The sequence below is a fragment of the Pleurodeles waltl genome, chromosome 10 (genome assembly GCF_031143425.1).
Source record: "Pleurodeles waltl isolate 20211129_DDA chromosome 10, aPleWal1.hap1.20221129, whole genome shotgun sequence".
Lineage (NCBI taxonomy): Eukaryota > Metazoa > Chordata > Amphibia > Caudata > Salamandridae > Pleurodeles > Pleurodeles waltl.
Window position 1 is genome coordinate 33,235,879 of NC_090449.1, and position 144,179 is coordinate 33,380,057.

Consider the following 144,179-nt stretch of genomic DNA (forward strand, 5'->3'; position numbering starts at 1 on the left):
GCACTTACAATGTCTAAGGTTTTGTTTAGACACTGTAGGGGTACCATGCTCATGCACTGGTACCCTCACCTATGGTATAGTGCACCCTGCCTTAGGGCTGTAAGGCCTGCTAGAGGGGTGTCTTACCTATACTGCATAGGCAGTGAGAGGCTGGCATGGCACCCTGAGGGGAGTGCCATGTCGACTTACTCGTTTTGTCCTCACTAGCACACACAAGCTGGCAAGCAGGGTGTCTGTGCTGAGTGAGAGGTCTCCAGGGTGGCATAAGACATGCTGCAGCCCTTAGAGACCTTCCTTGGCATCAGGGCCCTTGGTACTAGAAGTACCAGTTACAAGGGACTTATCTGGATGCCAGGGTCTGCCAATTGTGGATACAAAAGTACAGGTTAGGGAAAGAACACTGGTGCTGGGGCCTGGTTAGCAGGCCTCAGCACACTTTCAATTGTAAACATAGCATCAGCAAAGGCAAAAAGTCAGGGGGCAACCATGCCAAGGAGGCATTTCCTTACAACAGCTCACTTAGTATGCTAGATTATGCACAGTCTACTTCACTGTGGGTTCATTTCAGCCAACTGTATAAGGGGTTAAGCTATGGTGTGAATGGTCAGCACGCATTAAAGATTAACCTCAAACAAAAGCACCTATTCACTCTCACACACACACACACAAAAACCTCCTCCCGGATGCCCTGTCTCCCAGACTGAACAACTTGTGAGACTGTATCGAGTGCACTTAAGGCTTTTGGAGGTGCCAATGATAGAAATGCACCTCACTTGTGGTGGATATAGGTGATGGTCTCTTAAGGAAAGTGTGGGCACCAACACTTATTTATTTACGAATTAAGCACTGGATATGTTTCAGGTTATTATTGAGTGGCATTGTTAGAAACTGGTTTATTGGTTGATATGGGTGTTAACATTAGCCAAACAGCAACCACAATCCAAGTCAGTGTAAGTTTCAGATAAACCATAAATTAACCTTTGCTCACCCACTGGTATATTGGCACAAGCAGTCAGGATTAATTTATAGGCAGTGTGTAAATTATATGTGCAACAGTCCAAAGAGTAAAACAGTGAAAACGCCACACAAAAAGGTACCATACCATGTTAGAAAAATAGATCTGACTTTAATAAATAATACCAGATGACAAAACAAACCATAATACAATAAGAGGAACTTGAGATATTTAATTTTAAAGGTTTAGAGGGAGAACATAGCGCTAAGGAGTGTAAAGCACTCCTTAGCGCTAAATATCTGGTCTCACTCCTTAGCGCTAAATATCTGGTCGCGCTGTACTGTGACAAAGTCAGAACTTCAGGCTGACCACGATGGAGCATGAGCCGGCTACCGGAACCCAGTAAGGCCCGTTGAACAAAAGTACCTTAATCCGAGGTTGCGGTAGTTGGATGGAAGATGCGTCGCACAGCAGGGGGAAAGCAACAGTTCTGAGATACAACAAGGCTGCGGTGCGAGATCCTGTTGCGTCGAGGATCCTATTGACGAGGCTTGGAATGAGAAGGCTGATGTCAAGGATGCATTGCACAGTGGAGGGCATGCGTTGGTTTCTATGAGTGGGGAAGCTATGTTGCAGAGTTTCGGCATTGTCGTCGAGGCTGCTGTCGATAGGGATGCAAGGACCTTGTTCCAGGAGAAAGCGTCACACAGTTCCGGAGGCGATGCATCTGATCCAGTCCACGCAGTTGCTGTGATGCATTGGTTCAGCTCAAAGATGCTCCGCTCAGCTGAGGCTATGCGTTAGTTTGGCTCGGAATGCGATGCTCATCAGAGGATGCATTGGTTGCATTGGTTCTGCAGGAGTAAGCAAACACCTTAGGCACACTTCCAAGGATCTTGTTCTGGGGTGGCACCACCTGGTAGGGCAGACTCACAGATGGCAGAGTCCAGGTGCAGAAGCAGGGTGGTTCAAGTTTTTTTATATCCCTGATACTGCAGGTCAGAAATCCAGCCAGCTAACCATTGTAGTCACTCTGGGTTCAGGTGATGCAGATCCAGTCCTTAAGCAGGCAGGGGAACAACAAGCAGCTGGGTAGTACAGCAAGGCAGGAGTCCAAGAAAGCAGCAGTCCAGCAGAGTAGAAGTGTTTCCTGGCCGAGTATTCACAGGTCCAAGAGTGTACTGAGTGGCAGTGTCAGAGGTCCAGTACATATACCTACTTGGGCTTTTGAAGTGGGGGAGGCGTCAAAGATATGCCTTTGAATTGAACAGCTGTCCTGCCCTCCCTGTCCTGGCTCCAGAATAACTACAGGTGGGTATGCAGCCCTTTGTGGGGACAGGACAAAGCCTATTCAGATGTAAATGAAGCAGGGTCCAGCTCCTTCCTCCCATCCTCTCAGCCGGACCCATCAAGTCACACCTAAGCTCCCATAGTGGGTGGCTGTCTAGGAGGAATACACAAACCCCAGCTGTCACCCACCCTAGACAAGTGATCAGAGACAGGCAGCTGGCACCAAATGCCTAAAGAAAGAAAATGGCAACTTTGTAAAAGTGGCATGATCAGAATTGCACTTTAAAATCCACCTTCACCATAAGCTGTGATTTTAAATTGCGATTGCAGAGACACCAACCTCCAAAAGTGTATTTCTTCCATATTGTGAATTACACTTATGAAGTGTAATAAAGTGTTCCCAATGTTATCCTTTGGAAGAGACAGGCCTTGCAGTAGTGAAAAAAAACCTTTGAGAGTTTTTCACTGCCAGGACATGCAAAACTTAAAAGTACATGTCCTGCATTTTAAATACATTGCACCCTGCCCTCTGGTTGTCCAGGGCCTACCTCAGGGGTGACTTAGATGTATAAAAAGGGAAGGTTCTGGCTTGGCAAAAGGGTTAGTTTTTCCAGGTCGACCTATACAGTGTAAAACTGCACACACAGGCTTCGTGGCAGGCCTGAGACACGTTTAAAGGGCTACTGAAGTGGATGGCACAATCAGTGCTGCAGGCCCATTAGTAGCATGTAATGTACTGGTCGTGGGTGAAGGTGGTACCACTTTACCAGGGGCTTAAATATGCCTGTTAGAGAAAACCAGTATTATCATGTTTAGGGGAGAGAGTACATGCACTTTAGCACTGATTAGCGGTGATGAAGTGTGCAGAGTCCTTGAACCAGCAAAAATGAGGTCAGAAAAGCAGGTGGGGTAGGCAAAAAATTTGGAGGAAGACTATCCAAAGGCAGGTCAGAATTCCAGCCAGCTAACCCTTGTAGTCACTCTGGGTTCAATTGATGCAGGTCCAGTCCTTCTTAAGCAGGCAGGGGAAAATCAAGCAGCAGGGTAGTACAGCAAGGCAGGAGTCCAAGAAAGCAGCAGTCCAGCAGAGTGGCAGTCCTTCTTTGCAGAGGATTCACAGGTCCAAGAGTGTACTGAGTGGCGGTGTCAGAGGTCCAGTACATATACCTACTTGGTCTTTTGGAGTGGGGGAGACTTCAAAGATATATCTTTGAATTGCACAGATGTCCTGCCCTGCCCTCCCTGTCCTGGCTCCAGACTAACTATAGGTGGGTATGCAGCCCTGTGTGGGGACAGGAAACAGCCGATTCAGATATATATGAAGCAGGCTCCAGCTCCTTCCAACACAAAAGGATGATGGACGGAGTGCTGAACAATGCAAACACTCACCCCCAGTCACAGGTCTGGGTTTAAGTCATTGTTCTTTGGCTCACCATGCCAACCCAGTTTGGACCCAGCCATATGCAAATCAGTCTTGACCCTGTTCCTCATGGGAACAGTCCAGCCCGAACTACCAAGCCAGGTCCTCACTAGCCCGGAAACAAGCATCCTGGGACCAGTTTCAGGGTTTCACCCTTCATCAGCCAGGCTAGCTTGAATCCAGTGGCCCAGTGAGCAAGGGACCCACGTCTGGGCATCCTTCCACCCATCCTCTCAGTATGACTCATCAAGTCACACCTAATCTCCCATTGTGAGTGGCTGTCTAGGAGGAATACACAAACCCAAGCTGTCACCCACCCTAGACAAGTGATCAGAGACAGGCAGCTGGCGCCAAATGTCTAAAGAAAGAAAATAGCAACTTTGTAAAAGTGGCATTATCAGATTTGCACTTTAAAATCCATCTTCACCATAAGCTGTGTTTTAAAATCGTGATTGCAGAGACACCAACCTCCAAAAGTGTTTTCTTCCATATTGTGAATTACACTTATGAAGTGTAGTAAAGTATTCCCAATGTTCTCCTTTGGAAGAGACAGTCCTTGCAGTGGTGAAAAACAGCTTTGAGAGTTTTTCACTGCCAGGACATGCAAGACTTAAAAGTACATGTCCTGCATTTTAAATACATTGCACCCTGCCCTCTGGGTTGTCCAGGGCCTACCTTAGGGGTGACTTAGATGTACAAAAAGGGAAGGTTCAGGCCTGGCAAAGGGTTCGTTTTTCCAGGTCGACATATGCACAATCAGTGCTGCAGGCCCATTAGTAGCATTTAATTTACAGGCCTGGGGTGCAGGTGGTACCACTATACTAGGGGCTTAAATATACCAATTAGGGAAAACCAGTATTATCATGTTTAGGGGAGAGAGCACATGCACTTTAGCACTGGTTAGCAGGGGTAAATTGTGCAGAGTCCTAAAACCAGAAAAGATGAGGCCAGAAAAGCAGATGGGGTAGGCAAGAAATTGGGAGGAAGACTATCCAAAGGCTGTCAGGTCTAACAGCCATCAGCTACATGAAATCGGGAATTCAGCACATTTTGAAATGCCTTTTCATTAATGATAGAAGGCGATTGTCCCATGGACGAGGGAAAGAAGACTGTATGGAATTAACAGATAGTCAGACCAATCCACTTTGATTCGGCCTTTGGTATATACATCGTGTGCATTGTGAATAAAAAGGATTTTCCCTTCGTAATGGGTGTGGATGTTGAAGATTTGAAGGAAGTACTCTTCATAGAGTTTCCTTTTTAGACCTTGAGCACTGATATCTAGCGGATGACTCCTTTTAATATTAACATTTTCTAAATGTATATATTATCCTTCTAGTACGTGTTTTTCCGTTAGAAAATGAATGAAGTCAGTAGTGAAGGCTTTTTACAGCCCTTGGTAGGTGTTGTATTAAATGAAAGCAGGATATATAAAATGAAAGCAGAATATATTAAATGAAAGCAGGGTATATTAGTAGAAATTTTCCAGGCAACCAAGAGGACTTAAAATGACTGAAATGTGTTAGCGGGAACGTTGATTGACTTCAGCCTGTGCCTGAGCATACCTGTCTTCTACCACCAATGCTCTGTACCCGGTCTGCTCTCAGTATGTCAATATGTTGGAACAAGGAGTGCAAGGAGATTTAGAATTTGGCTGAGAGCTGGTCCAGCTTTCAATTTTGAAGGGAATCTTAAAGTTTGATATTTCAGCGATAAAGGCGGGTGTGCTTTAGGAATCACTTTGGTCAGGTGACATTGTGAATCTTTGGGAGCATCATCGAAGCTGGCATGATTCCTGCCTTTATGAAGGGGTGCTGTGATAGCTCTGGTGTCAACACCGGTGCTAGGGATCAGGGAGTTAGCTAAACACGTAATGGCCATCACTGGTGGTACTTGTGGAACAGCCCCTGCAGCATGTGATACACCCGGTCGCTGCAGGGCTCATCACACTGGGGCTGCTGGTGCTCCATTTAAATCACAGCAGCATCTGGATTGGGGATGGGGTACCTGCACATTGTTTTCGTTTCTCAGTGTCTCCCCCCACAGGCCCAGCTGCCCTGCTTGAACTATTCTGGCAAAAAACATTTTTAGCATGTGGGTTTGTTTTTCCAAGGCCTGTTAAAGTTAGCCCAATTTGCAATTAGATGCTCATGCTTGAAGTTTAAAAGCGACCTCTGCCCTATGACCCACTGGGCATATATTAACCATTTATTGTCTGCAAGTAACAAGGCAGAATGTCAGGAAAAAATTGTATTTTGCACTTCCAAAGTCTGCCAAGTGGCACTGTAACATATCACATCATCAGCTTTTCCTCGCATTTTAGCCAACAGTATGTTATACTTGAGGATTTGTAGTTTTGCTTTTAATAGTCGTTATGAATTCAAAACCACAGCAGCAAAGTGCTGTTGGCGAGATTGCCAGAGTGGCAAAGTGCGTTATACACAACCTGGAGCCACTTTTCTATTGTATATTACAACTTCCGAGTACACTTCAAAAACTACATGTTTTACACGTAAAATCAAAAATAAACTCTGTTCAACTATTTTGTGAGAGTTCACTCTTTCATTCAACAGAGCTCAAATATTATCATTACGTGGTCAGGCGACTTTCGTAGGACTATAGGAATCTTACATCAAACAGTGTGAAAAGTCTATGGTTCATAACAGCTGTTAGCAAATGCATTCAGAATATATACCTAGTTGTTTCATGTGCTTGGGCAACAGCAGTTGAGAGATCTTTTCTCCATGGAGCAGGTACACTTTTGGCAGGAGGGGTGCAAGCTTCTCTCCTTCGGGAAAACAGACACAGCTAGAGCACTAGCAGCTCAAGACCTGAGGCAGCACTGAGGCTTTGCTTCCTTACAGAGCAGGTACATCGTGACAGTAGCAAAGAAACTTCCCTCTGTTGCAGAAGGGAGCAAGTGCAGTCTCCCATCCCCACAGAACAGATCCAGCATGGCAGGCTCGGGCACGCTTTTATCGCTCACAGAACATGTGCAGTTAAGGCATGAGTGACACGTAGGTCACACAGAGATCTCTGAAATGGGCTCTTGTCTCACGTAGAGGTGGATGAGTGAGTGAATATGTGAGTTCAGACACACTTCGCACTTAGATGATATTCCACATCAGGATTCTGAAAGTCATGCTGCTGTCAATCGAAGAAGTGCTGTTTGTTTAGGTTCTGTGGTTTTCAATGTATTGAAAAGTAGCATTTACCTAGTAGGCTGTTGTTATTTGGAGCAGCCCAGCCAGAGCCTAAGGAGCTCAGCTCTCGACAGGTTCTACTGTCTGAGGACAGGTTTTGAATACTTGTGTACCAGATGCTGCACAACCCCAGCCTTGTCCAGGGCCGCCATTGGTTATCATTGTTGTTATCGGCTCGCAGTCGAAAAGCGAGGGAGGCAGGCAGTGTCTGGCAAGTAAATACACTTCACTGGTGACAGTGGAATCAGGGGCGTGGTTTCGGAGGGTGTTAGGGGTGTTACACCCCCTTCATAAATTAATTTTCTGATAAATATTTGGGTACAAATGCTGTTAGTCGGATATGGTGAGATGTCTGTTGGATTTCACCAGGAATTTTTACACACAGACAAAAACACACACATGCGCTGTCCCTCTCTGTTTTGAAAGTCCACCAAAATATTGGTTATTTTTCCAACATATTGTGTTTTGTCTCTTAGTACTCCACCTCCTACTAATCCACACTCCTCCCCCCCATTTCCACTGCCCCTTATGCTCCCCCCCATGTACTCTGCTTCTTGTATAATGTATTTAAACATTATATGTCAGCCTGGTTATCGGGAAATCTGAAACTCACCCCCACGCCACAATCTCACTGACCAAGCTACACACCTGAGTGGAATCAGTCGCTCCCAGCTTTGAAAATTGACAAATACAAATTGAGTCTATGTGGAAGAAAGACTATGGAAAAAGAAAAAAACAGTGTTGTAGTTTTAACTTTAGCCACGAGGTGGCGCCTGCGTATAACACTTGGGCTCTCGAGTGAAAATGTTCTAAGAGGTTTGAAATAGCCCCCAGTGACTACTGATGATTTAACCATACGTGTTTCACATCCACAACCACCAAAGCAAAAGAAGACAAACACTTTAGAGTAAGCCGAATTTACTTACCTTGTGCTCAAACATTCAAGACTTCTGTTGGTACAATAGCTGTTAGTTAAGACAAGGCAGCTGTTATGAGAGTCAATAGCAAGCATACGCTGTGGACCTGATTCACAAAGCTTTATTCCATGTGTGGGTGTAATGTGCTGCTGTAAATCAGAGAGTGAGTTAGGCATAAGTCACACTCACTCACAGTGTGACTTTTGAGGGTTTTCTTCTTTTGTGCTTATTTAGAACTGAGCGGCAACAACATGCATGGTTTTATATTACTATGCAATTCTATGTCAGGACCGGAGGCTTCGATTATGCTTTCTCTTTTTTTTTACTGTTCCAGACAGCAGCCAATAAAATAACAGTAAACAAAAAACTTCAAAACCCATGAAGCATAGCAACAGTCACATGGTCCAATCAACACACGGGACCTCTCTCCATAAAAGCCATGACCTCGACAGTCACTTCCTCTTTCTTTGCTGCTCTGCGACAGATAAGTACTCTTTACATTTTCTCTCGCATTTATGTAATATTTTGCAGATTGCTTGAGCGTGTCAGCTTTTATTATACCGCTATCGGCGAGTTTTGAGATTCTTTGTGGACCGGGAGCAAACAACGCCTGTCCCGCGTAGTCCTTTTTCTATTTTTAACGTTATGTCGCGCGTGCGCTCGGCTCTTTCTCTGATTTCAGGGTGAAGAGCCGGCGTTTTTGCTGTGACACAACGCTGCTTTGCTCCCCTGCTTTGTGGCCCCTTACTGTGCTCTCTGACGCCCCACAGCTCTGCTTGGGGTTGTAAAAATCAAATAGGCTCTGCCTAGAGTGTTGTTTTTTTTGTGCCAGGCTGCTCCCTCCACACTTTATTACAGAATCTCTCTGTTTTGACCTGGCAGGGGTTTTTTACACTCCCTCTCTGGACCCCCTATGTATACTATATTGCTCTTCAGTCATATAGTTCAGTCATATATATTTTATACATAACACAGGAGTATGGCTCAATGGCATGAAGATGAATCGGGATTTTGTCCTGAAGATAATTATGACCAGCTGGAAATGAACTTGGTCAAAGCCCTTGACACTAGGGTGCAACAATCAGTTAATGATGCTCTGGTTAAAGCTTTGGTGCCCTTTTCGGGCCAGTTTCATTATTACGCTCGTAATCAAGGTTGGATGCCGGGTCTCCCAGCTCCTTCTGAACACCCCATCTCTAAGGACAAAGGGAAACAGGGCGAGTTTAATGCCTCTTCTGACCAGGCTGAAGCCTTTGAGAAATTACGCCGCAAAAGAGTGGGGGAGCACAATTACAGCAGTAAAAAGGATGCTGATACCTCCTCTTCATCTAGCGTCTACGCTTCTTCTGATTCTGATCCTGATGTCCCAGGCCCTAGCAAGAAGGCCAAGAGACAGCCGTCTCCCCCTAAAGTCCTAGACACGAATATTATTCACCCTAGGGCATCCAACTGGATTCCTCCTTATGAGGTGGCTAACTTTGTTCAGTCGCATTTGCGTAAAGCATTTGATAAGGAGGTTTGCACTCGTCTCCGGGCCGAATGTCCCAGACCCGACCTAGATAGGAAGGTGGCAGATACGCCTGAAGTGGATCCCATGATGGTAGTCTTTATGAAAATGTTTTCGAAAGATCCAAAAAAGGGTTTAGACAGAGCTTGGCGCTCTTGTCAAGATAAACTCCTGGACATGTCTGGTCCCCTGACAAAAATCTTGAAGTTGGCCTTTCATTCCAAAGAATTGGATATGGCAGTAGACACTGACATTCTTATTGTTTGGGCACAGAGGGCCATTTGCCAACTCAGCAACACTAACTGTGCTATTTCTACAGAGCGCAGACGGATTTTTTTGATGCGCATTGACCCCAAACTTAATGATCTGTCTTCCTCGGAAGCTGGCCCTGCTGCGAATGGCATGCTGTTTGGTGCACCATTCGTGAAGGAACTGTCTAAATTTTGCTCTACTTACACATCCCTCGACAAGGCTCAGATGTCCCTCAAGAAAGTTTTTAAGCGCAGCCTTTTTCTCAGTGCCGGACGTTACGGAGGGCGTATGCCCGGCCAAGGAGCCTATTCTAGCCCTCAAGCCTATTACCCCAGAGGTCGTGGTGGCTGGTATGGAAAACCAGCTGAGCCCACCTTCTATTCCACCCGTTCTCGTGGCGGACGAGCTAGATTCTGCAGAGGTGCCAGAAGAGGACAACAGGGTGCAATTCAAGACACAGGACATTCTGGTAAGTGTTATTCCAACTTCACATGTAATTTTGGGGGGCAGAGTTAGTTCCTTCCTCCACAATTGGAAACTGATTTCGGGGGACCCTTGGGTTTTTCAGACAGTGACAGGTTCCAGACTACAGTTTTTCAGCACCCCGAAACAAACTCTCTTTCCCACTCCAATGTATTTTTCCCTAGCAGATCTCACCATTATAGATCAAGAAGTGCAATCTCTTATAGACAAGGGAGCTGTGGAATTTTCCACTCCCCATCCGTGGGGTTTCATCAGCCCTATATTTCTGGTCGACAAGAAGGGCGGAGGTCATCGCCTTGTCTTGAATCTCAAAGAATTCAGTGGCTGGATTTTATACAGACACTTCAAGATAGAAGGAATTCACATGTTGAGGGACATTCTGTTAGAAGGCGACTGGTTGGTGCATCTAGATCTAAAAGACGCCTACCAGGCAATTCCTATTTTTGCACCTCACAGACGTTTCCTCAAGTTTCTGTGGAGGGATCATTGCTTGGAGTTCAAAGCACTCCCATTCGGCCTGTCGTCTGCCCCATGGTGCTTCACAAAATGAATGAGACCTGTGGTAGAGTCTCTTCGTGCCAAGGGAGTCAGGTTGATAATTTATCTGGACGATATTTTGCTGATGGCTCAGGACACCCAAACTCCCCTGAGGCATTTGCCGTTGACTATTCAGCTGTTACAGGATCTGGGATTCACTATCAATGTGCAGAAGTCACTATTGATTCCCACCCAGTTGATAGACCTTCTGGGTTTCCAGATAGACTCTGTGCGAGCCCAGCTCATTCTGCCATCTCCCAAGATTCGCAACATCAAGAGGGAACTGATGTCAGCTCTGTCCAACCAGACCGTATCTTTGAGAGCCAGTGGGACTCCTGTCCTCCTCTATTCAAGCAATTTTTCCAGCTCCCCTTCATTACCGGGCTCTCCAGAGGTTAAAGATTCAACATCTGCGCAAGTGCCTTTCCCACTCAGAACAGATTCCTTTAACCGAGGAGGTAATTGAACCATATGGAAGCCTGCAATGGCAGGGCCATATTTGGTTCTCTCCTGAATTTGGTAATAGAGTCAGAAGCAAGTCAGCAGGGCTGGGGAGACCGATGTGGCTCGACTGCGATGGGGGGTCGTTGGTCCCAGACAGAAATGAAGCTTCACATCAATTTTCTAGACCTCCTAGCGAGTTCTTTCGCCATCAAGAGCCTCTCTCCCATGAAGGGAGATTGTTGTATCTTGCTGAAGATGGACAACATCTCAGCAGTGAGATACATCAACAAACTGGGGGGTACTCAGTCCAAAATGTTAGCAGAGATAGCAAAGGAGTTTTGGCATTGTGGGGACGGAGAGCCCGACTTTGATCATATGATGTGGGGATGCACGACACTCCAGAGGGGTTGGAACGCGATGATGTCAACCCTCACGGAGCTGTTCGGGACGGAGCTCCGGCCAACCCCCGCCATGTGTCTATTGGGCCTTAGAGCCGGCGTCAAATGGAGCAGGGTTGGGGGTCGTTTTCTTGACCAGTCTCTAGCCCTCTATAAAAGACTGATTAGGAAGGGATGGAAGTCTCCCGCGCCCCCCTCTCTGACAGAGTGGAAAGGCGATGTCACAAGATGGTCCAGAGCTGAGCTGCAGGTCCTTAAGGCCGAGGAGGCCAGGGGAGTTCGCCAGACCCCCATCGCTTCGGAGTGGGAAAACCTAGTGACAAACTGGGATGACCTAACGAAGAGACCGATAGCACCTGAGGGGGTGGGATGAACTATCTGAAAAGGCCAACAGATATGCTGGTAGGGAAAGGTTCCTGAAACCATGATGGGAGGAACACCAGACGCCCCGCCAGCCTAGACGTGGGGAGGGAGAGTGCGGGGGGACAGGACACAATAACTTTAAAAAAAATAGAGGAGGGAGGGGAACGGAATATAGGCCACTCATATATAACATGAAACACCCTGACAGCCCTCCCTTTTGGAAATTAAGCAGATCCACCCACATAAGCCAATAAGTTTATTTACAGTTTGTAGAGGAGTTAAGTCTGTTATTAGGTCACAAATATAAAAAGTAACAAGGGGCACTGAAAGAACTGACACCATAAAAACGGATTGATTAAGAGCTGGAAACAATGATGTATAAATATTATATTATTACTGAAATGCACAGGTAATTGTGAAACACATTGCAAGCAAAGCAGAACAAAGATGCGGCTCAATTAGTAGAAATGTATAATAAGGACAAAATGTTACTGTAAATAGACCTACATATGTAAAACAGCAACCAGTTAATAAAAATATATTTGAAAAAAAAAACTGTATTGCACCAGTGCTGAAAAGTGGAGGTACGCTCCCTTTCAAATTAAAGAAGTGCGGGTAGAGTACCTGCCCATTTTAAGCACTGAACCTACCAGTATATGGTGAAATAACCTGGCTAGACACCTGCCCCTCTACACGGGAAACAGTGGTATGGGAACGCGGTGTTGTGAAGGGGGCAGGAAAAGAAAAGGAGGACTGCACTTGCAACAATTGTCCATTGTTCAATGAATAATAGCAACTCTGAGGCAAAGAACGTTACAGAACCAGGCAAAATGACAACTTGCCTTATAGGCACTCCCCCTCCGCTAGAGACCATTTTTAGGACGTTTGTTACAGTCAGTCTCCTTTTTGTAGCCTCATGTGATAATACCACAAGGCAGCTGCCTAGACTGGCCTTAAGGTACCACCAGCCCTGATAGTCGGGCAGACCAGAGAGCCCTGTGAGGCAGCTGACGTCTCCACTCTCCGCTCTCCACAACGTGACACTCAGGGCCCTCGTGTAGAGGGGTTTACCTGCAGGCCCTCTGCTAAGGAGGGACCCGAACTGGGCTGACCATATAAACCGGGACAGGCCCCAGACATAGAAGTAGGACTATTTGTTCTCACTCACGGGCACAGAGGGACTTTAGTGACAGCATTCACTGGCAGAAGGACTGCACAGATAGTAAGGACATTAATCTAATGCTGTGCGTTTTGTTCCACTTCACAGCATGTTGTCTAGCTCATGGAAGAGAGAAAGCATACTGCAAGTTGTTCTACGTCACGAGTGCGACATTGTCTGATTTGCTTTGCATCCTGGGACATTTAGTCTTTCGTTTTATATTGATTAACAGGAAAGCCACAAATGGCAGAAAGTAAATGATAAACCCCTTGTTGAATAGTTAAATATTTATGTTTCTGGGGGACATGAGTGGTGTTTAGATGCACTGAAATTATAATTAATGTAATGCCATACTCATATCATAAACGAAAACACTTCCAGTGGCCCTTTTTACATGTCAGAATAGCAATTAAGATTGTGCAAAGAGTGTTTAAGGCTATTATGCTAAAACAAAAAAAAAGTTTCAAAATTAAATAACACCTAACCCTCCCCTATCATCCAGGCTGTGATGCAGCGTAAATTAAGGCCCCTGAGCCTGGAGGTTAACTGAGATGTCATGTACGCCCTTTCACTCCTCTCAAATACCGCTGTGCTGCTGCATAACCAGGCGAAATTGTGCATCCATAGGGTTTGCTTCTGGCTACACCAGGGTTCTTCAAACTGGGGGACAGGCCCCTCTCAAGTGAGTCCAGGGAGAGCACCAGGCTCTGGCCAAAAGAAGCATTATGCAGATAACAGTGCTTAGTTTTAAGCAGAAATACATTTATTGCATTTATAAACAAGTTTTGTTATTGAATGGGTCTCACGTTTACTCGAGTTACAGCTATTAGCTCTGTACATTCCTAACTGGACTTTTCTTGCCACATAAATTGAAAATGAAAAGTAAAACAGTTGACATAAATGAGCCAATTCAAAGCACCATTGGCGCCATGAGCATGAGCGCGGAGGCGAGACACAAAAGGAAAAAGAAGTTTGCTGGCAGTCAAATGTGACGGCAAATGTGAAGTTTTCCATGTAACAGGGTCAGTGTGCAAGGCGGTAACAAAAAGACCCCAAGGAGGGACAAACGTAAAGCATTTACCAGTGATGATAAAGGATTTTTGAAAGACAAGCCCATGAACGAGTGATAGTGATGGGTGTGCGTTGGGCGTGGTTAAAAGTGCACAGATACATTACAACAGGCCAGAGCGGTTGCGCGCTCGACCTAAAATGTAACAGGACTTAAATGCTATGTTTAAATAAGTCTAGACATACTTAAACATTGCCAGCGTAATAGAAGAGTTGTGAAAAAGTCTGAGGGGGCCCCATGATTTTGTTTTTGTCCATTTGGGGGGGCGTGGCATTAAAAAGTTTGAAAACTACTGGGCTACACTGTGATTGTGCAAGGTAGCTTGGTGGAGATGTGAGCGCGCACATTAGTGGAAATCCGCTCGCTCACGTCTACATCGACAACCCCCTACTGAGGCACCAGAGTGAGAAGTGAACTCGGCTGATGCATTGAGACGACTCATAGTGCTGCAGAGTGGTATTTAGGAGTGAAGCGCCATGCTCTTAGTAAAAATACGAGGGGGACAAGTTTTTAATTTATTAAAATGTGTCGGGATACTGAGGCTGTCCTTGTCACCTCAAGCTGGACAGTCTAGCCAGGGGCATAGGAGACAATACATTTCTGGGGGGGACAGGGACAGCCTTGGGGACTTTCAATCAACCCTATACAAATCGCTCGTTGTTTACGAACTGCAGGCTCCGATAAATATACACAATCATATATATTGGAAGTGAAATAGGGAGAAAGGAAGGCATGTTTTCACAGTCTGAAAGTATCTTTGTTATTTACATTCACAAACTAATTAGTTCAAATGTGAAAATAACATGTTGATTAACCTTGCATCTTCATGCACCAAGCAAATAAAGGTAGGAGGGTAAAAAGGAAGAACATACCCTTTGCGCCCCACACCCACCATGCCCTTCGCCTCATGCCAATTGGAACCGCACTGGAGATATCAAAAGCGATTAGGTACAAGAGTTGTAAACTGTGCTCGGAAACCATAGTTCTAATAACACTTCTACTCCTGTGTGTGATCTTGGGCAGCTCAGTCATAACTAGAAGTATTTCAACTGAAGAAGCTCTTGCAGTTACAGGCTATATAAACATGGATTCTCTAATCTCTGTATATACTGCAGTCACTAATTTCTTTAGAAACAGCTGTTTGTGATGCATCAAGTCACTGCGTATAAAGAAAAGACCTTCACTGATTATAAAGAAAGGACATCGGAAAATGACTATGATAGGGTTATTACAGTCGAGTTCTGACATTACAGTGCCTTCTGCCAGAGCTAGCAGCCAAGGTAAAAGGCAGATCAGGTCACAGAGCATAACTAATGCAGCTGTTTAAAGCAAAAAATTGAATGTTGCTTTTCTTTCTTCTGCTCTACTTTAATAGCTTGGAATGACAGAAGCTATGCACTAAGGTTTTAAGTGGTTTGTGGGAAAATTGGTGGTGTGACCATGTATTATATGGGGTAAAATACCCCTTGCGTACATAAGGATATTGCAAGTCACCTTGAAGTTCATACCTTATAAACAAGCATTGGCAAAGCCAATAGGTCTCGCCTATGCAAGTTCTATTGCCTTTGCCAATGTGTTTTAGCCACGCTGTGCACTAGTGAGACTACTATTCAGCATGGCTCAAAGTTAATGGCACAAAGGAGAATGATGTGTCATCGACTGGTGCGGCGTAGTGTCATGGAGTAAGTAGAGTGTCCTAGAATGGAGCAGTAAACTAACTTTAAAGGAACAGGGGTCCCTTGAATAAAATGCAACACCACTCCAATAAACAATGATATTAAAGTAGCATGCAAATGGAATGTTTCATGCATTTATTCAATCAAAATATAAATCAAATGTAGTGGGAAAACATCAAGAGGGGAAATCGAGAAAGACTGGTATTCGGGCATTACACAAGTTATCTGGATGACACAATGTCACCAATTACAAGAAAAATGTAAAAAGTAACCTATATAGTACAGTGGTTTAGAGGAAGCTGGCCTGGTTTGTATTGGGTACCTATGGTACTTACACCTTATACCAGGTCCAATTATCCCTTATTAGTGAAATGTAGGCAGTGTCTAGAAGCTAGGCTCTCTAGGGGTAGCTGTAGCCAAGGCTTATCTAGAAGACATGCAAAGCTCATGCAATACCACTGTAGTCACACAGCACTCACACACATGAAAGAAAATACTCAGTGTTACAAAATAAAGGTACTTTATTTTAGTGACACAAATGCCAAAAATACCATAGAGACTATACTCCCTTAGGAGGTAAGTAATACACCAATTATATACGCTAGTATGCAGCAATAGCAATAAAAACAGTGCAATTAGTGAAAATCACAATGGTTAGAAATGGGCCTTGGGGAAACACAAACCATATACTAAGAAAGTAGAATGCGAATGTCGGTTTCCCACCTCGGCAAGTGTGGTGTGTAGAGGAGCGCTGAGAGTATCAGAAAACACCAAAGGTAAGTAATAGAACCCACCTCAGAGCCCAAGAAAGCAGGAGTAAATCACAGTAACTTTCCTAGAACACACAAGAACACGAGAAAGAAGATAATGCAAGAACCAGAAGATACTTCAAGACACAAAGGGTGGATTCCTGGACCTAAAGACCTGTGGAAGAATGGGACTAGGTCCAAGAAGCACAGAATAGTCCAGGGAGGACAGGAGCCCCTGCTAACCCGAATCAAGGAGCAAAAGAAGAACCTCTGGTAAAAAACAACAGCCAGTACTGCACCCAAGAAGATGGATGCGGGTTCCTAGTTGGTGCAGATGATATCCCACACCGGATGGATGATTGCAGTCTGGTTTGTGTTGCTGGATTCCGCCAACAAGCCTTAGCCCACGCAAAGCTCACGGTTAGCGGAAAATGGTACTGCCTGGGACCAGGAGGGACCTGGTGGACTCTACCCAGGAGGAGGAGTCAGAGGGGGCTCTCAGCAACTCAGAGAGCCCACAGAAGACCAGCCAGTGCACACAGGAGTCCTCCAGCAAGGGGACAAAGGAGTTGCTAAAGTAGGCCCATGCAGCACAAAAACAAAGGATCTCACACCACCAGAGAACCACTCAGGAAGCTGTGCATTGCAAGAAGGAGTGCTGGGGGCCGGAGTTACATTGTGCATAAAGAATTTCATAGAAGGATGCCAACAAGCCTTGGCAACTGAAAAACACGTGGTGAACAGGGTTACTGTCTTGCCTGGGAAGGCAAGCTCTTACCTCCACTAAAGTTGGACAGTAGGACGTCAGGACCATCGGGACCACTTCAGTCCACCACCCGTGATGTAGGATCCATGCAACTCGACAGGAGAGGGGACCCAAGCATATGGTCGTCGTTGCAGAGAGGTGCCTGCTGAAGCAGGGGAGTGACTCCTTCACTCCAAGGGAGATTCGTTCATTCTTCTGGTGCAGGCTGAAGACAGGCTGTCCTCTGAGGATGCACAACCGGGAAACAGTTGCATTGGCTGGCAAGAGCTGAAGATACAATGTTGCAAAAGTTATCTTTGCTTCGTTGTTGCAGTTTGTGGAGTTCCTGGAGGGTCCAGATGCAGTTCCTTCAGTGAGAAGGTGAAGTAAAGCATGCAGAGGATTCCTGCTGGAGTCTTGCAATCTGAATCTGAAGAACCTCCCAAAGGAGAGACCCTAAATAGCCCTGAAAGGGGGATTGGTCAGCTACACAGGTAAGCACCTATCAGGGGATGGCTCTGACACCACCTGCTGGCACTGGCCACTCGATGCTCCCAGAGTTCACTGCCAACTTGGAATCCAAGATGGCAAAACACAGGGACGCTCTGGAGGAGCTCTGAGCACCACACCTGGGGTGGTGATGGACAGGGGAGTGGTCACTCCCCTTTACTTTGTCCAATTTCGTGCCAGAGCAGGGACTGGGGGTACCTGAACTGGTGTATACTGGATTATGCAAGGAGGGCACCAAATGTGCCCTTCAAAGCATTTCCAGTGGCCTGGGGAAGGAAGCTACCCCTCCCAAGCCTGTAACTCCTATTTCCAAAGGGAGAGGGTGTAACACCCCTCTCCCAAAGGAAATCCTTTGTTCTGCCTTCCGGGGCTTGAGCTTCTCAAGCAACAGGAGGGCAGAAACCTGTATGAGAGGTGGCAGCAGATGAGCCTGCCTGGAAAACCTCAGAAGGCTGGAATGGCAATACTGGGGGTCCTCTAAGGAGCCCCCAGAGTGCATCAAATCATACAACCAATGCTTGCAAAAGCCTTGGGGTATGATTCCAATATGTTTGATACCAAACATACCTATGTTCGGAGTTACCATTATGTAGCTGGGAATAGGTAGTGACCTATTTCAAGTACACGTGTAAAATGGCATCCCCGCACTCAGGAAGTCTGGGGAAAATGGTCCAGGAGGTCATGGGGGCACCTCTGCTAGCGAAGGGGTGCCCTCACACACAGTTACTCTGCACCCTGCCCTACGGGCTGGAGGGCCTGCTATAGGGGTGACTTATAAGTGACTTGGTGCATTGTAACTGGCAGTGAAATGGTGCATGCACCTTTCACACAGGCTGCAATGGCAGTCCTGCAGAAGCCTTTGCATGGGCTCCCTATGGGTGGCAGAAGAAATGCTGCAGCCCATAGGGATCTCCTGGAACCCCAATGCCCTGGGTACCTAAGTACCATATACTAGGGACTTATAAGGGGGCACCAGTATGCCAATTTTGGGCGAAACTCTGGGTTACCAGTATGCAACAACCATAATTTAAGGGAGAGAGCATAACTACTGGGGTCCTGATTAGCAGGATCCCAGTAGACACACTCAAACACACTGGCAAACAGGCCAAATGTGGGGGTAACCAAGCTAGAAAGAGGCTACTTTCCTACAAGGTTAGCATCCACAATAATGATTTACAAGCTTTTATACACTGACTTTTACATGAATGACTCAAATAGTGAATCAAGAAGTCATTAGCTCATAGTACCTATGCTTATGCCAACTTATGTACAATATCACAAATTCAAGTCAAGGTACTTTGGCCGACAATATTTCGATCCCCTAGACAAGTATCAGGATCATCCTAAGCCTTCGTTAAGCTTGAGTTAAAAGGGTTACAGAGTGCTTGTAACCAAAACGGCAACGATAAATCTGACTCACGTCTCATATGAGTGAGAAGGCAATCAATGGTGATCTGAATCTCTAATCAAGCACCAATGCCAGTAGTAGAGTGGAGTAGCGTCACAGTGTAATAGAGTGTCATAGAGTGGAGTGGCAGAGTGTCGTAGAGTGGAAAGGCATAAGGAAGAGTGAACTGGAGTAGAGTGAAGGAAAGTAATGTGAAGTGGCATAGAGAAAGTTAGGTAGTGTGTTACAGTGAACATAGTACATTGTTGTATAGTGGAGTGGCATAGAGGGTTGTGCAGTGGCGTTGAGTAGAGTATCATAGATTGAAGTGGCATAGAGTGGTGTGGAGTGGCATAGAGTGGAGTAAAGTAGAATGGAGTGGAATATAGGGAGTTGTGTAGGGAGTTACAGAGTGTAGAAAGTGTTAGAGTTTAATGGAATAGAGTGTCAGAGTCTAGTATCATGGAGTGTAATGTCAGAGTGAAGTGGTCTAGAGTGAAGTGGCGTAGAGTACAGTGGTGCAAAGTAGATTGATGTAGAGTGTAGTGGTAAAGAGTGCTTTGGTTTTGAGTAAAGTGGTGTAGAGTGCATTGGCAAGCACTGCACTGGTTTAGCATACAGTGCAGTAGCGTAGAGTGGTGAAGAGCAGAGGGGAGCAGAGTGGAGTGGCACAGCATAGATTGCAGTGGTTCAGAGTGATGTGTCATAAAGTGATGCGTTGCATGGTAGAGTGGAGTGGTGCAAGGTAGACTAGACTGGTATAGAGTGCAGTGGTGGAGTGCAGTGATGCAGAGTAGAGTGGCATAGAGTGTAGTGGCATATACTACACTGGTGTAGAGTGCAGTAGAGTGGCATATAGTTGAGCAGTGCAGAGTAGAGTGCCGTGGTGCAGAGTAGAGAGGAGTATAGTTCAGTGGCAGAGTGCAGTGTTGCAGAGTAGAGTGTCATAAAGGGCAGTGGTGTAGAGTAGAGTGGCATAGAATGCATTGGTGTAGAGTGCAGTGATGTAGAGTGATGCAGAGTAGAGAAGAGTGGCTTAGAGTACAGTGGTGCAGAGTAGAATAGAGTTGCATAGAGTGCCGTGGCATAGAGTAGATTGCTGCAGAGTACAGTATAGTGGTGAAGAGTCAATTGTTGCAGAGTGGAGCATAGTGATGTAGAGTGCAGTAGCATAGAGTGGTGCAGAGCAGATTGGAATGGCACAGGGTACATTGGCATGGTGCAGGATAGATTAGACTGGCATAGCATAAAGCCGAGTTGCGTAGATTGCAGTGGCATAGAGGAGATGATTTCAAAGTAGAGTGGAGTGCCCTACAGTGGAGTGGTGTAGAGTAGATTAGAGTGCAGTGGTGCAGAAAAGAGTGCAGTGGGACAGAACACAGTGGCATTGAGTGCAGTGGTGCAGAGTAGAGTGGCGTGGAGTTTAGTGGCAGAAAGTGCAATGTTGCAGATTAGAGGGTCGCAGAGTACAGTGGTGTATTGTAGAGTGACATAGAGTGCAGTGGCATAGAGTGCTGTGGCGCAGAGTACAGTGGCATTGAAAGCAGTGGAATAGAGTGCTGTGGTGCAGACTAGATTGGCATAGAGTGCAGTGGCATAGAGTGCATTGGTTTTGAGTAAAGTGGTGAAGAGTGCACTGGCAGAGTGTAGGGGTGTAGTGTACAATGGTTAGAGTAGAATAGCATAGATTGCAGTGGCGTGGTGTAGAGTGGAGTGGTACAGCATAGATTGCAGTGGCATAGAGTAGCACAGAGTGGAGAAAAGTGGTGTAGGGTGCAGTGGCATAGGGTAAATTGTTTCAGAGTAGAGTAAAGAAACGATAGAGAAAAGATAATATACTTCAATATGCTGAAGTATGTAATGATAACAACATAAATAATAATACTTGGCATAACGGCCCAAAATGAAATATGGCTTCTTCCTGTTAGCCCCGCAGTAATCAAGCCCTTCATTACCTAGAAAACAAAACATTAAACATAAATGTTAGAAAAATATACCCTTCTAATAGCTAAATTGTTGTGTGAAAAGGTAAAATCTGGGCTCAATCTCGACTTCACTGTTTCACCAACTGGTGTGATCTTAGGCAAATACAAATATTGTGTTTAACAGAGTCTCCTTTCTAGCCTGGGGGCATCAGGGTGAGTGGGACTCTGTTTCCTCTTTAGATCTTCCTCATTGTCTTGCAGCTCCCCTTGAAGGCATCCTGCAGTGTCCTCTTCAAGGCAGCAGTTGATGCAGACAGTAATCATCCAAAACTCTTTTCTCCTCCTCGTGCCCTTTGTTCTTATGAGCACCCTTAATGCCCACAGCTGTGAACACGACAAACAAAAGAGCAGAGGGCGCAGGGGGCCTCCTGACTCACCTTCATTCTGTTACCATCAGATTGGAGGATGGTCCGTACAGGGCTATCATAAGTAGCGCTTTTGTGCGCTAATGGCCCTCTGAATAATAGATGTGAGAGGGGAAATTATTGTGTCCCCTTTTCCCCCGCAGCTTCGTCCCCCGTGTCCCCCACCCTCCAAAATCTGGGGGGATACATCCCCTGCGTCCCCCACACTTCCTACGCCCTTGAGTCTAGCACTTCATCATGTCTTCTCCCTTCCTCCTCCCTGGTCCCTCTTTTTTAGGTCAAGAGTAAGCGTTCGACCTCATGTTTACTTTTAGTATACTTCTTATGGCTTAAAGCGATTTCATTTGTTGGTTGCAGTGTCCTTTAAAAAATCTTGCTGCTAGTGGTCAGTTTTGTCTTTTTCTCCCTCAATTTTCTCTTTCAGAGCAGTGACCAACTACTGTATTATTCCAGTTTGGTTTCTTTATCTGTTTCTGTGACAGACTATTTTTGTTATTTCTTTGGTGCTCCCCTTTCACTGCAGGTGTTTTAGGCTGGTAGCTGCCTGCGTTTTATTGCAGAATTCCATTCCTCTCATCTCCTCCCATGTAGCTGACATTTGTTTTGTCTTTATTCCAGTGCTGTCCTCCATAGGATAAGCTTATTTTACAAAAGAAACGCCCAGTCCTTTAGCTCACTGCTCACAAAAGCCACAATATGCCCTTCCTGGTAGAATGTAGCTAAACTTAGAAGCAATGAGGTGAAACTGGCTTAGCCTCACATTTCATCTCGAGTCTGTCTCTCCAGGGCCCCTCCTGACAGCACTTATGACATTGCACACAGGGCATTGCTTATCTCCTTTATTGGGGCCATCAATATTCTCAGGCTGCTCTGCTCTTTAAAATGTGAGGGAAGGATGCTTGCAAGACTTTTCTTTCTGTTAAAATAAAAAGAAAATACTTCTCCATCCCTTCTTTCCAATTTCTGTTTAGACGTTTACACAACACAAGGTAGTGTAGTGATCTTCTTCTCTCTTCAAGGGCTTGTAATTTCTGATGTCATAGCCGCCAGTGACCACCAAAACACGACAGGAAAAGACAAAATTATGAGACAGGTCTCACTAATTTATGTGGCAAGAAAAGTCCAGTTCTGAATTTACAATGCCAATAGCTCTAACTCAAGAAAATGCGAGACCTATGGGATTGCAAATGCTTGTTAACTTTTGTAAATCCACCCTGCTCCAGCACTTTGAAGCAATCTAAGGGCAGCATGTAGCACTATTCCAATAGCAATTATAGCTTAACATGAGTGTAGAGGTGTGAATAATGATAGGGCTGGCTTTCTTCCTTTCAAGCTCCATAGAGGAGCACATTCATCCATGCAGCTCGATGGAAAGATGCCAGAATTGCATATTACAGCCCTCATATTACAGCCCTCTATCATTGGAACAGAGGGCTGTAACTGAATGAGGTTTCACTTCTAGTAAAATTCGCAGGGTTGTGTGTTTTTTCTCTGCGATATGTGGACATATTCCGAAATGAAGTAACAAAACAAAAATCCAAAATTTTCAGAGAAAAAAAATAATGAGAGAAAAGATCAGGATTTCAAAAGAAATATATGGAAAACTAACAGGTAATGGAATTATAAGGGGATTATATGTATGTACTAGAGAATTTAAAGGGGCAGAGGGGGCATTTCCCCTTGTAAATAAAATAATATAAGGGGTAAGAGGTTAAGCAAAGATAGGCATGGGATAATCTATCTATCTATCTATCTATCTATCTATCTATCTATCTATCTATCTATCTATCTATCTATCTATCTATCTATCTAGATATGGAAATATATTTATATAGCAAAAGAGAGAGAGGAGTAGATGGAACGGAGGAATCCCCTCTGCACCCCGCTCTCTGTAATTAAAGGAAACACTGCCACATAAAGATTGAAAAAAACAAAATAAATATGGCATTAAAAGTAAATTCTTAATGCAACATCAATGGCAAATGCAGAATTAAAGGGATACAGACATGAAATACTCCACAAGGAATCCCCCGAGAATGGCCGAGTAATTATTGGGACCAAAATATTAAAGTGAAGTGTTTCATATAGTGTCAGACTCGCAGCTCAATTGCTGCTGCCGTTCCTTTGCAGCTGATGGCTGGGAGTATTCTGTGCTTTCTTTGTGCGACTAAGAGCTGCCACACTCTTCCAGGATCAGTGGTCGAAGTGGGCAGGCTCGGATGGGCACGATGTGCTCATACTTTTTAAATTTATGAAAAACTGTTGCCCTACTTTTTATGAAATGACAGCCGTCACGGGATGGTAAATTTCAATAGTGCAAAGTCTTCAGCTTAAATTTAATTCTGCCAGTCTCCTGTGCTGTGAAAGCGAGGGTGAGGCAGGCAGGTTAACAATAAAAAAGCCTTCCTGCCAGGTGACCTGCTCACCTGAAAGACATGCAAATGGGCACAACTGGGTAATCTGCAAATGTAAAGTGGGCTTGGGAGCCAGAGCTGGTTTAACTGATTGAATCACATGAAGGTTTGTGGAGATAAAAGTTTATTATTTTCCACAAGAACTGCAAGAGCGTTACCAGCTGAGCTGTGAAGTGTGCGCCTTTCAGGGCAGTTATATGAAAATAAATGATTACATGCAGTCTGGGTTTTACTAAAATCTATATTTGGAACCAGCGTTTCATCTGAAGCTTTTTTGCACATTTGGTAGCAGTATATGTTAAACAGTGTGTAATGCAAGTTTAACATAACGACTTATATGTTCTCAGTGCTTTCTGTCACAGGATTGGCTTTCGAAGCACTAACAATACACAAGCCACTATTCTCCACTTCACCAACCAAGTCTTGGATCTGTGGCTTTCTGGATACACACAGACCTCTGCATTATAGAGGTTTCATAATGTACAACAGTGCGCAGGCCACTGATTAACTTAGCTTTTTACAATGTATTTTTCATTTAAACTGTGAGTTATTTGATATGTAGGTACTTGAAGGTGAAAGACCACAGAAACGTACAGAATATTTTTTTTACCTACACCATTGACCTCACCCTCACTGACCCCGCCCCCATTACATGCAGCATCACTGTTCCCATTCTTTTCTTAATGCACTTCGACCGCTGTACAGGGTATATTATGCACTTTATTTTAACTCATACAGTATAACATCTATAAGGTACTAGTGACAATGGAGGAAGTGTGCATTCTTCCCGTATCTTCACATCGCTTCATGTAGATTTGGGGCTTATTCTTCACTCTCTGGTTTCTGAAAAGTAGTAGAAATAGAATGCTGTGTTAATGAGATGCATCCTAAAAAAAAAAAAATCTTCAGATTGATTCCCAAGATTGCCGGAAGCACCGTCATTCAAGCCCTAATCACCAGCAAATTTGACTAGTGCAACACACTCTATGCCGGAATATCCAACCACCACTCCACTATCTTCAGACCACCCAGAACCCCTCAGCCAGACTTGTCCTGGACCTTCCCGTGCACCCACATCATACCTCACCTCAGAGATCTCCATTGGCTGCCAATGCAAACTCCTCACACTTGCATACAAGGCACTGCACAACATAGGACCAGTCTGTTTCGACTGCCACCTCAACTTCACCAGCACACCAGACACCTACACTCTGCCTTTCTCTGTCTCTTGCACACATACTCCGCACCCGCAGAACCAGAACAGGAGGGCTACTGCACAACATTGGACCATCCTGCCTCAATTCCCACCTCCACTTTACCAGCCCACCAGATACCTACAGTCTGCCTGTCTCTGTCACACACACACTCAGCACTAGCAGTAGCAGAACAGGAGGGCTGCCCTTTTCATACCTTTCATCAAAAACATGGAACAATCTCCCTCTACACCTAATTCTACTATTCCATAAAAAACTAAAGACCTGGCTTTTCAGCTAAGACCCTGCAGATGACCTGCACCTAGGTACCCCCGGATCATTAGTTGCCCTTTAAAATTCAGTGTAACAAAACACAGCACAACACAACATAACATAACTAGATACTCATTAGTAATACTCGCTGAGCTGAGGTACCCACCTGGACCTTCTGAATTGAGGTGTCTCTACTTTTGAAGAATGGCTTCCCCTTGCAAAAGTAAGTAGCAGGAAGCCAGAATCCACCAACATTTAACCTCCAAGAACATGCTGTTCAGTTTTGCAGCTAACGTGTTTTGATTGAGCCCTGAGTCGCAAGTTCAAAACCTACCTTAGTTTGCAGTTAAATATGGGAATTTTGCATAGTCCTCTTTTCTCTCATCTTCAGTTGTCGGAGTACAAGACAAGTGCATTTATGTAGGTGATGGTGTGGCATCGTGTTATAAGAATAGTGTACATGAGGTCTAGTGTTTTAGCTACACTGTGTGGTGCCAGAGGTGTGGTGTAGTAGCAGTCATGTGTTGTCTTATGTTGTATCGGGTGTAGCAGTCATTATAGTTTTTTACTGTCTGTTACCACCAGGTTTTTTCTGGCAGTGAGGTACAGAAAAAAAGCATCACACCATCTGATTTAAGTAGAGAAGGCGGTGTGATGACTTTACTCTGTCGGTCAGACTGTTAAAGTAAGCATTCGTTGACTGAACTAGCAGAGCCTCTGCCAACAGAAACCTTATGGTCAACCCATCTCTAAATGAGTGAAGCAGAGGGCAGTACACAAGTTTGGTGGACAGGGTATTCTGTCACAAAGGTAACCAAGTTGGTATCCCTTAGTTTCTGCAAGCTGATGTGAATTAGTCTTACCCTCAAATGTGTTTAAGGTGTTTGTTGTTTATCATTGATTAAAAATATAAGTGTTGAGAATGTTAAGAACGAGTGTCCAGAGTCAGACCATCCTTCCATTGGACTGTTCTATAACAGGAATTTCTAAATCAAGGAATCATTACATGAGAAATAAATGAAACTCAATGAAAAAACAATAACTGTAGAATAGCAATAATACTATTGTTAACCTTGCTTCCGATGTCGCGACTCTTAACACGCAGTTTATTGACTTGCGATTCAGCAATGTCAGCCCTCTCTTCTGCTTCCTCAAGCTCATGCTGCACTTTTCGGAATCTGGATAGGTGGCCATTTGCCTGTTCCTCCTGCAATAAATAGTAGTAAATGTTGGACCAATATGTTTAATCGCTGTTTGTCACCAACTGCCTTTAGCTCAAGGTCTTGTGATTGGCACAGTCCTGCCTTCATACATCCAGCCACCCAACCACTATCAATGCCCGGTTACATGATAAGGATCATGTGTAGATGCTTTTACTCCTTTTTAGTTTCTGGCCTATGATTTCTTCCAACCAGTGGGTAGTATTTGGTTAGACACTGCCTAGAAATTTTCTTTCTGCATGTTACATTCATGTTGCGTGGGCCTGTATCTTCAAGGCAACCTTGTTCCATGAATTTGGTCTCCTGTCCCCTAAGAACTTCCCACATGAGCTTCGCATGATGTTTGTGCCATGTAAGAGACATAAATGAACGGCTAAAATATATTTGAAAGCGGAAACACGCTACAGACTTTTTGACCAAAGATAGCTTAATTTAATGTACGAAAACAATTCAATTGTTTATCCTCAGAAACAAACAAGCCTTTTCCCAATTCAATGAGCACACAGATGAAGATAACCTGTGAGGCCTGGTTATCAGTGGTAAGGATAAGGCATGAGAGTGAATCTATAATTTACGGGCAAGACCTGAAGGTATGCTCTTATCTAGAAGCAGCAAAATGGGCTTTATGGTCCACAACCATTAGTACTGGTACTTACATATTCCTCTGACTGCCGCTTATAGGCTTTTACTTTCAACTGCAGTTTATCAACCAGATCTTGAAGTCTTGCAACAACCTTTTTATCCTCTTCACTCTGTACAAAACAGCATAACTAATCAAATGGATTGCTGAGGCTATTATAGTCAGAAGTTTCAGCTCATTATGGACCAAAGGTGTTTAATGTCATAAAAAAGCAGTTAGCTTGGTCAAATAGGTACCTGATAGGACAGTTCTTTAAACCTTCTCTCATACTTGCGAACACTCTTAACGGTCTCTGCTCCTCGTTTTTGTTCAGCATCAAGCTCATTTTCAAGCTCGTGAACCTATGAAATTGAATATTTTCAGTAATGGCACTGCCTCACCACTGAATGTATCCAAATTTAAATCCTCCGGTGGTAACTCACTCTGCTCTCCAGTTTCTGGAGTTGCCTCTTTCCTCCCTTCATTGCAAGTTGTTCGGCCTCATCCAGGCGATGCTGCAGGTCCTTCACAGTTTGCTCCAGGTTCTTCTTCATTCTCTCAAGATGGGCACTTGTGTCTTGTTCCTTCTTGAGCTCCTCAGCCATCATAGAAGCCTTAATAAAATGTTAATAACATGAATTATAGTTACCCTGCAACATCATCTATAGGAGGGAGTAGGTTTGTACTACTGTGAAAATATTATGACACTAAGAAAGACAAAGCTGTATATTTTCTAGAGCTACAACACAAGAGTCAACTGCCAAACATAGAAGTTAGAGCCATGCAAGATCTAAAAAAAATTGATGAGTGTTTTTTGCAAAACGTATGTTCAATGAACGTGTATATTACGTTCTACCATCACACTTATTGTAGCGAAGCTATAATACTTACGTCAGTGATGGCCTTCTTGGCTTTTTCCTCAGCATTCTTGGCTTCTTGGATGGCTTCCTCTGCTTCACCCTGGAGCTGAGAATTGTCAGTCTCAAGCTTCTTCTTCGTATTTATAAGGCTGGTATTCTACAAACAGAGACATCCAAAGCACAATTAAACATTTTTTTCATCAGCAGTTGTTTATTTCCCATTGTATATCAAAGAGGTCTACCTGAGAATGAAGAAGTTGGACGCGTTCACTGGCATCAAGCAGTTCCTGTTCAGCAATTTTGCGAGCTCTTTCTGTTTGTTCAAGGGAAACCCTCATTTCATCCAGTTCCACCTGCTGCAGGTTGTTTCTGCGTTCAATGACAGCCACCTGTTCCTTCAACTCTTCCTGACCTCTAACAGCATCATCAAGGTGAAGGATTGCATCCTTGTGAGTAAAGTAAACATTTTGTGCATAAGTTATCTTTAAATTGGAGAGTAGGATACAATGATAAGTAGAGTTTGAGCTGCTGTATATGTACCTTGAGCTGACCCTGTACATTCCTCAGCTGCTTCTGTGCTTCCGCAGCTTGGCGGTTGGCATAGCTGAGCTGAACCTCTAGTTCATTCAGATCTCCTTCCATTTTCTTCTTCAGCCTCAGAGCATCATTCCTGCTTCTGATCTCAGAGTCCAGTGTACTCTGCATGCTTTCTAAGGCCCTCTGGCTGTTCCTCTTCAGCTGTTCAATTTCCTCATCCTTTTCAGCAACTTTCCTGTCCACATCTGACCTCACTTGGTTCAGCTCAAGCTGAATGCGCAGGATCTTGGCTTCCTCGTGTTCCAGTGAACTCTTTTTTACAGAGAAAGGGGAAGATAAGAGTGCATTCCCAGACTGTTAATATCACTGCACTACTGTCAAACTAGAACTATTTAAGCCTGCTATTGAAAGTTCATTATTTACATACCTCAGCCTCCTCCAGGGCAGTCTGGAAGTCAGACCTTTCTTGCTCAACCTGCTTCTTGGCTTTCTCCAGTTCATGTAAGGATTTTCCAACCTCAGCAATCTGTTCAGTGAGATCTGAGATCTCCTCTGCGTGAATAAACAGTTCCAATATAAGATTAGTAATTCATTTCAAATGGAATAGGAATTGTAAAGAGTGTTACCTGGGCAAATGATTCTAATTCTGGAAGACCGTTAATCATATGAAAAATCTAGATACAATTATTTATAAAACCAATTATATCTACTTATAGGGTGTTATTCTAACTTTGGAGGAGGTGTTAATCCGTCCCAAAAGTGACGGAAAAGTGACGGATTTACCACCAGCCGTATTACGAGTCCATTATATCCTATGGAACTCGTAATACGGCTGGTGGTATATCCGTCACTTTACCGTCACTTTTGGGACGGATTAACACTCCTCCAAAGTTAGAATAACCCCCATAGTCTTTGATGTTTAAATAAGTGCATACACTATCATGGTGTTACCAAATATCAAGAGCCTCCTTTACTAGTTGCTGCCGCAGGACAGCGCAGTAAGTCACTTTGCGGGCTGCCCTGTGTCAAAAGTAAAGGGCAGGAATGTGCTGTATTAATGAAATACGGCACATTCCTGTTCCTTCTGCTCGTGCTGGTGCACAAAATGGTGCCTAGTGCCAACACAGACACCCTTGCACCATGGTGAAGGCAGCACTCAAAGAAAGAGGAAAAAACAAGAAGTAAAGTTATTCCTCCTCATTGCGACTTGCCTGGGGAGGCTCAGAGTTTTGACACGTTCCCAGGTTCACAGATCCTTGTTAATCTGGGAATGTGTCAAACCCCATGGCTGTTGCGTGGGACAACCCACTGCAACACCGATGGAATGCCTCCTAGGTGCATAGTAAGACAACATTGCGCTCTGCGCTGCCTTGCCTTACTCCATATCTGTGAAGCTATGCAAAGCTGCGCAGGGTGAATTTTCGTCACCTCATAGACATGACTGAGAGGCCTGTGCCGCCGGAGTGTCAAAAGTGATGCTCCGGTGGTACAGACCTTTTGTAGTTGAGGCCCCAAGTTATTGTTAAGAGTTCCCATCATGTCGTATTGAAGTGACATGGCAAAGCATTGTTTCTGTTATACACTGCAGGACTTTATCAGCCCAGAGGTACAGGATAACACAATTTTTAAACTTACGCTGAAGGTTTTTGTTTTCACGTTTTAGGGTTTCAAGGTGGTCCAGGGACTCCTCATAAGCGTTCTTCATCTTGAAAAGCTCAGTGCTCAAGGAACGGGCATCCTTCTGAGTTGCCTCCAGCTCAGCCTGCCCTTCCTCGTACTTCTGCTTCCAGTCTGCCACAACCTGTTCACAGAGAATGTTAGTGATGGCTGTTTCTATGGGCAGAGTTTGGTTCTGTGCACAGAGAGAAAACTTGACCAATGATATAATATTTTAATGAAAACCAATGGAGGAGGATAGATATTAATGATTTCTGCACATCATTCTGCAGACCCTGTCCAATTTTACTAGCTAGCTAACAATTTAAGGCAAATGTCCTCAAAAGTCAATCAATCAATCAAAGAGATTTATAGAGCGCGCTACTCACCCATGAGGGTCTCAAGGCGATGGGGGGTGGGAAAGGTCCAATAAGGAGTAGGAGGCTGGGGGATCACTGTTCGAAAAGCCATGTCTTGAGGCTCTTCCTGAAATGTAGTAGGTCCTGGGTCTTGTGGAGGTGGGTGGGGAGGGAGTTCCAGGCCTTGGGGGCTAGGTAGGAGAAGGATCTGCCTCCGGTGGTGGTGTGTTTGATGCGAGGGACAGAGGCGAGAGAGGGGTCGGCGGAGCGGAGGTGGCGTGTGGGCGTGTGGAAGGTCACTCTTTCGTTAAGGTAGGCAGGGCCGGTGTTGTGGAGCGATTTGTGTGCGATGATGAGAATCTTAAAGGTGATCCTTTTGTCTATGGGGAGCCAGTGGAGGGATCTGAGGTGTGGTGAGATGTGTTTGTGTCGGGGGAGGTCGAGGATGAGTCGTGCTGCTGAGTACTGGATTCGCTGTAGTTTGTGCTTGAGTTTTAGTGTGGTGCCGGCGTAGAGGGCGTTTCCGTAGTCAAGCCTGCTGCTGATGAGTGTGTGAGTGACTGTCTTTCTGGTCTCTGTGGGGATCCACTTGAATGTTTTTTTCAGTATGCGTAGTGTGTTGAAACATGAGGAGATGAGGGCGTTGATTTGTTGAGTCATCGAGAGGGAGGAGTCCAGGATGATGCCGAGGTTGCGTGCGTGGTTTGCAGGGTTGGGTGCGGGGCCTAGCGTGGTGGGCCACCATGAGGGGTCCCAAGTGTTTTTGTGTGGGCCAAAGAGGATTATTTCGGTTTTGTTGGAGTTGAGTTTAAGGTGATTGGCTGTCATCCATGCGGTGGTGTCGAGGAGTGCATTGTTTCGGTTGGATTTGGCGGTGTTGGGGTTGCGGGTGAGGGAGAGGATGAGTTGAGTGTCATCAGCGTATGAGAGGATGGGGCTTCTGTGGGGTTTGATGATGTTGGCTAGTGGGGTCATGTAGATGTTAAATAATGTGGGGCTGAGGGAGGAGCCTTGGGGGACTCCGCAGGTGATTTTGGTGGCAGGGGATTGGAAGGGGGGAAGACGGACTTTTTGGGTTCTGTCGGTGAGGAAGGAGGTGAGCCAGTCCAGGGCTTTGTGTCTTATCCCGGCATTGTGAAGGCGTGTGCTGAGAGTGTGGTGGCAGACAGTGTCAATGGCTGCGGAGAGATCCAGTAGTATGAGTGCTACGGTTTCGCCCATGTCGACTCTGGATCTGATTTCGTCGGTGCATGCTATGAGAGCGGTTTCTGTGCTGTGGTTCTTGCAGAACCCAGATTGGGAAGGGTTGAGTGCGTGGTTTGTTTCGAGGAAGTGGGATAGGCGGGAGTTGACTATTTTTTCCGTGACCTTGGCTGGGAATGGGAGGAGGGAGATGGGGCGGTAGTTGGAGAGGTCGTCTGGGTCGGCTTTGTTTTTTTTTTAGGAGCGCTGTGACTTCCGCGTGTTTCCAGAGGTCTGGGAAGGTGGCGATTTCGAATGAGCTGCTGATTGTGGCTCGGAGTATGGGGGCGATGGCGGGGCTGGCTCTGTTATATATACGGTGGGGGCATGGGCCGGAGGGGGAGCCAGAGTGAATGGAGTTCATAGTGGTTTCAGTTTCTTCGTCGGTGGTGGGGGCCCAGGTGGTGAGTAGGTTGGGGGGTGTGTGTGGTGGGTTTGTGTTTGGTGGGTGCGTGGTGTGTGTGGAGGATGTGTGAGGTGTGAAGCTGTTGTGTATGTCCAGGCTTTTTTGGTGGAAGTGATCTGAGAGGGAGTCGCAGAGGGTTTGTGTGTGCGTGGGGTCTTGGTTGCTGGCCTTGGGTTTGGAAAGCTCTTTGATGATGATAAAGAGTTCCTTGCTACTTTGGGAGTTGTTGTCAATGCGTTCCTTGTAGTGTGCTCTTTTGGTGGTGCGTATGAGTTGGTGGTGGATGCGTGTGGTGGTTTTGAGGGTGGCGAAGTTAGTAGTGGTGGGTTCTTGTCTCCAGGTTTTCTCTGCTTTGCGGCATTTGCGTATGGATTCGTGGCGTTCAGTGGTGAACCACGGGTCCTTCTTGATATTGCGAGTGGTGATGTTTTTTCTGAGGGGCGCGAGATTGTCGGCACAGGTGGTGATCCATTCGTTGAGGTTGTGTGCGGCGGTGTTGGGGTCGGTTATGTTGGGAGGGGTTTGTGTCAGTTGGGAGATCAGGCGCTCCGTGGGGATCTTGTCCCACATGCGGTAGGGGGTGGTGTGATGGTGGTGGTGTGTGGGAGGTGCGTTGTAGGAGAATTGGACGCATTGGTGATCCGTCCATTGGAGTTTGGTGGTGTGGGTGTAGGTGACGTGTTGGCCTGAGGTGAAAATTGCGTCGAGTGTGTGTCCGACTGAGTGGGTGGGGGCTGTGACCAGTTGTTTGAGTCCTAGTTTGGAGAGGTTGTCTAGGAGGGGAGAGGAGTTGTGGTCGTGAGGGTTTTCCAGGTGGAAGTTGAAGTCGCCGAGGAGTATGTAGTCTGTGGAGGTGAGAGTGTGCGGTCTGATGGTGTCAGCAATGGTGTCACAGAATGGGGGGCGTGGTCCCGGGGGTCTGTATATGAGTGTGCCTCTGAGGGTGGTGATGTTGTTGACGTGGATGAGGAAGTGCATGTGTTCTGCGTTGTTGAGGGTGTCAAGGGTGTTGATGGTGACCTTGATGGTGTCTCTGTGAAGGATGGCGATGCTGCCTCCTGGTTTGTTGAGGCGGTCTTTGCGTTGGAGTTTGTATCCTTCCGGGGTGGCTATGGCTATATCTGGCTCGGATGTGGGGTTTGTCCATGTTTCTGTGAGGAAGACGATGTCGGGTGAGTGTGATGTGATGAGGTCCCAGAGTTCTATGGCATGTTTGTGTAGGGACCGGGTGTTCAGTAGTAGACAGTTGAGGTGGTTGCGGGTGGTGTGGTTGTTGTGGTGTGTGATAGTGTTTGCGGGGATGTTTGTGGTGTTGTTGAAGGTAGAGGTGGCCTTGGTGAGGGGCTTGTGTAGGTTGTGGAGTATGTTGGTGGGTGCGGGTGTTGTTGTGTGGGGGCTGTTGTGTTTGATGTTGGTGTGGGGTGCGTGGGGGGTGAAGTAGGAGAATAGGCAGGTGCGGCAGGAGAAGGGGCCTTGTGTGTGTGTGGGGGTGGTTTGGAAGCAGTTGGGGCGGACTCCGGGGTTGAGGGAGAGGAGAGAGTGGGGGTGGTAGTGTAGTCTGGGGGGATTTTGGCTGGCAGGGTCAGGGGGACTGGCGCTGGGCGCAGTCCGGGCGCGGACGGGCGCAGACGGGCTTGCCTCTGGCATGTCAGCGGCACGGCCGCACAGCGACCTCCATTAAGAGGGGGAGGTGGGAGGGAGGGGCAGCTGGGAGGTGGGCGGGAACGGGAGAGCAAATGGGGTGGGAGGGGGCGGGGAGTAAACAGAGCAGTGACGCTGGACACCAGGGAAGAGGAGGGGGGCTTCGGACTCGCGATCGGTCGCGTGGGCGGGGATGGGGAGAGGCGTTGCAGCAAGGTGGAGCTGTCGGCGCAGGGGAGCGAGCTCCGGCCGAAAGGTCAAAGTGAGTGAGTGCCAAACATTGCATGTATATCTTTGGACTTTATCAGAAGATTCTAGATGCCTTGAAGACAAACGAGAGATGCACTGCACTCTTGCACTCTTGCGCTGAGAGTGGAATGGAAGAGGAACACATGTGTAATTTATGGAACCTACATAAACATCATGCTGAGCCTTGTAATTTGGCTTATTGCTGGGATACTGCAATAGATTCTGCTTCTCTTCCATATAGTTATTTGTGTTTCACTCTCATTTTTCTATGTCTTCATTCACAATATCTTCTTTCTTCAATATTACCACATGTTGCCATTGTTAATGGTAACGCTTTTCAATCACCTGCCCATATGATTAAAGATCAGTTTTTTTTACGTTAAGCTTTAGAAAGTCAGGTTTTACCTCAAATCTCGTATCCATAAGCACATAGTTAAAGCGTTTGCAACTATGGTATACATTTTATTGATCAATTTGGAGATGTCTATTCGGAGACTATTCAATTTAAGAGGATTGCTGAATGCAAATATATTGTTTTCTTTTTGATACCTTGCACAAACATAATACATTATTGGAGGTAGAATAATGTCACTTATAGTTCTTCATTTAGTTCCCTAGCAGGTGAATTTTACAATATGCCACACTCACGACGCAGAATTGACCTACATTTCAGTGAAAAGTGGTTTTGTTTTCTTTGCATATGAATTTCATTGTCATGTGATCACTAATTTGTATCTGTCTGTATTCAGAATTGTAAGTGTAGCATATCAATTACCTTATCAAAGTTCCTCTGTTTCTTGTCAAGAGCTGCCGCTGCACTGTTAGCTCTCTCAACATCGATCATGAGGTCCTCCACTTCACATTGTAGTCTCTGCTTGGTCTTTTCCAGAGATGCACACTTGGAGTTCACAGCCTCAACCTGTTCCTCAGCTTCTTGAAGTCTCTGAACAAGTTTTTTCCTGTACAATTTGAAGAAACATTGAGTCTGACTATTTTCATGTATCTAATAGGTGATATAGCAGCATTGGTCATTTACTGGACATGACATACTTGGCTTCTTCCAGTTCCTCTGTGCGCTGAATGGCATCAGTTTCGTACTTTGTCCTCCACTGGGCAACTTCCCCATTGGCTTTGGACAGAGCGCGCTGGAGCTCAGCCTTGGCTTCTTGTTCTTCCTCATATTGTTCACGGAGCAAATCACAGTCATGTCGAGCAGATTGCAAGGCATGTGCCAGGGCATTCTTGGCCTTCAAAAAATAACAAATATATATTTAGCAACCTTGCAGATTTCTTGATGGACATTTAGGGCCTCATTATGACCCTGGCGGTAGAGAACCGCCAGGGCCAACGGGGGCGGGAGCACCGCCGACAGGCCGGCGGTGCTCCCTTGGGCATTCTGACCGCGGCGCTTTGGCCGCGGTCAGAACGGGAAAACCGGCGGTCTCCCGCCGGTTTTCCACTGCCCCTAAGAGTCCTCCAAGGCGGCGCAGCTCGCTGTGCCGCCGAGGGGATTCTGACAATCCTTACCGCCATCCTGTTCCTGGCGGCTCGCCCGCCAGGAACAGGATGGCGGTAAGGATTGTCGTGGGGCCCCTGGGGGCCCCTCCACTGCCCATGCCAATGGCATGGGCACTGCAGGGGCCCCCGTAAGAGGGCCCCGCTAGTATTTCACTGTCTGCGTAGCAGACAGTGAAATACGCGACGGGTGCAGTAGCACCCGTCGCACCTTCCCACTCCGCCGGCTCGATTACGAGCCGGCATCCTCGTGGGAAGGGAGTTTTTCCCTGGGCTGGCGGGCGGTCTTTTGGAGACCGCCCGCCAGCCCAGGGAAAAACTCATAATACCCTCCGCGGTCTTCTGACCGCGGAGCGGTATTATGGAGGGCGGCATCCTGGCGGGCGGCCTCCGCCGCCCGCCAGGGTCATAATGAGGCCCTTAGTTTGGTTGATCATAGTTCCTTCCTCAGGGTAGCACGCCACACTTGCACAGGTATAATAATTTCCAAATATTCATGTTTTATTATAATTGCTGTGATGGTCTGACCACTTAAATATTAAATTTCACAGCAGCCAAAACTGTAATTTATGATAAAAGAAGTTCCTCCAGATGATAGTTAAATCATTTCAGAATTCACACTTTACCAGTTATTTACACATTTACAATCAGAAAACAATTGTAGAGAAAAAGATTTACCATATGTCATTTAGCCTTCTCGACCAATGACAATAAGGAGCATAATCTTGATTTTTAATTATTTTACCCGTCTCATGGATATACAGCTTTCAGTACATGTGCGTATGACGTGTAGTTCTACTGCATCACTGATGCTCTAAGACACATATTCCGATGAAAAACATCTCCCCTTCTCAATGGAAAATCTAGTGGTAATGGTATGGGTGATAATGTGCAGATGTATGCGGTTGCATGTTATTCTCCATTTTCAATACTGAATCCTAGGTATGTTATTCCTCATTTTCACCCACTGAACTTAAAGTGTAGAGTTAAAGATGAACACAGACTTAGGGGGTCATTCTGACCCTGGCGGCCGGTGACCGCCTGGGTCACCGACCACGGGAGCACCGCCAACAGGCTGGCGGTGCTCCCAAGGGCATTCTGACCGCGGCGGTTCAGCCGCGGTCAGAAAGGGTAAACCGGCGGTCTCCCGCCGGTTTACCGCTGCCCCATTGAATCCTCCATGGCGGCGGAGCGCGCTCCGCCACCATGGGGATTCAGACACCCCCTACCGCCATCCTGTTCATGGCGGGAAACCCGCCATGAACAGGATGGCGGTAGGGGGTGCCGCGGGGCCCCTGGGGGCCCCTGCAGTGCCCATGCCAATGGCATGGGCACTGCAGGGGCCCCCGTAAGAGGACCCCACAAAGTATTTCAGTGTCTGCTTTGCAGACACTGAAATACGCGACGGGTGCAACTGCACCCGTCGCACCCCTGCAACTACGCCGGCTCAATTCTGAGCCGGCGTCCTCGTTGCAGGGGCATTTCCGCTGGGCCGGCGGGCGCTCTTTTGGAGAGCGCCCGCCGGCCCAGCGGAAATGTTTGAATGGCCGCCGCGGTCTTTTGACCGCGGTGCGGTCATTTGTCGGCGGTACCTTGGCGGACGGCCTCCGCCGTCCGCCAAGGTCTGAATGACCCCCTTAATTTTCCAAATGGATTTTTAATTGCAGATTTACCATGAAGGTCTAAACATCCTCCTTGGCAGAAGAGAGGAAATAGTTTTAAAGCTGCATGCACTGACCGACTGTTGGTGTACGCCAGCTCTTTGACGGCCACCTCTTATATCTGTTTTTCTTGTTTGTCTGTTTAGCCGTTGACACAAGATAGAGTGGACATCTATGTTGGGAACAGGAGGCTGATGGCTATTGGCTAGACCGTTTCCTTTCCCTGAACACATATTTTCCAGGTAACCGGTAAGAATGCATAGAGATTAGTGATTGTAAATTATGGGGGTCATTCAGACCTTGGCGGACGGCGGAGGCCGTCCGCCAAGGTACCGCCGACAAATGACCGCACTGCGGTCAAAAGACCGCGGCGGCCATTCAAACATTTCCGCTGGGCCGGCGGGCGCTCTCCAAAAGAGCGCCCGCCGTCCCAGCGGAAATGCCCCTGCAACGAGGACGCCGGCTCAGAATTGAGCCGGCGTAGTTGCAGGGGTGCGACGGGTGCAGTTGCACCCGTCGCGTATTTCAGTGTCTGCAAAGCAGACACTGAAATACTTTGTGGGGCCCTCTTACGGGGGCCCCTGCAGTGCCCATGCCATTGGCATGGGCACTGCAGGGGCCCCCAGGGGCCCCGCGGCACCCCCTACCGCCATCCTGTTCATGGCGGGTTTCCCGCCATGAACAGGATGGCGGTAGGGGGTGTCTGAATCCCCATGGCGGCGGAGCGCGCTCCGCCGCCATGGAGGATTCAATGGGGCAGCGGTAAACCGGCGGGAGACCGCCGGTTTACCCTTTCTGACCGTGGCTGAACCGCCGCGGTCAGAATGCCCTTGGGAGCACCGCCAGCCTGTTGGCGGTGCTCCCGTGGTCGGTGACCCTGGCGGTCACCGGCCGCCAGGGTCAGAATGACCCCCTATGTGTCATAGGATCAGAGGATCCTACCCAGTTTTATAAGTTTTAAATTTCTGTCCTGTAGACAACGAAGACCACCTAATTCTACTTAAAATCGCTTTCCTTAGTTAGAGATTTTATAGTATATCGTCCTTACAGCATGGTGTAGATAGATGGAAGCATATCCCGGCATGTTAACACATAGCTAGGTGCCACCACATCCCTGCATGCTAAACATCACTGCATGGTTAACCCATCCCTACATATTAATCAGGCGTTACACGTGAAAGAGGGAGTTTTGTGAATGTGGGTCACCAGAATGCAGAACAGTAACTATGTTGTTCTAGTTGGGTTTCTTTTCAGTAGGTGGGGATGCATGGCCTCTGAGCCCCTGGTCCTACTGGCACAATTTGAACAATTTGGTACCCAGTTTGTTCTGTTTTTGCATCGTCTGCTCTTTTTCATGCAAAGCTCACTTTTTTCTCTTTTGTAACAGAGTTTTTGGCCCCAGTTGTGTTCCTCAGTTTATCATTGTATTGTGTTTTATATACATGTGTACAGTTGTATTCCTGGGTCTGTAGGAATCTGGCAGGGGTTGTTTGGTCCTAGCTGAAGTTGGTCTAGCTTTAGTTTCCCAAGCACCACCACTTGTGGTCTGGTTTTCATGAGACGTTGCTATGGACATCGATTCACCAAAATGAAAGGGGTGCTGGGAGTGGCCTAGCACACACTTTGACCCAAGTGCCAGCAAACAGGTGAAGTAATGGCTTGGAAATAAATAAAAAAGGCAAGAAATGGAAACAACAGAAAGTAAGCAGGTCACTGGAGCCATGTTTACATCCATCCTGTTCCTCTCATCACCTTCATGACCCCTGCGCTACCAAAGGACAAGTTACAGGTAGCACTTGCTATTCCTCGCATCCATTGATGTAGCATCTATAGAAGGGAGAATGGTAAGGATAACAAACGAGTAATTCATTTTATGGTCTAAGGCTCTGTCACCCAATAGATACGTATCTAATCTGTGGGACTATGTTGCCTTCTACTCTGAATGAGAGGGCACTGAAGGCATTAGTAGCATTATCTGGGAAAGGTAAGGCTCCTACCATGCCTCGTGGGACAAGTTTCCCTTCTCTAAAGCCAGTCGCTCTGTATAGTTGAAGTGTAGACTCTCCACCAGTGAATAATAGCCAGCAGCAGGCGTCCTTCCAAAACCTACTGCCAAGTGATGCGGGGTGGAGCAGCCAAGATAGCATGACTGGGAAACATCAGTTTTCAATTTTTAAGCTACTTTGTCAAATATATCTCAATTTGTCTGTAGACATCAATATCTTTATTTAGTTGCCTGCTGCACCAGAATCAGAGTTATTGTGGATGCACAGTTGACATAGGTCTCTTTGTGAAATTTCCTCAGAGAGAAATGGACTACTTACTCATTTGCCATTCTCATGTACTTGTACCTTATTGTGAAGCATAGTCTGTGGATGATCTTGTGATAGAGAGTGAAAAGTCACTTCCTTTTAACAGTTAAACCTGGCATGAGTATCCCCTATAGCATCTTTCTTGCTGCAGCTCCTTACAGGGCTTAGTGTATCAAATAAACAATCAAAACTGAGCTGAAGTAATTGGTGCATTCCCCCACGTGATTTCTGCCTCGTGTTTAGTATGTAGTAATTTGTTGCTGTGTATCTAGATAGTGTTGTAGGCACGGATGTGTTATAAAATCTAAACTAGAAACGGTTCAGAAACAGTTTTTCGGGTTCCTCCCCACCTACAAGAAGAAGTCTAGAATGCGTGGAATGGGGAGATTGCACATGCTGGGAAAACACTGCAATAGGTAAATAGATTTTGTTTTCATACATTATATCCCTATTCAGAAGACAATAAATCTAGAATCCGATCAAGGGAACATTCAAAATCCTTTTGTACATCTATCTGTAGCCAGCTCTTCTCGTCAGATGACCAAACAGTACATTCAGGTAGCAAAGGAGGAACACAGCTTACCTTTGTCTCTTCTTCAAGCTGCCTCTTCAGTTCTTCGGTTTGCTGAGTGAAAGCTTGTTTTCCTCTGGACAGCTGAGAAACCAATGACTCCTTCTCTTCAAGGTGACGGGTCAGCTCACCTGAAAGTAATGAGAAGCATAACTCATTTTTCTTCCAACAGAATCTAAATGTGTTCCAGGTTTTGTAAATAGTGTAAATGTAAAGTGGATTAAAAATAGTTTTGAATATTTAGGGTAAGTTCTTCCTTTGTTTTTCTGACACTTCCTCACTCTAACGTAATCAGCTTCTGGAATCCAGGTATCGGGTCAACTCATCGAGCTATATTGAATAACGAATGTATCAAGTTGCTTATCAAGGAGCTTCTTTTTCTTAACCCTGTAGTAAAGATAATCACAATCACATGGGACCTCTGCTATCTGCTGAAAGGACGCTGTCCATTTACTGTTAGTATGCACTCATGGGAGTAGCACAATGAATACACGTACAGTAAAAGTTTACCTTCGAGGTTTTCCCCCTAGTAAGTTAAACTCCACTGCAATATAACTCTAAATCCACTACCATGAGGTTATGATTGCATGGAGAGCTCCTAAATTGTAAGGAAATATGTTGCTAAATTTTTAAAAGTGAAGTGCAAGTCCAAAATCCTGAAAGACCAACAGTTGTACAATACAAATGCAAGGGATAGAAGAAAAGTGGCCAGTTGGCAATCCCAATTGGACTGGCCATACTGTATTCTTGTTCAACGCACATAAAAGGTGACTTTTTGTTTTCTTATGTTCATTACTGGTCTTGCACATGTGCAAGGATTGATGGCAGCGCCAGTGGTGGCTGCCACTGACCAGTGGTGGCGGTGAGGGGGAGGGATGTGGATGTAATAAAAAAAGAAAGAAAGAAAAAAAGCACTTACCTCTTTCCTACGGGCAGAGACGGGTTTGTCTCCTTTGTTTTCTTCCCAGAAGCACAAGCTTTCCAGACTCCCCTCCAATCATGGCGCTGTTGTCACCAGCATGACAGCAGTGCCATGATTGGTGTTAGCGCCCTGCTTTGGCGCTCACAGGAAGTGGCACCCGGTGCACTTTCTTCTCCCAGCTGTTCAATACAGCCGGGTGGAGAAATGAAAAGTGCGCATGTCTGTTTGGCCGGCTGAGTACAGCTGGCCAAACAAACATGCACACTTATGGTGCACCAACCACTCCTCCCTCCAGGCCCCTCCAGCTCCGCCCCACCCTAACCTGGCTCACCGAAAAATGAAATGATAATAACGCTTTTTTATTATCATTTTATTTTTCCTTCCCCTTCTGCTGAAAGCAGCGGGGGCAACTCTCTCCCCCCCCTTAGCGGAGGAGCCACCCTTGGGAAGCACCCTAGTGCATTTAGCACAGGGATCAAGGCTGACGTTTTGCAGGTGCATACTCAGTGAAATAAATAATTCAGTTACCAGGTAGTTGCTTCATACGCCTGATCATTGACCAACAGCAGGTGCAATCTCTATACCCAAAAGATCACAGAATTCTTTGGCCGGCATTTAATGCATTTTGTGTGTGAAACTACGGGGAGAATTGCAGTATTACAATGCCAGCATCAATAGTAAGGGGTTTTAATCCCAGACTAGAAGGAGAGAGTGGTCCCATACTGTGTTAGTCGCATCAAGGATTCCATGAAAAACAAGTTTTTTTGATTGTTTTTAATTTCCTTTATGGTTCACGAGGTCCCTCAGTGAATGGGAGAGGTTTTTACGAAAATTATGCAGACCTAGTTTGCAGAGTCTGTTCTCCATGTTTCTCACACCTCACCTTTGATTGTTGTACTAAGTCTCAACAACTTTGTATTAGAGTTGGTGAGGACTAGTGGTAGGCAGCTAGATTCTCGAAGCAGATGGGCAATTCTACCAAAAAAAGTTTACATGGTGCACAAGATCATGAAGCTATTTTTGACTGCTTTGATCTAACACTTTCAGAGATTCTCAGCCTCATTTAGATACTGGCAGAGGGAATACTCCATCATAAATGTGATCCCCATAGGCTAAAATGGGATTGTGATACAACGGATGGGATATCCGTCAATTCTGTGACAGAGTAACCACCTCCGCCAGGATCTAAATCAGGCCCACTGTGTCTGCTTCTTGGGAAGGCCTTTGGAGACATAGTTGGAATTGTCTAAGCGTTATTGCATCAAAGACCTGACAGAGGGAGTCATTCTGACTCCCGCCGGCCGCGGTAACCGCGGTGCCGGCGGGAGCTGGCAGAATACCGCTGCGCGGTCAGAAGACTGCCGCGGTTATTCTGTGTTTCCCGCTGGGCGGGCGGGCAACTGCCAGAAGGCCGCCCGCCCGCCCAGCGGGAAACCCCTTTCCACGATGATGCCGGCTCCGAATGGAGCCGGCGGAGTGGAAAGGGTGCGACGGGTGCAGTTGCACCCGTCGCGAGTTTCCGTGTCTGCTATGCAGACACTGAAATTCTCAGTGGGGCCCTGTTACGGGGGCCCCTGCAGTGCCCATGCCATTGGCATGGGCACTGCAGGGGCCCCCAGGGGCCCCACGACACCACATACCGCCATCCTGTTCCTGGCAGCCAAAGCCGCCAGGAACAGGATGGCGGTATGGGGGTCGGAATCCCCATGGCGGCGCAGCAAGCTGGGCCGCCATGGAGGATTCCCCAGGGCAGCGGAAAACCGGCGGTACACCGCCGGTTTTCCGTTTCTGACTGCGGCTGTACCGCCGCGGTCAGAATGCCCTTGGGAGCACCGCCAGCCTGTTGGCGGTGCTCCCGCGGTCCCCAGCCCTGGCGGTCCATGACCGCCAGGGTCGGAATGACCGCCAGAGTATTTCTAATGGTTTAAGTGCATAAAGTTATTCCCTAGTTGTTTTGTTTTTTGGGGTTGACCCCCTAGAATCTGTCCAGCTTTGGAGCTGAGTAATTGATATTTATTTCTTTGTTGTAAATCAGACCTGAAGTCTCTGTTTCTGACTACAACGGTATAGCTAGCTCTCCTTCAAGCAGTAATGGATGTGGTAAAGGCACCCGGAGGTTGGTTTGGTAACCAACCCTTCCCCCTTAGTCTTTCTGTTGTCTAGGTTAATTTGTAAGTGGAAAGGGTGAAGCTTAATAATCTGCCCAGAGATTCAGGTATAGTACACACCAGTGAGACATGTACTAACCTCTGTGATTTGTATGTATACGTTTTGGTGCTGGGTTTGGCCTTGCCAAACCAGTCATCTGAACTCTTCACTGAAAGTGTCCAGAAATCCCCGCACATGTTTGGCACATAGCGATTAGCGATGAGAAGGAAGCAAGCTGCGAGTAAAGATGATACAGGCAGGATATGTAATTTTGCATTTTTAGCCTACTACAACTCAAGAACTTTCTTCCAGTGCTGATGTGAAGAAAGCACAAGCTTTTCATTTGGATTAGCAGGTATGCTGGTTCCCAGAAGACTTTGACCAGCTCAGAAATTGGATTAGTACTTTCAGTGATTGCTCCCCAGGAGAAGGAGAATGTGAAGACAACGTCCAAAGTTCTCTTCAACAGCTATTTGTTTAGCTGCTCGACTGAGCTCTTGTTCTCAGATCTCTCTCTCTTCCTCTCTGTCTGATTTAGGTTGTGCCATGTTTCATTCAGATATTTTTCTCAGTTTTTTTTCTCAGTTTTACCCTCCCTATTTTTTACCCTCTGTTGTTTGCCCAGATGTAACAAAGGTTAGAACAAGAAGATGGGTTAGTCATTTGTATTGCTGCTCTGAAAATAAGAACCAACCAATTAAATACCTGCTCTTCTGAATCTTCATTTGAACATTACTTGTTTTTCTTGACATTTCAGACATATGGTAGAAAAAGGTGTTGTCAGCCTACCATTCTCAGTTTGTAAGCGAGCCCTCTGGGTTGTGAGATCATTGATTATTCGCTGATGTTCATCATTCTTCGCCTTAAGCTCACTGAATTGGTCCTCCAGAAGGCGGCTCATCTTTTCAAGATTGGCCTGTTGAACAGAAATCGAAGGGATTACTTCACTGTATTGCTAAGATAGATATGCAGAGGAGCAATACATTTGCTTACCAAAAACTTTTATTACCTTGGACTTTGAAACATTCTCCATGTTGCTGGCGATGTCATTGATTTCCATCCTCAATTCACTCTTTTCTTTCTCCAGCTTTTGTTTTACCCGTTGCAGATTATCGATTTGCTCTCCAAAGTCTGCCACGCTATCAGCATGCTTCTTCCGAAGGACAGCTGCAGTAGCTTCATGCTGCAGAGTGGACTCTTCCAGGTCTCTCTTCAGTTTCTGGAATTCTGCTTCACGCTTCTTGTTCATTTCAATCTGGGCTGAAGTGGCTCCACCAGCTTCTTCTAGTCGTTCACTGATTTCTTCAAGTTCCCGAGATAGATCGGCTCTCAATTTTTCAACCTTGGCCCGAGCTGCACGCTCAGCTTCAATTTCTTCCTCCAGTTCTTCAATACGAGCCTGAAATAAAGTAATGCATAAATGTTTTCATGTCCTAATAAGACCATCTTCAGCAATTTTGAAATGTCTTCATAAATTTCAAACTTTCCAGATTAGTACCTGAAATTCTTTGATTTTTTTCTGTAACTGAACTCCCAGAGTTTGTTCATCATCAATCTTGCTCTGTAGTTGACTGATCTCAAAATCTTTCCTAATTAAAAATGTAAAGAGTTAAGAATGAATTTATGATGTGGTCTACGTAGCAGGATTCATGGCGTTTGTAAGAAATACTCCTACATCTTGTATGACAATGGACAAGTGGAGGCAAGGCTGGCGGCCAGTCTGAGGAGATTCCTTTCATTGAGAACTGGTGCATGACTGCAGACCGCGACTTTTTCTTCCCAACCATTTCACCTTGTCACAGGTTTTCCACTTCTAAATTGAGCCCAGAATTATTATCTTTGGGTACGGTAATTTATCTGGTGAAAAAGGAGTGCAAGGTATTCAGAAAGCTACTGAGGCCTCAATGTATAAAAGCCGGTATAACCACATTAACTACTGAAAGGGGTGCAGAGGGCTGGTGTTCGACACTCCTGCTTTGCCTGTGGCTATGTATTTGCTGTTCTGAATGTACCCCAGACAAATGAAGCTGCCCGTCTCAAAGTCAGCCTTTTTCTGGTGTCCCATCATGTGGTGTTAGCTATAGGTTCTACAGGGTCATTTGGACTTACCCTCATGCAGGAGTAACCCTACCAAACATCAACATATCTGGGGAAAAGGAGGTACAACTTCTTTTTTCTTGGAAGTAAAAATGACTCTGGAACTCAGGGATGGAAACAGTTGTGGAATCATACTGTGACTGGCATAACACCCTGGAGAACAAGTGCATCCATCCAGTCAAAACAGTTGTTATTTTAATGTGACATTGGTTCTTTATTTGCTGGCCTAATAAAGTATTAATAGTTACCAAATTGTTATTTTTGGAAGTCAATTATACATTTTCTTTTGTTTTTCAAATTGATACTAACTTCTTTAGCTTTTCTTCGCTTTGCTGTTTATCATTTTCAAGATCCATCACAGTTTCCTGGGACAACTTCAGGTCACCTTCAAGCTTCCTCTTGGCCCTCTCAATGTCCATGCGAAGTTTCTTCTCTTGTTCCAAAGAGCCTTCAAGCTGGAGAATTTAAATCAAGTCAACTTGATGCATTTTCTCAAGCACCTTTCTGCTATCAAGCAAAGTATCCAACTATATCTCAAGAACTTACGTCATCCACTTGTTGTTCTAGTTTGGTTTTGGCTTTTGTAAGTGCATTGACCTTGTCTTCTTCTGCCTGGAGATCATCCATGGTCTGCTGGTGAGCTTCCTGGAGGGCCTTCTTCTCCTTTGTAATCTTCATAGTATTGTCTTCAAGTGACGCCATTTCCTCTGTAAGGTTTTTAACCTGAAAATGAAAGTTCCAGAAAGGTACATAGGTAGTATTCAAATAGGTTTAGCATATTGTCGATATTGCAAGTGTTAATTCGAGGATTTGACAGCTTGCTGTTACCACATACCTTATTCTCTGTGGCATGCTTTTCCTTCTCTACTTTGGCTAGAGTCAGCTCAAGATCATCGATATCTTTCTTCAGCTCAGAACATTCATCCTCCAATTTCCTCTTCTTGGCTGTCAGCTCGGCATTACTTTCCTCCTCGTCTTCAAGCCTTTCTGCCATTTCTTTCACTTTAGCTTCCAGCTGAATTTTGTTTTTGATGAGACCTTCACACCTCTCCTCTGCATCTGCTAGGTTTTCAGTTTCCTAATGAAATATGTAATCATAATAAATAAATGTATATACATGTGCAGTAGGTGCTTGTGCTTATTAGAAATTTTGCAGACTGTGTGCCTGCCTATTTTCTTACCGACTGGCATTGCAGGAGAAGATCATTCTTCTGCTGCAGTAGGGCAACCATTTTCTCCTCTAGTTCCTTCTTTTTTGCTTCAGATTTTTCAAGTGCTTCTTTTGTTTTACTAAATTCTTCTTTCATGTTCGCCATCTCCTTTTCTGTCTCAGCACTCTTCAGAAGAGGCTTAATTTTAAAGTAAAGCTTCATCCATGGCCAATGTTTGACATTCATGAATGCCCGAACATTATACTGGATGGTGAACAGAGCTTCTCTATTGTAGGGAAAAATACAACACTGATTAGCATTGCAGTTGGTGTATGTTATCGATGAATTTAAATTGTATTGCCTTTTGAATCCATGCAGCACCTTCTTTCCATCATCTTCTTGAATTCTACTCTCATAAGGAATCCTCTGCAAAGAGCTTGTGTACGGGTGATGAGCTCTGCCAACTTTTCATCTCTCATCTCTTCAAGAGTACCCAGGAGACCAGCTTTGAAGAACACCTTCAACGTAAGTGAAAAATGTATGTTTATTTTCCTCTGATATTATCACTTATATGGTATTATCTTAAGGTACATCATAACGTGATAAGGTGATTTTTTGTTAGGTTTGTTCTGATTCAGGTAGATGAGAAAACAATCAATGATCCCAAGGTAGAGAAGCATACTCATGAATATAAAATGAAACTCCCAGCAACACACCATTCCAGCACCATTTTAAGAGGGATAAGGTTTCCCTGTTGCCATTGTCTTTAGAAAGAAATACATTTAGTTGAACACAAAATGGAGAGCAGAGAGAAATAATGCCTGGTGAGTGGCTTGACAGTGTCAAGGAGGAAAAAGTAAGGACAGGATGAAATAAATATTTTTGGCAATACTGGTTAAAGACCGGTGATAACAGTGTACAGTGTACTGCCAACATCATGAAGAGGTCATGCTTACATGTTTTATGTACGGTTAAACTGCCTGAGGAATGACAGTCTTTTTGCCTTGTGTGGACCAAGACTTTCAACGGAAACAAGCGTTCAGAGCGAAACCATTTAAGCAGTTACAACCAATGAGCTAAACTTTGAAACACAAATCTATGAATAAGTGGAGTGTTAAAATGGGAGACTTCAATTTAGGATGTGTTTATTCTAGCAAAATTATTCAGAAAGTTGTCATTAAGGAGAAGCATATTCTATTAAACCCTATGTAAGGCAATGACCAACTTGGGTGTAAAAATATACATGTAAGGGGCCACAATAATTCTGATGAAATTCTGCAAGTCAAATAGTGTTAACCTTTAAAACAAAAAACTGCATTAAAAAGGGTTGGATGTCTTTTTAAAAAAAAATGTTTTATTTTCTGATTTCCTGATTGTTTGCAAATTAATGTCTTAACTTCATCTCCATATAGTTGAAATCAACAACTTTTCAGTCAATTATCCTTTAATTAATTGAGCAAATTATTCATATTTGTTCTATATACGTTATTTATCAAACCAGTTTGTTTGGAAACCATGTTAGTCTCTCATACACTCTTTAATTTTTTATCCACATTTGAAAATCTGGTGGTTCCCTGGCTTTCCAAAAAGTGGTTATTACTGCTCTTGCAATGAATATAGCGGTGTACCACCATAATCGATGTTCTTCCAATGTTCCCCCAAATGTTGGAAGCATTCTAGTTCTATTACTGATGCATTTTGATGTTTTTCTATTCTTAAGCAGCTATTTATAAATACTGTCTTCTGATACCAACATGATTGAAGTTTTGGGCGCTCTCAAATTATATGCACCCAACATTCTTCTACATCTGAGACAATTGTTAGATATATTATCATCCCCCTATGAAGACAAGCTGAAGAATAGTAGATTACCCATTGGGCATACACTTATATTTCTCTAAAACTAGCCCCCCATACAGCTTTCATGCTGCAAATAGGAGCCTTTTTCCAGTTTATTCGGTTTAGAGGTAGTCCTGTTTCTCCCCATTTACTCTGAATTAGTGCTTACTGCATATTGAAGTCCTCCATTTCTTCCTACAGATATGACATCCAATGGCTAGTCCTTTTATGGGGATTGATGATCTGAAATAGATACTTTGCTATATCACACACATTCTCAATTTCAATGGGAGTGCTTTTAATATACTATGGATTTATCTATTATCAAATTGATGTCCCTTCATTGTTGGTTTGAGCATGTCTTTCACATACTCCCCATATATTAATTTAATATTTACATACCAATCACCCATTTTACCTAGTTTTATCCCTTCCTATCACAACAGTTCTTGTTTGGGGAGTTGAGAACATATTACTTCTAATGGGGTGGCAGTGTGACACATTGGAATTGTTTTAAAGCCCTCCATGTTGCTCTTGCCTCTTAAAAATAAATTATTAGTTGGGCTGTATAGCACTAGTTTGAGATTCCTTATTTGTTGCAACAGAGGTGTTAAGTAAGGACTCTGTTTCTACTTCATTCTGTATACGAAGTAGTAATTAAAATGTTTTAGTTAACTCAGTATTAAAAATCAAGTATGCATTAACAGGATAAAGGCATATTAATATGCCCTGAAACCAAGCAGTGCCATCCCTCAATCATTTTTGTAAGATATAACTTTTTCAGTCTCAAGTGAGGTCGGGATTTACCCCATAGAAAGCTTGTAACTTTTTTAACAAAATAATGTTGAGTCAACATAGATAGGAGAGTACTAAAACAAGTTGTATCTGAGATAATACATGCATTTTAACAACTGCAACCTTTGGTAGAGTTTTCCATCTTTCAAGCATTTGATTGATATTGTGTAGCAAAGGAACATAATTTAACCTAATTAGATCATCATAATTTTCTGTAACGTTTGTTCCCAGATACCTTACCAGTTTATTAATGTGAATCCCTTGTAAAAAACAGCCAGAGGGTTTCTGTCTTACTATTAGAATGCAAAATCAATTTTTTTAGCATTTACATTTTAACCAGCACATTTTGTGAAGGCGGCTATGGTATCAAATACCCATTCCGCAACTGTAGAGTCAGACTGTAAAAAAAGTACTATGTTGTCTGATTAAAATGTAAGCATTTGACCCCCTGGTAGAGCTGGCAATACAGACTTAATTAATTCTTTACTTCTTAAGCAATAACTAAAGGTTCTATGAACACTGCAAATAGACATGGTGAAGGGGGCAGTCCTATCCTGGTGTCCCTTGTTATATTGAAAGTTTCAGTAGTCTTACCATTTGTCACCAATGAGGCATTTGCCCTTTCATACATGCCAGCAATTGAAGAACTTTAAATAATAAATACCAGCTTACCAGGTCAAATGCTTTTTCAGCATCCAGAAAAAGAAATATTGCTGTATAGATCTATTTTTAGTGATCAAAAATATTTTGTCTATTTTACCTCTTTCTAGAATCATCTGGCCAGAATTAGGAGCTCAAATATCTGTATTGTGTTTTGAACTTCACGTACTCTCATGTGCCAGTAATGTTCCTATAAATTCACCTTCCTCGTATATCTGTTGTCTCATGTGCATCAGTTAATGAGATTCTTCTAAGCTAATATTTGCACAATTTTCTTTAGCCTTTTTTCATTCATACCAATGTTGATTATCATTATGTTATCAAGTCTCATTTCTGTTAGTTAGATTTCTTTGAGGAAATAATTAATCAATAGCCTATTATTATTTTCCCTTTTATGGTTCCATGATAGGCTTTCTACGCTGTAGTCAAAGAGGCCGAATTCAGATTCTCTGCAAAAAATAAAAAATGAAATCTTGCGCCTAATGTTTTTCCAGGAAATTTTTATTTACAAACAAAGTTTTATCCAATTGCCATTTAAACATAGAATTGTTACTGGAGTATAATTTCATTTCTAATTCTATTCCTGTTTGATCTTAAAAGCAATTGTAGATATATGTAACCAGCGCATTTTGGATGTCTCTTGTTGCAGAAAATAATCAATACGGGAAGCTGATATATATCTCTTCAAAAAACATGTACGGTCTTTTCTATCTAATTCCTTCTCTCCAAGGATCAATTGGCTCTACATCTTTTTTAATGCTTGCATTGCTATGGCACCTTTTGGTTTCCTTTGGTTTTTAAGAGCCGCTGTAGGAAGAGGAAATCACCCTTTACTATAACATTGTTGATAATCTATCAAATGATTTATTAGGTTATATATTGCACTTGTATCATCCAAGAGAGAGATATACAATGAGACACTAATGAATATAGAAGGATTTTAACACAACACAAGAATGTAAGAGTAATAACTGATGGCAAGGATTTTTTAGATATTGACAAAGATAAGGATAAAGATAAAAGTTAAATACATAGATAAATAGACAGATATTACTGAGCTCCCAGATAAACGTGCAATGGACAGCAGAGAATTACACACAGCTGTTGCTGCCACTCTACAGACATATTTTGTATTCTCTAGCAAAACACAGACTACGGATAAGTCAACCTTAGACATAAAATCTCTGACAAGCCATGAACTTTCCCAGGGTGGACCCAGGGCTCACAGGAACACCTGGAAAATGCATTACTAGGCCTTCAAGAAACAGCCATTGAATCTTTATTAAAATAATTTTGAAGGAAATAAAAAAGATAAAAGCTAATTAGATGGCAAGTGCATCTACATTAAGTAAACACATGCAGGGCATACAGAAAAATATAGATTGCTTCTCTAGTCAGTTAGAAGAGATTCAACAAAGAATTTTGGAACGTGAAAACACCCAAAACTGTTTGTGAAGTCAGACAATGGCTAACTTAAAGGAACTTTGGGGGTCATTATGTAAACCTTCCTCTGAAGGTTAGGTTGCCACCAGTGCCTTCCCATGGACCCCATTAAAAGTCCCCCACGGTGTTTTAGCCCGCTGGCCCAGCGGGGAACGGCCTACAACATTGACACCGGCTCATAATAGAGTTGGCAGCAATGCTATAGTGCGTAGGGTGCATTAGCACCCGTCACGAAGTTCACTGTCTGCAAAGCAGATAGTGAACCTCGCGTCGGGGCTGGCCAGGTAAATGCTGGTGGAGAGGGGAGTCATAATCTTCAGGGCAGCACTGTTTGCAGCGCCGCCCTAGCGGATTAGGACCATCAGGACTGCCACTCCCTCCTGTGGAGGAGAACTGGCAGTGCTGGCAGTCCCACAGCGGCACGACCGCCATGGTCATAATGTGGCGGTCAGACTGCCACCAAAGCAGTCGGACCACCACTTTGGCGGCAGTCAGATCTCCATCACACCCTTAATCCATTAAAATCACAGATTGAGGACCAAGAAAATAGCATGCGGAAAGCTAATCTAAAGTTTCAGGAAATGTTAGCAAAAAAAGAGAAACTTTCATCAACTACTGAAATGAATGAAGAGCTCCTACAAACTCATATCCTGCCTGATAATGGAGAGAATCTTACTATCAAAAGGGCACACCGAATATTGTTTACAGAAAGCCCAAATATAAATTTTCCAAGAATAGATTTGGTAAACTTTGATGATTATTACATTAAGCAGACGATATTAACTGCATACTAAGCTAGGAGTTCTGGGTGTTAAATGACTTCAGCTTCCAGGTTAATTCATATATGACGTATGAAACATCCAGATGACAGATGGAATTTAAGCAATTTATTGAATGGTTTAACTTGGAAGAAGCTCATGCAATACTAATGTAAACTGCTAGACTAAAGGTGTTAATTGACAGATTATTCAAAGTTTTGCATTGTATCAACACCGCATATATGTTTTTGGCAGAATAACAACAAATAAAGTAATAGGGCAGGAATAAGAGAGTAGACAAGAGGACTGGGGGCTAGGTGTGGGACGGAGCCTATGAGCAACATTTTGGAAGTCAAGAAAAAGGATGTTGGTGCATGCAATAGGATGGTATTTAATGAGGGTGGCTCGCTCCGCCAACTCAAAATGAGTGCATGCTTTCACAGCCGAAAGGGGAAGGGAGAGAGTACCAGTGGGAAGAGGTGGGAATCCTTTGGGAAAGAAAAAGGGAAGGGTGCCAGTGTGGGGGCTGAAGGAACCAGTTGATGGAAGGAATGGGGAGCACATGCAAAAAAAAAGAAAAAAGATTTATTGATCAATTTAATGAGCTAAAGATCAGTGCAACAGTAAATGTATGCATCTATGATGAAAATTAAGATAATTTCCATAAATATAAATAGAATCAATATCTAAAAAATAGAAATACAAGTTCTAAGTGGCTGGAGATGCTTAGACCGACTGTAATACTGTTGCAGGAAACACACATCAAGGACAGAATTAAAGAACAGAGTTGGCTACCATTTACCTTCTTGACAGCTTCCTCGGCATCAGTGGCTCATAGAGAGATAGCAATTATGGGTCCAAGAATTTTCTGGGAAAGTTGCTCAAAATCAAGCAAGGCATTGCTGGGAGTTGGTTTATAATCGTGTTGGCTTTACAAAAGGGATGGATCATTTTTGGTTTTGTCATAGGTCAACAATGTTCCTCAGAAATGAACATTCTAAGTATCATAGTCAAGAAATACCACAAGATTTCCAATACTGACAAATTCCAGGGCTATTGGGTTTGTAAAATTGAAGTAAATCTCAAGGAAAGGGATAGAGTTTAGAATTAAAAATTAAGTGCCAGAGACAAGTTCCATACATTCTCTCAAAAGCTTCTAGATTTGCTACTCATGCTGTGAAAACTGGAGAATATACAAATGGTGAGGCTACTAAGAGGTCTGCCATCCACTGATAAATAAAGGTTTGCTCCTTGATCTAGCATACCAAGATCTTTGATCCAAACCAACTCTGAAGTGTCCAGCTGAGAGTCCAGCTGTTGGCACCCGGTAAGTGTTGTATCTACCCCAAGCCAAGATGAACTCATTTCTAAGACCATATTTTAAATTATCTATAGAGAGAAAACATTGATCTGCATGACTGACTAGGGCTCTCATAACTTGGTGGGTTGGCAGTACCTGAGATGGGCTTGTTAAACCAGTCAGTCACCCTATATAAGTCCTATATAAATTCATCCCACTGGGAGATGTCATTTTGAAACGAAGCATGTATTCTGCTTGTCTCGTGCTGATACCGCACACCTGGCTTTCTATATAAGCATTGTGAAACAGAGACTCTGCATGTTGGCTTGGTATCCTGCCTGTATATATAAAAACAGCTATCACAGGATTCATTAGGCCTGCCATATGAAATCCCTCAATTAAAGCCATTATAATTGCTATGAAACAGCATATTATTTTTTAAAGTATCTGCTTGGTTTGCAGCAAAAAAGAGTGACTCCACGCCACAGAACTGTAATGTATCCTTCACCTTGATAAATTGAAAACCGGTTGACTATATTTCTCTCATTTCTCACTGTCGTGAAATTTGTGTTATCCATATTCACTAAAAAGTGCATGTTTTTTATGGATATTTACAATTGTATAGAACACTGCTGCCAAACTGAAAGATGAAAACATCAATAAAAACAATTTCAATTTGGCAGCAGCAGTGTTCTATTCAATCATTGAATCCCTTGATTTCGATTTTCATGATCTTAGGTATGCTTATTAGTATTCTGTTACTTTTATAACAATATTCATAGTATAGATTTTAGGGGAAAATGTACGTGTCTAACTTATGCTGCAAATACAGTACATATGTGTTTTATAAAAATATATGTCCTAATGTTTGAAAAGTTAAAAAAGTTAAAATATATGTGATAAATTTGTTGTACTGAAACAATTGTTTTGAAAATGGGCTTATTCTTCGGGCTCTATTTTATGTTTACTGAATATTATGATACTGAATAAAAATACTTTGACGTAAAAGTCTGTGAAGTTTAAATGCCCGAAGATACAGCAAGGAGGTTTACAGTAAATATTTCCTATCAATCAGACATGAGCGTATTATCAATATTATAGGCACAGGAGGACTTGACCTCACATCATACTGAAAGCTGAACAATAAACAAATTCTTCTATTTGAAATTATGTATTTGTGGACATATATTGCTCTTTTACCTTCGTGTGGCCAAATTTATATTGTGTATGATCAACATCAATGGATCCCAACAGTTTCTCACTGGCCTTCTTGCTGTCTATAAATTGTCCTTCAGGAATAGCGCTGGCGTTCAAAACCTTGTACCTAAAAGATATAAAAATAGAGGTTTCTTTGTAAAAATGCAGACAAGGAGAGATGGTAAATGGATATTTTCTATGTGGTCAGTAGCTAGTTTTATCAATGATTTTGATTTCGTAAATTGTGCTTTAAATAATGAGCTTTGAGAACAGATTCAAAATCCATAAGACTAGTGACACACAACAAATTATTGTTGTTATTGTCTTTCCTTTCAAAATGTTTTAGTATCTTCGGTCCTCTTACAGTGTTAAATGTTGTGAATACATTAGGAAATGTTGTATATGCTGCTACAATCGTTTTGCAGCAAAAATATTTTTTTAGTAAGGTGTATCTAGCTTTCAGAGCCTTAAAATGTCATGGTGGTGGTGCTACATGAACAATCAGGGAACAAGGCTACCAGTGACAACATAGGGCTAAAATGTCCTGAGACACAGGCTTCTAGGACTTGTACAGCTTCTTCTGTGCTTGCTGGGAGGAAACTCGGCTAAATCGCCCGAGCATACAGTCTATGTAGATGTCATCTATGGATATTACCTTTGTTTGAAATCACCATAGAGGATCCTGCTCGGAAAGCCCTTTCTGCAAATTCTGATGCCTTCTAGGACACCATTACATCTCAGCTGGTGGATCAAAAGATGGTTGTCCATGACACCTGAACATGGAAATAAGCTCACAATGTAAATTTCCTCATATTATGTTGACTTTATGGTTTTTCAGCTTTATACTTTTTTCACGTACTGTACCTGGTGTTTTTGTCTCATTTGGAATCAGACATCGAACAAAGTGGGGGTGAGTGCTTCTCAGGTTAGTCATCAGCTTGTTCAGGTTTTCCTGTTGAAAGGAACATTAGAAATGATTTAAACTCTTAATACCCTGAATGTATAGGTGGATATGTAGCTCTTCAAAAACATTGCAAGTATGAATGAAATGTACTACTACCAATCTGGTGGCAAACATCATCAGATCTGACACAGAACAATGGTTGTAGATACAATACCTGCTGTGATTCAATTTTGGGTATTGCATTTGGCAGAACTTACTCTGAACAAAGCGGAGACTGTCTGGAAGGATGAGCCTTTCTTCTTTTTCCCACCCTTTGCAGCTCCAGCATCTGTGAATTGAAAGAATGGGGTGTCGGTGACACAGCGTCAAACAGCTTAATCTTTTAAAGTAAACTTGCAGCTTTATGAGTACCTGCATCTCCCGCCACAGTATAGGTGCTGTAGAGGAAGGCAAGCAGCTTCACTGATGACTTCTGATACAGCTGAATGACTGTTTCATTCAGTGGATCCTTGTTCTTGTCCAGCCAGCCACTGATGTTGTAATCCACAGTACCGGCGTAATGCAGCAAAGAGAAGTGGGCTTCAGCCTTTCCTTTGCCTGGCTTGGGTTTCTCAAAGTTCTTGCACTTGCCTAGATGTTGATCGTACAGCTTATTCTTGAAGGAAGTGTCTGTAGCTTTAGGAAACATGCACTCTTCTTCAAGGATGGAGAAGATTCCCATGGGCTGGAAAAGGAAGTGTGATGTAGATTATGTTGATTTAGAAGCTTATTTAGAACTCTGTAGTCACTAAAGAGCCAGGGAGGCAGAGGAAACACCTCCCCTAGCCCCGTCACAGCTGGCCCATGCCATTTAAAGTTTACCATTGGGTCAGCAGTGTTTTTTCACAAATGCAGGTCCTGCCTTCACAGCTACAGCTGACATTGGTGGCAGGTCCAACATGCCCTATTAGCGTAGCAGACCAGCCTGCAATATTTGAAAGTGGGGATGTCTTTGGAAAAAAATGTCTCTCACACTCTTGAAGTTTTCTCCCAGTACAAGGGGAACATGTCAGCATTTTTCATGGCCAGGAGCACTGTGCTATGTAGAGTAGTATGAGACAGGAAAAAATGGTGGACTAGGTATCGGAAAACCTATGCTTTTGACATCTTGCTCACCAGTGGATGTTCAATAGTGAGGCTTTTTCTAGCAGCGGAGCATGTGGCAGCTCCACCATCAGCAAATCTCTGTATGAGGCCAATGATTTAAAAGGGGGCGGACTGGACGCACAGTAAATCTTGGGGCTATCCATTACCACCCACCCCTAAATCACGCCCTTAGTTTTCAATCATCGTTGGCATATGCAGAAAGATTCAGCATTCACTCAGAAAGTGACCCACCTTCTCAATAAGCTCAATGCAGGCAGCCAGATCCATGCCAAAGTCAATGAATTCCCATTCAATGCCTTCCTTCTTGTATTCCTCTTGTTCCAAGACGAACATGTGGTGGTTGAAGAACTGTTGCAGTTTCTCATTGGTGAAGTTGATACAAAGCTGCTCCAAGCTATTGAACTAAACAACACAGGATTGCTTAGTGTGATTGTGTTACTAAACATTTCCACAATTCGATTATAGTGTCTGCCAGAAGAACTTACATCAAAAATTTCAAAGCCTGCAATATCCAGGACCCCGATGAAGTACTGCCTGGCTTGCTTGGTGTCCAGCTGCTGGTTGATTCGAAGCACCATCCACAAGAAGAGCTTCTCATAAACAGACTTGCAGAGCGCACCAATGGCATTATAAACCTATAAGAGATAACGTTAAATACTGGTTGGTTAATTCTCTTATTTGTAGACAAGGTTTACAAGATAGTATCAAATTCAACATAGTTAAAAAAAAAAAAAAATCAGTCTGTGGTACCTGCTGGACATTTTGCCCCTTAGTGACATATTCGTTGCCGACCTTCACTCTTGGGTAGCACAGCGCTTTCAGCAGATCCGCTGAGTTCAGACCCATCAGGTATGCAATTTTGTCAGCAACTGCACATTATAACAATAGTTCAGAATACTTCACCACAATATTCTTATAATCTGCACTGCATGCATTGGTATGATGAGAGACACTGTATGCAGACCTGATTCTATATAAAAGTGCATTTCATGTAAATGGATGGGAAATACCATTGGGTAATAGGAATGACTGCTGGTTAGTGGTAGTGGTATTGTTCACCCACAGCGCTACGAATAGCTTACCAGTGTCATATGCATGTGGGTTGTACAGGACATTTCTTAGCTCTGCCACAGGAGCTGCAGTTCCTTGGGGCATGCACCATGCACATGCAGCATCACCATCTTACCCCTGTGGCACTAAACACCAGTTTAGTACTATGTAGCCAGCAGTACAAGGACATGCACTGCTAAGAACAAGACCAGTATTTCTTTAGTTAACTCTGTGAGGAATGTGCAGGAGAACCCAGTATACCCATCCATGACCCACCAGTGTGGGGGTGTACTAAGGTGTCCTAGATCTTGATGCACATTCCCGTGAAAGGGTAGAGACCCTCCATCAGACCAAGAAATTCAGCACTAAATCTGTGTACCACCTCCCGAAACCATTGTCAGCCCACTATTGAATGCTCCTCACACTAGAAATCAGAAGACATCAAGCAACAGTGTATTAGAGTGACATGGAAATGAAGGGGCATATTTACAAGCCCCTTGCGGCCCTTAGCGCGGCTGTTGCGTAATTTTTTAATGCTACGGCGGCACTAAACAGGCCCTCACCCTGCACATATTTACAAAGTGGCACAATGCTAGCATTGCGCCACTTTGTATACCCTTGCACCACATTATACCTTGGCCAGGTATAATGTATGCAAGGGGGTTGTTCCCCCACAGGGAGGCCCAAAAAAATGGCGCAGTGAAATTTACAAGATTCCACTGCACCATTCTATTGTAATTTTTTAACTCCTGCCCAGGGCAGTCGTTAAAGTGACACCAGGCTATTTCCTATGGTCTCCCTGCGCTTTGCTGGACTAGTGTCAACATTTTTAGCGCTAGTCCAGCAAAACGCCACAATATCATTAAAAAAGTTGATGCTATGTGTTAACGTGCGCCATAGTGCGCTGTATTGTAAATACAACGCTACCGCTGTGTCATCAGGGGGCGTAGGGCAATTCAAGGAAACTGGCACATTGGAGCCGATGCACCAAATCCTTGGAAATATGCCCCAAAGAGTTTTAAAAAACATTTGCGAAAAGAGCCTACAAATTGCCTAGCAGGGCTGACTACTTGAGTATTATACTGTAACTTAAATTTAAGAGCTATTATTCCTGGAGGTAAGTGGCCCACAGGATAGTGCAATCTATAATTAATTTAATTAGTTCACTTATACTATTTAAGACATCTGAAGGCACTACCCCAAATCTTTCAGATTGTACAGTGCTCTGTATTTCAGTCAATGTCTGGTGCAACTAGTATGTATATTTGTAGCTTTCACAATCAGTGCTATTTTTTCAGTCTCTTCCTTCAATACCTTCTGTGCCATCGGGCTCGGCCTGCTCCTCACGCTGCTTCTGCTTGAATTTCATGTTCCCGTGGTGCATGACCGCTCCTGTCATCTTGTAGATGCCGATCTTCTCATCTTGGTTGAACCCTAGGATATCGATGGCACCCTGCGGGTGTGGCGTCAAGACACATTTGTTAAAGGGACATTAGGGACATTCTGGAATATTGTTTGTGATATGTACAAGTTTGTCTTCAACCACTCACATCGGTGGCCAGCAACTCCTCTCCATCATCGATACTCTTTACCACAACCTCACCCTGGCTGATGGATGGGAAGTCGTATGGGTTTGTGGTAATGAGAAGCATTTCTGGGATGGAGAGAAAAAAATCTGTTGTGTGAAGTTGAAAAGGGATAAGATTATCCATGCCAACTATAGCTTAGATGTTGAGGCATGCATACAATAGGTCCTCTTCAACTGAAAGATGAAGATAGATCCATTTATGTTTTCTATGTACAAAATGTTTTTATTACTGAAACAAAAGGCATCTAAAACTAACTCTCACCAGTTTATAGCTGATATAGTTAGATATGAAGCAGTTGTCTGCCACAGTGTATTTTTTGGCCCTTTCTCTGCCCTGTTTATACTTCTTCTTATATTATGTATTTTTTTGTATCCATTATCCCCCAATCTCTTTTTTTGTGTTGGTTACATCTGTGCTGGTACTTTCTGACTCAATAAAAAAAAAAAAAAAAAAAAATGAAACAAAGTTGTATTACCAATGAGCTCTGGCTTCTTGTTGGTCATGATCTGGTAGAAGATGTGGTAGCTCCTCTCGGCTGAGAGCTGGAATGTCACTCTGGACTTTTCCAGCAGGTCTGCAAAAAGCAGGCTTTGGTTATAATGTGTAAACAACAAATGTTTTAAATCCCTGCTTATGTCTTTGACTGTTTCTTCTGCCAGTCTTACATGTTTCAATATCTGCAGAAGCCAGTTTTCCAGTGGTTCCAAAGTGGATTCGGATAAATTTACCCTAGAAAGTAAATAAAAGCTTCAGATGAATTCAGACTATTATTGCGACAGAGAGAGTAACCGTATCTTCAAAAGCGAGAAATGTTAAAAAAATACACAAAGGGAGAAGCTTACAAAACGGGATGAGTTGTCATTCCTCACGGTCTTGGCATTACCAAAGGCTTCCAGCAGCGGATTGGCCTGGATGATTTGATCTTCCAGGGTTCCCTATTAGGAGCAAGATTTCAATGTGAAGAAACTCCTCTGAGAGATATCATATTATCTGCACCCCATGTGATGATACCGTAGATTTACAAACCTGCATCTTGTTGGCCATGGCGGGGGTGTCCTTTTTCTTCTCTCCAGACACTGCAATTGTTGCAAAGTACTGGATGACACGCTTGGTGTTCACAGTCTTTCCTGCACCAGATTCTCCTCTAGAAGGGAAGAGGACAGACTAATGAGTAGGATCTGTAACATCAATTGTGAAATCACTCACAGTGGCATGCATGAAGTTGGGTAACGATGTGATTCTGTTGTACTCACGTGATCAGGACAGACTGGTTTTCACGATCTGCCATAAAATAAATTACAGTTACTAATGGTTCTAAAAGAAGTTTGCATGTTATGAGAGCAACAAAATGTAAGAAGTCAAGGCAGTAGGAAGATCTTACCTGTCAACATGAACTGATAGGCGTTGTCAGAGATGGAGAAAATGTGGGGTGGGGCTTCTTGGCGCTTCTTGCCTCTGTAGCCAGCAACCACCTCAGGGTTGTACACTGGCAGCCACTTGTAGGGGTTCACAGTGGCACAGAAGAGTCCGGAGTAGGTCTGGAGTAAAAGCAGGCAATAAAGAAAAAATGAGTACCATCAATGCTATGTTAATGAAAAATTAGTCCCGAAGGTTGCCCAAAGACTAGTTCTCCCTAGCAGGTTCCTTCATTTTTTGCAAAATCCATCAGTGGGCTCCTAGATAGTTTTACAAATGATGATAGTAGTATGAACCAAATAATTCGCTTGCCAAAAACTTGACAAATACATTAACCCAAACTATGTTTGACCAGAAATGACTGGGGGTACTTGATATACACTGTGAAGGTCACTGAAAGCATGTTTATAAGTTTCTATTACAACAATAGATAGAAAACGTGGGCCTGGTAGAGCAGTTCTGTGTGTGTGTTGTTCCTTGAAAGGAATTCAATAACATTGAAATCCTTTTAGCGTAAAGTATCTCTGGGCTCCTTCACTGGATAGAGTCAGGGTGGTGAGTCCTGTCCTGTGGGATGCTTCTGCGCCTCTCTCAAGCAGTTGATAGACTGTGTGGTTCATTGTATACTTCCCATCCTAAGTCAGTTTCTACAGGTGTCCCATTTTCTGGAGCATGATCTTACTCCAGTATTGGAACTTTCATAGATTCACATGCTTGAATCATTCGCCGTCGTCGAGATAGGAGCCCCCTGTATCATTATGTAAGTAGTATTGAAATAGATTAACACAAGGGCCGTATGCCTCTTTAATTTAACAGTCTATCAGAGTCATTTTAAGAAAAAGTACCAAACTTGAGCATCCACCATTCAGATGACACCACTCTCTAGAACCCTCCTGCGAGAAGCTCCAGTACCTCAGATTTTCTACTCACATCGTGCTAGGGAGCCTCCTCAGAGCTCTGCTCTGTCTTCACACCTTTGGATTAGCTTTAAGCTATTTTTTCTCTGCTAAAACCTGTTTTGACTGATTGTGGGTAAGACCTACAACGTCTGTCAAGGAGAAGAAGGGTTTATTCAGAAATTGTAAAACCTGTGGTAAAAAAAGACTACATTCTGAAGACCCTCATCAGGATTGCATATACTGCCTTTATCCAGACCACTCAGCCAAGGGCTGCAAGGTTTGTCGTACCTTTTCCTCTAAGACTCTTAAGGATAGAGAAGGCAGATTGTTGATTTGGCTGCAGAAACTTAAGTACAGAGATAATCCAGTCTCGGATTCTGATAGTGATGGCTCTTCAATATCCAAAAAGTCATGAAAAAGGGCGAGATCAGACACAAGATCTCCTTCACAACAGTCCAGAAAAGCCCACAAAAAGACTGCCTCAGGGTCCTACAAGCGCCGCAGCCCCTCTACTTCACCTCATAAATCTTCCAAGAAAGGGGAGGGAGGTCATGCCAGCAGCTCTGAAAGGCATAAGAAGTGATCCTCTGTACCACCATCTGTGCCTTTCAAAGGGCCCTCATCTACTGGTGCTAGGACTGTACCGTCGTCGACGGATTCATCGTCGACAAGAGCGTCGGTGAGTGCTTTTTCACCGTCAACGACGACTTCCAACACTTCAGCGTCAATGGTAGTTGTGACGACGACATCGTGGACGACGAGTGTCCCACCGTCGACGAGAGCAGCGTCAACGACGTCATTGTCGATGAGGATCTACACCTCATCATCGTCGATGGCAGTAACAACTGTATCCACATTGCCATCGCTGACGGCCTTGTCGACGGTAGACTCTTCAGTAAGGCTGTCGACAATTAAGATCTCTATGCATTTGTCGTCGACGACTCCACCGTCGACAAAGGCTATATCTGCGCTGTCTATGACACCGTCGACAAGGGAAAAACAGCAGAAAAGACAAGAAAAGCTTACCCCAAAGCATACGTCACCTAGTAAGGTGACCCCTCTCATACCAGTGCACCTGTTGGAGAGGGATGGAGAGTCAGACGACGAGGGACTATTTGGAACAGCCCATAGCCCCTCACAATTAAACGTCAAATATCAAGAGGACGATGATGAATATGGTGAAACCTATGACCCTCAGTACTATGGAGGACATCAACAATATCAAGAGGGGGCATATATACAAACCTCTTTGCTCTCTGATCTCAGAGCAATGCTGGCTGACTACAGTAAGCGCTTTCCTCCTGAAGGAGAGCAACCTCCTCCGTCGCCCATTTCAGGGGTTACCACTACACGTCAGAGGCCAACTAGCGAATGTGGCCACGCCGGATATGGCTATACCACAGGACACTGATATGTCGGAAGGTGATCAGGAAGAAGAGGAGCTCCTTGACACTCAGTCGGAGTGGAATAAATACTTTATTCCTGCTCCTCCTTCTCCTTCTCAGCCAAAGGTGGATTCCCCTCCAGATGACATCGAGGGATTTCATAATCTTCTGGAGAGAGCGGCTAAATGATTCGCTCTGCCAATGGCGTCCAAGCAAACAGATTGCTTCTTATATGATTTTAAGGAGCCGTTTCAGAAATCTGTGCGCTCTATACCATTAGTCAACTACTTATGGGAAGAAGGGTTGAAGGTTATGCACAACCCTGCTACTGTCACAGCGGTGCTGCCCCGACTAGAAAAAAAATACAAAGCACCGGAGGATGCCTCAGCATGTCTAACTGGTCACCCTCATCCAGACTCAGTGGTTGCTCAGGCGGCACAGAGAAGGTCCAAAAAACCCTCAGCTCCAATTTCCGCACCTCCGGACAAAGAGGGTAGACGGTTGGACAATATTGGAAACAGATTCTCGTCAATGGCTAGCCTCGTTATAAGAGCTGCTAACTCCCTGGTGGTGTTGGCCAGATATGACAGACAGCTATGGGCAGTCATCACCCCCATAATGACTAGTTGCCGGGGGATGTAAAATCAGAGGCGAAGAAGATGTTGCATGAGGGAGAGCGTACGTCAGCGGAACTGATAGACTGTTCTATGGACATAGCCACAACTGCATTTCGCCAGCTCGCAGGTGCGGCTGTCCTTTTGAGGCAAGGCTGGTTAAGATCTACATCATTCCGGCCTGAGGTCCAGAATACAATTTTTGACCTACCTTTCGATGGCCAAGCGTTGTTTGGGAAACATATTGATGAGGCTCCACAATCTATTAAATCCTACACCGATACGGTGAAATCATTGAGAACTCTTTAATTTCGGAAGCCTCCCTTTCGAGCCAGAGAATGCGGACTGCCTTCTTATAGGGGAGGCTATGAGCAATACAGATACTCAACATATCCTTCCTCCGTCAATACTACCCACAAAGACAACCACCACAAGTGGCTTACGGCAGATCTGGATCTAGGGGACGCTCACCTCGCCCTACTAAGGACTCGGCTCGCAGAGCCTGATACACCCAAGGCTCCGGCTGCATCCGAATCTCCTCCTCTGGTTTTAGGCGGAAAGATACCCCTGTTTTTCAAACAATGGCAAATTATCACATCAGACAAGTGTTTCCTACAATTAGTGAAACAGGGCCACACTTTGGAGTTTGTCCAAATGCCTCCTCCCAATCCTCCTCGCAGAACTCCATCAAAATATCTGGAACAGCTCAAGAGCGAGATCAACAAGATGCTCCTCAAAGGAGCAATAGAGAAAGTATCTCTATCACAGCGAGGAAGAGGTTGAAGGTTATGCATTCCAGCTTCTTTCTCATTCGCAAAAAGTGGAAGGACTGAAGGCCGATCCTCGACCTCAGACAATTAAACGTCTATTTGAAAAAACAGTTGTTCTGCATGAAAAGCCTACAGGATGTTCTTCTGCGACTGAACCAGGGAGATTTTATGTCTACACTAGATCTAAAGGATGCGTATTTCCACATTCCCATTCATCCAACCCACAGACAGTACCTGAGATTCATGGTAGCCGGAAGCCATTTCAAATTTCGTGTCCTCCCTTTTGGCCTAAAGTCAGCTCCCAGGATATTTACCAAGTGCCTAGCGGCAATCGCAGCCTTCCTCAGGAGGAGAAAACATCAGATATTCGCATATCTAGACGATTGGCTGATAAAGGTGAGCACCTACGCAGGAGCGTGCAGATCAACAAGAAAGTGCGTTTCCTTACTCAACAGCGTAGGCCACACCATCAACTGTGAAAAGTCCAAACCCCTACCATCACGCAAAATCACCTTCTTGGGAGCAAATCTGGACACTCAATTCACCGTGGCCTGTCCCATTGTAGAGAGACAACAAAAGCTCCTAACTCTAGCAAAATCAATACAGAGAAGAAACTACATTTCAGTTCGCCTTTTCAAATCTTTGTTGGGCATGATGTCATCATGCATACCTCTGGTTCCTCTCTGCAGACTCAAGATGCGACCACTCCAGGAGCAGCTCAATCTTCAATGGCTCCAGATTTCGGGAAGCTTCGAAGATCGGATAAGCATAACCCCAGCAATAGTCGAAGCTCTGACATGGTCGTCTCAGAAGCATCATCTGTCTGTCGGCCTTTCGTTTCTCCATCGTCCAGCTCCATGGACTATCACCACAGATGCCTCTCTGGAAGGCTGGGAGGCCGTTTTACAAGACCTTCGAGTAAGTGGCAAGTGGCGTTGAGAGCAATGCACATCAATCTGCTAGAGCTCAGAGCAGTTTATCTCACTTTACAGGCTTTTATTCCAAAGATAGCTGGACCAGAGGTAGTAATAAGAACAGACAACACCACTACGATGCACTACCTCAACAAACAAGGAGGCACGAGATCTCTTACCCTCTCCAGGGAGGCTCAAAATATATGGAACTGGGCCTCGCAGTAAGGCATCAAGCTCACAGCGGTGCATCTGCCAGGGATAGAGAACAAGACAGCGGGCTCGCTCAGCAGACAGGATCGAGCTGCCACGAATGGGAGCTGGACCAGACTGCAGTGGATCACATCTTCTCCCAGTGGGGAACGCCAAAAATGTACCTTTTCGCCAGAAAGTGGCACGCCAAATGCCAATACTTCACAAGCTGGCATCACCAAAAGGGATCATGGGGGAATGCATTTTCCATAGCTTGGTCAGGCATCTTTGCTTACGCCTTTCCTCCGATACCATTGATCGCAGGATTCCTGACAAAGATGAAGAGGGAGCCGTGCACCCTGATATTAATAGCTCCGTACTGGTTTGCAGAGCTTCATCGTCTATCAGTGAAGCCTCACATCCTGCTGAAACCTTCTCTGCACTTACTGGTAATGAACAAAGGGCAGATATTGCATCCGGATCCTCAGTCGATGCAAATTGTCAGCATGGCTCCTGAGCACAGGGAATTTGCACATTTGAATATTCCATAGGAGTGCAGAGACATTTTGTCCAAGGCTAGAGCAGATAGCACTAATAAGGCTTACTCCTGCAAGTGGAAAAGGTTTCGTTTTTGGTGTCACCAACAGCAAATTGATCCGCTTTCTTCACCACCGGAGCAAATATTGCCTTATTTATTACAATTAGCGCAATCAGGTCTCGCACATTCCTCTATAAATGTGCATCTGGCAGCAATAACATCATGTAGGCGTTCAGACTCTTCACCTTCGCTATATTCCTCTAGATTAATCAAATGCTTTCAGAAAGGGCTTTTCAGAGTTTTTCCTCCATTCAGACCTCCTCCTCGCTCGTGGAACCTGAATATCGTTCTAGCGCAACTAATGAAGCACCCCGTTTGAACCGATTCATTGAGCTTCCCTGAAATTCCTCTCCTGGAAAGTTGCCTTACTGGTGGCCCTCACATCAGCCAGACAAGCCAGTGAGATACAGGCTCTTTCCATACAAGAGCCGCTCTTACAGATCAAACAAGACAGACTACTACTATGAACTAACCCACATTTCATCCCAAAGGTCCCTTCGGATTTTCATCTGAACAAGCCCTTAGTTTTTAAAACCTTTTTTGCACATCCATCAACTCCTGGAGAAAGGGCTTTACACTCTTTAGTAGACATTAAAAGATTTGTTACATTCTATCTGGACAGGACTAAGTCCTTTCACCGGTCCAACCAGCTGTTTGTAGCTTACAGTGCACCCAGACGAAGGTCAACCGCTCTCCAAACAGAGTATAGACAGATGGATCTCCTCAGCTATTCGATTCTGCCATCAGGCAGTGGGCAAACCACTGCATTCATCGGTCCGTGCTCACTCTACGCGGGCTGTTTCTTCCTCAGCAGCGCTGTTTGCGGGGGTTCCACTGCAAGACATTTGTAGAGCAGCGACGTGGAAAAGCTGCCATACATTTACAAGACTTTACTGCTTGGAAGCACTATCTCAAGGAGAAGTAGCAGTGGGTCAGGCAGTCATCAGGAACCTCTTCACGTGAAGGTGAGCCATCTCTTTCATCCCTTTATCCTAAGATCAGGTATGCACATTGTTTATGTCTGTTACTTTCGGATTCAGATCCAATGCTTATGATGTTTAAAACAAAAAAAAAAGAGGTAAAGATGGGGATAACATTTCATTTGAAATGTTGCCATATATTTATATATATCTGATTCAAGCATGTGAATCTATGAAAGGTCTAATACTGAAGTAAGAAAATTAGTTACTGACCTGTAAATGTAGTTCTCCAGTATTGGAATTTTTCATAGATTCACATGCGACCCACCCGCCTCCCCGGAGAAGCTCACTTTCACCTCTCTCTCTCTCTCACTCTCTCTCTCTCTCTCTCTCTCTTTTCTTATGTTACACACACTTGTGCTTGGAAACTCTGAGGTACTGGAGCTTCTCTCAGGAGGGTTCTATAGGGTGGTGTCATCTGATTGGTGGATGTTCAAGTTTGGTCCTTTTTCTTAAAATGACACTGATAGGCTGTTAAAATAAAGAGGCCTAGGGCCCTTATGTTAATCTATTTCAACACTACTTACATAATTATACCGGGGGTTCCCATCTCGACGACGGGGAATGATTCAAGCATGTGAATCTATGAAATATTCCATTACTGGAGAACTAAAGCTACAGGTAAGTAACTAATTTTCTTACCTGCTGTCACTCCTCCGCAGATCACACAGATAATCAGAACGTCCTGTCCTGTCAAAGAGTCGTTGTCCTATAGTTGGCAGATGCAGTGTGTTCGCAAGATGCTCTGTTTCTTCAAGCAACAGGCTTACAAGCAGCTATTTAAAATTCCACAACATGATATCTCCTGTGAATTATCAGAGGGGCTTACTTCATCATGTTCATTAGTTTACGTTGCGTTACAGCTTTTTGGGACAGGCTTTGGCTGTGGGGTTTAAGTAATAGATAATGCTCAAGGAGATCGTTTTGAATCTAATGGAACACTTACGTAGATCATCCAAGCTGCATATCGCTCAGCGAGGTTGTACAGCACGGAGGCTTCGTTCAGATGGGTCATCATGGCCATGTCTTCAATCTTGTCGAACTTGGGAGGATTCTGAGGAAAGACTTGATCTTCCTTCACAGTTACAGTCTGGAAATGAAGAGAAGAGATAACAATACCTAAGTGCAGGCTAAGGGGACTGTGGCTTGAGGTACAGTGCAGCAGGACTTACTACAACCAGTAATATCAGGTTCTAAGTATCTACATTTCTTATATGTCAAAGGATGCCACCTGTGCACCTCCACAGGGCTCTTTTAGTTTCATTGGGATAGTGCAGACAGTTGTCAGCAGGACTACCTTACTTTTGATGGGATAATACAGAAATGTTTAATTTGTGTTGGTTTCTAATGGGTTTCACAAACATGTCTAAAGATGGCTGCTTTACCCTGGAATAGGTTAGCACTGACATTACTCAGCAGAGTTGCTTTAACGTGGAATGGGTTAGCACCGTCATGACTCAGCAAGGCTGTTTTACCCTGTAAAGGGTTAGCACCGACATGACTCAGCAGAGCAACTTTTCCCTGGAATGGATTAGCAACGACATAACTCAGCAGGAATGCTTTACCCTGAATGGTTAGCACCAACACGACTCAGAAAGGCTGCTTTACCCTGCAATAGGTTAGCACCCAACACGACTCAGCAGGTCTGCTTTACCCTTAGGAGGTCAGTTTAACTCTGAATGTAATCGAACTGACACCTGCCCACAGAGCTGCCTAAATTCCACCAGGGTAACAGCACATCTGAGCAGGACTGCCTTATATTTATTAAGATAATAAGCAGGCATCTCTGGTACGGCTTATCCATCATTAGGATAATACTGACACATCTCGGCAGATCTGTTTTACATTTAATAGGATGCTGCTGACACCTTTCAACAGGGCAGGTTTACTTGTTTTTGGGATAATGCTGACACATCTCAACCGGACTGTTCAACTTTTATTGTGATAATACTGACACCTGTCCAAAGGCCTGCCTTACTTTGAACGCGATGGAATAGTATGGACCTGTCTCAGAAGAGTTGCTTTACTAAAAAGGAGAACACTGGCATGTCTCTGCAAGGCTGCCTTACTGTTAAAAGATAGTACTGACATATCTCCACAGGACTAATTTACTTTTCAAGTACTGACATATCTCTGCAGGGCTGCTTTAGTTTTCAAAAGATAGTATCATTGATTCTCCATGGCGATGCTTTACTTTTGAAAAGACAGACTGACATGTCCCTGCATTGGTGCTTTACCTTTGAAATGATAGTACTGATGTCTCTTCAGGGGTGCTTTACCTTTGAAATGTTAGTACTGATGTCTCTGCAGGTCTGCCTTATCTTTGAAATGATAGTGCTGATGTCTCCACAGGGATGCTTTACCTTTGAAAGGATTGCACAGGCATATCTTCACAGGGCTGCTTTACCTTTAAAAGGATTGTACTAACATGTCTCTGCAGGGCTGCTTTACCTTTGAAAGGATTGCACTGTCATGTCTACACAGAGCTGCTTTACCTTTGAAAGGATTGCACTTACATGTCTACACGGGGCTGCTTTACCTTTGAAAGGATTGCACTGGCATGTCTCAGCAGGGCTGCTTTACCTTTGAAAGGATTGCACTTACATGTCTACACGGGGCTGCTTTACCTTTGAAAGGATTGCACTGGCATGTCTACACGGGGCGGCTTTACCTTTGAAAGGATTGCACTGGCATGTCTCCGCAGGGCGCTTTACCTTTGAAAGGATTGCACTGGCATGTCTCCACAGGGCTGCTTTAACTTTGAAAGGATTGCACTGTCATGTCTACACAGGGCTGCTTTACCTTTGGAAGGATTGCACTGGCATGTCTCAGCAGGGCTGCTTTACCTTTGAAAGGATTGCACTGGCATGTCTACACAGGGCTGCTTTACCTTTGAAAGGATAGTACTGACATGTCTACACAGGGCTGCTTTACCTTTGAAAGGATTGCACTGGCATGTCTCCGCATGGCTGCTTTACCTTTGAAAGGATAGTACTGACATGTCTACACAGGGCTGCTTTACCTTTGAAAGGATTGCACTGGCATGTCTCCGCATGGCTGCTTTACCTTTGAAAGGATAGTACTGACATGTCAACACGTGGCTGCTTTACCTTTGAAAGGATTGTACTGACATGTCTACACATGGCTGCTTTACCTTTTAAAGGATTGCACTGTCGTGTCTCCACATGGCTGCTTTAACTTTGAAAGGATTGCACTGTCATGTCTACACATGGCTGCTTTACCTTTGAAAGGATTGTACTGACATGTCTCAGCAGGGCTGCTTTACCTTGAAAAGGATTGCACTGGCATGTCTACACGGGGCGGCTTTACCTTTGAAAGGATTGCACTGACATGTCTACACAGGGCTGCTTTAACTTTGAAAGGATTGCACTGACATGTCTACACAGGGCTGCTTTACCTTTGAAAGGATTGCACTGACATGTCTACACAGGGCTGCTTTACCTTTGAAAGGATTGCACTGACATGTCTACACAGGGCTGCTTTACCTTTGAAAGGATTGCACTGGCATGTCTACACAGGGCTGCTTTACCTTTGAAAGGATTGCACTGACATGTCTACACACAGTTGCTTTACATTTGAAAGGATTGTACTGACATGTCTCAGCAGGGCTGCTTTACCTTTGAAAGGATTGCACTGACATGTCTACACAGGGCTGCTTTACCTTTGAAAGCATTGTACTGACATGTCTACACAGGGCTGCTTTACCTTTGAAAGGATTGCACTGACATGTCTACACACAATTGCTTTACATTTGAAAGGATTGTACTGACATGTCTCAGCAGGGCTGCTTTACCTTGAAAAGGATTGCACTGGCATGTCTCAGCAGGGCTGCTTTACATTTGAAAGGATTGCACTGGCATGTCTACACATGGCTGCTTTACATTTGAAAGGATTGCACTGGCATGTCTACACAGAGCTGCTTTACCTTTGAAAGGATTGTACTGACATGTCTCAGCAGGGCTGCTTTACCTTTGAAAGGATTGTACTGACATGTCTACACAGGGCTGCTTTACCTTTGAAAGGATTGTACTGACATGTCTACACAGGGCCGCTTTACCTTTGAAAGGATTGCACTGGCATGTCTACACAGGGCTGCTTTACCTTTGACAGGATTGCACTGGCATGTCTACACAGGGCTGCTTTACCTTTGAAAGGATTGCACTGGCATGTCTACACAGGGCTGATTTACCTTTGAAAGGATTGCACTGGCATGTCTCTGCAGGGCTGCTTTACCTTTGAAAGGATTGTACTGACATGTCTACACACAGCTGCTTTACATTTGAAAGGATTGTACTGACATGTCTCAGCAGGGCTGCTTTACCTTTGAAGGATTGCACTGGCATGTCTACACAGGGCTGCTTTACCTTTGAAAGGTTTGCACTGGCATGTCTACATGGGGCTGTTTTACCTTTGAAAGGATTGTACTGACATGTCTACACAGGGCTGCTTTACTTTTGAAGGGATTGCACTGGCATGTCTACACTGGGCGGTTTTACCTTTGAAAGGATTGCACTGGCATGTCTCCGCATGGCTGCTTTACCTTTGAAAGGATAGTACTGACATGTCTACACATGGCTGCTTTACCTTTGAAAGGATTGTACTGACATGTCTACACATGGCTGCTTTACCTTTTAAAGGAATGCACTGTCGTGTCTCCACATGGCTGCTTTAACTTTGAAAGGATTGCACTGTCATGTCTACACATGGCTGCTTTACCTTTGAAAGGATTGTACTGACATGTCTCAGCAGGGCTGCTTTACCTTGAAAAGGATTGCACTGGCATGTCTACACGGGGCGGCTTTACCTTTGAAAGGATTGCACTGATATGTCTACACAGGGCTGCTTTACCTTTGAAAGGATTGCACTGACATGTCTACACAGGGCTGCTTTACCTTTGAAAGGATTGCACTGGCATGTCTACACAGGGCTGCTTTACCTTTGAAAGGATTGCACTGACATGTCTACACACAGTTGCTTTACATTTGAAAGGATTGTACTGACATGTCTCAGCAGGGCTGCTTTACCTTTGAAAGGATTGCACTGACATGTCTACACAGGGCTGCTTTACCTTTGAAAGGATTGTACTGACATGTCTACACAGGGCTGCTTTACCTTTGAAAGGATTGCACTGACATGTCTACACACAGTTGCTTTACATTTGAAAGGAGTGTACTGACATGTCTCAGCAGGGCTGCTTTACCTTGAAAAGGATTGCACTGGCATGTCTCAGCAGGGCTGCTTTACCTTTGAAAGGATTGCACTGGCATGTCTACACATGGCTGCTTTACATTTGAAAGGATTGCACTGGCATGTCTACACAGAGCTGCTTTACCTTTGAAAGGATTGTACTGACATGTCTCAGCAGGGCTGCTTTACCTTTGAAAGGATTGTACTGACATGTCTACACAGGGTTGCTTTACCTTTGAAAGGATTGTACTGACATGTCTACACAGGGCCGCTTTACCTTTGAAAGGATTGCACTGGCATGTCTACACAGGGCTGCTTTACCTTTGACAGGATTGCACTGGCATGTCTACACAGGGCTGCTTTACCTTTGAAAGGATTGCACTGGCATGTCTACACAGGGCTGCTTTACCTTTGAAAGGATTGCACTGGCATGTCTCTGCAGGGCTGCTTTACCTTTGAAAGGATTGTACTGACATGTCTACACACAGCTGCTTTACATTTGAAAGGATTGTACTGACATGTCTCAGCAGGGCTGCTTTACCTTTGAAGGATTGCACTGGCATGTCTACATGGGGCTGTTTTACCTTTGAAAGGATTGTACTGACATGTCTACACAGGGCTGCTTTACTTTTGAAGGGATTGCACTGGCATGTCTACACTGGGCGGCTTTACCTTTGAAAGGATTGTACTGACATGTCTCAGCAGGGCTGCTTTACCTTTGAAAGGATTGCACTGACATGTCTACACATGGCTGCTTTACCTTTGAAAGGATTGTACTAACATGTCTACACATGGCTGCTTTACCTTTGAAAGGATAGTACTGACATGTCTACACAGGGCTGCTTTACCTTTGAAAGGATTGTACTGACATGTCTCAGCAGGGCTCCTTTACCTTTGAAAGGATTGTACTGACATGTCGACACAGGGCTGCTTTACCTTTGAAAGGATTGCACTGGCATGTCTCCGCATGGCTGCTTTACCTTTGAAAGGATAGTACTGACATGTCTACACAGGGCTGCTTTACCTTTGAAAGGATTGCACTGGCATTTCTCCGCATGGCTGCTTATCCTCTGAAAGGATAGTACTGACATGTCTACACATGGCTGCTTTACCTTTGAAAGGATTGTACTGACATGTCTACACATGGCTGCTTTACCTTTTAAAGGATTGCACTGTTGTGTCTCCACATGGCTGCTTTAACTTTGAAAGGATTGCACTGTCATGTCTACACATGGCTGCTTTACCTTTTAAAGGATTGTACTGACATGTCTCAGCAGGGCTGCTTTACCTTGAAAAGGATTGCACTGGCATGTCTACACGGGGCGGCTTTACCTTTGAAAGGATTGCACTGACATGTCTACACAGGGCTGCTTTACCTTTGAAAGGATTGCACTGACATGTCTACACAGGGCTGCTTTACCTTTGAAAGGATTGCACTGACATGTCTACACAGGGCTGCTTTACCTTTGAAAGGATTGCACTGGCATGTCTACACAGGGCTGCTTTACCTTTGAAAGGATTGCACTGACATGTCTACACACAGTTGCTTTACATTTGAAAGGATTGTACTGGCATGTCTCAGCAGGGCTGCTTTCCCTTGAAAAGGATTGCACTGGCATGTCTCAGCAGGGCTGCTTTACCTTTGAAAGGATTGCACTGGCATGTCTACACATGGCTGCTTTACATTTGAAAGGATTGCACTGGCATGTCTACACAGAGCTGCTTTACCTTTGAAAGGATTGTACTGACATGTCTCAGCAGGGCTGCTTTACCTTTGAAAGGATTGTACTGACATGTCTACACAGGGCTGCTTTACCTTTGAAAGGATTGTACTGACATGTCTACACAGGGCTGCTTTACCTTCGAAAGGATTGTACTGACATGTCTACACAGGGCCGCTTTACCTTTGAAAGGATTGCACTGGCATGTCTACACAGGGCTGCTTTACCTTTGACAGGATTGCACTGGCATGTCTACACAGGGCTGCTTTACCTTTGAAAGGATTGCACTGGCATGTCTACACAGGGCTGCTTTACCTTTGAAAGGATTGCACTGGCATGTCTGTGCAGGTCTGCTTTACCTTTGAAAGGATTGTACTGACATGTCTACACACAGCTGCTTTACATTTGAAAGGATTGTACTGACATGTCTCAGCAGGGCTGCTTTACCTTTGAAGGATTGCACTGGCATGTCTACATGGGGCTGTTTTACCTTTGAAAGGATTGTACTGACATGTCTACACAGGGCTGCTTTACTTTTGAAGGGATTGCACTGGCATGTCCACACTGGGCGGCTTTACCTTTGAAAGGATTGTACTGACATGTCTCAGCAGGGCTGCTTTACCTTTGAAAGGATTGCACTGACATGTCTACACATGGCTGCTTTACCTTTGAAAGGATTGTACTAACATGTCTACACATGGCTGCTTTACCTTTGAAAGGATAGTACTGACATGTCTACACAGGGCTACTTAACCTTTCAAAGGATTGTACTGACATGTCTCAGCAGGGCTGCTTTACCTTTGAAAGGATTGTACTGACATGTCGACACAGGGCTGCTTTACCTTTGAAAGGATTGCACTGGCATGTCTCCGCATGGCTGCTTTACCTTTGAAAGGATAGTACTGACATGTCTACACAGGGCTGCTTTACCTTTGAAAGGATTGCACTGGCATTTCTCCGCATGGCTGCTTATCCTCTGAAAGGATAGTACTGACATGTCTACACATGGCTGCTTTACCTTTGAAAGGATTGTACTGACATGTCTACACATGGCTGCTTTACCTTTTAAAGGATTGGACTGTTGTGTCTCCACATGGCTGCTTTAACTTTGAAAGGATTGCACTGTCATGTCTACACATGGCTGCTTTACCTTTGAAAGGATTGTACTGACATGTCTCAGCAGGGCTGCTTTACCTTGAAAAGGATTGCACTGGCATGTCTACACGGGCGGCTTTACCTTTGAAAGGATTGCACTGACATGTCTACACAGGGCTGCTTTACCTTTGAAAGGATTGCACTGACATGTCTACACAGGGCTGCTTTACCTTTGAAAGGATTGCACTGGCATGTCTACACAGGGCTGCTTTACCTTTGAAAGGATTGCACTGACATGTCTACACACAGTTGCTTTACATTTGAAAGGATTGTACTGACATGTCTCAGCAGGGCTGCTTTCCCTTGAAAAGGATTGCACTGGCATGTCTCAGCAGGGCTGCTTTACCTTTGAAAGGATTGCACTGGCATGTCTACACATGGCTGCTTTACATTTGAAAGGATTGCACTGGCATGTCTACACAGAGCTGCTTTACCTTTGAAAGGATTGTACTGACATGTCTCAGCAGGGCTGCTTTACCTTTGAAAGGATTGTACTGACATGTCTACACAGGGCTGCTTTACCTTTGAAAGGATTGTACTGACATGTCTACACAGGGCCGCTTTACCTTTGAAAGGATTGCACTGGCATGTCTACACAGGGCTGCTTTACCTTTGACAGGATTGCACTGGCATGTCTACACAGGGCTGCTTTACCTTTGAAAGGATTGCACTGGCATGTCTACACAGGGCTGCTTTACCTTTGAAAGGATTGCACTGGCATGTCTCTGCAGGGCTGCTTTACCTTTGAAAGGATTGTACTGACATGTCTACACACAGCTGCTTTACATTTGAAAGGATTGTACTGACATGTCTCAGCAGGGCTGCTTTACCTTTGAAGGATTGCACTGGCATGTCTACACAGGGCTGCTTTACCTTTGAAAGGATTGCACTGGCATGTCTACATGGGGCTGTTTTACCTTTGAAAGGATTGTACTGACATGTCTACACAGGGCTGCTTTACTTTTGAAGGGATTACACTGGCATGTCTACACTGGGCGGCTTTACCTTTGAAAGGATTGTACTGACATGTCTCAGCAGGGCTGCTTTACCTTTGAAAGGATTGCACTGACATGTCTACACATGGCTGCTTTACCTTTGAAAGGATTGTACTAACATGTCTACACATGGCTGCTTTACCTTTGAAAGGATAGTACTGAGATGTCTACACAGGGCTACTTTACCTTTGAAAGGATTGTACTGACATGTCGACACAGGGCTGCTTTACTTTTGAAAGGATTGCACTGGCATGTCTCTGCAGGGCTGCTTTACCTTTGAAAGGATTGCACTGGCATGTCTACACAGGGCTGCTTTACCTTTGAAAGGATTGCACTGGCATGTCTACAGAGGGCTGCTTTATCTTTGAAAGGATTGCACTGGCATGTCTACACAGGGCTGCTTTACCTTTGAAAGGATTGTACTGACAAGTCTCAGCAGGGCTGCTTTACCTTTGAAAGGATTGCACTGGTAATGCCGCCGCAGAGCTGCTTTACCTTTAAAAGGATTGCACTGGCATGTCTCAGCAGGGCTGCTTTACCTTTGAAAGGATTGCACTTACATGTCTACACGGGGCTGCTTTACCTTTGAAAGGATTGCACTGGCATGTCTCAGCAGGGCTACTTTTCCTTTGAAAGGATTGCACTGGAAATGCCGCCGCAGAGCTGCTTTACCTTTAAAAGGAGTGTACTGAAATGTCTCAGCAGGGCTGCTTTACCTTTGAAAGGATTGTACTGACATGTCTCCACAGGGCTGCTTTACCTTTGAAAGGATTGCACTGGCATGTCTCCACAGGGCTGCTTTACCTTTGAAAGGATTGCACTGGCATGTCTCCACAGGGCTGCTTTACCTTTGAAAGGATTGCACTGGCATGTCTCTGCAGGGCTGCTTTACCTTTGAAAGGATTGTACTGACATGTCTACACACAGCTGCTTTACATTTGAAAGGATTGTACTGACATGTCTCAGCAGGGCTGCTTTACCTTTGAAGGATTGCACTGGCATGTCTACACAGGGCTGCTTTACCTTTGAAAGGATTGCACTGGCATGTCTACATGGGGCTGTTTTACCTTTGAAAGGATTGTACTGACATGTCTACACAGGGCTGCTTTACTTTTGAAGGGATTACACTGGCATGTCTACACTGGGCGGCTTTACCTTTGAAAGGATTGTACTGACATGTCTCAGCAGGGCTGCTTTACCTTTGAAGGATTGCACTGGCATGTCTACACAGGGCTGCTTTACCTTTGAAAGGATTGCACTGGCATGTCTACATGGGGCTGTTTTACCTTTGAAAGGATTGTACTGACATGTCTACACAGGGCTGCTTTACTTTTGAAGGGATTACACTGGCATGTCTACACTGGGCGGCTTTACCTTTGAAAGGATTGTACTGACATGTCTCAGCAGGGCTGCTTTACCTTTGAAAGGATTGCACTGACATGTCTACACATGGCTGCTTTACCTTTGAAAGGATTGTACTAACATGTCTACACATGGCTGCTTTACCTTTGAAAGGATAGTACTGAGATGTCTAAACAGGGCTACTTTACCTTTGAAAGGATTGTACTGACATGTCGACACAGGGCTGCTTTACTTTTGAAAGGATTGCACTGGCATGTCTCTGCAGGGCTGCTTTACCTTTGAAAGGATTGCACTGGCATGTCTACACAGGGCTGCTTTACCTTTGAAAGGATTGCACTGGCATGTCTACAGAGGGCTGCTTTATCTTTGAAAGGATTGCACTGGCATGTCTACACAGGGCTGCTTTACCTTTGAAAGGATTGTACTGACAAGTCTCAGCAGGGCTGCTTTACCTTTGAAAGGATTGCACTGGTAATGCCGCCGCAGAGCTGCTTTACCTTTAAAAGGATTGCACTGGCATGTCTCAGCAGGGCTGCTTTACCTTTGAAAGGATTGCACTTACATGTCTACACGGGGCTGCTTTACCTTTGAAAGGATTGCACTGGCATGTCTCAGCAGGGCTACTTTTCCTTTGAAAGGATTGCACTGGAAATGCCGCCGCAGAGCTGCTTTACCTTTAAAAGGAGTGTACTGAAATGTCTCAGCAGGGCTGCTTTACCTTTGAAAGGATTGTACTGACATGTCTCCACAGGGCTGCTTTACCTTTGAAAGGATTGCACTGGCATGTCTCCACAGGGCTGCTTTACCTTTGAAAGGATTGCACTGGCATGTCTCCACAGGGCTGCTTTACCTTTGAAAGGATTGCCCTGACATGTCTACACGGGGCGGCTTTACCTTTGAAAGGATTGCACTGGCATGTCTCCGCAGGGCGGCTTTACCTTTGAAAGGATTGCACTGGCATGTCTCAGCAGGGCGGCTTTACCTTTGAAAGGATTGCACTGGCATGTCAACACATGGCTGCTTTACCTTTGAAAGGATTGCACTGGCATGTCTAAACATGGCTGCTTTACCTTTGAAAGGAATGCACTGGCATGTCTCAGCAGGGCTGCTTTACCTTTGAAAGGATTGCACTGACATGTCTACACATGGCTGCTTTACCTTTGAAAGGATTGCACTGGCATGTCTACACATGGCTGCTTTACCTTTGAAAGGAATGCACTGGGATGTCTCAGCAGGGCTGCTTTACCTTTGAAAGGATTGTACTGACATGTCTCCACAGGGCTGCTTTACCTTTGGAAGGATTGCACTTACATGTCTCTGCAGGGCTGCTTTACCTTTGAAAGGATTGCACTGGCATGTCTACACAAGGCTGCTTTACCTTTGAAAGGATTGTACTGACATGTCTACACAGGGCTGCTTTACCTTTGAAAGGATTGCACTGACATGTCTACACAGGGCCGCTTTACCTTTGAAAGGATTGTACTGACAAGTCTCAGCAGGGCTGCTTTACCTTTGAATGGATTGCACTGGTAATGCCGCCACAGAGCTGCTTTACCTTTGAAAGGATTGCACTGGCATGTCTACACAGGGCTGCTTTACCTTTGAAAGGATTGCACTGGCATGTCTACAGAGGGCTGCTTTATCTTTGAAAGGATTGCACTGGCATGTCTACACAGGGCTGCTTTACCTTTGAAAGGATTGTACTGACAAGTCTCAGCAGGGCTGCTTTACCTTTGAAAGGATTGCACTGGTAATGCCGCCGCAGAGCTGCTTTACCTTTAAAAGGATTGTACTGACATGTCTCAGCAGGGCTGCTTTACCTTTGAAAGGATTGCACTGACATGTCTACACATGGCTGCTTTACCTTTGAAAGGATTGTACTAACATGTCTACACATGGCTGCTTTACCTTTGAAAGGATAGTACTGAGATGTCTACACAGGGCTACTTTACCTTTGAAATGATTGTACTGACATGTCTCAGCAGGGCTGCTTTACCTTTGAAAGGATTGTACTGACATGTCGACACAGGGCTGCTTTACTTTTGAAAGGATTGCACTGGCATGTCTCTGCAGGGCTGCTTTACCTTTGAAAGGATTGCACTGGCATGTCTACACAGGGCTGCTTTACCTTTGAAAGGATTGCACTGGCATGTCTACAGAGGGCTGCTTTATCTTTGAAAGGATTGCACTGGCATGTCTACACAGGGCTGCTTTACCTTTGAACGGATTGTACTGACAAGTCTCAGCAGGGCTGCTTTACCTTTGAAAGGATTGCACTGGTAATGCCGCCGCAGAGCTGCTTTACCTTTAAAAGGATTGCACTGGCATGTCTCAGCAGGGCTGCTTTACCTTTGAAAGGATTGCACTTACATGTCTACACGGGGCTGCTTTACCTTTGAAAGGATTGCACTGGCATGTCTCAGCAGGGCTACTTTACCTTTGAAAGGATTGCACTGGAAATGCCGCCGCAGAGCTGCTTTACCTTTAAAAGGAGTGTACTGACATGTCTCCACAGGGCTGCTTTACCTTTGAAAGGATTGCACTGGCATGTCTCCACAGGGCTGCTTTACCTTTGAAAGGATTGCACTGGCATGTCTCCACAGGGCTGCTTTACCTTTGAAAGGATTGCCCTGACATGTCTACACGGGGCGGCTTTACCTTTGAAAGGATTGCACTGGCATGTCTCCGCAGGGCGGCTTTACCTTTGAAAGGATTGCACTGGCATGTCTCAGCAGGGCGGCTTTACCTTTGAAAGGATTGCACTGGCATGTCTACACATGGCTGCTTTACCTTTGAAAGGATTGCACTGGCATGTCTAAACATGGCTGCTTTACCTTTGAAAGGAATGCACTGGCATGTCTCAGCAGGGCTGCTTTACCTTTGAAAAGATTGCACTGACATGTCTACACATGGCTGCTTTACCTTTGAAAGGATTGCACTGGCATGTCTACACATGGCTGCTTTACCTTTGAAAGGAATGCACTGGGATGTCTCAGCAGGGCTGCTTTACCTTTGAAAGGATTGTACTGACATGTCTCCACAGGGCTGCTTTACCTTTGGAAGGATTGCACTTACATGTCTCTACAGGGCTGCTTTACCTTTGAAAGGATTGCACTGGCATGTCTACACAAGGCTGCTTTACCTTTGAAAGGATTGTACTGACATGTCTACACAGGGCTGCTTTACCTTTGAAAGGATTGCACTGACATGTCTACACAGGGCCGCTTTACCTTTGAAAGGATTGTACTGACAAGTCTCAGCAGGGCTGCTTTACCTTTGAATGGATTGCACTGGTAATGCCGCCGCAGAGCTGCTTTACCTTTAAAAGGAGTGTACTGACAAGTCTCAGCAGGGCGGCTTTACCTTTGAAAGGATTGCACTGGCATGTCTCAGCAGGGCTTCTTTACCTTTGAAAGGATTGTACTGACATGTCTACACTGGGTTGCTTTAACTTTAAAAAGATTGCACTGGCATGTCTCCACAGGGCTGCTTTACCTTTGAAAGGATTGCACTGGCATGTCTCAGCAGGGCTGCTTTACCTTTGAAAGGATTGCCCTGACATGTCTACACGGGGCTGCTTTACCTTTGAAAGGATTGCCCTGACATGTCTACACGGGCGGCTTTACCTTTGAAAGGATTGCACTGGCATGTCTCCGCAGGACGGCTTTACCTTTGAAAGGATTGCACTGGCATGTCTCAGCAGGGCGGCGTTACCTTTGAAAGGATTGCACTGACATGTTTACACTGGGCTCCTTTACCTTTGAAAGGATTGCACTAGCATGTTGCCGCAGGGCGGCTTTACCTTTGAAAGGATTGTACTGACATGTCTCCACAGGGCTGCTTTACCTTTGAAAGGATTGCACTGGCATTTCTCCACAGGGCTGCTTTACCTTTGAAAGGATTGTACTGACATGTCTACACTGGGCTGCTTTACCTTTGAAAGGATTGTACTGACATGTCTACACAGGGCTGCTTTACCTTTGAAAGGATTGCACTGGCATGTTGCCGCAGGGCGGCTTTACCTTTGAAAGGATTGTACTGACATGTCTTCACAGGGCGGCTTTACCTTTGAAAGGATTGCACTGGCATGTCTCTGCAGGGCTTCTTTACTTTTCAAAAGATAGTACAGACATGTCTCTCCAGGGCTGCTTTACTTTTAAAGGGATAGTACTGACATGTCTCAGCAGGGCAACAATACTCTGAAAGGATCACACTGATATGTCTCTGCAGGCCTGCTTTTCTTTTAAAAATATAGTACAGACACGTCTCCCCAGGGCTGCTTTACTTTTAAATGGATAGTACTGACATGTCTCAGCAGTTCCACATTACTCTGAAAGGATCACACTGAAATGTCTCAGCAGGGCAGCTTTACTTATAAAAGGATAGACTGATAGGTCTCAGCAGGGCGACTTTACTCTGAAAGGATAGTACTGACATGTCTCCCTAGAGCTGCTTTACTTTTAAATGGATAGTAGTGACGTGTGTCTGCAACACTGCTCTACTTTTTAAAGGATAGCAGTGACAGGTCTCTACGCTTCACCCTGAGGCTGGTACCTACACTTCTGTCCAAGGCACTTCTGAGCAAGCTAATACTTGCAAATCTGCCTTACCTTCAGTGGCTCAGTACTGGCACTTCTGAGCAGGCCTGTACTGGTGTTTCTGTCTAAAGCACTTCTGAGCAAGTTAATGCTGGCACTTCTGTCTTGCTTTCAGTGTCACAGTACTAGCACTTCTGGGCAGGCTGTTACCTACAGTTCTGCCTAAGGCACTTCTGAGCAGGCCAGTACTGGTGTTTCTTTCTAAAGCACTTCTGAACAAGTTAGTGCTAGCACTTCTGTCTTACTTTCAGTGGCACAGTACTGGCACTTCTGAGCATGCTGGTACCTACACGTCTGTCTAAGGCACTTCTGAGTAAGCTAGTGGTTGCAAATCTGCCTTACCTTCAGTGGCACAATACTGGCACTACTGAGCTGGCCAGTAATTGCGCTTCTATCTTAAGCACTTCTGAGCAAGCTAATACTGGGACTTCTGTCTCACTTTCAGTGGCACAGTAATGGCACATCTGGGCAGGCTAGTACTAGCGCTTCTGTATAATGCACTTCTGAGCAAGCTAGTAACTACACTTCTCTGTAAAGAACTTCTAAGCAAGCCAGTCCTGGCACTTCTTTTACTTTCAGTGGATTGGTACTGGCACTTCTGAGCTGGCTGGTACCTACACTTCTGTCTAAGGCACTTCTGAGCAAGCTAGTGTTGGCACTTATTTTAATTTCAGTGGCACAGTACTGGCACTTTTGAGCAGGCCAGTACTGGCGCTGCTGTCTATGATACTTCTGAGCAAGCTATTGCTGGCATTTCTGTCTTACTTTCAGTGGCACAGCACTGGCACTTCTGTCTTACTTTCAGTGGGAAAGTACTGGCACTTCTGTCTTACCTTCAGTGTCACATTGGTGGCACTTCTGTCTTACATTCAGTGTCACAGTGGTGGCACTTCTGACTTACAACCAGTGGTAAAGTGCTGGCACTTCTGTCTTACTTTCAGTGGCACAGTACTGGCACTTCTGTCTTACATTCAGTGTCACGATGGTGGCACTTTTGTCTTACTTCCAGTGGTAAAGTGCTGGCACTTCTGTCTTGCTTTCAGTGGCAGGGTGCTGGCACTTCTGTTTTACTTTCAGTGGTGCAGTGTTTGCACTTATGTGCTGGCACTTCTGTTTTACTTTCAGTAACACAGTGGTGGCACTTCTGTCTTACTTCCAGTGGTAAAGTGCTGGCACTTCTGTCTTACTTCCAGTGGTAAAGTACTGGCACTTCTGTTTTACTTTCAGTGGCACAGTGTTTGCACTTATGTTTTACTTTCAGTGGCACAGTGTTGGCACTTCTGTCTTACTTCCAATGGCACAGTGTTTGCACTTATGTTTTACTTTCAGTGTCACAGTGCTGGCACTTTTGTTTTACTTTCAGTGACACAGTGCTGTCACTTCTGTCTTACTTTCAGTGACACAGTGGTGGCACTTGGGTTTTACTTTCAGTGGCACAGTGTTGGCATTTTTGTCTTACTTCCAATGGCACAGTGTTTGCACTTATGTTTTACTTTCAGTGTCACCGTGCTGTCACTTCTGTCTTACTTCCAGTGGCACAGTGGTGGCTCTTGGGTTTTACTTTCAGTGGCACAGTGATTTCACGTCTGTCTTACTTCCAGCGGCACAGTGGTGGCACTTGTGTTTTACTTTCAGTTGCACAGTGTTGGCATTTCTGTCTTACTTCTAGTGGCACAGTGGTGGCACTTGTGTTTTACTTTCAGTGGCACAGTGTTGGCATTTCTGACTTACTTCCAGTGGCACAGTGTTTGCACTTATGTTTTACTCTCAGTGACACAGTGCTGGCACTTCTGTCTTAATTCCAGTGGCACAATTCTGGCACTTCTGGGCATGTCGGTGACTTGTAAACTGGCACTGCACTCTGACTTTACCGCATAAGCGGCCCAGTACCTGCACTAGTCAAGAGGATGCCCCCTACACTCCAAGACGAGGCGGTCCTATGCCCCTGGCTGACAGGGACAGTGTGGACTGGGGAATGGGCTTTGCCAGAGTTAGCTGTTTACCTACCAAGGTTGGCAGGATTGGTAATGGTTACACTTTACCTCAGAATTACGCAGGGGACAATCCATACACGGCTCATAAATATACTTTAAAATGACATCTTATTTTCAAGAACGTTCCTGGCCCCATATGCTTTACACCACTTGCCACAAATGTACTTAAAATGACCCATTCGGGCATTAGCAGACTGGAGCTTCGGGAAAAGTTTAGAATCGTGATTTGTGAGCATGGGCCGCTTTCCTTTCGATCCCACCACCCGCTGCCCTGCCTTGTGCCTGGGCAGCGGTGCCACTTACCCGCCCATCGTCCGTCTTCACGGTGACCTTGCCCCCCTCTCGGGCTGTGATCATTCCCTTCACAAACAGCTCCTTGGGGTCTGTAACGTAGCACGAGTTCTTGGCGTCGAACGGCCTGTTCTGGGCTTCCAGGCGCTCCTTTTCAGACTTGCGCAAGTATAGCGCCGCCTCCCCAAACACAGCCATTTCCGCGTCCGACGACATCTTTGCCGGTTGCTGGAAGAGAAGGGGGACGGGTCAGTGAGTACCCCAGGTTCTGACGCCTGTGGTCACGGTGTAGCATTCTGGGGAGCTTAGGGGGGCTGGGGTGAGAGCGTCACCTGGCACACTTGAGGGACATTGGGATGACCCCCCTAGAATCCTAGGCTTGGACCCCTTCACCAGCAGCCGTGTGCTGACCTACCAAGGCAGTGACTTCTGTGCAGGAACATCTTTATGTGAACAGTTTTGTATCAGCAGTATTTTAATTTATTGGCACTAAAAGCCGCCCTTGGTATCAGAATTTAAAGCCGTAGGTTTGTGTGAGGTCGCCTTGCCTATTGCATCACATCATGGATTTTTCATTGCTGCCAGTGGTATTTCAGTAATTAACATTTCGCACAACACATGAAAATGCCAATCAGCTGTCAGCACTTACACACTAAGATAGTGCTGACCCAAATCTGGCCGTGATAAGACAATATAACCAATAACTGAGACTGCTGCTGACACAAACCTGCCTATACCGACAACAAATGTAAACACCGCTGTCACAAAACTGTTTACAAGATAGGGTTGATGCCAACCACAACCAGAAATACCATTGACACAAAGGGACGTGGCAGTCACTATGCAGATACATTCATGTACAAACATACATATAGTTGGTCCACATCTGTTTTGCTGTGTTTGTCTAGACAGCTCAGCCTGGAGTGGTTTGAGGATCCTGCCATAAATGGAAGATTTATAATTTCATGTGGCCTTAGTTCACCTGCTAATGTAAAAACAACAGATGATGGACGGAATGCAGACCAAATCAAGCACTTACCCCCAGTCACAGATCTTGGTTTAATCCATCGTTGTTTTGCTCACCAGCCACCCCAGTTTGGAGCCAGCCATATGCAAATCAGTCTTGACCCTGCTCCCCATGGGAACATTCCAGCCCAAACTGCCAGACCTGGTCCTCCCTGGACCAGAAACAAGCATCCTGGGGCTGATTTCAGGGTTTCACCCTTCATCAGCCAGGCTAGCTTGAATCTAGTGGCACAGTGAGCAAGGGACCCACGTCTGGACATATCCTTCCCACTTAGGGCAACTTTAGCAACACAAAAGGATGATGGACGGAGTGCTGAACAATGCAAACACTCACCCCCAGTAACAGATCTGGGTTTAATTCATCCGTTTTGTTGCTCACCATGCCATTGCAGTTTGGACCCAGCCATATACAAATCAGTCTTGACCCTGCTCCCCATGGGAACAGTCCAGCCCGAACCACCAGACCAGGTCCTCCCTGAACCAGAAACAAGCATCCTGGGGCTGGTTTCAGGGTATCACCCTTCATCAGCCAGGCTAGCTTGAATCTGGTGGCATAGCAAGCACGGGACCCACTTGCGGCGACAAATGAAAAAAACAACAGATGATGGACGGAATGCAGAACAAATCAAACATTCACCCACAGTTCACCTGCAGGCAGCTTAATATAAAGCCACCACCAACCTTAAGATATACACTCAAGGCCTTACACAGAAAACATTTAGGGCCATTTTTAGGAAAAATGGAAGGATAAGGAACTGAGATTTATACCTTCACCTCAGAGGACTTTTCGGTTATTTCCTGTTCTGAGGTTTCCAGGTGTACTTCTGAGAATCTCATGGGACTTTTCCAAAACTTTCCTATTCCCCATGAGCACAGTTCTTCATTGCTTAGAAGGCCCCACAGGGAGAATGGAGATCTCTATGCGAATGTAGACTTTCTTTTTCTCCACTGGGAATTTTTTTTCCCTCTGGAGAAGGCCCTTCCCCTCCCCAGAGCTTAAATGGAAATGCAACAGAGCTCAGAACTGCAGGTACTCTCCCTTTCAAATTAAAGAAGTGCAGGTATTCAGTACCAGACAGTACCTGCCCATTTAATGCACTACCTTCACCCCTATTTAGTGTGGGGGCAGTCCGCCCACTTCCCCCTCTGGAAGGACAGTTACTCCTGCTCTGCATTGGTGTAAATCTCTGACCATTTCCAGGTTGGAAGAGGATTCTGGGAATGCCCACAAACCTACATGTTTGTGAGCGTTCCCAAACCTCCAAGGCAAACCAAGCCTGGCGCGCCTAAATCCTACTCGGAGTGGGATTTAAACAAGCAGATGTCTCCGCACACATGATGGACAAATCTGCACTTGCAAAAAACCCACTGATGCCTGCCAGGAATTTCTTTGTGAATTCGTGGCCGGAGCAAAAAAGGTTAATTCGCTCATAAACGTATGTTTACGACCAGCTTTACCTTTATCATCGGCCCCTATATTTCAGCTGTCTCCAATACTTAAATACTGCATTTCCACTTTACTGGAGGAGGTGTGTCTGTGCATGTATGTGCTCTCCTCTTCGATTTCAAGCCTGACACTGCTTTCTTGCTATCAATAACCCCCCTGTGTCACTTCGCGATTTAGATTCACTGTAGGAGGCTGGCCTGGCTTGTAGTGGGTACCAGAGGTACTTACACCTTGTGCCAGGTCCAGTTATCCCTTATTAGTGTAGGAGAGGTGTTTCTAGCAGCTTAGGCTGATAGAAGGTAGCTACGGCAAAGCAGCTTAGGCTGAACTAGGAGACATGTAAAGCTCCTACTATACCACTGGTGTCATATGCACAATATCATAAGCACAGTAGATTGCAATGGGAGCACATAGGTATAGAGGCAACACAAACCATATACTCCAAAAGTGGAATGAGAACCACAAATGGACCCCAAACCTAGGGGAGCTTGTAGAGGGTCGCTGGGACTGTAAGAAAACAGTGAGAGTTAGAAAAATAGCCCACCCCAAGACCCTGAAAGGTAGGTGTATAGTGCACCTACTACCCCCAGAGAGCACAGAAGTCGTGATAGGGGGATTCTGCAGGAAGAACAAACACCAGCAATGCAACAACAGTGGATTTCCAGACCTGAGTACCTGTAAGACAAGGGGACCAAGTCCAATAGTTGCGACAGTGTTGAGAGTGGGCAGGAGCCCAGGAAATGCCAGCTGAGGGTGCAAGGAAGCTGCCACCTGTTGGAAGAAGCTTGGAGTTTTGTGAGAAAGAAGAGGACTAGGAACTTCCCCTTTGGAGGATGGATGACCCACGTCGCGATGAAGCTTGCAATGGTGTTCCCACGCAGAAAGACCACAAACAAGCCTTGCTAACTGCAAGGGTCGTGGTAGAGGTTTTTGGGTGCTGCTGTGGCCCAGGAGGGACCAGGATGTCGCCACTTGGAGGAGGAGACAGAGGGGGTGCCCAGCAAGTCAGGGAGCCTTCACAGAAGCAGGCAGCACCCGCAGAAGTACCTGAACAGGCACTTGGAAGAAAAGTGAACTGGAGTCCACCCGAAGTCACAAAAGGGAGTCCCATGACGCCGGAGGACAACTCAGAAGGTTGTGCACTGCAGGAAGGAGTGTCGGGGACCAAGGCTTGGCTGTGCACAAAGGAAATCCTGGAAGAGTGCACAGGAGCCGGAGCAGCTGCAAATTATGCGGTACCCAGCAATGCAGTCTAGCGTGGGGAGGCAAGGACTTACCTCCACCAAACTTGGACTGAAGAGTCACTGGACTGTGGGAGTCATTTGGACAGAGTTGCTGAGTTCCAGGGACCACGTTTGTCGTGCTGAGAGGGGACCCAGAGGACCAGTGTTGCAGTCTTTTGGTGCCTGTGGTTGCAGGGGGAAGATTCCGTCGACCCACAGGAGATTTCTTCAGAGCTCCTGGTGCAGAGAGGAGGCAGGCTACCCCCAGAGCATGCACCACCTGGAAACAGTCGAGAAAGCCGGCAGGATGAAGCAATACAAGGTTGCTAGTAGTCGTCTTGCTACTTTGTTGCAGTTTTGCAGGCGTCCTGAGCAGTCAGCGGTCAATCCTTTGGCAGAAGGTGAAGACGGAGATGCAGAGGAACCCTGGTGAGGTCTTGCATTCGTTATCTGGTGAGATTCCCCAAAGCAGAGACCCTAAATAGCCAGAAAAGGAGGTTTGGCTACCTAGGAAGGAGGATTGGCTACCAAGAGAGGTAAGAGCCTATCAGAAGGAGCCTCTGACGTCACCTGCTGGCACTGGCCACTCAGAGCAGTCCAGTGTGCCACACACACCTCTGTTTCCAAGATGGCAGAGGTCTGAGACACACTGGAGGAGCTCTGGTCACCTCCCCTGGGAGGTGCAGGTCAGGGGAGTGGTCACTCCCCTTTCCTTTGTCCAGTTTCGCGCCAGAGCAGGGCTGGGGGATCCCTAAACCGGTGTAGACTGGCTTATGCAGAGATGGGCACCATCTGTGCCCATCAAAGCATTTCCAGAGGCTGGGGGAGGCTACTCCTCCCCAGCCCCGACACCTATTTCCAAAGGGAGAGGGTGTTACACCCTCTCTCAGGGGAAGTCCTTTTTTCTGCCTTCCTGGGCCAGGGCTGCCTGGACCCCAGGAGGGCAGAAACCTGTCTGAGGGGTTGGCAGCAGCAGCAGCTGCAGTGGAGACCCCGGAAAGGCAGTTTGGCAGTACCCGGGTTCTGTGCTAGAGACCCGGGGGATCATGGAATTGTCCCCCCAATACCAGAACAATTCCATGATCTTAGACATGTTACATGGCCATGTTCGGTGTTACCATTGTAACGCTATACATAGGTAGTGACCTATGTATAGTGCACGCGTGTAATGGTGTCCCCGCACTCACAAAGTACGAGGAATTTGCCCTAGACGATGTGGGGGCACCTTGGCTAGTGCCAGGGTGCCCACACACTAAGTAACTTTGCACCCAACCTTCACCATAGGTGACTTATAAGTTACTTAAGTGCAGTGGTAAATGGCTGTGAAATAACGTGGATGTTATTTCACGCAGGCTGCAGTGGCAGGCCTGTGTAATAATTGTCAGAGCTCCCTATGGGTGGCAAAAGAAATGCTGCAGCCCATAGGGATCTCCTGGAACCCCAATACCCTGGGTATATTAGTACCATATACTAGGGAATTATATGGGTGTACCAGTATGCCAATGTGAATTGGTAAATGTAGTCACTAGCCTGTTAGTGACCAATTTGGAAAGCAGAGAGAGCATAACCACTGAGGTTCTGGTTAGCAGAGCCTCAGTGAGACAGTTAGGGAACACATACAGGGCACATACTTATGAGCACTGGGGCCATGCCTGGCAGGGTCACAGTGGCACATAGACTAAAACAACATATATACAGTGAAATATTGAGGTAACATGCCAGGCAAGATGGTACTTTCCTACACAACCCCCCCCCAAACGAAGGACAATAAGACTAGCCATGACCTGATGAGTCTTCATTGTCTAAGTGGAAATATCTGGAGAGTCCATCTGCATTGGAGTGGGTACTCCCAGGTCTATGTTCCACTGTATAGTCCATTCCCTGTAGAGATATGGACCACCTCAACAATTTAGGATTTTCACCTTTCATTTGTTTTAGCCAAAGTAGGGGTTTGTGGTCTGTCTGAACAATAAAGTGAGTGCCAAACAGGTATGGCCTCAACTTTTTCAGTGCCCAGACCACAGCAAAGGCCTCCCTCTCAATGGCAGACCAACGCTTTTCTCTAGGGGTCAACCTTCTGATGATAAAAGCAACTGGTTGATCCTGGCCCTCAGAATTCAGTTGTGATAAGACTGCCCCTACCCCTAATTCAGATGCATCAGTTTGAACAATTAATGGAGTAACATGGGCTTTTTAGGACAGGTGCAGAGCACATGGCCTGTTTGAGCTCCTCAAAAGCTTACTGACAGCTAGCTGTCCACAATACCTTTTTAGGCATCTTTTTACTTGTGGGATCATTAAGAGGGGCTGCTATGGAGCCATAGTATTTAATGAATCTCCTGTAATACCCAGTGAGGCCTAGGAAGGCTCTCACCTGGGTCTGAGTTGTAGGGGGAACCCAATCCATGATTGTCTGGATTTTCCCCTGCAGTGGTGCAATCTGCTCCCACCTACCAGGTGTCCCAGATAAACCACCTTTCCCTGCCCTATCTGGCACTTTGAGGCCTTTTGCAGGTCCTCCAAAACTTTCCAAAGGTGGACCAAGTGCTCATCCCAGGTGGCGCTAAAGACAGCTATATCATGTAGATATGCTGCACTAAAAGCCTCCAACCCTTGCAGGACTGTGTTCACCAACCTCTGAAAAGTGGCAGGTGCATTTTTCAAACCAAAGGGCATCACTGTAAATTGGTAGTGCCCTACTATAGTTGAAAATGCAGTTTTAGGTTTAGCATCCTCAGCCAATTTGATCTGCCAATACCCTGCAGTCAAATCAAAGGTGCTTAGATACTTGGCAGTTGCCATTGTATCTATGAGCTCATCTGCCCTGGGTATAGGGTGAGCATCAGTTTGTGTTACCTGATTGAGACCTCTGTAGTCTACACAAAACCTCATCTCCCTTTTCCCATCTTTTGAGTGAGGCTTTGGTACAAGCACCACAGGACTCGCCCATGGGCTTTCAGAAGGTTCAACCACTCCTGGATCAAGCATTTTCTGAACCTCTTCTTTTATGCAGTCCCTGACATGGTCAGGCTACCTATAGATTTGACTTTTGACAGGCATGCTGTCTCCAGTATCAATTGTGTGTTCACACCAAGATGTGGTGCCTGGCACAGTTGAAAAGAGTTCAGAAAATTGTCCAAGGAGATTTATGCAGTTGTCTTTCTGTTCTGCAGTCAGACAATCTGCCAAAACTACTCCCTCCACTAAAGCATCATTTTCAGTGGTGGAAAAGAGATCAGGGAGAGGGTCACTCTCTTCTTCCTGTCCCTCATCTGTTGCCATGAGCAGGGTGAGATCAGCCCTGTCATGGTAGGGTTTTAGGCGGTTGACATGAATCACCATAAGGGGACTCCTGGCAGTGCCCAGGTCTACCAAATAGGTGACCTCACCCTTTTTTTCAACAATTAGATGGGGTCCACTCCATTTGTCTTGAAGTACTCTTGGGGCCACAGGCTCCAATACCCACACCCTCTGTCCTGGTTGGTACTGGATCAGAACAGCCTTCTGGTCATGCCATTGCTTCTGGAGCTCTTGGCTGGCCTGAAGGTTTTTACTGGCCTTTTTCATGTACTCGGCCATTCTGGATCTTAGGCCAAGTACATAGTCCACTATGTCCTGTTTGGGAGCTTTTAACGGTTGTTCCCAACCCTCCTTCACAAGTGTTAGTGGACCTCTTACAGGGTGTCCAAAGAGGAGTTCAAAGGGGCTGAAGCCACTCCTTTCTGGGGTACCTCCGTGTAAGCAAAAAGGAGGCAAGGTAACAGGACATCCCATCTCCTCCTGAGTTTTTCAGGGAGTCCCATTATCATACCTTTGAGAGTTTTATTAAACCTCTCTACCAGTCCATTAGTCTGTGGATGATAAGGAGTGGTGAATTTGTAGGTTACACCACATTCCTTCCACATAGCTTTCAAGTATGCAGACATAAAGTTGCTACCCCTGTCTGATACAACCTATTTAGGGAAACCCACCCTGGAAAAGATTCCCAGGAGGGCCTTTGCCACTGCAGGAGCTGTAGTGGTCCTTAGAGGAATTGCTTCAGGATATCTTGTGGCATGGTCCACAATCACCAAGATAAACCTATTGCCTGAAGCAGTAGGAGGGTCAAGGGGGCCAACTATGTCAACCCCTACCCTTTCAAAGGGGACCACATCCACAGGTAGTGGAATAAGGGGAGCCTTTGGTGTGCCACCAGTCTTGCCACTGGCTTGGCAGGTCACACAAGACTTGCAAAAATCTTTAGTGTCCTCTGACATCCTAGGCCAGTGAAACAGGGGGAAAGCCTTTCCCATGTTTTGATCTGGGCCAAATGCCCAGCCAAAGGAATGTCATGTGCCAGAGTTAGGAGGAACTCTCTGTACTGAAGGGGAATGACCAGTCTCCTGGCTGCTCCAGGTTTTGGGTCCCTTGCCTCGGTGTACAAGAGGTTGTCCTCCCAGTAAACTCTATGTGAGTCACTGACATCCCCATTTTGCTGTTTGGCAGCTTGCTGTCTGAGACCCTCTAATGTGGGACAGGTTTGCTGTGCCACACTCAGCTTTTCCCTGGCAGCCCCCCCCTCCACCCAAAATCTCAGCAGTGTCTGCTGCTAGCTCATCTGGTGAAGGTTCTGCACAGGGAGGAAATTCTTCTTCCTCAGAAGGAGAATCATCTGTAGAGTGAGGGATAGTGGGTAGGGATTTACCCTTTCTACCCCAGCTTTAGGGAGCACTTGGTCCATTGCTCCAGGATCCAAGTTACCCTGTCCTTTTTGCTTTTTGGCCTGAGCCCTTGTCAAAGCAAGAATATGCCCAGGAATGCCCAGCATTGCTGCATGAGCCTCCAACTCCACTTCTGCCCAAGCTGATATCTCTAAATCGTTCCCTAGTAGACAGCTTACAGGTAAATCTGAGGCAACCAGAACTTTCTTTGGACCAGTAACCCCCCCAGTTGAGATTCACAACAGCCATGGGGTGACTAAGAGTGTTGTTATGAGCGTCTGTCACTTGGTACTGCTGACCAAGTAGGTGTTGTTCAGGGTGCACCAGTTTCATTATCACCATGGTAACACTGGCACCTGTGTCCCTGTAGGCCTGAACCTCAACACCATTTATTAGGGGAAGTTGCTTGTACTTATCCATATTAAGGGGACAAGCAACCAAGGTGGCCAAATCAATGGCACCTTCAGAGACTAACACAGCCTCTGTGGTCTCCCTAACAAGACCAACCCCAACTAAATTACCAAAAGTGAGCCCAGCTAATCCCTTGGATTGGCTATTAGTAGGTTTGCTCCCACCACCACTGCTATTACTAGGGGCACTAGAATTTGCAGTAGGGGTTGTGGTAGTGGGAGGTTTGGTGTTTTTCTTTGGACAACTGGCATCAGTTGTCCAATGGCCTTTGACTTTACACAAATAACACCAAGGCCTTTATAATGCTTTGGAATCCAAGATGGCGGCCGGATTTCCAGGCTGATCGCCACAACCGCTCTAGCCCATCTCCAGATCACACGCGGCTCCCACTCACCCGCGGATGCCGCGGATGCCGCGGACGCTGTGCACCTGCAGCACGGACCGCTGCGGGCGCTTCACGGCTTTCTGGCGGCCCCCGCTAGGATCGGGGCCGCGTCGGCAAGCACCGGAGGGCCCCGCAAGAAGATGCGAGCGCGGCGCTCGCCCTAGACCCGTGCTCCTGCTCATCTTGACCGAGCGCGACCCCCGCCGTCTCTTGGCAACATTGGCTGGCCTGTGGGGTGTGTGCGATGCCCTGATGGCGCCGAAGTTAAACAGGACCCCTCGCTCCTTACGGGCACGGCAGAACCAAGATCCAGGAGGAACCAGAAAGGACAAAAAGCTACCGGTCCCCGGATTGAAGGAGCACAGCAATCCTCAAGTGAAAGGGGGCCTGCATAAAACAACCGACATGGAAAAAGACACCAGGTACTCTGTTCCAACAATGTTTACTAGCGTGATGCGGCTTAAGCAAAGGTCCACGGAAAAGGCAGTATGTGATTCGCAATCTAATGTGCCAGGAGTCAATGATGAGCAGGTACCTGTTGCATCTACATTTCTTGAAGTACGCACTCCTATATGTGATGCAGGGGGGAGGGAGCCACCCAGTCGAGAGACTGATAGTACAAGTCCAGGAAAGAGCGGGGAGGTGGTGGCCCCCCCCCAATGGGGTGTGAGAAATTATCTGAGCAGGAACCCAAAGATTCAAATCAGGGGCCTCAGGAATCTAATCCAGAGAAATGTGAAATACAACCTTGTACGTTAAGCTGCAAGTTAAACTCGCAACAAGCTGAGGGTATGGCCAAGTCCCCAACGACATATGAGACTACCCCCCCAGCTCCAGTCCAGAGGGGGAAAGAGGCGAAACCAGGAAACATTGATCAGGGGCCATTAGATACAGCAGAAAACTTTTTCTCTCTCTCCGATCAGTCTAGAGACTCAGACTTAGACGAAGAAATCCCCTTAACAGACTCAGATATTGAGAGTAGCTCTGCAGCAAGTATCTGGGTATCCAACTACTCAACATGTAGAAGAAAATCAGTCGAGCAAACTGATGTTAGGAGTAGTTCAGGGGCCAAGCTTAGGAGAGACCCGCCTAAGCCTCAAGAGGAGGATGGCGAAATGCAGTGGGACTATGCAGCCACCCAACAGGTCTTTTCGAAAAGTGATTTGGCCTGCAGTACTCTAATGCCCCCTTCCTTGGGTGGCCCTGCAGAGCCTCCCTCGTTGGATCTTATCTACAGGACAATGGTTCAGAATCATGAACAGGCACAGAGGGAGAGCAGGAAAATGAAAGCAGCAAACAGACAGTTACAATTATCCATTAAAAAAGTGGGCAAATCTTGCCAAGACATTGGTGTACGCATCGCCACCATGGAGACTCGAACTGAGGAGCTGGAGATCGAAGTTAAAGCAGCAACAGCACAGACGACGACACAAGGACAGCAGATCTCGGATATTCAATGGAAACTGGAAGATGCGGAAAACCGCCAGCGGCGGAATAACTTGAGGATTTGGGGTATAGAAGAGGACCTTGAGGGGCAGGATACAAGGGCCTACATAGCTTTACTTTTTAAGAAAGCATTCCCAGACCTGATTGGGTGGGATTGGAAAAAGGAGATTCAGAGAGCACACCGTTTTCCGTTAATGAGGAAAAAACAAGCCTTGACCTCTGCCGGTAGAGACCAGAGCTATCCATGGGCTATTATAGTGTATTTTGGTAATTTTTTATTGAGACAGGCTGTGTATGAAAAAGCTTGCCCCAATTCAAAGGTGATGGTGGAAGGTGTATCATTCTTTAGTAGGCCAGACTTGGCACATGCCACTGTAGAGAGACGGTGGCGAGTCAGGCAGATGATTGCTCAATTCCAAGAGTTGGGGGCGGAAGCCTACTTGTTAAGCCCTGCACGTCTAAAAGTTGTCTATAAAACAACTATAAGATTTTTTCTCTCAGAAATTAAGGCAGGGGAATATGTACAGCAACTGAAAACTGGTCAAGTGCAGGGGGTACGGGAGAAGGGGGGGAGGGTTTGCCGTAAATAGCCGTTTATATGTAAATGTATGTGATACTGATTGGTGGTAGGTAAACTCCCCCCTCACTCCGCTCTCTACTCTCCCATATTTTATTTTTTATTTTTTCATGTATCTCTTTTTGGCCTTTTTTTTTTTATTATTATTTTTTTTTTTTATTGTTTATTGGTCAAGGGTTTCGATCGGGAGGGTGAAGAAGAGGTGCCGCGGGTAAGGATTGGTAATAGATGTGTGAAGGTTTTTCTTACGTATGGGTGGGCTAACGGGAGCGGGACTGGCAAATACCATCTTACAGGCTCAGGAGCCTGGCGATTCCATTTGTAGGGGTAAGGGTTGGGGGGTGGGTTAAAGGAGGGTGGGGGAGGCACAGGGACAAAAAGGATAATGGGACACACAGCAGGGGGAGTGGGGATGGCTCTCATCAGTGGAAAAAATGACAGGGTGTGAAAGCAGAAAATTTGAATGGGGCATACAGGGGAGCCAGAAGGACCAACATCCATGAAAATGGGACAGTTAAGTGAAATACGTATTGCCACAGTGAATGTTTGTGGGCTCAATAATACCAAAAAACGGCAGCTTGTAGGAGAGGTTTTCAAGTCATGGAATGTCGATATTATTTGTATGCAGGAAACACATATCCCAGTTACACAAAAGCAACTAATGGAGTTTTATGGCTGGAAGCTAGCGGTTTTTACACGACAACACACAACCACTAGAGGGGTTGCGATATTAACTCGGATCAGTACTTTGGTTATACATAAACAATACGCTGATAAACTCGGCAGGCTGGTTCTGTTGGAATGTTCGGCTAAGGGGCTAAGGTTCACTCTATGTTCTATTTATGGAACCAACACAGATGATCCAGAGATACTGGATTGGCTTAATTTAGAACTTGCGACCTGGGCAACACCTATCATAATGTGTGGAGATTTCAATATACATTTAGATAATAAAGAACCCATTCTGGAACAAACACTCTACCTGGGTAGAAAGAATAACGTTTTTAGGGCACTTCAATCATTGGCCATTAATCATGGTTTGATCGACGTCTGGCAGCTGTGTTGCCCGCAGGACTCAGGGTTCACCTTTTTCTCTGCCCCGCATAAGAAATTAGTCAGGTTAGACTATTTTTTTGTGACAGCCTTTCTACAAAACCAAATAAGGATCAACAGACTTCCTAGAATCATATCAGACCACAACCCATTGGTTTTGGCTTTAGAGATTGGGAGAAAGGGCCCGCAGCCTAGATCTTGGACATTTGATAGGGCACTATTAGCCGATCCAGGGTACATCCAAAAAATGAAGGAATGGATCCCGGAATTCTTCAAGATAAATCAGGACTCTGCTTCTTGCCAGACAGTTTGGGATACATTCAAAGCCGCTGTCAGAGGAGAAACCCTGAGCTATGGGTTAAGAAAGGAGAAAATACGCATGGATCAGTTAAAATTAGTTCAGACAAAGCTGGTTAAAGCAGAGCAGCGACTAGGGGAAGTGATCCGCAGCGGATTAGAGATCGCAGACATTTTGTGTGAGGTAAATATCATTAAGGCAGAAGCCACTAAGATTTTTATGGATAAGGCTGCTGCAAAATTTTTAGTATATCGCCAGAAATGCTATGAGTATAGCGGGAAAGTGGGCCAACAGCTGGCCTTAAGAATAAGACAAAAGCAGGTATTTGGGAGCATTAAAAGTTTAGTGAATGAAGAGGGGCGGATGGTACACAACGGTCCAGAGATTATGGAAGTTTTTAGACGATTCTATCAAAAATTATATACCCAGGAAGAACAGCCCCAAGAAGAGGAAGGGATTGATGCTACGGGCAATGAGATATCAGATCAGTTAAAAGAGGAAGATAAGGCAGCTTTAGAAGCACCTATGACATTGGAAGAATTGGAGATAGCAACTCGCGCCTTGGCAAGCGGGAAGGCGGCAGTGGGGGATTTAATTCCACTGGAATTCTACAAAGTTTTTTTTGTGCAGCTATGTAAACAGTTGCTTAATTTATTTATTGAAGTACAAGCAGGGGCTCCTCAACCGGCCTCCTGGGGGGAGGCTAAGATAGTAGTCTTTTTGAAAAAAGACAAGGAACCCACGCAGCCTGGTTCATATCGGCCAATTTCTCTAATTAACAGCGATGCTAAAAGTTATGCTAAAATACTTGCCAGTCGCCTGAGTTTGGTAATCTCAGGTTTAGTATCTCCATGGCAGCATGGCTTCATCCCGGGGAAGAGCACGGCAGATCATATAAGACGAGTCATCACGTTACTTGATGTTAGCGCAACAGCCAAGCTTCCCATGGCAGTAATCTTGCTAGATGCGGAAAAAGCTTTCGATCGGGTTCACTGGCCCTTTTTATGGTCTGTCTTGCGTAAAAATAACATCGGTCCCAGGTTTGTTAAAGCAATTCAACACCTTTACCACAAACCAACGGCTACGATACAAGTTGCCGGGCTAAAGTCAACCTCAATCAGTATCCAGAGAGGTACGCGATAAGGGTGCCCATGTTCACCACTGCTTTTTGCGCTATATATTGACCCCTTGATCAGGAGAATGATCAGGAATGATCGGATCATTCCAGTCCCATTGAAAGGAGGGTGCAGATGATATTGCGGTGGTGACCACGGACCCCAGGACTGCTATATTGGAAATAGAGCAGGAAGCCCTGCAGTTTGGGAAAAGATCTGGCTATTTGCTGAACAAAAGTAAATGCCAAATGTTGGTGAACGACTCAATAGATTTTAAGAATGAGTGGGCGCTGACACAGGTACAATATTTAGGTGTTAAACTCACAGTAAACCTTGACGAAATTGTGAAAATAAACATGGGCCCGATTTTAATAAAGACTAGGAAAGATCTCGCTCGCATTAACAATCTACATTTGTCACTTATGGGACGTTGCAACATGATAAAAATGGTCTTTCTACCCAAAATACTCTATCTCTTTAGAACAATTCCCCTAGAGATTGGGCAAGACTGGTTCAAACTAATAGAGGGATTGGTTAATAGTTTCATTTGGTCCTATACAAAGCCATGCCGGGCTTTTTACTATATGACTCTTCCTAGAGAGAAAGGGGGGTGGGCACTTCCCAACTTTAAACTTTATTATCTGACAGCAGTGCTTCAGTATGCACAGACACTTTATGTCACAGATAGATCCGGGCAAGATGCTCTCCCTTCGATATATACCCTGATTTTGGGCAAAGAAGCAGATGCAGTCTTTCTGCGGATTCTAGAACCCAGCTACTACAAAAAGGTTAAATTTAAGGTAATCTATGCTGCATTTAAGGCATGGACCCAGGTTAAGCGCAAGATAGGTATAGGACGAATCTGCTACTACACTCCATTGTGGATTACTCCCACGTTTCCGGCGATATTTAAAGACCACTATTGTTTGAGGTGGAGTAACCGGGGCATTCATAAAGTCGGGGACCTTTTTCATTCTGGCAGCCACTTCAAATCATTTGAGGAACTGAGTGTGGAATTTGCGTTGGAAAAAACAGACTTTTTAAAATTTTTACAGATTAGAGCTTTTCTACTAACTCGTATGAACCAAGGTTGGCACATAGACAAGATTAAACTAATGGAAGTTTCACGACACCCCACTAGCTGCGGCATTAAAAACCTGTATCCGTTGCTTCTAAATGCTATATTGGATGACCGGGTTTTACTTAAAAAATGGGAAGGACGGGTTGGAGCTAAAGAGATAGAGGTTTGTGAATCTATGGAAATGGCACGGACTGTTTTATTGTCTGCGAGCCCGCAAGCTCAACATTTTATGGTATTGTATAATTTATATTATACACCTGCTAAGATTGCGAGCTGGGGTAAAACGAGGGGAATCATGTGTCCACGATGTGGTTTCCCGAATGCAGATCTCTGTCATATGTTTTTTCAATGTGTAAAACTGGTAAGTCTGATTACCGGGATATCCGATATATTGAAGAAAATCTTTAAACAGACTATCTATCTGACACCTCAAATGGTTTTGCTGGGAGTTGATCATGCAGTCTGTAATAGTCGAGATAGATATTTCCTGTTCATAGCAATGTCGGTATTTCGCAGCTGCATAGCATCTCTGTGGCGTGATGTAGAACCCCCACGATTTAATCAATGGTTTTCACGACTTTTATCTATGTATCACTTGGAGAATAGCCTGTATGAACTAAAAGGAGCAGCGGCCGGTAAAAGACTCACTAGAGTTTGGGCACCCTTTTTTGCATGGCTCTCAGGGCCTCAAGAATATGTTAATTAAATAAGTAATCTTATATGATATCTTTAAAAGCAGAAACTATGACTATAGATTTAGAATAGAATGCATGTTTCCCCTGTATGACAACATTGATGTACTTACGACTTTTTTAAAAATTATTTTAGTTTCTCTTCTTTTATGTTGCAAACATGTAACCTGCTGTGTGTTCTAAATAAAAAAATATTAAAAAAAAAATAACACCAAGGCCTTTTAGGTTGATTTGAAGAGGATTTGGACCCACCACCCCCACCAGAGGATTTTTGTGGGCCTGATGAAGACTCATTTTTACTTTTGTCCCCACCATTGTCAGAAGACCTACCATCCCTCTTCTTGCCATCCTTGTTACCCCCTGTATGAATATTTCTGTTCACTCTTGTTCTGACCCATTTGTCTGCCTTCTTTCCCAATTCTTGGGGAGAAGTCAGATCTGAGTCTACCAAGTACTGATGCAACAAGTCAGACACACAGTTATTTAAAATATGCTCTCTCAGGATTGGATTATACAGGCTTTCATAGTCAGTCACCTTGCTGCCACGTAACCATCCCTCCAAGGCCTTCACTGAACAGTCTACAAAGTCTATCCAGTCTTATGAGGACTCTTTTCTGGTGTCTCTGAACTTAATCCTGTATTGTTCAGTGGTTAAGCCAAATCCATCCAAGAGTGCATCCTTCAAAACTGCAAAATTGTTAGCATCACTTTCTTTAACAGTAAGGAGCCTATCCCTACCTTTTCCATTGAAAGATAGCCACAATATAGCAGCCCACTGCCTTTGAGGGACTCCCTGTACCACACAGGCCCTCTCAAGTGCAGAAAACCACTTGCTGATGTCACCCCCCTCCTTGTAAGGGGGGACTAGCTTGTGCAGATTCCTGGAATCATGCTCTCTAACAGGATTACTATCAGGAATACTGCTGCTGCCACCATCGGGTCCTAATCCCAATCTCTGTCTCTCCTTCTCCAGGTCTAGGGATTCCCTATCTAAGGCCAGCTGTTCCTGTTAAAGCTTCAGTCTGGTCTCTTCAACCCTCAACATTTTGAGTTCCTTTTCTAACATGTTGTCTTCAGGGTGGGTGGGTTGGGAATGCTTGGACACAGAAGATAAATTGGAAACAACAGAGGGGGATCTGTCCCTAACTGACTGAACCCTAACAACTTGGCCTCCATGAATAAAAACTCCCCTACTATGATGGGAACCTCCATTACTACCAACATTACTAGGTGTCCTGCTAGGGGGCAGATCTGGTACAGAACCCTCCCCACCTCCCTCAAGGAGATCCCCTGAGTCAGAATGGGAACCTTCTATTAACCTCTCATTTGAAGTGCCTGCTTGGGACTCATCATTCACAATAAGCATGTTAAATAGAAACTCTTTTGTAGGGTTCTTTCCTATCACTAAACCTCTATCTAAGCAGAGACTCCTTAGGCTCTTGTAATTCAAATTGTCATAAGTAGTATTGACCATTTTAAGAGTAGAGTCTTCTACAGACATGATAGTAAAAGGTTTAGAAATAGTGAGAAGGAAGAAAAAGTTTCAGAACTTTTTAGAGAACAGAGAAAAAAACTTTTTCTAACTTTTTAGAAACTTTTAGAAGTTTTAGAATACTTTTCAGCACTTAGTAAAAAGTGTAAGAGGAGAAAAGCAAAACATTTTGGTTAGGTGTACATACACTGAACTTGTTTTGTATATTATTCTCTTATGAAAAGTACACAATGACAAAGTGGTAAGTAGTTACAAGTACTTATCCCACCGCTGCACAACCAATGTAGGAGGCTGGCCTGGCTTGTGGTGGGTACCAGAGGTACTTACACCTTGTGCCAGGTCCAGTTATCCCTTATTAGTGTAGAAGAGGTGTTTCTAGCAGCTTAGGCTGATAGAAGGTAGCTGTGGCAAAGCAGCTTAGGCTGAACTAGGAGACATGTAAAGCTCCTACTATACCACTGGTGTCATATGCACAATATCATAAGAAAACACAATACACAGAAGTACTAAAAATAAAGGTACTTTATTTTTATGACAATATGCCAAAAGTAACTCAGTTAGTACCCTCAGTATGAGGATAAGTTATATACACAAGATATATGTATACAAACCAAAATTAGGTAAGTAATAGCAAGAAAAGTAATGCAAGCAGTGTAAAGTTACAGTAGATTGCAATAGGAGCACATAGGTATAGGGGCAACACAAACCATATGCTCCAAAAGTGGAATGCGAACCATGAATGGACCCCAAACCTAGGTGAACTTGTAGAGGGTCGCTGGGACTGTAAGAAAACAGTGAGGGTTAGAAAAATAGCCCCCTTCAAGACCCTGAAAGGTAGGTGTAAAGTGCAGCTACTACCCCCAGAGATCACAGAAGTCGTGATAGGGGGATTCTGCAGAAAGAACAAACACCAGCAATGCAACAACAGTGGATTTCTGGACCTGAGTACCTGTAAGACAAGGGGACCAAGTCCAATAGTCACAACAGTGTCGAGAGTGGGCAGGAGCCCAGGAAATGCCAGCTGAGGGTGCAAGGAAGCTGCCACCTGTTGGAAGAAGCTTGGAGTTCTGCAAGAAAGAAGAGGACTAGGAACTTCCCCTTTGGAGGATGGATGTCCCACGTCGCGATGAAGCTTGCAGAGGTGTTCCCATGCAGAAAGACCACAAACAAGCCTTGCTAGCTGCAAGGGTCGTGGTAGAGATTTTTGGGTGCTGCTGTGGCCCAGGAGGGACCAGGATGTTGCCACTTGGAGGAGGAGACAGAGGGGGCGCCCAGCAAGTCAGGGAGACCTCACAGAAACAGACAGCACCCGCAGAAGTACCTGAACAGGCACTTGGAAGAAAAGTGAACTGGAGTCCACCCGAAGTCACAAAAGGGAGTCCCACGACGCCGGAGGACAACTCAGAAGGTTGTGCACTGCAGGAAGGAGTGTCGGGGACCCAGGCTTGGCTCTGCACGAAGGAAATCCTGGAAGAGTGCACAGGAGCCGGAGCAGCTGCAAATCATGCGGTACCCAGCAATGCAGTCTAGCGTGAGGAGGCAAGGACTTGCCTCCACCAAACTTGGACTGAAGAGTCAATGGACTGTGGGAGTCACTTGGACAGAGTTGCTGAGTTCCAGGGACCACGCTCGTCGTGCTGAGAGGGGACCCAGAGGACCAGTGATGCAGTCTTTTGGTGCCTGCGGTTGCAGGGGGAAGATTCGGTCGACCCACTGGAGATTTCTTCAGAGCTCCTGGTGCAGAGAGGAGGCAGGCTACCCCCAGAGCATGCACCACCTGGAAACAGTCGAGAAAGCCGTCAGGATGAAGCGATACAAGGTTGCTAGTAGCCGTCTTGCTAGTTTGTTGCGGTTTTGCAGGCGTCCTGAGCAGTCAGCGGTCGATCCTTTGGCAGAAGGTGAAGAGGGAGATGCAGAGGAACTCTGGTGAGCTCTTGCATTCGTTATCTGGTGAGATCCCCAAAGCAGAGACCCTAAATAGCCAGAAAAGGAGGTTTGGCTACCTAGGAAGGAGGATTGGCTACCAAGCGAGGTAAGAGCCTATCAGAAGGAGCCTCTGACGTCACCTGCTGGCACTGGCCACTCAGAGCATTCCAGTGTGCCACAAACACCTCTGTTTCCAAGATGGCAGAGGTCTGGGACACACTGGAGGAGCTCTGGGCACCTCCCCTTTCCTTTGTCCAGTTTCGCGCCAGAGCAGGGCTGGGGGATCCCTAAACCGGTGTACACTGGCTTATGCAGAGATGGGCACCATCTGTGCCCATCAAAGCATTTCCAGAGGCTGGGGGAGGCTACTCCTCCCCAGCCCTCACACCTATTTCCAAAGGGAGAGGGTGTTAAACCCTCTCTCAGAGGAAGTCCTTTGTTCTGCCTTCCTGCTCAGGAGGGCAGAAACCTGTCTGAGGGGTTGGCAGCAGCAGCAGCTGCAGTGGAGACCCCGGAAAGGCAGTTTGGCAGTACCCGGGTACTATGCTAGAGACCCAGGGGATCATGGAATTGTCCCCCCAATGGCAGAATGGCATTGGGGTGACAATTCTTCTATGATCTTAGACATGTTACATGGCCATGTTCGGAGTTACCATTGTGACGCTGTACATTGGTAGTGACCTATGTACAGTGCACGCATGTAATGGTGTCCCCGCACTCACAAAGTCCGGGGAATTTGCCCTGAACGATGTGGGGGCACCTTGGCTAGTGCCAGGGTGCCCACACACTAAGTAAGTTTGCACCCAACCTTCACCAGGTGAAAGTTAGACATATAGGTGACTTATAAGTTACTTAAGTGCAGTGGTAAATGGCTGTGAAATAACGTGGACGTTATTTCACGCAGGCTGCAGTGGCAGGCCTGTGTAAGAATTGTCAGAGCTCCCTATGGGTGGCAAAAGAAATGCTGCAGCCCATAGGGATTTCCTGGAACCCCAATACCCTGGGTACCTTAGTAGCATATACTAGGGAATTATATGGGTGTACCAGTATGCCAATGTGAATTGGTAAATTTAGTCACTAGCCTGTTAGTGACCAATTTGGAAAGCAGAGAGAGCATAACCACTGAGGTTCTGGTTAGCAGAGCCTCAGTGAGACAGTTAGGCATCACACAGGGAACACATACAGGGCACATACTTATGAGCACTGGGGCCCTGCCTGGCAGGGTCCCAGTGACACATAGACTAAAACAACATATATACAGTGAAATATGGGGGTAACATGCCAGGCAAGATGGTACTTTCCTACATTCACCCCTTGGAATATCCACCTGCATTGATTTGCGACCACCAGGAATGTTTTTACCAAGACCCTGTAAATGCACCTACTATCTGCTTCAAACAATGTTGCAACCCAATATTACTGCATCACCAATGGTACCTCTACCGCCAGTGGTACACTCACTGTACACCCCTGCTGCTCTACCACTGGTGGTGTCTCTGGTGTACTTCACCTCTGCTAATCACCACCAATGGCATCCCTGGAGTACTACACCCCCCTCGCTCCCTGGTACTTACCCACAAGTGGCATCTAGCACGCTGCATCGTCGCTACTCAGCCACCAGTGACAGCTCTAACACACTGCATCTCCCTGCTGATCCCTGACCAAAACACCTCTGGCATACTTCACACCCTTCCTATTCAACAACCAAGGAAGCCCCTAACACACTGCATCTCCCTGCTGATCCCTGACCAAAACATCTCTGGCGTACTCCACACACTTCCTATTCAACAACCAAGGAAGCCCCTAACACAGCGCATCTCCCTGCTAATCCCTGACCAAAACACCTCTGGCGTATTCCACACCCTCCCTATCCAACACCCAATGACCCCTGTAACACACAGCATCTCCCTGCTGATCCCTGACCAAAACATCTCTGGCGTATTCCACACCCTTCCTATTCAACAACCAGGGAAGCCTCTAACACACTGCATCTCCCTGCTGATCTCTGACCAAAACATCTCTGGCGTATTCCACACCCTCCCTACTCAACACCCAATAACCCCCCCTAACACACTGCATCTCCCTGCTGATCCCTGACCAAAACACCTCTGGCGTATTCCACACCCTCCCTACTCAACACCCAATGACCCCTCTAACACGCTGCATCTCTCTGCTGATCCCTGACCAAAATACCTCTGGCGTACTCCACACCCTTCCTATTCAACAACCAAGGAAGCCTCTAACACACTGCATCTCCCTGCTGATCTCTGACCAAAACACCTCTGGCGTATTCCACACCCTCCCTACCCAGCACCCAATAACCCCTCTAACACGCTGCATCTCCCTGCTGATCCCTGACCAAAACACCTCTGGCGTATTCCACACCCTCCCTACCCAGCAGCCAATAACCCCTCTAACACGCTGCATCTCCCTGCTGATCCCTGACCAAAACACCTCTGGCGTATTCCACACCCTCCCTACCCAGCAGCCAATAACCCCTCTAACTCGCTGCATCTCCCTGCTGATCCCTGACCAAAACACCTCTGGCGTATTCCACACCCTCCCTACTCAACACCCAATAACCCCTCTAACACACTGCATATTCCTGACCAAAACACCTCTGGCGTATTCCACACCCTCCCTACTCAACACCCAATGACCCCTCTAACACTCTAACACACTGCATCTAACTGCTGATCCCTGACCAAAACACCTCTGGCGTACCCCACACCCTTCCTATTCAACAACCAAGGAAGCCTCTAACACACTGCATCTCCCTGCTGATCCCTGACCAAAACACCTCTGGCATACTCCACACACTTCCTATTCAACAACCAAGGAAGCCCCTAACACAGCGCATCTCCCTGCTGATCCCTGACCAAAACACCTCTGGCATACTCCACACACTTCCTATTCAACAACCAAGGAAGCCCCTAACACAGCGCATCTCCCTGCTGATCCCTGACCAAAACACCTCTGGCGTATTCCACACTCTCCCTACTCATCACCCAATGACCCCTCTAACACTCTAACACGCTGCATCTCCCTGCTGATCCCTGACCAAAACACCTCTGGCTTATTCCACACCCTTCCTATTCAACAACCAGGGAAGCCTCTAACACACTGCATCTCCCTGCTGATCTCTGACCAAAACACCTCTGGCGTATTCCACACCCTCCCTACTCAACACCCAATAACCCCCCTAACACACTGCATCTACCTGCTAATCCCTGACCAAAACACCTCTGGCGTATTCCACACCATCCCTACTCAACACCCAATGACCCCTCTAACACTCTTAACACGCTGCATCTCCCTGCTGATCCCTGACCAAAACACCTCTGGCGTACTCCACACCCTTCCTATTCAACAACCAAGGAAGCCTCTAACACACTGCATCTCCCTGCTGATCTCTGACCAAAACACCTCTGGCGTATTCCACACCCTCCCTACCCAGCACCCAATAACCCCTCTAACACGCTGCATCTCCCTGCTGATCCCTGACCAAAACACCTCTGGCGTATTCCACACCCTCCCTACCCAGCAGCCAATAACCCCTCTAACTCGCTGCATCTCCCTGCTGATCCGTGACCAAAACACCTCTGGCGTATTCTACACCCTCCCTACTCAACACCCAATAACCCCTCTAACACACTGCATATTCCTGACCAAAACACCTCTGGCGTATTCCACACCCTCCCTACTCAACACCCAATGACCCCTCTAACACTCTAACACGCTGCATCTCCCTGCTGATCCCTGACCAAAACACCTCTGGCGTATTCCACACCCTTCCTATTCAACAACCAGGGAAGCCTCTAACACACTGCATCTCCCTGCTGATCTCTGACCAAAACATCTCTGGCGTATTCCACACCCTCCCTACTCAACACCCAATAACCCCCCCTAACACACTGCATCTCCCTGCTGATCCCTGACCAAAACACCTCTGGCGTATTCCACACCCTCCCTACTCAACACCCAATGACCCCTCTAACACGCTGCATCTCTCTGCTGATCCCTGACCAAAATACCTCTGGCGTACTCCACACCCTTCCTATTCAACAACCAAGGAAGCCTCTAACACACTGCATCTCCCTGCTGATCTCTGACCAAAACACCTCTGGCGTATTCCACACCCTCCCTACCCAGCACCCAATAACCCCTCTAACACGCTGCATCTCCCTGCTGATCCCTGACCAAAACACCTCTGGCGTATTCCACACCCTCCCTACCCAGCAGCCAATAACCCCTCTAACACGCTGCATCTCCCTGCTGATCCCTGACCAAAACACCTCTGGCGTATTCCACACCCTCCCTACCCAGCAGCCAATAACCCCTCTAACTCGCTGCATCTCCCTGCTGATCCCTGACCAAAACACCTCTGGCGTATTCCACACCCTCCCTACTCAACACCCAATAACCCCTCTAACACACTGCATATTCCTGACCAAAACACCTCTGGCGTATTCCACACCCTCCCTACTCAACACCCAATGACCCCTCTAACACTCTAACACACTGCATCTAACTGCTGATCCCTGACCAAAACACCTCTGGCGTACCCCACACCCTTCCTATTCAACAACCAAGGAAGCCTCTAACACACTGCATCTCCCTGCTGATCCCTGACCAAAACACCTCTGGCATACTCCACACACTTCCTATTCAACAACCAAGGAAGCCCCTAACACAGCGCATCTCCCTGCTGATCCCTGACCAAAACACCTCTGGCATACTCCACACACTTCCTATTCAACAACCAAGGAAGCCCCTAACACAGCGCATCTCCCTGCTGATCCCTGACCAAAACACCTCTGGCGTATTCCACACTCTCCCTACTCATCACCCAATGACCCCTCTAACACTCTAACACGCTGCATCTCCCTGCTGATCCCTGACCAAAACACCTCTGGCTTATTCCACACCCTTCCTATTCAACAACCAGGGAAGCCTCTAACACACTGCATCTCCCTGCTGATCTCTGACCAAAACACCTCTGGCGTATTCCACACCCTCCCTACTCAACACCCAATAACCCCCCTAACACACTGCATCTACCTGCTAATCCCTGACCAAAACACCTCTGGCGTATTCCACACCATCCCTACTCAACACCCAATGACCCCTCTAACACTCTTAACACGCTGCATCTCCCTGCTGATCCCTGACCAAAACACCTCTGGCGTACTCCACACCCTTCCTATTCAACAACCAAGGAAGCCTCTAACACACTGCATCTCCCTGCTGATCTCTGACCAAAACACCTCTGGCGTATTCCACACCCTCCCTACCCAGCACCCAATAACCCCTCTAACACGCTGCATCTCCCTGCTGATCCCTGACCAAAACACCTCTGGCGTATTCCACACCCTCCCTACCCAGCAGCCAATAACCCCTCTAACTCGCTGCATCTCCCTGCTGATCCGTGACCAAAACACCTCTGGCGTATTCTACACCCTCCCTACTCAACACCCAATAACCCCTCTAACACACTGCATATTCCTGACCAAAACACCTCTGGCGTATTCCACACCCTCCCTACTCAACACCCAATGACCCCTCTAACACTCTAACACGCTGCATCTCCCTGCTGATCCCTGACCAAAACACCTCTGGCGTACTCCACACCCTTCCTATTTAACAACCAAGGAAGCCTCTAACACACTGCATCTCCCTGCTGATCCCTGACCAAAACACCTCTGGCATACTCCACACACTTCCTATTCAACAACCAAGGAAGCCCCTAACACAGCGCATCTCCCTGCTGATCCCTGACCAAAACACCTCTGGCGTATTCCACACCCTCCCTACTCAACACCCAATGACCCCTCTAACACGCTGCATCTCCCTGCTGATCCCTGACCAAAACACCTCTGGCGTACTCCACACCCTTCCTATTCAACAACCAAGGAAGCCTCTAACACACTGCATCTCCCTGCTGATCTCTGACCAAAACACCTCTGGCGTATTCCACACCCTCCCTACCCAGCACCCAATAACCCCTCTAACACGCTGCATCTCCCTGCTGATCCCTGACCAAAACACCTCTGGCGTATTTCACACCCTCCCTACTCAACACCCAATAACCCCTCTAACACACTGCATATTACTGACCAAAACACCTCTGGCGTATTCCACACCCTCCCTACTCAACACCCAATGACCCCTCTAACACTCTAACACGCTGCATCTCCCTGCTGATCCCTGACCAAAACACCTCTGGCGTACTCCACACCCTTCCTATTCAACAACCAAGGAAGCCTCTAATACACTGCATCTCCCTGCTGATCCCTGACCAAAACACCTCTGCCATACTCCACACACTTCCTATTCAACAACCAAGGAAGCCCCTAACACAGCGCATCTCCCTGCTGATCCCTGACCAAAACACCTCTGGCGTATTCCACACCCTCCCTACTCAACACCCAATGACCCCTGTAACACACTGCATCTCCCTGCTGATTCATGACCAAAGACACTTCTAGTGCTCTCAACACACACTCTACTGAACAACCAAGGAAACCTCCAACACACTAAGGCCCTCATTCTGACCCTGGCGGTCCTAAACCGCCAGGGCCGCGGGCAACGGAAGCACCGCCAACAGGCTGGCGGTGCTTCATTGCCCATTCTGACCGCGGCGGTAAATTCGCGGTCAGAAAAGGGGATCCAGCGGTTTCCCGCCGGAATACCCCTGGCAGGGCTGAACCTCCATGGCGGCGCTGCAAGCAGTGCCGCCATGGGGATTCCGACCCCCTTTCCGCCAGCCTGTTTCTGGCGGTTTTGACCGCCAGGAACAGGATGGCGGGAACGGGTGTCGTGGGGCCCCTGGGGGCCCCTGCACTGCCCATGCCCTAACAGGGCCCCAGCATGATTTTCAGTGCACCCGTCGCACCCCTGCAACACCGCCGGCTCCATTCGGAGCCGGCCTATGTGTTGCAGGACCTTTCCCGCTTGGCCGGCGGGCGGCCCAGCGGGAAAGCCAGAATGGCCTCTGCAGTCTTTTGACCGCGGAGCGGCCAAATGGCGGTGACCGCATGGTGGGCGGCTACGGCCGCCCGCCGCAGTCAGAATGACCGCCTAAGTCTCCCTGCTAATCCATGACTAAAGACATCTTTGGCGTACTCAACACCTTCACTACTCAACAACCAAGGATGCCTCTAACACATGACATGGCCCTGCTGATCCATGACCAAAATCACCTTTGTGTACTCCACACCCACCCTACTCAACAACCAATGGCTCCTCTAACACACTGCATCTCCCTGCTGATCCATGACCAAAATCACCTCTGTGTTCACCACACCCACCCCACTCACCAACTAAGGACGCCTCCAACACACTGCATCTCATTGCTGATCCTTCAACAAAGATACCTCTGGCGTACTCAACACCCATGGTGCTTCTGCCATGGTGCACACCCGCGCTACTCAACAATCAGTGGCACCTTTGGCATACTGAGCACCCCTACTACTCAGCTACTTATGATGCCTGTGGCGTACTGCACTCCTTCCTGCTCAACAACCAATGGAATCTCTGCCGAACTGCACTCCCTCCTACTCAACAACCAATGGAATCTCTGCCATGACTAATGGTGCTTCTGCCATGGTGCACACCCGCGCTACTCAACAATCAGTGGCACCTTTGGCATACTGAGCACCCCTGCTACTCAGCTACTTATGATGCCTGTGGCGTAGTGCACTCCCTCCTGCTCAACAACCAATGGAATCTCTGCCGAACTGCACTCCCTCCTACTCAACAACCAATGGAATCTCTGCCATACTGCACGCCCTCCTACTCAACAACCAATATCACCTCTGGCGTACTCCACACCCTTGCTGCTCTGTAACCAATGGCACCCCGGCGTACTGCATCCCCTCCTAATCAACGACAAATGATGACTAATGGCGCTTCTGGCATGCTGCACTCCTTTCTACTCAAGAACCAATGACACCTCTGGGGTAAAGCACAACCTTGCTACTCAACAGTCAGTGGCATCTCTGTCGTACTGCAAACCCTCGTATTCAAGAACCAATGGTGCTTCTGGCATACTGCACCTTCCCTGCTACTCAAGAGCCAGTGGTGCTTCTAGTGTACTGGGCATTTCTGCTACTCAACTACCAATGATGCCTGCCGCGTACTGCACGCCCTTCTAACCGACAACCACTGGCACCTCTGGCCTACTGCACTCCCTCCTACTCAACAACCACTGGCACCTCTGGCCTACTGCACTCCCTCCTACTCAACAACCACTGGCACCTCTGGCCTACTGCACTCCCTCCTACTCAACAACCACTGGCACCTCTGGCGTACTGCACTCCCTCCTACTCAACAACCACTGGCACCTCTGGCGTACTTCACTCCCTTGCTGCTCTGTAACCGTTGGCGCCTCTGGTGTACTGTATTCCTTCCTAATCAACGATTAATGGTGACGGTGATTCTGGCACGCTGCACCCCCTGCTAGTTTACCACCAGAGGCACATGTGACAAACTGCACCCCCTGCTACTCAATGCCCAAGTACACCACTGGCATACAGTCCTCCTGCTACTCACTTGTCAACACATCTGGCACAGTACAGCCACTGCTGCTCACTCACCAGTGGTGTCTCTGGCTGTTTACACCCACTGCTCACCTACTAATGACACATTTGGAATACCAGCACCCCTGCTACCCAACTATCAGTGACATCCCTTGCACAGTACACTGCGTCCCACTGCTCACCCACCACCTGTACCTCTGGCACTGAGACACCCCCACAACATATAGGCCAGTGGTGACGCTAATACACATATCCCTCTCTGAGTCTGAATTGACCACAATGTCATCACACTTGCCACTGTGGTTGGAGATGGACCGCTAATGCTCAATGAATACCCAACACACCAACCACCCTACTGGTGGCGTGTTCCAACTTGTGCCACAAGGCGCTCAATGCAGCCACCAGGCCAATCCATGATTCAGACAAGTGCCTATGGAGGCACTAAGCCACCACCAGGCCAGCATTTTCAAAAATATGTTATATGCCTGTGATAGTGACGATAATCGTGAATAGGGCTCCCAGCTTTCCATTTTTACAAATTTTTACAGATAAATAAAGACAGGAAACTATTTGTTTTCCTGTCTGTATTTATTTTTAAATACAGAAATATATCCGCAAAATAGGTCTTCTTTGGATGATTTTTTTCTGCTACCAATCATGAATGCCAGGTCAGTAGAGATACAGATTGAGAGTAGGGGTGGTGAAAAAAAGGTAATAGACTTCCTAATTAAGCCTAATTAAGTGCAGATCTACAGTTATTTATATTTTTCTATAATGCGCATGTTTTCAGATAATGCTATTGCCCTGGATACCGCTGAAACCTTTTAGACCTTCAAGTGCAAGTATACATTCAGCAGTTAAATAAATGTGGAAAAATACACATTGCAGCTTCATTTATACAGTGAATACAAAATAAAATTGCTAAATACAGAAAAAATAGCAAAACAAATATATATGGAAAAATACAGACAGAAATGTCAATAAAATTAATGTATGATAAAAGCGGGAGCCCTGGCCAATAATTATGAAAGCACAGAAGAGTGTTACTTACGTCTGCAACTACCCAGGAGGAAAGGCCAAGATCTTCCAATCCCTAAGAAGAGAAAGCAAGTGTGAGCAGTGGCATGGGACATCCACTCCCCCCGTGGGACACATTTCTAATCCATGAATGAGTCCACGGGGGGAGACAGAGGAAAAGAATTGACGAATTGGTTCAGAGTACATCATCCTAGATCAGTGCCTTCCATCCTGTGGTCCGGGGACCCCTGGGGGTCCGCGAAGCCTCCTCATGGGGTCCGCGACTGCTTAGAAAATTAAATAATATTAATAAATCCTGGCATTGGCTCTACTTCCTGTGATTCTGAACAAATTACTTACCCTGCCTAAAATGGGTAACGTCTGGCTCTCATCTAAAATGCCTCGTTCTCATGGAAAGAACTCTATTGCCTTTGGGCTAAGTTTAGGCTATATAAAACTGCAAAAATAAATAAATAGATTTTGTTACTATGAAACTGTTAATATGTATGCTTTTATATTTCTGATTAGCAAGGACTGGGACAAGAAAGAGAATCATTCGGTAATGGGGTAATGCTGAGTTTGCTAACTCGGAGTTCAATTTATTCCTAGCCAGCGTCATGGAAGAGTACACCATAGTGCGACTAGCAGTAATGGGGATTATAGAGAAGGAACGGAGACATATAGTTGTATATTCTTCATCCACATTTTAAAATAATCGTATTCATTTTAAACATATGTGGGATTGTATTCTCTTTCGATTGTTTCATTTTTCTCTGACCTGCAGTCAATGGCTGTATGCTGTCGCTTCCGCTGAAGCCTTAGTTAATTATTTCCAGTTTCTGTAGAGCTAGGTATCTCTTTCTGGCTACTTCAGAGTGCTAGGTGAAGGGTAGAAGGAGGGAGCTAGCGTGCAATTAGTGAAGGGAGCTTCACAGTCCTATTTCTTTAAGGAACTTAGTTGAATGCACAATGCAACAGTTCAGTTTCCATTACTCCAGTCAATCTAACTAACAAACTCTCATATCCGCGGCTCAAATGAACTCATAATAATACTAAAACTGTACTCATTATTTCCCGATACTAATCCATCACTAATTCTTGTTGGGTTCCAGAGTAGCGTGCTACTCACCGAAAAGCGCTTTGACGCCTCGTCAGGGGTTGTAAGCGCTATATAAATACTATTACAATCTATTACAAATTACAAAATTAGGAGCCCAGCTTTCAGTAATGACTCATTAGGGGGTCCCCAGATTTCAATAATGATTGGGTGTGACTTCCCAGATTCCAGTAATGATAAAGTGGGAGTCCACAGAAGTCAAAAGGTTGGGAACCACTGTCCGAGAACCTCAATATCCGCTCTCACTGTGGGACCATGAAAGTTACACAAGGCGGGATCCCTAGAGTTTTTGAGAAGGACTATGTCTATTGTAGTGTCTTGGGGGGCGGGGCTAAGAATAGAGTATTAAACATGTGTAAGGGGAAGCATGTGACTTAGTTTTTCACTGCTTAGACCTACTCTCAAGCCTTTTTAAGCCACATAAGAGCCTTTGATATGTCAGACAGTGGCATGTGTTGGAGGAGGGGCTTGATAGGTCTGCCTTGACAAAGCTTCTGCATCAAACCTATTGTTATCCATTCTTTATCATAGACATGGAGTGCACTTTAGCTCAGTCCCGCGGTACATTCCGCACACCCTGCACACCCCACAGCCCTGCACGGGTTCCTCACAGGTTATACACACAAACTGCACGCTTGACACGCGGTCTGCACGTGTAAGCACTGCCCAAAAGATAATGCGTAACATACCACGCACGGCAGCACAGCAGCACACACTACATGCACGATTGCATGTTCTGCACTCCATCAGGACAGAGATCACGAGAGTCGCGACATGCTTCCGTAGACAGGAAACGGATGTGGGGCGCACCTATCAAAGGGTCCCGCCTGCGCCAGAAGCGTGGGAGGTGTGGGTCCATACTCCGTGGCACACATCAGTTGCCCCTGGGCACACGAGTGGCCACCTCAGAATGATAGCCATCTGTGCAAGGGTGTAACACAGGCCCCTGCGGGAGGGGCAACTCTTCAGGCCCCTCTTGCCCATGGTCAGTGAATATCTGTGAGGTATGTGAAACTCGGGGCTCCTCTTCAGATTCTGCAAGGGGGCATAATTTTGCATCACGCCACAGCCTCTATGAGCTATAACCATGCAGCAGAGGGATGGACGCCCGATGCCCACCTTACGCTCTTACAAGGAAGGTGTGTAAAACATCTGTGGAGGTCTTTACACAGGCAGGAACCCATGCCCGCACAGGCCAACGAAGGAGTAAATGGGGGTGTCTTTACTGTCTCCTCATCCACACTCCTGGGGTCCTTCGTTAAAGCCAGGCTGTCTGTGCTCCCCTCGGGGAGATGCGGGGAGCAGAGAGAGCGGGAGCACGGCACCATGGCCGAGAACAAGTGGAAACTCACCCTCTCTCTTCACCTCTGTCTCTCTCCTCCCCTCTGCCCATCCCTCTCTCTCTTCACCACTGCCTCTGCTTCTCTAGCATCACTCCAGGTGTACCCTCCAGATCTCATCAGTGCTCTCTCCCACCACTCTCTCTCTCTCTCTCTCTCTCTTCACCTCGGTCTCTCTCCTACTCTCTTCCCCTCTGCCCTCCCCTCTCTCCCTCTCTTTCTTCGCACTGCCTCTACGTCTCTAGCATCACTCCAGGTGTACCCCTCCAGATTTCATCAGTGCTCTCTTTCACCACACACACACTCTCTCTCTCTCTCTCTCTCTCCCACTCTCTTCCCCTCTGCCCACCCCTCTCTCCCTCTCTCTCTTCACCACTGCCTCTGCGTCTCTAGCATCACTCCAGGTGTACCCTCCAGATCTCATCAGTGCTCTCTCCCACCACTCTCTCTTTCGTCACCTCTGTCCCTCTCTCCTCTCTCTCTCTCTCTCTCTCTGTTCAACTCTCTCTCTCTCTCTCTGTTCACCTTTCTCTCCCCCCCCTCTCTCTCTCTCTCTTTTCACCTCGGTCTCTCTTCTCCCCTCTCTCTTTCCATCTGTTCACCTCTCTCTCCCTCTCTCTCTCCACTCTTTCGCTATCTCTCTTCCTCTCCCTCTCTTCCCTCCTCCCTCCCTCTTTCTCTCCTTCTCTTTCTCTCTCTCCTTCTCTGTCTCTCCACCTCTCTTTCCTTCCCTCTCTTCTCTACCCCTCCCTCTCACCATCTCTCTTTCTCTCCTTCTATCACTCTTCCTGTCTACCTTTTCATCGCCATCCCTCTCTCTTTCTCCCCCTCTCGCTCTTCCTCTCTCTTTCCCTCTCTCACAAGCTCTCTCTCTTCCTCTTTTCTCTCCCCCTTCCCTCCCTTTTGCCATCTCTATTTTTCCCCCTCTCTCTTTCTCAGCCCCTCTCTTCTCCATCTCGTTCTCCATCTACATAAGTCTCTCTCCCTCACAACTCCTCTCTTTCCATCTCTCTTCATGCGTGTCTCGCTACCTCTCTGTCCCACCCTCTCTCCCCCAACTCTCTTCGGTTCTTTCAGTCTCTCCCTCCCCTCTCTCTAGCTCTCTCCCTCTGACTCTCTTTCCCATTCTTTCCCACTCTCTTACTATCTCCGTCCCTCCAATTTCTCTCTCCTTCTCTTCCCTCCCTATTTTTTCTTTCTCCCCCTCCTTTCACTTTCTCTCTCTCTTTCTCCACTTTCTTTTCTCCAATCTGTCTCTCTCTCTCTCTCTCCACTATCTCTCTCTGTCTTCACCTCTCTCTCTCCCTTTTCTCTACCTCTCCGCTTTTCTCTTACTCTCTCTCTCTCCGTCTTATCTCCCTCCACGGTCTCTCTCTCTCGCTTTTCACCTTTCTCTCTCCACCTTTTTCTCTTTCTCTCTCACGCTCTCTTCACCTCTGCCTCTCTCTGTCTTCACCTCTCTCTCTCTTTCCACCTCTGTCTCCTTCTCCCTTTACCCCTCTCTCTCTCTTCACCTGTCTCTCTCTTTCTTCGCCCCTCTCTCTCTTTACCTCTTCCTCTCTCCCTCTCTAGCATCATTCCAGGTCTACCCCGCCAGATCTCCATAGTGCTCTCTCTCTCTTCACCTCTGTCTCTAACTCTTCCTCTCTCTCTCTTTTCGCCTCTCTACTCTCTGTCCTTCCCTCTCCCCCTTCCCCCTCTGTCCCCCTCTCTCCCTCTCTAGCATCGCTCCAGGTGTCCCCCCGCCAGATCTAATCAATGCTCTCTCTCTCCTCTCTGGTTCTCTCTCTTTCTCTTCACCTCTGTCTCTCTCTCTCTCTGTCTTCACCCCTCTCTTTCTTTACCTCTGCCTCTCTCCCTCTCTAGCATCACTCCTGGTGTACCCCGCCAGATCTCCATAGTGGTCTCTCTCTCTCTCTCTCTTCAAGTCTGTCTGTAACTCTTCTTCTTTCCCTCTCTCTCTCTCTCACGCTCTCTCTTTTCCTCTCTCCCTCTCTGTCCTTCCCTCTTCCCTTCTCTCCCTCTGTAGCATCACTCCGGGTGTAGCCCTGCCTGACCTCCGCAGTGGTCTCTCTCTCTCTCTCTCTCTCTCTCTCTCTCTCTCTCTCTCTCTCTCTCTCTTCAAGTCTGTCTCTATCTCTCTCTCTGTCTTCACCCCTCTCTCTCTTTACTTCTGCCTCTCTCCCTCTCTAGCATCACTCCAGGTGTACCCCTCCAGATCCCATCAGTGCTCTCTCCCACCACTCTCTCTTTCTTCACCTCTGTCCTCTCTCTTTCTCTCTCTCTCTCTGTTCACCTCTCCCCCCCTCTCTCTTTCTCTTCACCTCGGTCTCTCTCCCACTCTCTTACCCTCTGCCCACCTCTCTCTCCCTCTCTCTCTTCACCACTGCCTCTGCTTCTCTAGCATCACTCCAGGTGTAACCCTCCAGATCTCATCAGCTCTCTCTCTCTCTCTCTCTCTCTCTCTCTCTCTCTCTCTCTCTCTCTCTCTCTCTCTCCACCTCTCTCTCTCTCTCTCGCTCTCTCTCTCTTCACCTCGGTCTCTCTCCTACTCTCTTCCCCTCTGCCCACCCTTCTCTCCCTCTCTTTCTTCGCACTGCCTCTGCGTCTCTAGCATCACTCCAGGTGTACCCCTCCAGATCTCATCAGTGCTCTCTCCCACCACTCTCTCTCTCTCTCTCTCTCTCTCTCTCTCTTCACCTCGGTCTCTCTCCTACTCTCTTCCCCTCTGCCCACCCCTCTCTCCCTCTCTTTCTTCGCTCTGCCTCTGCATCTCTATCATCACTCCAGGTGTACCCTCCAGATCTCATCAGTGCTCTCTCCCACCACTCTCTCTTTCGTCACCTCTCTCTCTCTCTCTTCACCTCGGTCTCTCTCCCACTCTCTTCCCCTCTGCCCACCTCTCTCTCCCTCTCTCTCTTCACCACTGCCTCTGCTTCTCTAGCATCACTCCAGGTGTAACCCTCCAGATCTCATCAGTGCTCTCTCCCACCACTCTCTCTCTCTCTCTCTCTCTCTTTCTCTTCACCTCGGTCTCTCTTCCCCTCTGCCCACCTCTCTCTCCCTCTCTCTCTTCACCACTGCCTCTACGTCTCTAGCATCACTCCAGGTGTACCCCTCCAGATTTCATCAGTGCTCTCTTTCACCACACACACACTCTCTCTCTCTCTCTCTCTCTCTCCCACTCTCTTCCCCTCTGCCCACCCCTCTCTCCCTCTCTCTCTTCACCACTGCCTCTGCGTCTCTAGCATCACTCCAGGTGTACCCTCCAGATCTCATCAGTGCTCTCTCCCACCACTCTCTCTTTCGTCACCTCTGTCCCTCTCTCCTCTCTCTCTCTCTCTTTTTCACCTTTCTCTACCCCCCTCTCTCTCTCTCTCTCTTTTCACCCCGGTCTCTCTTCTCCCTCTTTCCATCTGTTCACCTCTCTCTACCTCTCTCTCTCCACTCTTTCGCTATCTCGCTTCCTCTCTTCCCTCCTCCCTCTTTCTCTCCTTCTCTTTCACTCTATCTCCTTCTCTCTCTCTCCACCTCTCTTTCCTTCCCTCTCTTCTCTACCCCTCCCTCTCACCATCTCTCTTTCTCTCCCTCTATCACTCTTCCTGTCTACCTTTTCCTCGCCATCCCTCTCTCTTTCTCCCCCTCTCGCTCTTCCTCTCTCTTTCCCTCTCTCACAAGCTCTCTCTCTCTTCCTCTCTTCTCTCCCCTTCCCTCCCTTTTGCCTTCTCTCTTTCTCTCCCTCTCTCCATCCCTCTCTCTGTCTTTTTCTCATACTTTCTCCCTCATTCTTCTTCCTCTTTCTCAGCCCCTCTCTCCTCCAACTCGTTCTCTATCTATATAAGTCTCTCTCCCTCACAACTTCTCTCTTTGCATCTCTCGTCATGCGTGTCTCGCTACCTCTCTGTCCCACCCTCTCTGTCCCCACTCTCTTCAGTTCTTTCAGTCTCTCCCTCCCCTCTCTCTAGCTCTCTCCCTCTGACTCTCTTTTTTCGTTCTTTCCCACTCTCTATCTCCCTCCCTCCAATTTCTCTCTATTTCTCTTCCCCTCCCTATTTTCTCTCTTTCTCCCCCTCCTTTCCCTTTCTCTTTTTCCACTTTCTTTTCTCCAATCTGTCTCTCTCTCTCTCTCCACTATCTCTCTTTGTCTTCACCTCTCTCTCTCTCCCTTCTCTCGACCTCTCCGCTTTTTTCTTGCTCTCTCCGTCTTATCTCACTCCACGGTCTCTCTCTCTCGATTTTCACCTCTTTCTCTCTCCACCTTTTTCTCTTTCTATCTCACGCTCTCTTCACCTCTGTCTCTTTCTGTCTTCACCTCTCTCTCTCTTTCCACCTCTGTCTCTTTCTCTCTTTACCCCTCTCTTCACCTCTGTCTCTCTCTGTCTTCACCCCTCTCTTTTTACCTCTGCCTCTCTCCCTCTCTTCCATCACTCCAGGTGTACCCCGCCAGATCTCCATAGTTCTCTCTCTCTTCACCTCTGTCTCTAACTCTTCCTCTCTCTCTCTTTTCGCCTCTCTACTCTCTGTCCTTCCCTCTCCCCCCTCCCGTCTCTGTCCCCCTCTCTCCCTCTCTAGAATCGCTCCTGGTGTGCCCCCGCCAGATCTAATCAATGCTCTTTCCTCTCTAGCTCTCTCTCTCTTCACCTCTGTCTCTCTGTCTTCACCCCTCTCGCTCTTTACCTCTGCCTCTCTCCGTCTCTAGTATCACTCCAGGTGTACCCCGCCAGATCTCCATAGTGGTCTCTCTCTCTCTCTTCAAGTCTGTCTGTAACTCTTCTTCTCTCTCTCTCTCTCTCTCTCGCTCTCTCTCTCTCTCGCTCTCTCTTCACCTCTCTCCCTTTCTGTCCTTCCCTCTTCCCATCTCTCCCTCTCTAGCATCACTTCGGGTATACCTCTGCCTGATCTCCACAGCGGTCTCTCTCTCTCTCTCTCCCTCCCTCTTCAAGTCTCTCTCTCACTCTCTCTCTCTCTCTCTCTCTCTCTCTCTCTCTCTCTCTCTCTCTCTCTCTCTCTCTCTCTCTCTCTCTCTCTCTCTCTCTCTCTCTCTCTCTCTCCCTCTCTCTCTCTCTGTCCTTCCCTCTCCCCCTCTCTTCCTCTCTAGCATCATTCCTGGTGTACCGCGCCAGATCGCCACAGTGGTCTCTCTCTCTCTTTCTTCAAGTCTGTCTCTTACTCTTTCTCTCCCTCTCTGTCTTCGCCCCTCTCTCTCTTTACCTCTACCTCTCTCCCTCTCTCGCATCACTCTTGGTGTACCCTGCCAGATCTCCATAGTAGTCTCTCTCTCTCTTCAAGTCTGTCTGTAACTCTTCTTCTCTCTCTCTCTCTCTCTCTCGCTCGCTCTCTCTCTCTCTCTCTCTTCGCCTCTCTCCCTCTCTGTCCTTCCCTCTCCCCCTCTCCAGCATCGCTCCAGGTGTACCCCTTCCTGATCTCCACAGTGGTCTCTCTCTCTCTCTCGCTTCTCCAATGGACCAATAATCACATTACAGCTGCTCCCTCTAAGGAGTCACCTTGCGACCCTCATTAGAACTCGGCTCTCAGGTTTGCCCTAGTTAGTCCCATGCTCTGACGTGGTTAGTTGTTTAGTTTTTACCACAACAATTAATCTGTGGTGTTAGCAAAGAAAGAACGGAAAAGACAAAGCCACTTACCCACCAGAGTGCGGTGCACCATGTAAGGCAGCTCTCCTCTTATATAGCGCCCTGGATGCGGCGGGACAACAGCTGGGCACTATGTATGGAAAGCACAGGCCCGTTATCCATCCACGGGACCAGATTCCAGTTTGTAATTAACGTTATTAATAACTATAAATCCTGTCACTCACTTTATACCTCCAGTCAAAATTCGCCGACGGGGCACTTTTTGCTTTCTCGGGTGCACGGCGCAGCCCCAGGGGCAGAATTTTCCGTGGATGCCGAAGGGGCTGTTCAAGGGAGGCCGGGCATGCTTGCCGCGTCTTCGGAGCACATGCTAGGATGAAAGGATACAATTTCTAATTTGTAAAGACTTAGGCATTCAAGCAGAGCCCGAGGGATTAGCTCCAGAGCTGATGTCTAAGTGGCACACCGTTGAATTCAGCTGATACTAGTTATCTGAGGATGACCACAGTAGGGACATTTAGCAGGGGCGCACCTTTAAGTGACAGCCAGTGCTGTCACCCATCACACGAGCTGCTTTCAAGGTGAATGCTGAACTGGTGACAAAAACAGCAGAGCCTTCCTCCCACCTCCTCAGCCAATATTCCAGGGCAAACGTGCGCCAGTCTTGTAAAGTTAGGCTGCACGTGGGACTAATCTTGGTCATTGAGATTTGGAATTGACAGCCATGGGAGGGGGGCGAGGGGGTGTTCCACCGTCCACTCCCACCCCCCCCCCAAAACATGTATTCTGTACTAAATAGTTGGGCACAAGCGCTTTCAGTCTTGTAATGTCCTGCTTTTGATATAATGCGTTTTAACAATATATCCCCGTATGATTGTTGGGAAATCTTAAGATCACCCCCCAGTCATACGGACCAAACACGACCCTGTTGACAGAGGGAAAGTCTAAGAATGTCCTACAATTCAGGCAGTGAAACTAACAAAAACAAGCATTTGCAATACAATGGGTCTCGAGTTTGCTCAAGTAAGAGCTATTAGCGTTGTAACTTCCTAAATGGACTTTTCTTGCCACATAAATTGAAAATGAAATGTAAAACAGTTGACATAGGCAAACCGATTCAAAGCGCCGTGGCCGCCATGAGCGCAAAGGAGAGACACAAAAGGTTAAAGAAGTTCGGTTGCAGTCAAATGTATCGGCAATCGTGCAATTATACACGTCATAGGGTCGATAGCCAAGGCGGTAATAAAACTGCTCCAAGGAGGGACAAATGTAAAGTATTTACCAGTGATGACAAATGATTTTTGAAAGGCAAGCCCAAGAACGAGTGTTATAAATGGGGTCTGTAGTTCACATTCGGTTTGCACCCTGTGCAAGTAGGGACCCTCACTCTAGTCAGGATAAGGGAGATACCCAGCTCAGATAACCCCTGCTGCGCCAATTGGAGTTTGTCACGAGCAGTCATGCTTATCTCAGAAACAATGTGTGAAGCATTTGCACATAACACACAGTAATACAGAGAAAACACTACGAAAAAAAGGACACCACACCAGTTTTAGAAAACTAGCCAATATTTATCTATGTAAAACAAGACCAAAATAAGAAGAATCCAACAATAATTAAGAGATTAATTTTGCAAGAGTTAACCTAAAAATACAGTTACTTGAAGTTGATAGCTCAGTCTGGGGCTATCATGGCATCGTGAACAACAAATCCAACAGTTCATGCCAGCCGCGGCGTCGCGGGCCAGCTACGGTGTCAGGAAGACCCTCAAAGGGTACCTTGGAAATGTAGGGCATCGTGATCCTTGGGGTGAGATCCAGAGTGCGGAGTTGCTGGTGTTGGTTCCGGAGGTTGGTGTGGGGGTCATCGGGCCCTTGAAGTCAAAAGTGTTGCAGATTGAACTTGGGGCTAATGACGAAGTCAGTGGCGCTGGTGTGGATGACGGCGGGGCTGCGGTGTGAAGCAGGACAGCGCGGCGTGCAGCACCCACAGGTCACGGTGCAGGCAGCGGCTCGGTGATGGCATCCTGTGGCTTCGGTGAGACCAGGGCTGCAGTCTGAAGCGGGACGGTGTGACGTGCTGTGTCTCCAGGTCACGGTGCAGGCAGCGGTGTCACTGTTGCTGAAGCACTGTCGTCGGGTGGGCCCAAGGCGGCGGTGCGGCGCGGGCTCTGTGCGATGCCTGCGGGTCGTGGAGCTGACAGGGGCATCTGTTGATGACAGTGGAGTCGATGGCGCTGGTGTCGGTGGACCGGGGCTGCGGTGTGGGACGGTGCTTTGTGCACCTCACAAGCTGTGTCCACAGGCCACGGTGCAGGCAGTGGCGTCGGTGTCAGCATGGAGTTTCGTCGCTGGGGATGCCAAGGCTGCGTTTTTTTGCGAAGCGGAGTGTGGGGCCCACAGGTCACAGTTCAAGCAGTGGCTCGAGACGGTGTTATGAGACCAGGGTTGCGGTGCGACATGGAACAGGGCTCCTTGTGGCGACGTCAGGTCACGGTGAAGGCAGCAGCATCATTGACAGCATCACAGTGGTTTTCCTTCTGTTGCAGCACAAAACACACAGTTCCCAGTGCTGTAGGCAGATGAAGCTGGAGTCTTTGATATCCCTGAGACTTCCAACAGGAGGCATACGCTACTCCAAAGCCCTTGGAGAAACTTCACAGGCAGAATACACAGCAAACTCCAGTCTTTTCGCTCTTTAGGGCAGAAGCAGCAACTGGAGGCCAACCCAGCAAAGCACACACAGCAAAGGGGCATTACTCCTCCTCCAGCTCTTCAGCTCTTCTCCTTGGCAGACGTTCCTCTTGATCCAGAAGTGTTCTAAAAGCCTGGGGTTTTGGGTCCACTACTTACCCCTTTGTGACTTTGAAGTAGGCAAATTTCAAAGAAAAGTCTCTGTTGTTGACAAGATCCTGCCCCAGGCACACACCAGGGGGTCGGAGACTGCATTATGTGAGGGCAGGCACAGTCCTTTCAGGTGTAAGTGACCACTCCTCCCTCCACTCTAGCCCGGGAAACTCATCAGGATATGCAGGCTCCACCCTAGATCCCTTTGTGTCACTGTCTAGAAGGAATTCACAACAGCCCAACTGTCAGTCTGACCCAGACGTGGAATACACAAGCAGAAAGAGGCACAGAATGGTTTAAGCAAGAAAATGCCCACTCTCTAAAAGTGGCATTTTCAAACTGAAATCTAAAAACCAACTGTACCAAAAAGTGTATTTTTAACTTGTGAGTTCAGAGACCCCAAACTCCATATTTCTATCTGCTCCCAATGGGAAACTCCACTTAAAGATATTTAAAGGCAGTCCCCATGTTAACCTATGAGATGGATAGGCCTTGCAACAGTGAAAACTGAATTTGTCAGTATTTCACGGTCAGGACATGTAAAACACATTAGTACATACCCTACCTTTAACATACACTGCACCTTGCCCATGAGGCTACATAGCACCTACCTTAGGGGTACCTTACACGGACAAAAAGGGAAGGATTGGGCCTGGCAAGTGGGTACAATTGCCAGGACGAATTGGCAATGCAAGACTGAACACACAGACACTGCAGTAGCAGGTCTGAGACATGTTTACTGGGCTACTTATGTGGGTGGCATAATCAGTGCTGCAGGCCCACTAGTAGCATTTGATGTACAGGCCCTGTGCACACATAGTGCACTTTACTAGGGACTTATTAGTAAATCAAATATGCCAATCATGGATAAACTAATCATCAATACAATTTACATAGGGAGCACATGCACTTCAGCACTGATCTACAGTGGTAAAGTGCACAGAGACAATAAACCAGCAAAAACAGATCAGAAAAAATAGGAGGACGTAGGCAAAAAGTTTGGGGATAACCCTGCAAAAAGGGCCATTTCCAACAACAAGTGATAGTGATGGGCATGCGGTGGGCATGGTTACAAGCCCACAGAAAGACTACAACAGGCCAGAGTGCTTGCACGCTCTACCTCACGAGTATTTGCAACAGATTAGAGGTTGGTGAGCCACTGAAGGATCAAGCAATTTGTTTAGACCTGGCTCTGTTCACAAGGAGCTGAGCCTCCATGTGCCTTATTCCGCCCATCCTATTACCTCAGTCCCCAAAGTGTTATCACCTCTCCCCCTTCAATCAGAGGCTTTGCTCAGCACTGCGCCCTGTGCATTTTGCAGATGGACTGAAAACTTTGCAGAGTGCTTCCTGTGAAAGTGATCTGAGGCTGATGCTGTGCTAATGATTGTTCTCTCAACACTTTCACAGCACACTACAGGATCCTAATGGTGAGACCATAGGAAGTACTGCTCCCTCTCCAGGAAGGATAAAAAAGTTCAAAAAGCAGACACAGTGTGGACTCGTTGTGAAAGTTTGCCTGCAGGTGAACCCTACACTTTACTTGTGTCATGTGAACTCTATGGGCTCTCCCAGACCTTGGTTTCGGTAATGCTCTGAAGGTGATGGGCTCCTCCTGAAATCCCTTGGCATTGGTCTCTTTCTCAAGTCAGGGGAAGTAGGAGATGTCAAGATTAAAACAGAGTTCCATGCCTTCCCCTAACTTAACTTTTATTTAAGAAATACCTCTTGTTTCAACCAAGGCTGGACTGGGAAGCCAAAACAGCCCTGGCAAATCTTGTCAGACCGGCCCCAATAGCGTACATAGCGAGCAAGCCTGACTACTACAATGGGATTTGGGGGGTTCTCCCCTCAAGTGAATGTGGGAAAAAATGCCAAAAAAGGTGCATTCTACAACACATTTTTCATTATATATTCAATTGTATTCGTTTTTAAAACATAGTAAATGATGACCTTGCAGTGCACCAGGATACAACAACCTTTATTGGGATTCTTCAATGACTCCCTCACAATCACCCTCTTTACATCACACACATACAGAGACATTTAATCATACGTGTGTAAATCTGTGTATAGAAAGTGTTATGTAAGACAAGGTGTAGGATCCACATGTCATCCATTCTGGTAGGTATTTTGTAAGAGTGCTTGGCCTGGGGAAGAATAAACTCAAGATTCAGGATGTAACACAGTGATTAGGTTTGACTTTACTAATGAGAATCTTTTTCTATCTGAAAAAACCTTTTTAGCAAAATTAGGATAATCAAAGCCTGGGGAAATAAACATACATTTCTAACCTGTACAATGCAGTTTGCATGCAGCTTTTTGATTACAGTTTATAGCTCACTATGCTAGATTATGATTGTAATTTATGGACTACACATTAACGAAATGACCTCTATGACAAAAGCAGTATCCCACTGAACTATGTACATAAATACTGATCTGCAATCTGCATAGTACACATTCTTTGCAGCAGGCATATTTACACTCTGCGCTACCTTAGATCAGTCAAAACTGCTGCCACACAAAAGTCCTATCTCTTTCCAGCAGGTCAATTAATCACCAGAGTTATGTTGGCACTTTAATTGCTGCCTTTAAACTGCTAGATATTCAAGAAACTCTGCAGTGCTTCTAAAACCGCTGCACTCTAAACAAGCATTTGAAATGCAATAGGTCTCACATTTTCTTGAGTTAGAGCTATTGGCTTTGTAAATTCAGAACTGGACTTTTCTTGCTGCATAAACTGGTCAACCCTGTCTCATAATTTTGTCTTTTCCTGCCATGTTTTGGTGGTCACTGGCGGCTACTGTAATCAGAAATCATAAGCCCAGGAGGATGGACGAGATGACTGCATAGGATGGAAAAGTATTTTCTTTTTATTTAAACAGAACGAAAATTCTTGCACGCATTCCTGCCTTGCATTTCAAGGAGCAGAGCAGCCTGAGAAGATGTATGACCCTAATAGAGGAGATAAGCAATGCCCTGTGTGCAATGTTGTGAGTTCTGGCAGCGAGGGCCCCTGGAGAGAGAGACTCAAGATGCGATTCGAGGCTAACAAGTTTCACATCATTGATTCTAGCTTTAGCTGCATTCTAGCAGAAAAGGGCATATTGTGGCTTTCGTGAGCAGTGAGCTAAACAACCGGTGTTTCTTTTGTAAAATAAGCTTATCTTAGGAGCCAGAGGCAAACGAGGACAGCACTGGAATAAAGCCAAAACAAATGTCAGCGACATGGGAGGAAATGGGAGGAACGAAAGGCTGCAATAAAACGCAGACAACTATCAGCCTAAAACATCTACACAGTGAAAGGGGAGCACCAAAGAAATAACAAAAATAGTCCGTCACTGCAACAGATAAGGAAACCAAACTGAAATAATACAGTAGTTGGCCACCGCTCTGAAACAGAAAAAGGAGGGAGAAAAAGGCATAACTCTCCATTAGCAAGCAGGAATTTTGAAAGGACACTGAAACCAATAAATGAAATTGCTTTAACCCATAAGAAATATACAAAAAGTATACACAAGTTCAAATGCTTACGCTCGCCCTAAAAACTAGCCCCCAGTAACAAAAGCGCTTGCACCTCTCTACCAGCCTTTCAGCCTCCCAGGGAAATGCCCAATGGTCAGTACAGCCAGTCCTGCCTTGGTTTCAACTTGATTTAACAAGTAATATTTGTATTTATTTAACACAGTGTACTGATTTAACTACTCAAAAATTTGTCACAGAGTCTAAGAGAGTCCAAGTGGGGAAAAGGGGATTAGGAAGGGAACAGCTGGGAAGGAGACCTGTAGGAAGCAAAAGGTTAAAACACACATCATCAAAATTACATTTCAAGAAAATCTGTACTAGGCTATGACTCTAAGCATCGTCATTCTGAAAACATGAACAACCTAAGAATAGACTTAAAATGACTAGGCTTCAAGATGACTGAATACCTGTGAAGGAATCAAGAGAGGTTAAATTAACCTTTCAAATTCAAGTACTTTCTTTAGCATGAGTATCAGGAAACAATCTAAATAAATTCTGAACCATCATATGAATCTTGTTTTAAGAATACATATCAGGAACACACAACATTTCAACTAGAACTCTGGCCTTTTTTGTTCTCGCAAAACGTTAGAACATGAATTGCGCACATTGCAGATTTTCACATAGGTGTAAAAACCTCATAGAAGGATTGTGCACCATGAATAACACAACGTAGATTCAAGGAATAAATCACGCGACTTGTCAACTCGAATACTTCCAAGTAAATGACTTAAAATGGTAGCGCTCAATGAATAACATGAATTAAAACACAAAGAAAGAATTGCGCATCTTGCCGATTCAAATGCCACCATGAAACTGCCATGGAATGGTAGCGCGCAATGAATATCACGAATTAAACACAAGGAAAGAATCACGCGTCTGCCGATTCGAATGCCACCATGAAAACTGCCAAGGAATGGTAGCGCACAATGAATATCACGAATTAAACACAAGGAAAGAATTGCGCGTCTTGCCGATTCGAATACCACCATGAAAACTGCCAAGGAATGGTAGCGCACAATGAATATCACGAATTAAACACAAGGAAAGAATTGCGCGTCTTGCCAATTCAAATGCCACGATGAAACTGCCAAGGAATGGTAGCGTACAATGAATATCAAGGGTTAAATCACCATGAAGCGAATCGCACGTCTTGCTGATTCGAAGAAGCGCATGCAAATGCCAAGAAAAGTTCAAACGCACATTCACATGCGCTAGAGTCCCGTTACTTATCATGCAAAGATTAGGCCCAAAAACTCGAGCGTCATCGATAACGGAGTCGGGGGCCCAACCCGACCTCCGTCTTACCGCCCTGATCAAGAATCACCCAGCCGAGTGAAAGGGTGAGGCCTGGAAAATCAAAATAGGTCACCAGAACAGGAGCTCAGGAAGTTGCTGCTGCTCTGCACCGGGACCTCTGAATAGTGAGCACGTGGAGCTGGGCTGGCTCCCTTTTATAGAGTCTTGGCCCAGCCCACAACCACACCCAGGCATGCTGCAGGGAAAGCTTCTAGAAGGTCCTGGAAAGGGACCACACCCTGACACTCTCTGAAAGCCTGCAGCAATACATTGCAAATGAACAGTATTTATAAGCACCTTAAAAATAAGTCTTCAGGATTGAACTCTGCAATGCAAAAGGTTAAACAACAACATATCAGCACAATGCATAAATTACGTTATCTTGAGAGTGCTGGGTTTTTGCATTCTAGTCGCCCGTAGAGCGCGCACTGCCCTGGTGTTGACAGTACTGCCCTCTCCCAGATGCGCTCTAGGGCCTGGTTTGTCTGGATTGAAACAAAGAAAGCGTCTCACAAGTATTAGAGCATGAATATCAGATGTGGAAACCCATGAGTTACTTTCAGGGCCACAACCTTTCCATGAGATTAAGTACCATAGGTTACGCCCTCTCAGTTTAGAATCCAACACTTTCTTGACTTGTATTCTTCTTCCCCCTGTACTAGAACAGGAGCTGGATGAGGGCGGCCCTTCTGGATTGCCCTTTTCAAGAGTGAAGTGTGGAACACTGGATGAATCTGTAATGATCTTGGCAATTGCAGTTTATAGGTCACATGATTGAATTGCTGAAGGACAGTGTAAGGACCTATGAATTTGGGGTTGAAGTTGTGCTTCTTCTTGAAGTCTATATTTTTTGTGGAAAGCCACACTTTGTCACCTGGTTGATACTGCGGTCCTTCACAATGTTTATTGTCATAATGCTTTTTCTAAATGCTGTTGAATCAGTTTCTGGGTTTGATGCAAATGTTGAATTGTTTCTGACACAGCTGGAGTAAGAGAACTTTCTTGAGGGATTGTGATGGGCAAGGTGTCAGGATGATAGCCAAACAACCCCAAAAAGGGTGTAAAGCCAGTAGAAGTGTGGAATGAGTTATTGTAGGCTAACTCAGCTAACCAGAGCATTGATGTCCAAGAATGAAGTGCTTTTTCAGCGCAAGCATGTAGGTATTGCTTCAAAGTCTGATTTAGTCTCTCCGTTTGACCATCTGTTTGAGGATGGTGGCTAGTAGATAGTGTAGACGTCACTTGGAGTGTTTTACACCTTGTCTTCCAGAAATTGGAGGCAAATTGCGACCCCCGATCAGAGAGGATCACTTTAGACAGTCCATGATAACGAATCACTCTATTCAGTAAAATAGTTGCCAGTTCACTAGAGGTGGGCAATTTCTTACAGGCAATGAAATTTCCATATTTCGTGAGACTATCTACTACCACCAGAATTACTGAATGCTGTTGAACCTCTGGCAGACCGGTAATAAAGTCTAAAGAAATGTGCTCCCACAGACGACTTGGGGTTGGGAGTGGGTGTAACAACCCTTTCGGTTTTGAATGACTTGTTTTAGTGTGAGCACAGACTTCGCAGTTGTTTACCATTGCTTTTACATCTTTTGTTAGGGTAGGTCACCAAAAATAGCATTGGATTAATTCAAGAGTTTTAGGAGTACCTGGGTGACCTGCCGTAGGTATAACATGCAACCAATGAAACACTATCTTGCGAAGTTTGGTAGTGGCCACGAACAAACAAGCGTCATGAAAGGGTAGTCCTTGCTTGATTGACCTTTTGGGATCTGCTTGTGCCCACGTCTGCCATTTCTCAACAGTGAAAGAATTGCGGATGTCTTCAAAGAAATCTTCAGTTTTTATGATACATAAGACCTTGTCAGGAGCAATGATAGCTCTGGAGGTTTAAATTGCAGGCAACTTGGTAGACTCTTGGCGGGACAAAGCGTCAGCTTTGCGATTATCTTTACCAGGCCGGAAGGTTACCACAAAATCAAATTCAGCAAAAAACAGCATCCAGCGTAATTGCTGATGAGTCAAAAGTCTGGCGGAACTCATGAATTGATGATTGCGATGATCAGTATATACTGTGACAGTGTATTTGGCACCCAACAAATGATGTCTCCATTCTTTAAAGGCGTCACGAATTGCCAGAAGCTCTTTTTCAGCAATTACATAGTTCTGTTCGGCTTCGTTCAACTTCCGAGACATGTAAGCTACAGGATGAAGTTGACTAGTGTCTTTGTTTCGTTGTGACAAGACTGCTCCTATCGCCACATCTGAAGTATCAGCTTCCACTATGAAAGGTCAATCCGCATCAGGATGAGTCAAGACTGGGGCAGTGGAGAAAGCTTCCTTCAAAGTTGAAAAGGCTTGGTCAGCTTCTGGGGACCAAGGGGGGAGAAACCACTAGGCACCGGGATTTTTTTTTGGCGCCAATGTCACGCAGGGGGAGCGATCCCGTAGGCAAGGGTCGCTCCCTAGGAGGGGTTGGGGGGGGTCAAATTTATTTTAGCCCATTTCTGCCCCCCCGGGGGCAGATCGGTCTATTGTTATTAGGCCGATCTGCCCCCAGGGGGAGCAGAAACCTGTAGGCGCCAGGGCAAAAAAAAATCTGTGTTTCTTTTTTTATTTTTTTTATTTTTAAAGATAGGGAGCGACCCATTAGGCAGGGGTCGCTCCCCTGGGGGGCAAATTGTATTTAGACCATTTCTGCCCCCCTTGGGGGCAGATTGGCCGATTTTTGGTCAATCTGCCCCCAAGGGGGCAGAAACCACTAGGCACCGGGGATTTTTTTTTGGTGCCGAAGTCACGCAGGGGGAGCGACCCCGTAGGCAAGGGTCGCTCCCGGGGTGGTTTGGGGGGGTGGGGGACAAATTTATTTTAGGCCATTTCTGCCCCCCCTGGGGCTGGCTGAGCTAGAGGCCAAAATCCACAGGTAGGCACTGTTTTCTATGAAAAAATGTGATGTGTCCACGTTGTGTTTTGGGCCATTTCCTGTCGCGGGCGCTAGGCCTACCAACACAAGTGAGGTATCATTTTTATCGGGAGCTTTCTGTCACCGAAATGTGAGGAAAACGTGTTTTTTTAGACAAATTTTGAGGTTTGCAAAGGATTCTGGGTAACAGAACCTGGTCAGAGCCCCACAAGTCATCCCATCTTGGATTCCCCTGGGTTTCTAGTTTTCAAAAATGCACTGGTTTGCTAGGTTTCCCCAGGTGCCGGCTGAGTTAGAAGCCAAAATCCACAGGTAGGCACTGTTTTCTATGAAAAAATGTGATGTGTCCACGTTGTGTTTTGGGCCATTTCCTGTCGGGGGCGCTAGGCCTACCTACACAAGTGAGGTATCATTTTTATCGGGAGACTTGGGGGAACGCTGGGTGGAAGGAAATTGTTGGCTCCTCTCAGATTTCAGAACTTTCTGTCACCGAAATGTGAGGAAAACGTGTTTGTTTAGCCAAATTTTGAGGTTTGCAAAGGATTCTGGGTAACAGAACCTGGTCAGAGCCCCACAAGTCACCCCATCTTGGATTCCCCTAGGTCTCTAGTTTTCAAAAATGCACAGGTTTGATAGGTTTCCCTAGGTGCCGGCTGAGCTAGAGACCAAAATCTACAGGTAGGCACTTTGCAAAAAACACCTCTGTTTTCTTTCAAAAAATGTGATGTGTCCACGTTGTGTTTTGGGGCATTTCCTGTCACGGGCGCTAGGCCTACCCACAAAAGTGAGGTATCATTTTTATCGGGAGACTTGGGGGAACATAGATTAGCAAAACAAGTGTTATTGCCCCTTAGCTTTCTCTACATTGTTTCCTTCCAAATATAAGAGAGTGTGTAAAAAAGGCATCTATTTGAGAAATGCCCTGTAATTCACATGCTAGTATGGTCACCCCGGAATTCAGAGATGCAAATAACCACTGCTCCTCAACACCTTATCTTGTGCCCTTTTTGGAAATACAAAGGTTTTCTTGATAGCTATTTTTCACTCTTTATATTTCAGCAAATGAATTGCTGTATACCCGGTATAGAATGAAAATGCACCGCAGGGTACAGCTCAGTTATTGGCTCTGGGTACCTAGGGTTCTTGATGAACCTACAAGCCCTATATATCCCCGCAACCAGAGGAGTCCAGCAGATGTAACGGTATATTGCTTTCGAAAATCTGACATTGCAGGAAAAAGTTACAGAGTAAAACGTAGAGAAAAATAGATGTTTTTTTCACCTCAATTTCAATATTTTTCTTTTTCAGTTGTTATTTTCTGTAGGAAACCCTTGTAGGATGTACACAAATGACCCCTTGCTGAATTCAGAATTTTGTCTACTTTTCAGTTTAGGTTTCTGGGATCCAGCATTTGTTTCACGGCCATTTTTGTCACTGACTGGAAGGAGGCTGAAAGCACCAAAAATTTTAAAAATGGGGTATGTCCCAGTAAAATGTCAAATTTGTGTTGAAAAATTGGGTTTTCTGATTCAAGTCTGCCTGTTCCTGAAAGCTGGGAAGCTGGTGATTTTAGCACCGCAAACCCTTTGTTGATGCCATTTTCAGGGAAAAAAACACAAGCCTTCTTCTGCAGCCACTTTTTCCAATTTTTTTGAAAAAAATGAAGTTTTCACTGTATTTTGGCTAATTTCTTGGCCTCCTTCGAGGGAACCCACAAAGTTTGGGTACCTCTAGAATCCCTAGGATGTTGGAAAAAAAGGACGCAAATTTGGCTTGGCTAGCTTATGTGAACAAAAAGTTATGAGGGCCTAAGCGCGAACTGCCCCAAATAGCCAAAAATAGGCTCGGCACAGGAGGGGGAAAAGGCCTGGCAGCAAAGGGATTAATAGCTTAGTGATTGGAGCCACTGTCTGGGAGAAATTATTCATGAACCTTGGGTAAAAATTTGCAAACCCCAGGAAACATTGTACATCACGAACAGTCTTTGGGGTGGGCCAATCAGCTACGGCTTTTATTTTATTTTCTGCCATCACCATACCTTGAGGGGTAAGGATAACCCCTAAAAACTCAACTGTGGTAACATGAAACTCGTACTTGGTTAGCTTGCAATATAAATGGTGCTTTCGAAGGGCTGCCAGAATTTTCTTGACATGTTGGACATGTTCATTTTCATTGTGAGTAGATCAAAATGTCATTGATGTAGACTATGGCAAATATATTGAGGTACTCTCTAAGAACGTCATTCAAGAAAAATTGAAATGCTGCTGGAGCATTGCACAGACCAAAAGGCATGACGGTGTATTCAAAAAGGCCATATCTTGACTTGAACGCTGTTTTCCATCCGTCACCCTCTCTCATTATGACCAAATGATAAGCACCTTGAAGGTCAAGCTTCGTGTAGATCTTTGCTTTCTTTACTTGTTCCAGTAAGACCAGAATTAGGGGCAAAGGATATTTATTCTTGATGGTGACTTTGTTCAATCCCCTATAGTCGATACAGGTTTGCAGTTCTCCATTCGCCTTCAGAACAAAAAACAAAGGAGAAGCTGTGGGAGACTTAGAGGGGCGAATGAAATCATTCTCCAAGAATTGATCTAGATATTTTCGTAAATGTTGATTTTCATGTTCTGACAAGGCATACACACGACAGTTGGGAAGTATTGCACCTGGGACTAGATCAATTTGACAGTCATAAGATCTATGAGGAGGTAAGTTCTCTGCTTCTTTCTCATCAAATACATACATCTTCGTAATATGAATTCTGTTTGGGCAACTGAACTTCTTTCTCTGCGGCAGTAGCTATGAAAGAGTTGCAAACATTTGATACTTGAACCTTTTGGAGACATTGGCACTCATTCCGACTTTGACCGGCGGCGGTCGCCGCCGGCCTGTCGGGGGCCGCCAGAATACCGCTGCGCGGTCAAAAGACCGCCGCGGTAATTCTGACTTTCCCGCTGGGCTGGCGGGCGGCCGCCATCAGGCCGCCCGCCAGCCCAGCGGGAAAGATGCTTCCACGATGAAGCCGGCTCGGAATCGAGCCGGCGGAGTGGAAGCTGTGCGACGGGTGCAGTGGCACCCGTCGCGTATTTCACTGTCTGCCAAGCAGACAGTGAAATACTTGTAGGGGCCCTCTTACGGGGGCCCCTGCAATGCCCATGCCAGTGGCATGGGCACTGCAGGGGCCCCCAGGGGCCCCGCGACCCCCCCTACCGCCATCCGGTTCCCGGCGGTCGGACCGCCGGGATCTGGATGGCGGTAGGGGGGGTCGGAATCCCCTCGGCGGCGCAGCAAGCTGCGCCGCCTTGGAGGATTCAATGGGGCGGCGGTACACTGGCGGGAGACCGCCAGTGTTGCCGGTCCGACCGCGGCTTTACCGCCGCGGTCGGAATCCCCATTGGAGCACCGCCGGCCTGTCGGCGGTGCTCCCGCGGTCCTCCGCCCTGGCGGTCTTTGACCGCCAGGGTCAGAATGACCGCCATTGTTCTTTACATACTGCAGATGAGAACACAACCTTTTGTTCCGCCCAATTAATGTCTGGATTATGATGAGTTAACCATGGCAAGCCAAGGATAATCCCATAATGGGGAGCATGGATCACGCCAAGGATAAGTTTTTCTTTATGTTTCTTTCTTTGATTTTTATCTTCACAAATCACTGACAAGGGTGAAGAGTTACTGATAGTCTGAAGAGTTACTGGACCTCCAGTCAAGAGTTTTCCATCGACTGCCTGGATGATTTCTGGGGTCTTCTTTTCACTACATGGGATCCCCCATGCACGAACCAATTGGGCATCTTATTCCCAGTTTGAGATGTCTAGATTGTGAAGGGTCCACAGTGACACCCAAGAGCAACCCTTCTCTGCATCTTGGGTGCTTTCGTTTTCCGACTCGACTAGTGCATTGGCTGCAACCTTCTGGACTGGACCTCGCTTGATCTTTGGTTTGATAGGACAATCTTTGGCAAAATGACCCTTCCGCCCACAATAGAGACATTGTCCATTCTTTCTGCGTAGGTCCTTTTCATCTTTGGTCAAAGGTCTCCTGATGGTTCCAATTTCCATCGGTTCCGGCGTTCTTTCTTTCGGAGTTCTTGAGTCTCTGTTATCGTGAACACGCCAGGAATATTTTTTTGTCTTTTTGCGCATTCCTTTTCTTTCTGTTAAACGATGATCAAGCCTCAAGACAAGGTTTATTAATTCTTGACAGTCTGTAGGCTGCAGGTCGATTTGTGCTAAGATATCTTTTAGCTCCTCTTTGAGTACCTTGTAAAACAAGGCCGCTTGCTTTTCTTCTGGCCAGGATGTCTCAGCGACCAGCCGATTAAAGTTGCTAAATATGACACTAAGGGGGTCATTCCGACCCTGGCGGTCATGGACCGCCAGGGCCGGGGACGGAGGAAGCACCGCCAACAGGCTGGCTGTGCTTCCGGGGCAATTCTGACCGCGGCGGTAAAGCTGCGGTCGGAAAAGGGAAACCGGCGGTTTCCCGCCGGTTTCCCGCCGGTTTTCCCCTGCCCCAGGGAATCCTCCATTGAGGCGCTGCTTGCAGCGCCGCCATGGGGATTCCGACCCCTTACCGCCATCCTGTTCCTGGTGGTTTTCACCACCAGGAACAGGATGGCGGTAACGGGTGTCGTGGGGCCCCCTAACAGGGCCCCATAAAGATTTTCAGTGTCTGCTTTGCAGACACTGAAAATCGCGATGGGTGCCACTGCACCCGTCGCACCCCTTCGACTCCGCCGGCTCCATTCGGAGCCGGAATCCTCGTAGAAGGGGGTTTCCCGCTGGGCCGGCGGGCGGCCTTCTGGCGGTCGCCCGCCGGCCCAGCGGTAAAGCCAGAATGGCCGCCGCGGTCTTTTGACCGCGGTGCGGTCATTCGGCGGTTCCCACTTGGCGGGCGGCGACCGCCGCCCGCCAATGTAGGAATGACCCCCTAAGTCCTGAATCCCCTGGCACAAGTCTGATAATTCACGATCTGCAGACAGTGTTACAGTTCTACGATCAAAAACTCGCTCAAACTCACGAACAAAGTTTCTCCAGTTGTACAACAGGTGACTATCTTTACGCACAAGAGGAATAGCCCAGGTAGCTGCATCTCCAGACAGATATGATAACAAGAAAGCTACTTTGGACTGGGTATCGGGGAAAGTATGTGGTCTGCAGGTTAAATGTAGTTCCACTTGAACCTGGAAAGATTGCGCTTTCATGGGGTCACCTGAGAAACGTTCTGGGGGAGCTAAAGGGATGGCTGAAGGAACATTGAGGGAAATGTTTGTCGGATTACCTCCAGAAGTCTGAGAAGAAGTACCTGGCCAAGACACACCTGCGGGACTTTGTTCCTTCTTCTCTACCTTATCATGTAACTGACTCACTCTCTCAGCTAGGCTATTTGCCAAATCTTTTGATGATACCACCTCTGACTGGAGCTGGGTGATAGCCTTGACTAGTTCGTCCAGTGTGGCCATGCTGAGAACATACACAAACCAGGAGGATAATAAATTTGTGGGCTCACTATTCTGTCAGAGTCACCAGATCCTCGGGGTCTGTGCACGTTCCCAACACTTCCACCACAGACAGCTCCAATACTCTGATTAGATTTGTCACAGAGTCTAAGAGAGTCCAAGTGGGGAAAAGGGGATTAGGAAGGGAACAACTGGGAAGGAGACCTGTAGGAAGCAAAAGGTTAGAACACACATCATCAAAATGACATTTCAAGAAAATCTGTACTAGGCTATGACTCCAAGCATCGTCAATCTGAAAACATGAACAACCTAAGAATAGACTTCAAATGACTAGGCTTCAAGATGACTGAATACCTGTGAAGGAATCAAGAGAGGTTAAATGAAACTTTCAAATTCAAGTACTTTCTTTAGCATGAGTAGAGTATCAGGAAACAATCTGAATAAATTCTGAACCATCATATGAGTCTTATTTTAAGAATACATATCAGGAACACACAACATTTCATCTAGAACTCTGGCCTTTTTGTTCTTGCAAAATGTTAGAACATGAATTGCGCACATTGAGATTTTCACATAGGTATAAAAACCTCATAGAAGGATTGTGCACCATGAATAACACAACGTAGATTCAAGGAATAAATCACGCGACTTGTCAACTCGAATACTTCCAAGTAAATGCCTTAAAATAGTAGCGCACAATGCATAACATGAATTAAAACACAAGGAAAGAATTGCGCGGCTTGCCGATTCGAATGCCACCATGAAATTGCCATGGAATGGTAGCCGCAATGAATATCACGAATTAAACACAAGGAAAGAATTGCGCATCTTGCTGATTCGAATGCCACCATGAAACTGCCAAGGAATGGTAGCGCACAATGAATATCACAAATTAAACACAAGGAAAGAATTGCGCGTCTTGCCGATTCGAATGCCACCATGAAAACTGCCAAGGAATGGTAGCGCACAATGAATATCACAAATTAAACACAAGGAAAGAATTGTGCGTCTTGCCGATTGGAATGCCACCATGAAACTGCCAAGGAATGGTAGCGTACAATGAATATCAAGGGTTAAATCACCATGAAGCGAATTGCGCGTCTTGCCGATTCGAAGGCCACCATGTAACTGCCAAGGAAATGGCAGGGTACAATGAATATCAAGGGTTAAATTACCATAAAGCGAATCGCGCGTCTTGCCGATTCGAAGGCTACCATGTAACTGCCAAGGAAATGGTAGTGTAGAATGAATATCAAGGGTTAAATTACCATGAAGCGAATCGCGCGTCTTGCCGATTCGAAGAACCACATGCAAATGCCAAGAAAAGTTCAAACGCACATTCACACGCGCTAGAGTCCCATTACTTATCTTGCACAGATTAGGCCCAAGAACTCGAGCGTCATCGATAACGGAGTCGGGGGCCCAGCCCGACCTCCGTCTTACCACCCTGATCAAGAATCACCCAGTCGAGTGAAAGGGCAAGGCCTGGAAAATCAAAATAGGCCACCGAAACAGGAGCTCAGGAAGTTGCTGCTGCTCTGCACCGGGACCTCTGATTAGTGAGCACGTGGAGCTGGGCTGGCTCCCTTTTATAGAGTCTTGGCCCAGCCCACAACCACACCCAGGCATGCTGCAGGGAAAGCTTCTAGAAGGTCCTGGAAAGGGACCACACCCTGACACACTCTGAAAGCCTGCAGCAATACATTGCAAATGAACAGTATTTATAAGCACCTTAAAAATAAGTCTTCAGGATTGAACTCTGCAATGCAAAAGGTTAAACAACAACATATCAGCACAATGCATAAATTACGTTATCTTGAGAGTGCTGGGTTTTTGCATTCTAGTCGTCTGTAGAGCGCGCACTGCCCTGGTGTTGACATAAACATGTAAATGTCATCATACTAATCATAATCAAAGGATTATCTCAATGTCTTACGCCTGACCCAAACACCAAGGACTCCATCTGGCATTAAACCTCAAAGGCTCCAAATATGACACAGTGAAAGTGTGAAAATGTGAGGGAGACAGCAGTGAAATAAATGTGCGTTAGTGGTGTAAAAAAACAGATATACGATGAATATGTACAACAATCTCTAGGGCTGATAAAAGTCAATAAATCTCGACAAGACTCTCAGTGGGAGTACATAATGATTCTTTTGATCAATAATATCAGTCCACTAGTACATTTATCGATGCTTCGACCCAGTGAAGAACAATTTACTCATGTCATCATCAGGACAACACTACAAAGGGAGAAACCAGTGTGGGAACCAATCCCATGATGAAAAGGATAAAGCAAAACAATGTGCTCCAATAGCCAGGGGAAGATGGGCATCTCTGGTAAATGTACAGCACCCTCTGAAGATCACAGACTCCGGCCCGAACACCTGAACACATTGTAATTTTTATTCATGTTCTTTCCCTACAGGTTTCCTAGTGGTGGTGGACACTTCAACAACTTTTGGACTAGTCTGGTCTAATGTCTTAACTAGTAGAAGTCACCTTTCACTAATGATCAGAAATTGTGAAAGAGAGCACACAAAGAGAGTCATGGTCCTGGTGAAAGCATGTCCAGTGGTGGACATTTTCTTTGGGCAGAAACATATCAACCTCTTAAAAGGGTCAACTTATTTCCCTGCACTTTTTATTCCACACACTGTTGCCACAGCAAACACTTTAGTCTATCAGTAGGAAGTTGTAGCTTTTCCCCAGGAGGGTGAGGGACCTCCAACACAAATTAACACAGAGGGATATTAAGAGTCCCACTATAATAATGGTAGTGGCTCACACTGGTACAAACCCAGACTAATGTGAGGATGTTGAACCATGCCATACAGTAAGTGAGGGCCTTCGTCTTGTGAGACTAAACCAAAAGGTCCCTCGACATGACTTCAGATCTAGAGTCTTATTAGCTGTATGGTCCCCCTTTTCCTTTGTCACAACATTTGAGAGCACCTTGCAGTACTTCAGTTCAGTATGTGGGTAGTGCAAAAGCATATTTTGTGTTTGTTTAAATAGCCTATCATTTTGTGCCATCTATAAAAATTCCATAAGAAGGGAATACCCAATATCCATGAGAACCTGGCTAAATTCAAGGTGATATTGAACACAGACTTCCTGGTACTCCAGAGGACAATGACGTTGTGCTGCTTCTACAACCCCCACAGAATCCATCCACCAGAGGGGACACTCTCCGTGCAAACTGACACACTCCATCCTTGCAGGGACATACTAGGTGTCTCAATAGAATTGTTTCAGTTCCACCTCAGGTTGGCAAAGTTCAGCAATCATCTGGTTTATTTACTTAAATTTGTCAAATTGTGCTCCCATCATTAGTCTACGCACCCTCCACATCCTCTAGGACAGCAGAGCCCACATTGCCTTTTGCCTTTCTGGTGGCCACTGGCTTTTATAGTTGTAACATTATTTTGCAAGTCTGTGAGTTGCTGCACCAACACTAGCCGTGCATTTTCAAAGTTTCTTAGTCTCATTATCAAATCAGTCTTTTCTCTCTGAAGGGTAGCTTCTATTCCATTGTCTCAGATAACCTAGTGATGATGAGCACACACAATCCTTTCTCCATGGGGCGAAAAATCAAGATCCCCAACAGCCCAGACTGCTATTCTGTCCTTGCTGTGTCCTCTGGTGTTTAATACAGCCTTCATCCAATAGTTTGACAGACGTGGGCTCTTTCTGTGGGTCTCTTTAGCAGTTTATTTTCACCTTTGTTGCATAATCTATTTTGCAACAGACCACCTCGCCAGAACACTGTATGTAGCGCCCATCTGCATGGGTAATTTATTCATGCGCTAGTGTTTAATACATTAATATTTTGTTTCTAGTTCTTCATGTCAGAGCTGGCTTCTTTTTTTTTTTCTTTTTTTTTCGAACTCTTTTTTATTGGCCTTACATCATGGTTATTGTTCACGTGTATCACGTATATCATAATGTTTTTGGCATATTCCAACTCCTATCCACGCCCAATCAGTCATGCAATCTATATCAACCACAAGATCATCACATACCGTTGATCGTGGAGTAGGCCATCCATGTTTCCCCAGACTTAGGGCCTGATTCCTTAGGGAACCGCCATATGGCCGCTCCGCGGTCGAAAGACCGCGGAGGCCATTCAGGCTTTCCCGCTGGGCTGGCGGGCGACCGCCAGAAGGCCGCCCGCCAGCCCAGCGGGAAACCCCTCCCCACGAGGAAGCCGGCTCCGAATGGAGCCAGCGGAGTGGGTATGTGCGACGGGTGCAGTTTGCACCCGTCGAGTATTTCAGTGTCTGCATTGCAGACACTGAAATACACAGTGGGGCCTTCTTACGGGGGCCCCTGCAGTGCCCATGCCATTGGCATGGGCACTGCAGGGGCCCCCAGGGGCCCCGCGGCACCCCCTACCGCCATCCTGTTCCTGGCGGGCGAACCGCCAGGAACAGGATGGCGGTAGGGGGTGTCAGAATCCCCCATGGCGGCGCAGCAAGCTGCGCCGCCATGGGGGATTCCAAGGGCAGCGGAAAACCCGCGGGAGACCGCCAGTTTTCCTTGTCTGACCGCGGCCAAACCGCCGCGGTCAGAATGCCCGGCGGGGCACCGCCAGCCTGTTGGCGGTGCTCCCGCATCCCCGGCCCCCGGCGGTCACGGAATGACCCCCTTAGTGTGTTCATGGGGGCAGCCTTTCGATTTAGACATATATTTATCGGCTTTGGCACAGTAGTCCATGCTGCCACAGTGGGTGTGTGTGCCACCCTCCAATGATGGGCAATGCCTCTTTTGGCGAGCAGGAGTCCCCTAGCAACCAGGAGTCTCATACACCAGCTCCCCCTCTCAGTCATCCACCATTTCCAGTCGCATCACTTTGGGCTCAGACATCCCCAGCCTTCCCGCTACAATGTATGACATATCTTATGCCAATATCTTTGTATCACAGGGCAGTCCCAGATCGTTTGAAGCAAGGTCCTCAGTGCTGCCCCACACCTTAGAAAGTTTGGGTCGCTTTTACTGTTCATTATACTCAGTCGTAAAGGACTATAGTGCATCCGGTGTAAGTATCTGAGATGTATCAGCCTCGGTTTCATGGAGAGCACCAGAGCAGTAGGGCCTATCCTCACCTCCGTCCAGACCTCCTCCTCCAAAACACTCCCAGCATCTTCCATCGATGCCTCAGTGCTGTCATGGGGTTGAGCGTGTTATTTACTAGTTTTCTATAAATCCCTTTCTTCCCCAGGGCAGCAATTGTGGCATGGGCCTCAATGGGGATATAGGCCCTCATTCTGACCCTGGCGGTAGGCTACCGCCAGGGCCAACGGGGGCGGGAGCACCGCCGACAGGCCGGCGGTGCTCCCGAGGGCATTCTGACCGCGGCGGTTCAGCCGCGGTCAGAAAGGGTAAACCGGCGGTCTCCCGCCGGTTTACCGCTGCCCCAGTGAATCCTCCATGGCGGCGGAGCGCGCTCCGCCGCCATGGGGATTCTGACTCCCCCTACCGCCATCCCGTTCCCGGCGGTCCTCCCGCCGGGAACAGGATGGCGGTAGGGGGTGCCGCGGGGCCCCTGGGGGCCCCTGCCGTGCCCATGCCAATGGCATGGGCACAGCAGGGGCCCCCCGTAAGAGGGCCCCGCAAAGTATTTCAGTGTCTGCTAAGCAGACACTGAAATACGCGACGGGTGCTACTGCACCCGTCGCACCCCTGCAACTACGCCGGCTCTATTCTGAGCCGGCGTCCTCGTTGCAGGGGCATTTCCTCTGGGCCGGCGGGCGCTCTTTTGGAGAGCGCCCGCCGGCCCAGAGGAAATGTCGGAATGGCCGCCGCGGTCTTTTGACCGCGGTGCGGTCATTCGGCGGTGACCGCATGGCGGGCGGCGACCGCCGCCCGCCGCGGTCGGAATGAGGGCCATAGTCTGGGGTGGCCAGCAGGCTTGCACAAAGCTGCTAGAGGGTGTGCTGCAGCAGAAAGTCATGAAACAATTGTGATCTGTGTATGTTGTATGTGTCTTAAAGAAATTGAAAGGAGCAGAGGGAATCACCTGCCCAGGTGTCGCCTAGCTTGGAAATGCCTATAATATCCCAGGCTCTGAAGCCTTTTAGAGTTGCTGTGTGGAGTAACCGTGTCCCTGACCAAAGGGGTACTTCCCCAGTTGGTACACCATGCCCCTTAATCCACCTCAGCACACAATGCCAGCAAATTATTGACGCAGCAGTTGCTGGGGGAAGAGTAGCAAGGGTATATGACCCATTTAACAAACCCAATAGGCTGTGTGGCTAGAGGTTCTGAAGTTCCACGGCTATCGCATGGTCTGTACGGTTTGCAAACAGCTAGTCATTGATTGCAGTGATGTGGCTGGCCCAATAGTACAGTTGTATATCTGCAACCCCCAATCTCCATCATATGGTCCCAGTACGTATCTGAGAAAAGCAATTCACGGTTGCCCTCCCGCCCATAGAAATTTCACTACATCAGTTTGGAGGGAGGAAAAGAACTTGGGAGGCAGTGTGGGGATAACTTTTCAGAGTATAGAGGAGTTGGGAGATAGAGATCATCTTCAATAGGGCCCCCCTACCTGCTATATCGAGGAGGGGTTTGCCATGTAGCCATATCCTGCTTCAAACAGTTGATCAGGTACACATTATTCATTTCCGATGCCCTCTGCCTAGTGTGGGTGATATGCATGCCAAGATATTTGAAATGTTGGGCTGCCCATTCAAAGGTGGTGGTCAGTCTGATATCGCCCTCTGTGCCAGTTAGGGGTATGTATGTGGACTTCGACCAGTTCACTGTGAGGCCAGATGCGTCTGCATATACCTGGAGCATTCACATCAGGCGGGGCAGGGCATGTCTTGGGGTTGCTGATATATATTAGGACAACATCTGCTTAAAGCGAGATCCTATCTTCCACACACCTGGGCCATTGAAAGGCACTGAGCATCACGTCTTATCCACTCAGCCAGCGGTCCCACAATCAGTGTAAACAGAAGGGGGAGAGTGGACATCTCTGTTGCATTCCGTGTTCAATAGTAAACACTGCAGATAATTTCCCATTAACCTTGACTCTCGCCCATGGTTTCGTGTAGATTATCGCTACGTGATACACCATGCTGATATTTTTTATTTCATAGTGCTCCAGATGTTTGGTTTCTCACAGAGACCTGGCTGGGCCAGTTCTCTGTTGCAGGTCTCTGTTGCAGAACCAATCTTGGCACTTTCCTCTGGTTACCACTTAAAGAACTTTAATTGAACTAGTAACAGAGGTGGTGGCATTCCGTGATCTATAAAGATGTGTACACCTGTAGGCTGTCGCAGTGTACCATTACTGATTGTGAAATCTCTCTCTTCACCATCTCCCTGGTGAAAAGTTTTACTTTCTCCAGCTTGTTAATCGCTCACCCCCCCTGCACCCTCCAAAGC

The 144,179-nt window shown here is 46.2% G+C and overlaps 1 protein-coding gene across 1 annotated transcript; it reads right to left on the reverse strand.

The window, feature by feature from the left end:
• Window positions 1-24,528: 24,528 nt before the first annotated feature.
• Window positions 24,529-112,730, reverse strand: LOC138260987 (myosin-4-like). The gene is made up of 40 exons (XM_069209555.1): window positions 112,694-112,730; window positions 84,243-84,458; window positions 67,853-67,996; window positions 60,523-60,679; window positions 60,395-60,422; window positions 60,168-60,285; window positions 59,984-60,076; window positions 59,807-59,870; window positions 59,617-59,715; window positions 59,103-59,206; window positions 58,867-59,005; window positions 57,253-57,371; window positions 56,988-57,137; window positions 56,734-56,904; window positions 55,768-56,080; window positions 55,614-55,684; window positions 55,317-55,404; window positions 55,108-55,225; window positions 54,456-54,579; window positions 46,842-46,978; window positions 46,491-46,746; window positions 46,145-46,387; window positions 45,856-46,032; window positions 45,619-45,764; window positions 44,711-44,801; window positions 44,222-44,611; window positions 44,002-44,128; window positions 40,155-40,273; window positions 35,134-35,330; window positions 34,859-35,042; window positions 30,166-30,331; window positions 28,958-29,082; window positions 28,534-28,842; window positions 28,236-28,439; window positions 28,025-28,150; window positions 27,577-27,747; window positions 27,391-27,495; window positions 27,171-27,266; window positions 26,367-26,501; window positions 24,529-24,671 (listed from the first exon to the last, which is right to left on the reverse strand). Exons 2-40 carry the CDS (start codon window positions 84,444-84,446, stop codon window positions 24,651-24,653), a joined length of 5,829 nt encoding a protein of 1,942 aa, XP_069065656.1. The 5' UTR covers window positions 84,447-84,458; window positions 112,694-112,730; the 3' UTR covers window positions 24,529-24,650.
• Window positions 112,731-144,179: the final 31,449 nt, after the last annotated feature.

Excerpts from the sequence above, each read along its gene's own strand:
- LOC138260987 (XM_069209555.1), bottom strand. The coding sequence starts at position 84,446 with ATGTCGTCGGACGCGGAAATGGCTGTGTTTGGGGAGGCGGCGCTATAC. Across the intron at positions 60,286-60,394 it reads AACCAGTCTGTCCTGATCAC|AGGAGAATCTGGTGCAGGAA; the intron begins GTGAGTACAACA and ends CTTCCCTTCTAG. Across the intron at positions 30,332-34,858 it reads AACAGAGGAACTTTGATAAG|GTTGTGGCAGACTGGAAGCA; the intron begins GTAATTGATATG and ends CTCTGTGAACAG.